The sequence below is a fragment of the Natrix helvetica genome, assembly GCF_964273705.1.
Source record: "Natrix helvetica genome assembly, chromosome: 2".
In the NCBI taxonomy this organism is placed as follows: Eukaryota; Metazoa; Chordata; class Lepidosauria; order Squamata; family Natricidae; genus Natrix; species Natrix helvetica.
The window spans coordinates 107,348,154-107,466,030 of record NC_138552.1 but is presented as its reverse complement, the minus strand read 5'-3'; the positions used below and the strand labels follow the sequence as shown (position 1 = coordinate 107,466,030).

At 40.3% G+C, this 117,877-nt stretch overlaps 2 protein-coding genes and 1 long non-coding RNA gene across 5 annotated transcripts; 1 reads left to right on the top strand and 2 right to left on the bottom strand.

Annotated features, from left to right (window-relative positions):
* Positions 1 to 28,935: 28,935 nt before the first annotated feature.
* LOC309387828 lies at positions 28,936 to 33,680 on the top strand. The gene is made up of 2 exons (XR_014174671.1): positions 28,936 to 30,115; positions 30,352 to 33,680. It is a non-coding gene; the product is annotated as an uncharacterized lncRNA (long non-coding RNA).
* Positions 32,342 to 51,570, bottom strand: ERI1 (exoribonuclease 1). 2 transcript variants are annotated; one of them, XM_081944697.1, is made up of 9 exons: positions 51,529 to 51,570; positions 51,170 to 51,242; positions 46,762 to 47,784; positions 44,031 to 44,212; positions 41,631 to 41,841; positions 39,870 to 39,953; positions 37,302 to 37,411; positions 36,091 to 36,205; positions 32,342 to 34,333 (listed from the first exon to the last, which is right to left on the bottom strand). In XM_081944697.1, the coding sequence occupies exons 3-9, from the start codon at positions 46,834 to 46,836 to the stop codon at positions 34,094 to 34,096; spliced, it is 1,017 nt and encodes a 338-aa protein (XP_081800823.1). In that variant the 5' UTR covers positions 46,837 to 47,784; positions 51,170 to 51,242; positions 51,529 to 51,570; the 3' UTR covers positions 32,342 to 34,093. The 2 variants fall into 2 exon arrangements, with proteins under 2 accessions (XP_081800823.1, XP_081800824.1); XM_081944698.1 differs by lacking the exons at positions 51,170 to 51,242; positions 51,529 to 51,570 and having other exon boundaries at positions 46,762 to 48,125.
* Positions 51,571 to 62,886: 11,316 nt separating this feature from the next.
* MFHAS1 (multifunctional ROCO family signaling regulator 1) lies at positions 62,887 to 93,306 on the bottom strand. Of its 2 annotated transcripts, XM_081944594.1 has the most exons (4): positions 89,529 to 93,306; positions 73,638 to 73,913; positions 66,165 to 71,269; positions 62,887 to 63,670 (listed from the first exon to the last, which is right to left on the bottom strand). In XM_081944594.1, the coding sequence occupies exons 1-2, from the start codon at positions 92,839 to 92,841 to the stop codon at positions 73,783 to 73,785; spliced, it is 3,444 nt and encodes a 1,147-aa protein (XP_081800720.1). In that variant the 5' UTR covers positions 92,842 to 93,306; the 3' UTR covers positions 62,887 to 63,670; positions 66,165 to 71,269; positions 73,638 to 73,782. The 2 variants fall into 2 exon arrangements, with proteins under 2 accessions (XP_081800720.1, XP_081800719.1); XM_081944593.1 differs by having other exon boundaries at positions 62,887 to 71,269.
* Positions 93,307 to 117,877: the final 24,571 nt, after the last annotated feature.

Genomic DNA, 117,877 nt, shown 5'->3' with positions numbered 1-117,877 from the left:
TAAACATTTTGTCACGTTTTATATTGCTATTAAGAGGTAAAACCTCACTTCAATTTTACTTTTTCTAAAACGTAGAAATAGGAACTACAACCATTAAATCAGTTTCACTGTATTCAATAAAATTTATTCTCCTGGGAATTTTCTAGGAGAGGAGTATACTTGAACCTCCCCCAGTTTTGTGCCATGCTACAACCATCCAAAAGAGTATGTGCTGTATATATAACAATTACTCAGTGTAACCGCTTTTATCAAGAGTTTGACCTACTTTTTGGGTTGTTCCAGAAAATTATTCTGCCCAAAGTTATGGCTACAGATGGCAGATTTGGATCAATACAAAGTCTCCTGTGAAGGAGACTAGATGAGGTTTGGGAAGAAGAGCAGCACTTCTAAACCAATTTTCTGCATAGGTGTGGCTAGAAGGAAGGCACCTGAGATGCTGGAGAACAGAATTGTGGCTATATGGATTGCCTAAATTAGCCTACTGCTCAGATGCAGTAGAGATAGAATCACACAGGGAGTATTAAAGTCAAATACGTAGGAAAAGTAGATGAGGCATCAAATTACCAACGTGAATTAGAAACAAAACTATCAAGCAGACCGCCCAATAACAACAAAAACACTCCCAACAGCAAAACTATCCAGGGACAAATGCAAAGAAACAGATTATCTGTTTCCAGTCAATTGATTTGAATCTTCATCTCCTGTGGAATCTAAGATTTCATTTGGTGCACTGCTTTTCTCCGTGGGGTTCCCCTTACCTTCGCTAGGCAAATTTTGCTAGATTCAGTATGTTTTTAAAATTGTCTAGCTGATTACCCACCGGTATATGGTCTCATGAAAAAAAAACTGGTGTAGGGTGATTGGTTGATTGATCAATTGATTGATTATGGGCCATTAATTCCTTGCAACTCCAGACCTTAAATGAGTAGGGTATTGAGTTTTGAGATGACATAGCTTCCTTAGTCTCGTCCCCCACATTCCTGCCCTATAGGCTTCGGACCAGAGGTGGTATTCAGCAGGTTCTGACTAGTTCTGGAGAACCGGTAGCGGAAATTTTGAGTAGTTCAGAGAAGCGGTACATACCACCTCTGACTGGCCCCGCCCCATCTATTCTCTGCCTCCCCAGGCCCAGCTGATCGGGAGGAAATGGGGGTATTGCAGTAACCTTTCCCTGGAGTGGAGAGGGAATGGAGATTTTGTAGTATCCTTCCCTTGTCACACCCATCAAGCCACGCCCACAGAACTGTTAATAAAAAAAATTGAATCCCACCACTGCTTCAGACAGAGGGGTAGCAAATGACAGTTTGGGATTACCTCAAAAGTACTTGTGCAAAGGAATTTACACAAAAACATCCAGATAGCACAGCAAGGAGTTTTGTACCATGCTTTAAAATGTCTCATGGAACGGATGGATCTGATTAAGATGCCCAAACAGAATGATTACAGCAAGAGCTAACATGCTTAGATAAAGGGACAGTGTGATGCAATGGTTAGGGCGTTGGACTAGGATTGGAGACCAAGGTTCAAGCCTACCCTTAGTCAAAGAAACTTACTAGGTGACATGATTGCTTGATGTCATAAAATGAAGAGAGATATTAATGTAAACCTTTTAAGATCTTGGAGCAGAGATTGAATATGAATGTGTTGGTATAGAAATGCAGGTATATTTGTCTTCTGAATTTTTGTTAATGGGGAGAGAGAGAGAGAGAGAGAGAGAGGGCGGAGGTGAAAGGTTGTAAACATGAAACATTGGAAAATTAGAAATGAAAGAATAAACTTGAAAATTCCATGGAAGTGGTACAATAAAACCCACATCTGGATTAGCATGTATAGCTACTAATCCTTGAAAAAGTTCTACTGGCCTCAAATACATGATCCCAATGTTTCTTTTGCACTAAATGTAAACGGTTAAATTTGCAAATAGCAGCTCTTGGATCAGGATAAGCAATATGGCAATTTTACAACCTGTGGACTTCAACAAACAGAATTCCTAAGCATGGTTGGCTCAGGAATTATGCGAGATGAAGTCCAAAGGTTGTAATGTTGCCATAGTTGCCCAGCCCTGTCTTGGATGGACTGCCATGCAGGGGCAGAGTTATCTTAAGCGCTCCTTCTTCTTTTACGGTCTGGTGAAAATTGCTCATTTGAAGCTGAGCAGAAATTCTTCATAGAATTTCAGATCTGAAAATTGTCCTTCTATGCATGCAATGCACATGGAATACTAACATTTTGATTATTATTCTATTCTGAATTTAAAGACCAAACCAAATGATTGTTGTAATTATAAAGACCAGGTATGCTAAGGGTTATGTGGCTAACTTAAGTAAAACTTTAAACTGGAATTAGCAAGCTTATAGTAGAAATCCCAAGGTAATCTTCACACAGACAAATCTACAAGCAATGTGAATCAATGCAGCTTCAACAAACTCTCCTACATTCATCCATCAAGACGATCTTGATGTCATGATATATGCAAATGAAGGCTTGTGAAAAGTCCTGACAACTGTCTCCTGAGGTAGAGTCAGTTATGACATTCCATAGCTATCTTGTCAATAGAATTGAGGAAAACTTTTGCATTTTAATCCAGAAAGCAATTTTTTGGGCCATTCGAGAATAAAAATTGTACTTTTTTTATCCTAGCAACAGCAAAATCTTGCTATCTCAATTTTTCTTTTGTATGAAGATCCATGTGGTGCTCACGCTAGGAACATATGGATTCATTGCCTTCAGTGACACAACCCTATTTTGTCAGTCTCAGTTGTTATTACATATTTTTTTGAATAATAGGCTTATAGTAAGGAAGTGTTACTTGCCAGGAGGGACAGGTTTGAAATGCAAATCAAAATACAAGATAAAAGTGATAAGCAGAAGCAGGTGTTGGGCATCTAACATAGCAGGTAATACATGTTGTCAACAGTTTCCAAGGAACTTGGAGTAGGGGAGAATAAAGTTACAAAGCAAATGTGGTATGACAATTCAAGTACCAGCCTAAACCTGGGAAAACTCATTCTTGCTCAGACATGAATCCCATTCTATCCAGGGCAGGTCTTTTCACCTGTTTTATCTCATAGGCAGTGGTGGGACTCAATGTTTTTTACTACCGGCTTGGTGGGTGTGGTTTGATGGGCATAGCTTGTGGGCTTGGCAGGGGAAGATTACTGCAAAATCTCAATTTCCTCCCGATCAGCTGGGACTCGAGAGGCAAAGAATAGATGGGAGCAGGGCTAGTCAGAGGTGGTATTTACCAGTTCTCCAGAACTGGTCAGAACCTGCTGAATACCACCTCTGCCCTGCCCCCCCTGACCTATTCGCTGCCTCCTGAGTCCCAGCTGATTGGCTGGGTCTTCTTTTGTTGCCCTGCACAGGAGAGCGGAGCTGGAAAGCAGGTTAATGGGGTGGGGACGGAATGGGGATTTTGCAGTATCCTTCCCCTGCCACACCCACCAACTCATGCGCACCAACCCACGCCCATAGAACCAGTAGTAAATAATTTTGAATCCCATCACTGATGTGTGTTTGTGTGTGTGCATGTGTGTGCTGCTTTTACAGAGGATGGAGTTTGTTTTCCTTACACAAACACCATATTTAAGCTAAGTTCCTTCTAAAAGACAGCACACACAGTGTGAATCTTTGTTAATTACATTTCTTGAAAAGAAGAGACTGATGGAGAGCTACGGTAGCACTTACCATCTCCAGAACTGGTCAGAACCTGCTGAATACCACCTCTGCTGCTCACAGGGCTGCTGTAACAACAAAATGTTAAACATATTGGATTCGGCTAGGCAGACTCTGGAAAAAACTCCTTAGAATAAATGGGCCGGTTGTAACCTAGTATATGTTTATTGGTGAAATAACACTGCAGAAGGAAACTCATTTGGGATGTGGGTAAAATTACAATTAAGATCAGAAAGAAAAAGAGCAGAGCAGTGAGATGAGAACTCAGATGCAACTTTATACTCGTATCTCATGGCCTTCCATCACTGCGCTGAGAAGCAGGAAGAGGCATATAAGAAGATTAGCCTCTCCCTGTCAGCTGGCAAGCATAGCTGTGTATGAAAGATCATCACTGAGAAAGATTCACATGATGATGGCAAAAAGCCAGGACTAAAAGTAACTTCTTTTTAGAAGTAAATCAAAGAAGCTCTCTCTACCTTGTCCTTGGGGTAGGGGCCGAGGTTCTTTTCACCAGTCTTCCAAGGCAAGATTGAGTTTCTACAACCCCTTTGCAGTAGCCCCCTCTGCCTTTTTTTTTTTTACATGTGGGCATATAGTTTTGTGTTCCATAAACCCCAGCAAATATTTTGGAGGTTTTTGGTACTTGGATATTTTGCAAAATTACCTTCAAGATGAATCTGACTCTTGGTTACCACAGAGAACGGTTCATGTAAAGGTCTTGTCAGCAATAGAGAGGTTTTGCTTTCTTCTGGATTTGCCTTGTTTTTGTCTAGTTTTTCTTTTTCAGCATCTTTGTTGAGTCTATAGCTTTAGTATCCTGCCCCAATACTAGCCAAGCCAACTAAGTTTTAGGTTAACCAGGTGCTGTCCCTGTAGCTATTGTAAAACTCAGATCATGATCATGTGGAGCCCTTTGTTTAAATTTTTACACATTCTCAAATATTCCCTTTCCTAGAGCTAATTCATATGCACTAAAATATCTAGATGGTCCATGGAAATCCATCCAGTGCTTTACAAGCTGTTTTTAATGTAAGAAGCTAGGATTGATATGCCTTGATTAGATACTGCCTTGATTAGAACTCTCCTCAACCTGTAAAACAGTCCATTATATTCATATTGCAATGCTCTCTACATGGGGCTCCCCTTGAGATGCACCCGAAGGCTGCAGCTGGTCCAGAATGCGGCCGCGCGGGTAATCATGGGATGTATTAGGTACTCCCATATAACACCTCTCCTGCGCGAGCTGCACTGGCTACCTGTGGCTTTTCGGGTGCGTTTCAAGGTATTGGTCATCACCTTCAAAGCGCTCCATGGCACAGGACCTAGCTACCTGCGGGATCGCATACATCCCTGCGACCAATTCGCTCTCACAGGGAAGGGCTTCTCCGGGTGCCATCCACTAGGCAATGCCAGCGGGCGGCGCCCAGGAGTAGGGCCTTCTCTGTGATGGGCCCGACCCTCTGGAATGACCTCCCCCCCGACATCAGAACTATTACCGATCTCCGCTCCTTCCGCAAGAAACTCAAGACCCACCTGTTCCAATTAGCTGGCCTGGCCCAACCGTAGTTTTAATTTTCAATCTTGGCCGGCATTTTAAATTTTAAGGGGTTGTCCTTTTAACCTGTTTTAATTTTTATTATCACTGTACGGACCCTATATTTAATTCGTTTTTAATAAGGGGTATTTAATATTGTCATTTTATATATGGTTTTAGCCTTGTCAGTACACCGCCCCGAGTCCCCTTGGGGAGAGGGGGCGGTCTATAAATTCAATAAATAAATAAATAAATAAATAAATAAATAAATACTGAGATTTATTCATTTTCGCTTCTGTGCTCTGGAATTTCATACTTAGGCTTAAGCTAAAAAAATTTACCACTGTCAATGGCCTCATTTGGGAAAGACCCAACAGAAAAAGATAGATCAAATGATTATAATGAGCACCTACGTCAATTAAATCTAATCATCTATATAGGCTGCAGAAATCAAGACGCTCACTGGGAGGCAGCAGAGAAATATAAAATGACTTTAACCTTTTTCTGCCATCTATGGTAAATTATCATGGATAACTTGATCATGCAAAAATGGATTTTTTTTTTCAATTCACAAATAATAGCAATAGCACTTAGACTTATATACCGCTTTACAGTGCTTTACAGCCCTCTCTAAGCAATTTACAGAGTCAGCCTACTGCTCCTAACAATCTGGGTTCCCATTTTATTCCTCTTGGAAGGATGGAAGGCTGAGTCAACCTTGAGCCTGGTGAGATTTGAACTGCCAAATTGCAGGGAGCCGGCAGTCAGCAGAAGTAGCCTGCAGTACTGCATTCTAACCACTGCGCCTCCGTGGCTCACTAATTACTTTAGACATTTAAATATGGCAGGCACACATGTATCTGGCAATTCCCTTCCCTTCCCATAGCTTTCCAGTCTACATTTTTAAAATAGGAAAAAGAAAAAAGGAATGATCAGAGAGAGATATGGTGCTTGTTTGGCTGGCTTCCAAGGGAGCTGGTCTAATTAATGGAAATAATGAGATTCAATGTGTATTAGCCTGGGTAGCCATGTGACTATCTCTGAAAGTCATCTGCTGGAAAACAATTGGGCTTCCTGTGCACATGGTTGGCCCTGTTGGATCAGATCTCTGGCTGCTGGAGCAGATGGGCCACAGGTGTGAACCAACAGGGCTTGCTTATATTCTTATGTTTTTATGAGATACCGTTCCATCTCTGAACATTTTGACCAGATTTTCATGGTGTATCTATGAGACGTTAGCTGCATTGAGTCACATTCCACTGACATTTTTTTCTTTTTTAGAGATTGAGATTCGAAATGTAATTTACTGTCATTGCCCTTGGGTTTGATTCTAGGTCACATGAGGACAAACATTGGCAAAAGCTGTTTTGAAACATGCTGCAGAAACAGGACAAGGATCAAATGTGGGTTTTCTCGTGGAGTTTTCGCATTCATACTGAGCTTTTTGTGAAATGCCTGCTAAATGCATCAATTTGGGAGAAAGTAAACAAAACGTATGACTTTCTCTTCTGACTGACATGAAATGGCTCTTTCCTCATCACATAATTATAATTCTTGTCAATTAGATTTATATTTGTTTAGAAAGTAATCTAAATATACATTTAACATCCACTGAATTCTATATAGCAAAGGAGAAAGTTGTGAGGAAAGGCTAATTTGTTATTCTATTATGCAAGAAAAGAGTTAATTGGCAGTTTCTTTGTAAAGCAAGCAGCTACATTTCCCAGAACAGAGAGGCAGGTAATAGTTGGATAGATAAAAGGAGGGGAGAAGAAAAAAGAGAAGGTGATATTTTTACATCTTAACATTTTAACAATGAATATGTGGGATATTTTTTAAATTATCCAACAAAGAAAGAGACAGTGTCATCTCAGTATCCCTTTCCTTCATTGCAGAAAAAGGTCACCAAAATGCTGTTACTCAGACTAAACACTACTGTAGAAGATGTTATTCATCATAGTAGAAGCCCTTTTCTTTAAAATAATTATTACTTACCGTGGACAGCAGGCACATTGTAATGCTTATTGGTCTATTTAGAATTATCAAAGGACTAGGGAAGCTGTCTAATAAGACTGTGACATTAATCATGTCCTTCATATTCTATAAAAGAAAAACAGTGAGTGAGGGCTATGCAAAATTGGTGAATTTGAAAATTGGATGTTCTGGAGAATTCTAGAATGTTCCAGGACCTATTGAACCTCCTGGAACATGACATCTCCTGGAGGCAGTTCAGCCTTAATGAGGTGTTCTGAAGGTGAACCAATCCCAAAACAGATTTGCTTAATCTGGAACTCCATGTCTAGAACACCTTCAACCAGGGACGTGCGGTCAGGGGAGGCAGGGGAGGCAGAGCCTCACCTCTCTTCATGAAATAATAGTATATATTATTATATTATAATATTATATACATCCGTCTGGCTGCGCCCAGGAGCTGCGGAGGCAGAAATGTTGTCGGTGCTCCCGGATGACAAAGCCATGAAAGCGACAGTTGCTTTTGTGGCTTTGTCATCCGGGAGCGGAGACAACATTTCTGCCTCCGCAGCTCCCGGGCGCGGCCAGACGGATGTAGCCACAGCGACGCCGAGGCGGTCCAGGCGGACGAAAGAGCGAGCGAGGCAGCCTGATCCTCGGTTGCTCGCCCACCGGACTGCCTCGGCGCCATTCTGGCTACCTCCATAAATGTTGTCGGCGCTCCCAGATGATGAAGCCACGAAAGCGACTGGGGAACGACGAGAACTTTCCTGCCTCTGCTGGATTTCGCACGCTCCTCGCGACTGCAATATGCAGTCGCGAGGAGCGCGCAAAGTCCAGCAGAGGCAGGAAGGTTCTCGTCGTTCCCCAGTTGCTTTCGAGGACTGCGGAGCGCGAGCCGGCGGAGCACGCTCAGGAAGGCGGGGAGTGGTCCCATTCCCCGCCTTCCTGATGACGTCACCAGCCTCACCAGCCATAAACCTCACCGCACGTCACTGCCTTCAACCATTTTCAGGTGGAGGGTTTACCTCTGGAAACCCCCAAGGTACCCCTGGATCTTGCCCTACTATAATAATATAATATAAAGCTTTCTATCTGAAAGTAACTAATAGCCAAGAGCAATGTTTTAAAATGACTGGTCCAGTTACTGGAAATCCTGGTTGCCTGACACACTTCCCTGGTGATACTAGTTCTTTATTGCTTGGGTTGCAGTGTACATTCTCTTGTCTTGCCCTCTAAACCTTAACTTGGTTTGAATTGGTTTGGCATTTGGCTTATGAACTGATTATTAACTACTTTTCCGTGTCTCTTTTTAGTTGTAAATAATCCTGTTTTGAAAGTATATTATTATAATTGCATCTTTGCTGCTGCCAACAGGACAACTGAAACTATAAATATAGTGCAGTTGTGTTCTTCCTCCATGCCAATAATCAGTATGCTACACCTTAATCCTTTCAATGTCATAGTTTCCCAACTACTATCTTATCTGGGATATCCTAGTGGTGTATATAAAGTTTCCCACAAGGGTATTCATCATGTCAGCAGCAGCAGATCTCATATTACACTTGACACTTCTCTGGACCACTGTTACTCCCCGAAAGAAAATACTGTGTGGTGATTATGGAAGTTGGAGTCTGGATGCATGATTTAGATTATAAAATGAAATATAAGCATTGGGAAGAAAGAAAGGAGTCCATTATGTGCAATCATATCATTTTATCTGGGATGTTGGTTCATTCTACTTACCTTTTTTTTTTTTTTTTTTTGCTTTTCATCTAGTCTTCAATTGACAAAGTAGTGTTATCAATTTAAGGATAGAGACACCATTACATTGAGGGAGGAAAGTCATCTCACCTCCTCAAGCTTTCTGGTGGAAAGGAGGTTATTATCTTTGTGTCACTGGTCTCCCTGTGGTTTTCCTCCATCGTCAGAGTGCAGTGGGCGTCTCTCTCTGTGCAGCACTTGATAATATGTATGTATTTTCTCAAGACGATGGAGACATTGTGCATATATGAAGGACATAGGCTGAAGTCTATGAAGGCTGCAGGCCTGACAGTCAGCTGGATTTGAGGCTGTAGTGCATTGCTGTAGTACATCCATGTATCCACTACAGCTGATCTTCTTTTAGAGATGAAGAGTTCCCGTTAGTGCCAATAAAGAAAGAGACAGGCAGGAAAGAATAAGAAAAACCAGAACCATGTCAAGAATTCCACATACCAGTTGTTGCCACATAATGCAAATCACATTGCAAGGGAAGAGCTGCACAGTTTATTGCATTCTAATTTCATTAATATGGCAACTATAATTATGGTTTTGACATCTGGTCAAATTTATAATTGGATGTCTGGATGCTTCTAAAATAAATCACATAGCTATTATACTATGTCAAAACACACATTCTCATTGAGCAAAATTGGGAAGGTTTTTTTTTTGGGGGGGTCCTTCAATTGGGAATTGAAAGGCTCTCATTAGATGGAAGCTGGAGTTTCCTGGCAGCTCTAGGAGACACCAATGAATAAAATTTATCATTCAAACAATAGGGCAACTGGCTGCCAGAACTTCTGCAGTTTCATTAATCGAGGATCTTGCCCGGTATATTTTTAATTCTTAAGAAGGGATGGGAGGCCTTCATCACAGGTTTGAGAGGGAAGATTAAGCTTCTAGCTCTCTAAAGCCTGTTTGCCATGTTACTATATTGAAGTGTTCAATTTGGAAAATATGTCTTTGGTAAAGTGGAATAGGTAACTCCTTCAGATGTATTAAATAAAATTGTATGTTATCTTACTTTCTAACCAGTAAACCCAGCTTTCAGAAGTGACTAAATATCCAAGTCAAACCAACAAAGAGCTTTGGAAGTGATACAATCTAAACACTATTATTTTCCTGTTAGATCCTTCCAAGCTCCACCAACTAATTGAGTTGCTCAAGGCCTCCAGGAATAGATTCCTGCTTGCTTCAGCAATATTCCCCAACCAAATAATTAAAAAAAACTTTTTTTTGAAGTAGTCAGCAATTGCTAAACCCTGTAATGTATACAAATTCCAACACGGGTTGAGAATTTGTTTTGATTGCATCTTATCTCCAATGCTAAGTAACATTTACTTATTTTAAGAAAGGCGTTTATTTGGAACATGTTCTTAATTTGAGGATTCAGCCCACAAGCAACTGCTAGTGACAATCAGTGGTAGATTATCATATCTGTTTTGCAAATGGCAAAGAGTTTATTTAGTTGACCACTGAAGAGCAGAAAGTGATGGATCTTCAGCCTGATCCAGAAGGAATTTTCATATGTTTTTACAAACTTGTATATGCTTGCATAGGATTTGTTTAGTCTTAAAAACTATTAGCATGGCTGCCAGTTGAGTCCCTCACATTTCAGTTCCCAATACAGGGAGACCTTGTTTAGCAACTGTCTTGGTTAATCATAGTTATGATGGTGATGAAAAGTTAACTTTACAACCCAACCTCAAATTATGACCTTCACAGATCTGTAAAGCAAAGGAAAGCTGAAGTAAGCAACTAAGTACAATAAATAACAAGCACAGTCACAGGTTCACTTTGTGATTGCTTTGCTTTGTTATCAATTTGCTAAAAGAGAATTACATGTATGTCACAGTGCAGTCAAATGATAAACAGAAATTCATTTCAGAAATTGCATTTGGTTTTATCTTTGTAAACTGCCCAAAGTCACCATGAGTGAGTTGAATAGCCATATATATTTTTCTTAATAAAATAATAATAATGTGGTATTTCTAGATTAATGCATACCCACTGTGCAGTGGTTATACTTGGAAAAACATACCACTAGTGTAATGGCTCAGAAAGAAAAAGTGTCTAGAGTAAATTATGCACAAAACTGAAATATGTGAGAAAAGTAATTTCTGAGCTTGTTTGAACTTATTTACCTTCATACAATGTTGTTGCATTTGTTTTTTAATAATATTTACAGATTGCAAGCTGGACACTTTAAAAAGTAATGGATCTTTGTTTTTACATATGACAACTGTAGCAAGACTAGGCTCAAAAGTGGAAAGGTTTGACACCCAATACAATGGAGGAATGGTTGGTGAAGATGATGGAACTTGTGGAGATTGCGAAATTAACCTTTTTAATTAGAGAAGAATCAATATCTACATTTATGGCTGACTGGAAATTCCTTATAATCTTTGTGCATGATGTTTTGTGGTTTCAATGACTAGGGGAAAAACCCCTGGATAATAGAAAAAAGAATGAGCTTTTTAGAGTAACAGATTATTTTGTAATTTATATTAGATTCAAGGAAACTGGAAGCTTCTTTCTGTATCTTTTTATTCTTTCTTTCTACACTTTTTCTTTTTTCTTTCTTCATCCTTACTTTCTTTACTGCTTTTACTCTTTATTAGTTTGTGTTAGTTTTTACGTTCTTTATAAAAAAATTAATAAAAATTATTTTAAGAAATAGAATTTACAGAATTCACATTTCTGTAACTTTTGCAGAACGAAACACAGACACAGCAACTAAAACATGCCTGGAACAAGAAAAAGGTCAGAATGACAGTTGGTGACATCTCTGTACAGCAATTCCTTTTTGACTGAAAGTTATTTTCAACACGGCTAGGCTCACTTACCAAGAGAAGTTGGTCCAAAGAATTGGTGCCATCCCTGAAGACCAATACTTTCTCCCAAAAATATAAACTCTTAGTTTCTTATGGGATGAATATCTCAAACATGTCAATGTTGGTTGGAGAAGAGAGCCTTGGAGGTACCTGGGCTTGTTAGTTGTAAGTATGTTCCTTTTAAAAAAGCAGCAATTTCTCAACAGCACAAAATTATATTAATGTGAATTAGAAGTTCTGTAAGACAAGGCAAAATAAGCAAGTATTACATGATTTTTTCTCTCTTTTTCTAATTATTTTGGGACCTTGCTTTCAGTTAAATGGTGCACCTAAAGATAATATATGCAGAAATGCTGTAACATGCCTATTCTAGGCTACAAATATTGCTATCAGCATCATGTATAGAGAAAGAACAGGAGAAGGAAGATGAAGACAAAATATGGCTGCTTTATGAAAATGGTGACATCAGGAGAAGAATTGGCTGAAACAGAATAGTTGAAGCTGTGAATGTGATTGGGAGTTATTGATGATCTATAGTAGAGCAGTAAATGCTGCTCTGCCAGCTCTCTGCCCCTACTACACACATACATAACAAGTCCATTTGGAAAATAACTCAAGGACAAAGGAGTGATTTTGACTTGACAATAGAACCATGTCTATTTATATCCTATATTCATTCTGTAGTTCTCCTTTGGATTAGTATGGAAAGCACAGAAAAGGCATCAGCATGAGTCAGCTAAAAGTAATTAAGGCAGGACATAAGAAAAAAGGGAAGGAAATATAGCTACATGTACTTTACACCACAACAATCAACCGGAAGTGCTCAAACCTGGCAAGGCTGTGACCGCTAACATTCTACGTGAATTTTAGTGCCACCTCACTCTCAGTATAAAAAGCTATCATGGCAAACAAGCCAATTGTCAGGTCCACCACCATCTTCTATGGCAGTGTTTCTCAACCTTGGCAACTTGAAGATGTCTGGACTTCAACTCCCAGAATTCCCCAGCCAGCATTCGCTGGCTGGGGAATTCTGGGATTTGAAGTCCAGACATCTTCAAGTTGCCAAGGTTGAGAAACACTGTTCTATGGTGTCCTGCCATTATGCTACAGGGGGAGGGGGGATGCTGTGCTTGGGACTTTTCCGCTTGTGCTGTTTGCTTGGGAATTTGGGAGGTTTACTGTCTTTGGAGATGGGATAGACTTCTTCCCAGCCAGTTTTTGCCAGGTTCCAAGGTAGTTGTGCCCTGAGTATGAACTGTTCTCTGCCTACTACCTCAGTGTTCTCAAAACATCTTCTTGGCATCGCATTGGACTGGTCAGGGGGTTGGGATTGGGGAACTGAAGGAATTGTTCTATGCTTTGTGCGCAAACCTCAGATTCTGCTTGACTTTACTGCATCCAGTTTCCCTCAGTAAACTCAATGGATTCAAGATTCTTGCTTTCCTGAGGGGTCGACTGGGCCAGATCTGACACCAGTGAGGTTGCAGGATCTTTTGAGATTGCCACTCTGAGCATTTTTGATAAAACACCTCAGCCTTTGCTCTTGTTCCATTTGCTGATGCCGAGTCTCGCTCACATTTTTTTAAATTGTAACCTTCTCAGGAGAACCACCTATACATTGCTAACTTGCAAAGCTCAGGCACACAGAAGGCACCTGTAATCAATGAAATTCAAGTTAAGACAATAACCTGTAGCCAGCCTGAGGAAGGAGGGGGTGGTCAATTTTCAAACCGGCTCTCCTCCCCTCCCATATTTGACCTGAGAATCTCAATCATGCAATCTGGCTCAGAGTTTTTCTGTTATCGTTGGTCTGTAAAATATTTACTGTGGAGTTTAAAAAAAACAACAGTAGCAGCAGCAGCAGCTTTAATGGATGGTGTATCACTGTGGTTTTTAGTTCCATCTGGTAGATTTATGTTTCTGTTTTGGAAATGGAGAGAAGTGGTGGTGGTATGAATATATCTACAGTTTGATGTCCTGGTTAAGGCATCAAGCTAGAAACCCAGAGGCAGTGAGTTTTAATCCTGCCTCAGGCACAAAGCCAGCTGGGTGACCATGGCTGGTCAATCTCTTTCAGACCTTCTTGCCAAGAAGACTGTAGTGACCAGTCCAGGTGGTCACCAGGAATCAATACTGATTTGAAGCCACAAAAAAGACAGACTTTGGAAATATGGAAGAGAAAATCAGTGGTCCTTTGGTCAGTGCAATAAACAGAATAAGGCGGATGTTTCAACTGGCATACTATGAGCTTCATGAAAGGATTTTATGCCAGGGAGGTGGAGAGGTTTTTATGGGACTTTCTGTCTCCTGTGCTGTAATATTTTGGCTGGCATTAGGTACTATGAATTGTGACTTGTCATGAAAAGTACTCCCTGTTCACAAGGAACGAAATGTGTCTTGCGGGAACTAGTGAAGGTGATTCATCTTTCTCCTCTCCACTTGTCAACGAGAGAGGGTGACAAAGGTTTCTTCTTGTACCCAAGAGCCATCTTTGTTGGACTGGGATTGAAAGGCAGAGAATGAACCCTGAATATTGCAGGAACTCTTCCAGCAAGCTGAGGTCAATAAAGTTGAAGACATGTATTTCACTGCTCAGCCCATATCAAGGTGCAAGTAATTACACAATGATTAGTCATCTCCAATGATTTCCTTCTTTGAAAGTTGTTCCTTGCAAGTATCGTTATGTTTGTTGGAAGCATGTACATTACTTTTAATAATGGTATTTTTTATTAAAAGTTAAAAATACAAAGATCAAAGCTAAGACAAATATAAAAAATAAAAAAGTGCAGAAAAAAAAGAAAAAGGAGGTGTGTGTGTGTGTGTGTGTGTGCTGGTCTTGTTGTATTTGGTCTTTTCTGATTGGTGCTGATTGGTGCTGGCTGTGGGTCCATTGTTGTTTTGTGTTGTAACGGCCTGGGTGGTGGGTGGGGCTTGTTTCTTTACCGGGGCTGGTTTCCAGATGTCTGGTAGGCGGCAGGTATTGTCACGTTTATTCATGTTGTGGGGGTGTTTCTCTATTTCGATAGCTTCCATAATTATTCTCTTGTTGAAGTGTTCAGCTTTGGAGATTAACCTGGTTCCTTCAAAATTAATTTCATGTGCTGTAGCTTTAAGGTCCTGGAAAAGGGAGGAAGTTTTTTCTAACCTGAAGCACTCCACACACACCCCCAACCAAGGTTTGTAGAGGGACGGCAGCTCCGATCACGCTTTAAGCCCAAAACACCAGCCTGAAGATGGCGAGTGGGACCTCGCTGAAACGTTGCCAAGACAATCTCAATCTTACATGGGAAAAGACCTGAATACAACAAGACCAGCATACCTACACCCGTGAAAATCTACAAATACACACACACACACACACACACACACACACACACACACACACACACTATATTGCCAAAAGTATTCGCTCACCTGCCTTTACTCGCATATGAACTTACTGTAAGTGACATCCCATTCCTAATCCATAGGGTTCAATATGACATCGGTCCACCCTTTGCAACTATGACAGCTTCAACTCTTGTGGGAAGACTGTTCACAAGGTTTAGGAGTGTGTTTATGGGAATGTTTGACCATTCTTCCAGAAGCGCATTTGTGAGGTCACACACTGATCTTGGACGAGGTTATGTGACCTACCACTTCATGGCTGAGTTGCTGTCATTCCCAAACACTTCCAAGTTCTTATAATACAGCTGACAGTGGAATATTTAGGAGCGAGGAAATTTCCTGACTGGATTTGTTGCACAGGTGGCATCCTATCACAGTTCCATGCTGGAATTCACTGAGCTCCTGAGAGCGGCCCATTCTTTCACAAATGTTTGTAAAAACAGTCTGCATGCCTAGATTTTATATACCTGTGGCTATGGAAGTGATTGGAACACCTGATTCTGATTATTTGGATGGGTGAATGAATACTTTTCGCAATATAGTGTAGCTAGCTAGCTTTATAGGGTTTTTTGCTTTTAAAAAGTCTTGGTTTATTCCTTTAAATAATATTCCCAAAACTGTTTTTTTTGTTTTTTCTTTATTTTTCTCAAGAACTCCTTCATGAGTATAACACATCTCTTTTGTAAATCTAAGATAAGATATGGAGATTTTGAATCTAATTTTAAGAATTGTTATGGATTAAAGAAAAAACATGAGTTGTCCAAGTCACTTCTGATTTGTTGTTTGGATGTTCCTTTCAGTTTGCTTGTAAATCCTGTGTAAACATCCTTTTCTATGTCATATTTTCTCATTTTTAAATTCAAAACACACTCATTCTCAGTTGTATTCTCTTCTATTTTCTCTTTTATGGTAGCAAATCTTAAGAAAAATTTCTGAGGTTAGTGGTGCCAACTATTTTTGAATTCTTTCAATGTTAAAATACTTGTTTTTCCATTCTGTATTAGTGGGTCTCTTCTTTAATTTAACCTTTACTTCTTTCGGGTTGCCTCTAGTGTCCAGCCTTCTGAGTTTCCTCATGTTTTTCTCTAATCCACTACATTTCTTAAACTTAGAATCAAAATCTTCATATATATTTTTCACCGTCTCACAAGTATAGGTAGCCATGGGAAACACCTCAGTGGGACTAATCTGCATTTAGTTGCCAGGCTGCATCATGCAATAACTGAGAAGGAACAAGACTAGGTTCTGGATGTAACATTCACTTGTGGTCACGCAGCCCGGGCCCGTTTTCCTACAAAGAAGAAGCTTGTTTGTTTTTTTATAACATTTATGGGCTGCCCCTCTTACCACAAGGCACAACTCTTATGCCTCGACCAAGTCTGTTTCTGCAGTGATCAGGACTGGGAACTCACACCCAGACTGTCATCTGAAGCTTCTTTCTCATAAGAACATGTAAAGCGAGAAGAATAGAGAAGGCATGCTTGTATATGAAACTCTAGCTGCTGCAATTTGAAAGACTGTGTGTGTGTGTGTGTGTGTGTGTGTGTGTGTGATGTGCCTCTTTATGAAACATGCCCTCTCAAGTATCTAAGGTTCCACGGCTGCTGCTGGCATTCTTTTCTGCCTGGCCTGAAAGAGCAAATAGGGTGTGTTTGTTGCATTTTTTCTACTAATCAAACAAAAGACCCTGAAGATGGGAGATTTTTCTGCTGACTTCTTCACTAAACCTCCAGATGAACAAACTCCAGTGAGTCAATGACAACCTATACAGGAAACTCCAGGAAATCCATCAACTCAGGCATGCAGTAATCAATCAGAGCTAAGCAGGGTGTCATTTAATAGAGAGTGTGGCGAGTGAACCAACATTTTTAATAAATGGAACATTGATTCCCCTAGAACAATGGGAGCCAGTGTTATTGCTTTGTCATTTAAGCCCTGGGATAAATATTAACATTTCTGGACTCCAACTTGCACTGGAGAACTAATACTAAATCAAGTGGTCTGGCAACAATACTTTCATGGCATATGTCCCTTATATGATATACCATTCATCTGAATACATCCTTTATTGCTTTTTCTTTCTGTAAATAAAAATCTGGCAGTCATTCTTCTGCCGTCCGTCCGTCCCCCTCCATTTTTTTAAGACAACAGAGCTTATTCCAAGTAAGGCCCCAAGAAATTACACTTGAGCATTTTCTCTCTTATACCTTGTGTAGGAAATGAATGATAGAATGTTTTGTCGGCTAGAAGGAAGAAGCATCTTTAACTTTATCTGACACAGAAGAAAGAATCCGATCCATATTTGGAAAGAAGCATCTTCCAGGTTTTCCTCTCGGATGCTATTTCTGCTCCTGCATTTAGCCTGCAGACAAGAGTTCCTATTAAAGTGATTTCTATTTCTGTTTCCTTGATTTTGACTGCCAGGTCTAAAGGCGAGTAATATCACAGGGCTGTTCTATTACGCTACATAGTTCTGTTTCACCCCCTAAATGGGGTGGGGGTGGGGAGCCCAGGTTCATTTCACAGTAATTATAAGAATTGAACCTGAGCAGCGATGTTTGGACAGTCCTGCTCAGCGGAGGCAACCGAGGGCAGGCGGTTGTTGCAACTTGATGGAGTAACCTAATCCAGTGAAAATGAGAGCAGGCACGTGGCATCCCAACATGTGGCTTTGGCATGCAGTGGTAATCTTACTCTAACTCTGTTGGCCTTCAGCTCATGCAGTTAAAGAGCCAGAGAAAAAGGCACAACCCAATTTTAGATGGGGGTCTATGAAGAATTAGCATTGGCCTGCCAGTTATTTAACAACATAATCTGGAGACCATGGTAACCGGTTCTCTTTGCGAAGGGCAGCATTTGGTACTCCTCGGTAGCTTCTTTCGTTTTAGCGGATGGCCATGGCTAAAAGCATCCTGAGTCACAGTTGTTTTCAGTCCTAATTTCGAACACGGTATTAAGAAGGATTTATAGCAAGTAGAAAAATGCTCAGAGAAAAGTAATGATATTTCAAATGCAGCTCTTCCTGCCATAGTCCACTTCAAATAAGTTGATTTACAGCTCCCACAATCCTCAGCTAGTATGGCCAGTAGCTATTATTTTTGGCTTTTTAAATCTTCTTGTCTCTGTAGAGAACTCCATTAGCAAAAACATTAACTTCTCTTGTGATATTTATAGCAAGCAATGGGTCTTTAGAAATTCCTTATCCTGTCCTCCCATTCCCTCCTATTTCTAACACAAACATCTTGCTGTTGTCCTTCTTGTACATCTTTCTCTCACCTAAGCCCCCTTCCCAATGGCGGTCTCCCCTCTTCTGCTAACCTGGCATCTCAAAAGTGTCTTGTTCTTTTAAAAAAAATGTCTTAATTTCCTTTATTCCTTCATACATCAGTTTCCATTGATCTATGCAATCTCTCTACCCTTCTCTTTCCTTTATCATTTTATCCTCCCAAAACTTACTGAAAAATAAACATCTGTAGCCACATCAGTCTCTATCCACCAGGGAACCTGCAGGGAAACTTTAAAAAAAGTCAAGATGGCAGCCACAGCTATACAATCAAAACCTTGCCCTTTTTGATGTGCATGTTAAAAAAAGGGGGGGGGTGGACTTCAGTAATTTGGATGGAACTACTAACTGCATTTTTTGACCCCTTATACAAATGCTTCTGCTCACTATCCTTTCCTTACCTGCTTTGTCCTATACTTTTTGACTGTTTATATATCCAATTTCTTGGTTGAGAGATAAAGCCATTTTTATTCTGACTCTACCAAGCATAGAAAGAATAATCTCATAAGTGATGATATATTACGTAGTGAAGATTTCAAGAATTAAATCTTAAAGGCCAGAGATGTAGGGGTGTGCGTGAGATCATTCTGAGATGGGAATCAACAGAAACGTCCTATAATGCAATTGTGATCAATCTGTTTCGCTTTACTTAGCCACTGTCTTTTTAAAGTGCCTTTTAAAATTGGGGCTATATTTAGAGTACCCAAAATGGCAGCATCCATGCATTAAGAGAAAGATGTCGGCAGATTCAAAATTCTGTAATGTATGAAAATACAGAACCTGCTATTAAACCAAAGAGGGGCATCACCAAAAAAATGACCAAAAACATCTGAGCCACAGACATGAACTGTTGATTGGCTGTGGGGAAATAAAACTGAAGCAGTTCCCATGAATGGAACCATACCCTTTTGCTCCACTGCTTGTGATAACTTTTGGCAGCTAAAGTCTTAAAAGTGAGATTTTTGATGATTGTGAGATTGTGTGTGAATGGTTTTTTCATTAGCCAGATTTCTATCAAAGCTCTGCTTCTGGACTCCCATCCTTCCCATCCCCAAAAGCAGACGCAGGATGAGGCCAGGAGGAACCCATTTCTTGTACTTCCTTATTAGTCAGGGCAAGGGAGAGTTGGATGCCTCAGTCCAAGTTTTCTTCTGTGTGAGGACAATTGTAGGCTGTACTGAGACAGTTTTTGAGGTTGCAAGAGAGAGTCTGGGAAGAAGCAAGCAAACATTTGCTATGAGAAAATGCTCAGGTAGTATGGTAATGGGATGGAATAGCTACAAAAGAGATCATAACTCCTACACATATTTATCTAGCTCCCCTATTCCAGTAAATACCCAAATAACCAACTACTAATCTTGACTTGAGATGAAAACACAGTAGGTCTTTCATTCCTAAGATTGCAAAAATCTAGTCAGCCACTAGATGGCAATAAAGATATATGGAAAACTATGTTTGCTGTCATCTTGTGGTCACCATAATTTTTGTGGCCTAGATTTTGGAGCCCGGTTGCTAATAATGAATTCTCGCAGGAGGGTAGATTCCAAGTAGTTAGTGGGCATTAAATTCTCCCTTTATATTTGGTGAACGCTTGGAGGTTAGCCCCCCTCTGATGGTAATCCTTGTATATGTAACTGGCCTTGCAAGTGTGATCCACATCAAATGTTTGCGTTAGGCAGATATGGGCAAAGTCACTATTCAAGTATATAATTGGAGGGGGGGGAGTGCTCTTTCCATTGCTAGGAAGTTGATTTTTAGAAAACTATATAAAACGTACATTCTATTATTACCTTGGATCAAGAAAATTAATCGTGTTCAAGGGGAAGTTGTAATAAATTAAATACTGTATCTCTAGTACAGGAGTATTTCATTTGCATTTTCAATAACAATCCAGCTTCCGTTTCTGATTTCCTGCTTGCTGCTACTACCTTGTTCTATGGAACTGAGTTTTGTCCATCTGATGGCACTGAAGAATTTGAAGTCATTGACTGTGAAGTTAAAAAGCAAGTTCTGCAAATTCCTCTCTTGGTTCGAATAGCTTAGCATAATTTATGTCTAACCATATGTCAACTTGATGCATGGTGCAGTTTTAGCTAAATACATTTTTGTGAAAATCTTCGCATCTTATCCCCATAGGACCCATACAAACAGAGGAAATGTTTTGTAGAATTTGCCTCTATGAACTTTGTAGAAAGGTTTGTAGACCTTGCCTCTGTGCAACCATGCCCATCCTCTGTGCCTATATTAGGAAATGGGATTCTGACATCCGAGAAACTGAAGGGCTATGAAGTTCCGATAAATTATGAAAGAATAACCTATTAAACTTTCCATGAGTTTACAGGAACTTAAAGCTAAAGATGTGGGTTGGATAAAATACAGCTGTAGAGCATTTCCGGTATAGTAATAGTTAGAAGAAAATGAAACTTAGAAAACTCAAAAATGTCAGAACGAAAACAAGGCTGAAGGGTATTTTTAATATACCGTGTGTGTGTGTGTGTATGTGTGTGCGTGCGTGCGTGTGTTCTGAATAGCAGGACTGGGGTGAATCTGTTGCAGAATTCCATTTGTCATCTCTTTGTCATCTTCCTGTGTCGCCAACTTGAACACATTCTGTTACAACTCAGACTGGAGAAAGTTCAAAGGGGCAAATAAAACCAGCGTCATATGGGAAGCTGATTGTAAACCACATATTTCTTTAAACGTTTTTTCCTTTCTTTTTTGTATGTCAGAAGATGAAAACTGCCAGGTTTTTCTGAGTTCTGTTCAGGCGATAACAGAGAGAGAACTGAATCCATTATTCTACTATTCTTTTATTACAACATTGTGCTATACCAGAAGGACTAGAGAGATAAAGCATTTGTGCAGTATTGTCAGCTGAAAATTGTAGTACCATTGTACAATGTGAATGACATCTCCCACTTTATTTTAAAAATAATGCTGGAGATTGCTTCCGTCAGCTCCTGGAGGATATAAAATTGGCTACATCCATATGTCACCGTGAAAGACCGAAATTGGTGAATGTCGACATTCACCGGTGAATGTCGACACATACCAATTTCGGTCTTTCACGGCGACATATTGTTACTGTGAAAGTCCGAAATCTCAGCGTAACGCTTTCCTTTGGCTTTTCAATTCGCGGTCCTGGAATCTACTCGTTCTAACCGCGCAGGATTGCAGGTTTTAAAAAAAAAAGCCCGCGAATAGAAGACGCTTAAAAGGAAGCGAGGAGCCGAGGTATTAGGGTAAGGGTATTAGGGTAAGGGTATTAGGGTAAGGGTATTAGGGTAAGGGTATCGAGAGGATAAGGACATACACCAAGCGACTATGTGAATGTCGACATTCACCGGTGAATGTCGACATTCACCAGATTTCGGACTTTCACAGTAACACATATACCATGTTGTACTTGTTTACAAACAGGTAGAATTAAGTTGCCATAGGAAAGCTTCAATTAAAAAAAAAAACCTTTACTGTACAAACCTACAGGACCCCTGCCTGGCTTGTACATATCCAACTCTTTAGGGAGATGAAAGCCAAATGGAATAAACTGATTGGAGAGGAAGGGCATAATCATGTTGTTCTGTAACAGCCTATAGATCCCAGCTGACCTACCCATCCCATCTGACATCACCTCTGATGATAAATGTAACAGATTTTGCCTATCTCCTGACTATCACTGGGTGTTGTTGGCTTAAAGGGGAACACATTACTTTAAGAACAACCTAAATCTATTTTATAAGCTGGAGTTGAGATGAAAACATTATAAGGACATTGTAGTCAAGACATATTTGTGCCATGCTTAAATACAAATAGAGAAAGGCCCTAAGAATTTCTACAGATTTGCATCCGATACAGGAGTTGACTACTGGGGAATTTTTTCTAGCAGCTTTTCTGTAGGGGTCCAGTTTTATTTTATTTATGTATTACTTCAAGCCTTTCCAACTATAAGTGTAGGGCAGCAAACGTGTGCATATGTGTGTATTTTACTAATTGTATTTCCAGTACAGGTAGTCCTTGACTTACAACAGTTCATTTAGTGCAGGGGTGTCCAAACTTGGGAACTTTAAGACTTGTGGACTTCAACTCCCAGAATTCTGGGAGTTGAAGTCCACAAGTCTTAAAGTTCCCAAGTTTGGACACCCCTGATTTAGTGACTGTCCAAAGTTACAGCACTGAAAAGTGCCTTTTGACCATTTTTCACACTTGTGACCTTTGCACCAGCTCCATGATCGTGTGATCAAAATTCAGATGCTTGGCAACAGGTTCATACTTATGACCGGTGCTGTGTCCCAGGGCCACGTGATCATCTTTTGTGACCTTCTGAAAAAGCAAAGTCCATGGGGAAGCCAGCTTCACCTAACAATTGTAATCCTAACTTATCAACTGCAGTGATTCATTTAACAACTGTGGCAAAAAAGGTCGTAAAATGGGGCAAAACTCTCTTAACAAATGTCTCACTTCATGACAGAAATGTTGGGCTCAATTATGGTCATACGCCGAGGACTACCTGTATAACTAAAATAGATTAGCTTGAGAAATTGTGATTACCCCAAAGTTGCTGTCAGCATTCCAAATATCATCCAAAATTAAATCAGAATCCAAGGCAGAGCTTTCCTCAAACTTCCAATTTATTAAGAGAGACATGTTGGCACATCTATGGAAAACCCGAATTTGAAAGCTTCCTGGGTTTTCCACCCAGTTGAAAGTTCATGATCTTGCCCCCACACCCACAAGTCCATCACGTGGTCCAATCTTCTTCTGCCACGCTGGCATTTCCACCCATCTAGTTCTGGTCAGGTGCAGAGGTGCGGAGACAAAGAATGACCTTGGGCTTCTAGAAAAGAATGTTTTATTTTGACAACAACACATTGAGTGTGTAGCAGGCCAAAGATCCTAAAAGGAATCAGTTGCAAGCCTGACAGTTGCCCAGTGTCCTTCATGGTTAAGTGGGACTTGAACCTAGTTCCACATAGACTAATTAATAGTGTCTTCATCCTCTGCACAGTATCTTCTAAGTAGTAGAAATAGTATCTCCTACTGATTTAAACACTGACTCTTAAGATGATGTGCATAACAGATTTATACTTCTCATCCCCAGCAGCAAAAAACCCTTATTTCATACCTGACAAAATTCTATCTCTTTCAAAGTAATTATGAAAGAAATATTCACATGCCTGATTAACGAACTTTATAATGAAGTTTAGCTTGAGAGATGAAGTCAGAACAATCTTCTGAAGTGAACTGTTAGTCCAGCTGCTTTGACCTCCATATGCTCCACTTGTTTGCAGCTTGTTGGAAGATCAGTTGGTGAGGAGGAGGGAGGGGCAACCTAGCTTGGTGGTTTGAAAGGAGGTGTATACTAACAAAGGGAAACAAAGGGCCTGTCACCCTTCCCGTGAGGTATGAAGATCTGGCATTCTTCCCAGTGTTTTAATGCTTGCACGCATCCCAGAATGAGCAGAATCCTTGCAAGATTGACTTGGCACCACTGACAGCGGGTCTTAAAAATTTGCAAAAAAAGCCCACAAAAAAAACAACAACAACCCAGAGTTCAGACTTGCTTATTAGACCACTGCTTAATCATTTTGGAGCTTGAACAATTAAACTGTTAGGCTTTCCTCTGGAATGTTGGCAAGTTTTTCCATGAGAATCCAATCTCTTTCTGAAAGCTCATGACACACTCCAGAGACTGCAGTTTTATTGAACTGGGCTCCTTGTGAGCTACAAAGACACTGTCACTGGTCTTGGAAGCACAGCCTATAATGTTCATCAAACAGGTGGAGTTCAACAGGAAGTTTAAAGCATAATACTGAAGACATTAGTAAAAAAAAAAAATGCAGACGTACTTCTGCTCAGTGCCTTTGTTTCAACAAATACTTTGTGGCCTTCTAAAATCCTTACACTTTGTACAATACCTCTTGTTGGAGAAGTCTCTCATTTTCTAGAAGCTGATTGGGAGTCAGCAAGATGAGAATGTTGGCTACATAATATGACCCAATTTGTCTACATGATGGGTACACCAGGGACAAATGAAATCAAGAAATAGGTTCATCTAAGTCAGGGATGTCCAAACTTGGGAACTTTAAGACTTGTGGACTTCAACTCCCAGAATTCCCCAGCCAGCCATGCTGGCTGGGGAATTCTGGGAGTTGAAGTCCACAAGTCTTAAAGTTCCCAAGTTTGGACACCCCTGATCTAAGTGGACAAGCAAACTCATAAATGCTGGAAAGCAAATTCTGGAAAGAGGTAAGGGGTCGGGTGGCATTACAAAAAATGTTCCTGTAATTAGCAAAAAAGGCTTTAAGCCTGTCCTGCAATTTAGTGTTTACAACTTAATTTCATTCCCACATTATATTGTTCATGTTATTAGCTGTTAGAACTATACACGTGAAGTCTTCTGTGTCTTTTTTACAGCTTTCTCTAGGAACCATGAATTAATATAATCACAATAAACTCATATTACAATGAATAAAATACTTCAATACATCACTTTGCTTTCATATTGCTATTTCTGTTCAATATTAGAAAATGTATTTTAATTTTTAAAATAACTTTATCCTATCTTCTCTGTATCAAGTCCTTTTCAAGTACAGCAATGAGTTTCGGTTTTCTAATATCGAATCCATTTTTGTACCAAGGTGAGCTATTAATATTTGCTGATACCAACAAGTTAAATATTATTTCCTTTTTTTTTTGGCATTTTTTTAAAAAGGTATTTTTAGGTAGTAGGCTCCAATGGATTCATAATACTGGGCCTGGTTAGTGAAGGGAATTCTAAGGTTGCATGCTAGATTGTTAAATTGAAAACACATCCATGAATAAAAATAGTAGCCAACTTGTCTGTCCTACTGCCAGGAAAATGGCATGGATTTGTCCATGAAGTCCACAGTGATGAAGCTCCATTCAAAGGAGATTTTAAATTTGTCTTTAATAACTGTCCCTCACGTTATTTCTTTAGAAACAATTGAGGCTGTTGCTTTAATTTTACAGTATTCAGAATTTATCAGTCATGAAAAAAATATTGTAGAAATGATGATGTGAGTAGGGCAACAAGCAACTTCTGTAAATCATATCTATTGATAAGAGTTTTGTAAACTGCTAGAGCAGTGGTGCTCAACCTGTGGGTAGGGATCCCTTTGGGGGTCGAATGACCCTTTCACAGGGGTCGCCTAAGAACATCGGAAAACACGTATTTTCAAAAAAATACAGAAAACATAAAATAATCTTATGGTTGGGGGTCACAACATGAGGAACTATATTAAAGGGTCGCGGCATTAGGAAGGTTGAGACCCACTGTGCTAGAGACTGCTATAGTTAAAAGGAGAGTGAATCTCCAAGTAATTTCTCAAAATTAGAGAAAATCATTCATTCATTCATTGATGTTTTAGATGTACTTAAAAACACTAGTAGCAGAAGGAGCAGAAATTCCCTTCATTTCTGCACTGTGTAAGTTAAGCCTCTCTCCCATTCTGACACCCCGATAATATCAACCATCTATTGTTTTTTCTGAGCCATAGTTGGGCCACTTCTGTCAGTAGGAAATAAAAATCAACATTTAGCTAATCTCCTTAAATATTTCTAGAAGGAGAAAAGCAAACATTCAGGAGGATGCACACAAAAGGCGGACCCGGAAGCTGAAGCAATCATCCTCAAGCCATTTCTTGTAAAGCAAACAGGAGAAAACTGGCTTGTGGATTGTGGACTGTGGACAAAGAGACAGACTAACCGGTTTGACTTGTTTCTGCACAGCTAGCAACAAATCTGGAATACTTTATTTGAAAGTGCTATCGTCTGCACTTTTGTAGTCTCCTATTCAGAGGCATGAACCTACAAGTGCGTATGCAAACACACGCATAAGCCCGTAAAGGTTGTCTAGATGCTTAAGAGTTGTGTATATATGTGTATCAGATTCTCAGGATTATACTCTGCACAGCTGATGAAATAGGGGGTGATAGGTGAGAGCTCATGCATTAACAAATGTGTTACGGTGCCACAAGACTTTTTATTACTTTCCAGGTGGCAAAATTTTGATCTTTCCTTTTACAAGATCCAGTTCTCAAATAAAATGTCCCAGGAATGAAACACCAAGGGTGCAAGAATAGAAAAAAAATGGCTAATAAGAGAAGCCAATGTGTCAGCATAAATTCTGTTCAAAAGTCATGCAATGTGGATTTAGGGTAGACTCAAGCACATATAATAAAATGGTAAATCTACCCTTCAAATGGACATTTCCTTATATCTCCAAATAACCAAGCAGCTGGTAGTCTAGAAATTAGGACAACCATGACCTGGATGATTTGAGAATCTCCATAGATACCTAGAAATTAAACTTTCCCCCTGGTGGGTTACGGTCTGGTTACTGGCTCTAATCCTCAAACTCAAGTGTCCCTTCACTTCAGCTGCTGATTTCCTGTGGCTTAGGAGTTCAAGGCAACACAACGGGCCCAGCTCCCAAGAATGGGTAGATTTCATTCTCTTAACTAATTTTCAGGTCATGCAAAACAGAAGGCAGGTACGGAATGGCCTTTCTTCTGAGCAGAAATGGCCAACTAACGAATCTCGTGCAGCCTCCTGATTCCCCCACTTCCCAAAATGTTAATTAATGATATGTTATAAAAACTTTAGAATTCCATTAATAAAAAACTAGAAGCTACTCTCAGATTATAAATATGTATATTTCACACTTCACTAAAATGTCCCTCTTTAAGATTTTGGTGGCAATGCCCACATTAATTCTGTTAAGGTGGAAGGTGCCTGGCTTTTAGTAAGAGCAGGATATACATCTTCCAGGGAAGGGGATGAGGGGGATGCAGCAATGGGTGTTACTACAGCAGAGATTTTGTGATATTTTACAATATTTGGTAATGAAAAATACAAACTAAAAAAGAAGGAAAAAAGCCTACTCTTATATCTAGTGAATATGGAAACTAATCAAGGAGAGAAGCAACTTAGAACTGAGGAGAAACTTCCCGACAGAACAATTAATCAGTGGAACAGCTTGCCTCCAGAAGTTGTGAATGCCCCAACACTGGAAGTCTTTAAGAAGATGTTGGATAGCCATTTGTCTGAAATGGTATAGGATTTCCTGCCTAGGCAGGGGGATGGTTTAGAAGACCTCCAAGGTCCCTTCCAATTCTGCTATTGTATTGTATTGTATAATATTAGTACTGTGATGGCGACCTGTGGCATTTGTGCCACAGGTGGAACACGGAGCCATATGTGCCGGCATGCCAGCTCCAGTGTGCATGTGCACACTGGCCAGCTGATTTTCGGCCTTCTGGAGGGCCGGGGAAGGCCGTTTTCTCCCTCCCTGGCTCCAGGAAAGCCTCCAGAGCCTGAGGGGGGCAAAAACAGCCTCCCCTGGTCCCCTGAAGGGCCTCTGGAAGCTGAAAACGGATCGCTTCTCAACTTCCAGTTGGCCTGTTGGGCCTGTTTTTTGCTCTCCTCAGGCTTTCCTGGAGCCTGAGGGGGGGGGGAAACGGCCTCCCCTACCCCCCCGAAGGAAATACCAAGCTCAGCTTGGAAGTGAATAGTGCAGTGCGCGTGGGAGGTGTGTGTGTGGGGTTGTGCACGCATGTGCATGTGGTGGTGCGCTTTGCATTATGGGTGCTGGCACACACGTGCTATCACGCATGCGCCCTTGCATTTTTGGTACCCAACAACAAAAAGGTTAGCCATCACTGCATTAGTATAATACTGTATCAGAGGTGGGCTGCTGCCTGTTTGGACCAGTTCAGGAGAACCGATAGTTCTGACCAGTGGCTGGGTCCACCCACCCACGCAGGCGCTATCCCGTCCTATATAATCGCTATGTTTGGTGCTGCACACATGCGCGGAAGGTGCACATTCACATTTTCGGTTCTGCGCGAACTGGTTGTTACATTATGTGACCTCTGTACTGTATGATCATGTTGTACTAATGTATTCACTAGGTATAAGGGTAGGTTTTTTTCCTTTTTTAGCTTGCATTTTTTTGGGGGGGGGGTCTTTTTCCCCCTCATTTTTTTAATTTTTTAATTTTAAAGATTTTATTAACTCCATAAATATAATTTTTAAGAAAATATTTTTAATAAAGGGAAGGAGGTGGAGGTAATGAGGTGTACTGCAATGTTGCAAAGCGTATTTCGTATTTGGGTATCTTCTTAGTTAGAAACAGATGCCTTCATGAGTAAGATTTAATTAACTTCTCGGTTAGAGAGAAATGTTCCCCAAGCAAATTAATTTGAATATTTTCTGCTTTGGAAAATTCATCAGAACTCTTGAACAATACAGTAGAAGCAAACAAAAACTGATACAATGGGAGGAAGCAGACTGAAGTATGTTAGATAAGCACAGGAAAAAGGGAAGTGTGTTTGACAGCAAATTAAACTGAATTATTTTACTTTACCAGAAATTATGCAAAACTATATATATAGAAACTGAACCACGTGAAAATCACGGAAGAGCCCCACAGTAAATTTAAGATGCTGTAGTCTAAAATGCAAAAGAACACTATGGATTAAACCAAAAGTCTTTCTTCCTTCTTGCCCCGTAAGTGACAACACATGACCTCCATTAGCTCACCGGTAGAGGGCAATGGACGAGTGTGACCTCAGCAACATGAAACGTTATGGAATGGCAATTCTTCTCTCAGAACCAACTAAAATGTCTGAAAATGTTTCCAGAAATCTTAATTGAGCAGAGTTAAACAAAATGAGATGATGGAAATTCTGATCTCTAGTGTGGATGTTGTTATTGTAACAATGTTGTGTTGATGTGCTGAGTGATATCTGCAGAATCCGTTAGTGAATTAATGTTGAAGTGTATAGGTTAAAGAACATGGACTTACTCCATTGAGGAACTGGCTGTCTATTACACCAATCACTAAAGGAAGCTTTCTGAGATTTTGGTATCTCAAGCAATTGTTCTGCTTGAGATAGCAAATACTAATTGGGCTGCTCTAGTATTGTACGAGAGAAGGGAGAAATAGCTCAATCACCTTTAGCCTTCATTTTTCAGTCTCAAGATATCCCTTACCTTTTAGAGAGCCCACAACTCCTTCTTTTTTCACGTGGAAAACGCTTAGGTCCTTAGCTATCTTTCTTTAATTTTCATTTATTTATGATTATTTCAGTTTTGAGCCCATCCAATTCCACAGCAACTCTGGGCAGTTTACAAATGGAAAAATTAAAAAGAAAACCAAACATATCAGAAAAGAAAATGTGCCAGAAGATAGCAAACAGATCAGAGAAACAAACAAAAACATAAAGAGGTTCAATCACCATCCTAACCTAAGACCCAGGAGAGCAGCCGGATCTAAACAGATTGCAAAAAACTCACAGGAGTGGGATATAATCAAAAAGGGCAGGAGCCATCACCAAGAAGGCCTGCTTCCTAGATCCTTCAAGATAACACTGCATAACTGATGGACTTGGAATGCGCCAATTCCAACTGACCTCACTAGACAAGCAGAAATAGAGACAGCCCCCCCCCAAGTAACCAGCTCCTCTGCCACGCAGTGCATTATAAGTGATAACCAGCATATTGAATTGCACCGGAAACCACTTGGCAATGGGTGCAGTTCATGAAGCAGCAGGAACAGATGATACAGCAACATGGCCATGACTGCCTGTACTGGTGCACTGTCGGCCAGCTGTAGTTTCATGGAAGTCTTCAAGGGCAACCCTTCTAGTGCTATAATAATAATAATAATTTATTAAATTTCTAGACCGCCCCCTCTCTCCGGGGGGACTCGGGGCGGTGTACAGGAATAAATTTAAAAACATACAAACAATCATATACATAACTAAAAATCAAATTAAACAACCCCTGTACGAATTATAAAAATTAAAAACATTAAAAACATACCCTAAAAAATTTAGAAATAAAACTGAGGTGGGAAGATGGAATTAGGCCAAGCCGGCTAGCTGGAATAATACTCTAATAAAGAAGTGATCATGACCAAGAAAGCCATGAGGGACTCTTACTTTCGAAGGGTCAAACCAAAATTTAGTTTGAAACAAAAATTGTTACACACCTTAGTATTTTTTTTCTGCATTGGAAGAAATCCAGGCATCACTATTTATTTCCCTAACTTGGTTTCAGAATATTACCTCCTAGATATCTTGGATAGTTAAGTGTATTAATTACAAAGCTAAAGCTAATGGTAATACCAAGTTAGCCAATTCAGGAGTTCTCATACTATTTCACCCACAGGAGTTCTCATACTATTTCGCCCACAAACACCCTAGAATGATGGAGATAAACAAGCTAAAATCTTCACAGCTGATCCCAAAGTCCTGGCCACTTTATCATCAAAAGATTTAATTTTGTCTGAGAGGAGGCAGAACATATCACAACCAAATGTTCTGGAAAACCAAATCCAGTGTATGCGTGAGAACATTTTCTATGCAAATCCCAGTAGACGGAGCAAACAAGAGAGCAACACATAACCCATTGTTTTCATATCCTTGTACAAGGGCATATACTACTATTAAAAAGCAATTTTTCAACAATCCCAAGCAGAACTGCTGACAACACATTAAAATGGACCAATGTCTTCCTACACTCGAAAATGCATAGGTTTTGGATATACTTAGTTTCACTCAGTAATATATCATTTAGCTTCTCCTCAGCTATTGGATATGAGCACTGTCCTAAGAGACCCATAGTATTGTAGTTGAAATATGGAAACATTTTAATCATTGAGTTCCGTATCTTATTTCATGTTAAACTTTCTTGATAAACCAAGACATTTTATTCATTTACACAACGCTATTTTCTGATGTTTTTTTTTAAAATGATATTGCTAAGTGCCTGGTTTACAATGGCCCGAAATCGAATAATCCAGAGGCACACCAGATATAAATTCTCATCTGGATCTAAAGGAGGTCCAATCAGTGCATATAAACAGTACAAAACTGATAGAGATATGATATAAACATTTTTCCCATTAACTCAATGTTTGTAGTATGTCTTAACAGTTGAGTTCAATTTTAAAATCTTTACATCCACTGGTTCCACTGGGAGATTTAAATGTATGCTTAACAGTCTTATTGCTGAAATTAATGGGATTTATTTAGCTTTGGCTGAATTCTGTTCGTAGATAAGGATGTTGTAACAAATTGAAGAGATAAAGCAAGAATGTTCTTGAATAAATTTTTTTTTTTTTAAACTATGTTCCCATGATATACCAAACTAGCTGATTCCATTTGCAATTAGCCCTGTTCTACTGACCTTCCATATCAGAATTCTTTGAAATTTCTCAATTTGTTCTCCTTTGGTGTTTCCATCCAGTAATACCGTAATACCATATCCTTCACTCAAAAATGTAAACTCGCGTAATTCTGAAGGTGATTATAAAAAAACAATAGGAAGACAAGTCCTGCTGAATCAGTCCAAAGACCGAGCTACTTCCCAGATTGGCTAATCAATTGTTTCTAAAAAGCCCACAATGAAAAATTCGGTGGAAAAAAAAAATCCCATGTAAATGGTATGGGTCTCTTTGGGCTATGTTTTCAAAGCATACTTACCACTGTTTAATTTGATTAAAGTTACTAATCTTTCTTTAATCCAGCAATAAATAGGTCAAGGTTTGCTTGGATAATGTTGGTCAGTGTGCCATGCAGCATATTAATTAACTAATTCAAAAATCTATCAGTAAGTAGGACTTCTGCACTGGAGAAATCTCCGTATTATGTCCATTTGTGATTGCCTGGCGCTATGTAACTAAAATGTTCATAAATTATTTCTTGTGGCCCACAGCAGCCTTATCAACATACAAGCATACACAGGAGATCTTAATGGAACCCCAGATGGTCCTTGGTTGTCCACTGTCTTAACTCCAGTCGCAACAATCAGCTAAAATTTCTATCTGTTCCCACAATCCATTTTTGAATGGAAAGAGGAGCTAAGGGATAACATTACAAAGTACCTTTATTGGACAGACATAACACATTAAATTGAAATACAAATGATTACAGTGGATTGAAACCTTTTTTTAAAAGTAAAAATATACAAACTATTCAAAAGAGCATAAACTTTTATACCAAAAGCTGACATTTAAAGTGTCCAGAGGATGAGTGGCTAGTTGTGCAGTGGGAAAAAGTTGACATATCACAAAATCTTAAGCTGTGTCCATAACAACATATGACATCGTTTTAGTAGATTCACCCCAAAGCCTGGGTTCAACCTGAGTCATAAACAATGTGGACTGACTGGTCCATAAATTGGTCAAGCCTATTTTTACTTATCACGAGGTGTGAACTATCGTAGTCTTTCAAAACCATCCCAATTCCATGAACAAAACGTGTAGAAAATTTTTTTTACACGTGATTTAAAGTGTTAAAGTAGAAAATAATATTAAGATTGCAGGCGGCAGCAGAAAGTGTAATTTCATTATTCACTTTTGCTCTGGACCGATTACAAGAAAGCATAATATTTACAAAATGGGCTTTCAGGAGAAAACCAATGCTGCATACAGTGCCAAACTATACACTGTACAGAGCCACTGTGAGGTATAATAGATTAAAGATGGGCTTGAGTCCTTGTTTAGACCTGAAGTCACTAGTCGACTTAAACGTCCATTTATGTTCTGAGGGAAACATCCATTCCCTCAGAACATTCTAGGCAACAATTTGTGCAGAATTCCCATGAACGTGCCAAAATATACAATTTGAAGTTAGAAATCTGTAACAGTTATGCAATGAACATTAAAATGTGCCATGCTATGTAATGGTTCAGAACATTAAAAACATAAATTGCATTTATTAAAGCAAATCTTTCCAAAAAAAAATAAGTTGAAATGTCAAAACAAAGGTTGTCATAATAATCTACAGGGAAGTGATTTGTTTCTCTTTGATTATATGAATGAAATACTGGCATGAAATCCATGCCAAAGCTTAAATTATTACAGAAATAATTTGGTTCCCTGTTTTTTAAAAATAATGCTTGGGAAGGATATTAAAGTAAGTTATGCCATGCTATTGTAGATGCAATAGAAGGGAAAAAATACAATAATCCTTGTTAAACACATCTCTATTATTTCAATAGAAATGTAATGAGATGTTTAATTGCTACCAGAATTTAATAAAGCTAAAAGGTAACTAATATTGGCTCAATAGGTCTCTCAACATCAATGCATACATCAAAAAGTGTATTACTACTGGAATTTTCTATCAACTGTGTAAGGAAGATCGAACTTGAAAAAACAAATCCCCTTTGTGAAGAATTTACCAAACCCAGATAAACCAACACATTCCAGGAAACAATTTGGTCACTGTGACATGAAATCAAATAGATCTTTCTGGTACATTAAACAGTAAAAGAAAAGATCAGCAATGATGCATTCCCCATGGTATTCAACTATGTTAAATATCTTACTAGTGTTGTTATATCTGAAGATCAAATGTTACACTTTGGTTTGACTTTACTTCAGAGAAAACCATTTTAATACGTGCATAAATTTTTGGGATAACTAAAATGAAACATAGCATGACTAATTTAGAGTGTTAAATTAAGAGAGACTTTCAGTGGGTGCTCTGTGATCTGTATATTTCTGCAAGGGGTAAAACTGGGGATAGAGCCCCCTTCAAAAACTCAACTCTCTGAAATGGCTTTTGAATACCAAGAATATGGGCCCGAAAGACAGGGTAACACACTTCCTAATATTTATCGAAACCTGGGCATCTGTGGGATTGGAGCGCCCTCTATTGGAGTCGAGGAAGGGACTGCTAGCAGATGCCCGCCGTGCAGTCTCTCATTTACACGGAGTTCACATCCATCCTGAAGCATTCGAATGGCTATTCGTGCAATGTTCTTGGAATCATCCAGCCCACAGTGAGGCCGTCCATCATAGTCCATCCCAAGTTTTTCCAACATGGTTGATAGCTTTGTTTGGCATTTACGAACCTGGAAAATGAATCGAATCATTACTGTTGTGGCCTACCAGCTGCCAGCGGAGTTGCCGACATACTCGGATGATGAGAAGGTTGGGGAGGAACTTGGGCCAGTCTTGGAATCTGGGGAAGGCTCTGATGAGGGCTCTGCATCAGAAGCAGAGATAGAGCCAGGGAAGTCCGATATTTCCCAGCTGCCTTCGGAGTTGGAAATAAGTGGGGAGGACGAACAGCTGGGGCCTGTTCCAGCTGTTAGGAGGGGTGAACAACTGAGGACACAGAGCCGACTCAGGGAGAAAGGCACACATGGATGCTGAATGGCCTCTCCCTGGCTGGAGAATAAATAGGAGGAAAGGGGAGGGGTGGTTGCAGGAGACGAGCATTTGGATTTCTTTCGGAATATTTGCTTATCCTGGTTCGTGCCTCAGAGACTGCTTGCCAGAACTTAATTTGCAACTTTGCAACTGGAAGCTCCCAGCCTGGCAATTATCTCAAGGAACTGATAAGGTCTGTTACTGCAATTAAGTCTTTGAAGGATTATTGCCTGGACTTTTCAGTGTGTGAATGGCAGTAATTCACAGGATCAAGATAAAAAGGAGGTTTTCGGGACAAGGTGTCTGTTCTTGGTTCTGCTAAGGCTGAGTCAGAACAATAACCATATTTTTGGAGTATAAGATGCACCTTTTTCCCTCAAAAAAGAGGCTGAAAATCGGTGCGTCTTATACACTGAATACAGCATTTTTTGCCTCCCGAAACCCCGCCTCGTCACAAAATGGCCATGCATAAGGCTTTAGGAGGCTTTCAGAGTGCTCCTGGGGGTTGTAGAGGGCAGAAATGAGCAAAAAATGGGCCGTTTTTTGGCTCGATTTTGCCCCCCACCCCACCCCACCCCAAGGAGCACTCTATAAGCCTCCTAAAGGCTATGCATGTCCTTTTTGAAAAAACACAGGCCGATTTTCATGAAAAACTGGCCGTTTTTGGGAGGTCTCTCATTCTGGTGATGTCCATAGATCACTCCATGTAACTTTAAAATACATACAATTCTCACTGATCACAATTGGGACAGCAACACCATCACTAAATGGTTATTAAGTGAACTGTCATTTCCCTGCTTAAAATGGATCCAAAACTATAAAAAATAAGGCATCCCTTTTCCATCTCATTTAGGGGTTGCAGAAGGGCTTTTGAATGGCAGTATAAACTCCATTTATATCCTATCTGTCATACAGATCTCAGTAGGGGCAATCGTTAGCCCAAACTTTATATAGTTCTCCTAGCTCAGTGATGATAAACCTGTAACATGTGTGTCAAATCTGACACATCACGAAGTTTTTGGTAACACACCAGGATTTATCAACATCCAAAAACTACTTTCAAAAGCACAATTTTGGGAAGCTAAGGAATCGGAATGGTGCAAAATGGCCTTTTTCAGCAACAACCTAAGTTAGGGCTGAAGCCGAGGTCAGACCACAACTCCAGGCCCAGCCTTAGCACTGCTGCCAAGTGCCAATTCTCAAGATGTGAGGTGGGTGGGGAATAGAGAATTGTTTCTCTTTCCTCCCCAATGTGTATGTATGTGACATGCCATCAGAATGAACTTACGTATTTTCTGAGTTTTTGACATGCCAAGTCCCAAAGATTTGCCATTGCTGACTTAGCCGCAGCATATAGATACATTCATTAACCTGCCAATTATTATAACCCCATTTCTAAATTTCTACTTTTCTCAACTAGAATCTGAATGCTTCAGGAAACAAGCAGACAACAAACCTTGTAGAAGTTTCCATAGGATTTGCGGATATTAATCCACTTCTTAGCAAATGAAGGATACTTCAGACGACTAATACGACACTGGATATTTAAAAATTTACTCATATCCCAGGACCTTTAACAAAGAAGCAAACAAACAAATAAATCACAATATTTTAAGGATGCCAATTTAGCTTTTCATCAGGTGGTTCTTTTAAGCTTCTTTTGCAAATTATTTGGATAGTTTTTTGACTATTTCCCCATTTTTTCTGAGACATTTTTTTTGAGAGTCCCTGAATCTTAAACAGACCACCAGTGTTATTTCTGGCAAACACCTACTGTTAAATTCTTCTTTCAGTGGCTCAAATATGCACTAAGAATTTTATTTGCCTAACTTTTCTTATGGAAATATTGTCTTATTCCATTCTGTTGATTTTTTTCGGACATTTTATTGATCATATTTTTCATTAGTTTCGTAATTCATTAACTTGTACAATTGTACTGTGATTTTGTAGTTTATTATTGTCTTATTACTAATGATACTTTTTATTAAAATGTAAACGATATGGCCCAAACATTAAATAATCAACAGATATATGAATGTACTCCCTTGTAAGGTTCTGCAAATGGCATTCTTCAACTATCTTTGTCAAAGAGAAAAATTAGCATAATTATAATCCCCTGCTCATGTATGGGCACTTAATAAAAACAGCTGACTTCAATGCTCATGTATGAATGTTAATGAGTTACCTATGCAGATTACTTTTCTTGAATTCAACAAGTTGTAATCTACTACACGCTGGATTTTAACCAAAGTACCTTTGCTATAACCTTTTCAGAACAGAAAATATTTCTTCTAATCATGTGGTGCAGCAAGTAGGGAAAACATCCAAGGTGTTCTGACATTCCAGTCACAGTATCCCAGGGGTGTCCAAACTTGGGAACTTTAAGACTTGTGGACTTCAACTCCCAGAATTCCCCAGCCAGCATGGCTGGCTGGGGAATTCTGGGAGTTGAAGTCCACAAGTCTTAAAGTTCCCAAGTTTGGACACCCCTGCAGTATCCTATTTAGCTTATTGTTGCAAATACAACTAAACTCAACAATTCCAGAGATACAATTCTGTCAAAGCTAAAGAATGGTTTTAAGAACACTGACATAATTCAATGATTGCAATTAAAAAGTAAGTATGTTTCATCAACTGAACACATGTATATCTCTCCCCAACACCTACCCATCTGTTAATATGCAATAGCTGTATTTGCTTCCTAGTTCTTTCTGTTTCATCCAGTCTACAACACATTGCAGCACTTTTGGGAATTCATCAGCCTTGTCTACCAGCTCCTAGAAATATTGTGAATGAAAATACAATTACTGTATATTAAGAAAATCAAATATTAATTATACAATGTGAGAATAATATAAAGAGGGTTTCTGTCAAGTCATATTATTACAAATCTACTATACTCTCTTTGGCTTTCTACAACAACTATTAATGCAACAAAATATCCTATATTCATTCTTATTGTATTCAGTGAGAAAACTTCTTTATAACTACTGAAGTATCTGCATCATATGTCTAATATTCTTTAATGGCTGGGGGGGAGCAGGGGGGAAGGGAAGGATCTCCTAGATCCAACTCTTGCAAGTTGTATTTTCAATAATCCTGCAGCCTGTCAACCATTCTGGTTATTCTTTTCTCCTCTTCCATCCCTTCTCAGCTTGGGAAACTGAAAGAAAATTGCAATTTATGGTAGAAAATTCTTTCTTTTTTTTGCTCCACAGAGCCTAACTGTAATGTATAAGAAAAGAACTAAGACTTTAAGCAGTAGCAAGTTAACATCACTATTAAGGGTCTTTATCTCAAAGGCATCTAAAATGTCTATTGTTCTATATGAGATTTAATATCGAACAAACCATTACAAACCAAAATTTATAAATGTACATTTTTCTGGTGCTTGTAACTTACTAAGTTACTAAGAATGTAACTAGGTAAATTACCCCAAGAGTTCAGTTCTGAGAGCTCAAGGTTGATTCAGCCTTCCATCCTTCCGAGGTCAGACCCAGATTGTTGGGGGCAATATGCTGACTCTGTAAACCACTTAGAGAAGGCTGTAAAGCATTGTGAAGGGATATATAAGTCTAAGTACTATTGCTATTATTCCTGCAACTGGTCCTAAGGAACCAATAAAGTGGCAATCAAGATATAGTAGTGGCCAAAATTGTGGAAACCTTTTGGGAAAAGTGTATTTTTGAGGTTTGATGGCTAATAACACCACTTTTTTTGGGGGGGGGGGGGAGTTTCAAGATAATCATATTCCACTGCTGGAACGGCCTGAGAATAGCCCAGACCTTAATCCAATTGAAAATCTATGGAGCCGACTAAAGAAAATGGTTAGTCAGAAGCGACCCAGCAATAAAACCCAGTTAATAGAAGCGATCATTCAATCTTGGTTTCACATTATAACAGCGGCAGAACTAAAATACTTGGTTCGCTCCATGGGAAGATGTTGTAGTGCCATAATTTATGCTAGAGGTTACCCAGTATTAACTGTAAAAGTATTAACTGATGTGATCATTTTTGTATATCTCATTTTTTCTACATGTTTCACTTTTCTTCTTTATACTGTGGCTGCTATTCTAATAGCAAATCCTTCATAAAAGTTATTGCATTACATTCTTGATTAAATTATCTTTCCATTGATATATAATTTTATGGTACTACTAAAATAAAGTGGTGTTATTAGTTGTGTAGAAAAGAGTAGAAAATGCTCTTTTTTCCAAAAGGTTTCCACAATTTTGGCCACTACTGTAGAACTCTCATAAGAATTACATGCAGTCCTTGGCTTATGACCACAGTTGAGCCCAAAATGTCTGTTGTTGAGACAGTTGCTAAGTGAGTTTGCCCCATTGTATGACCTTTTTGTTGCAGTTAAGTCAGGGGTGTCCAAACTTGGGAACTTTAAGACTTGTGGACTTCAACTCCCAGAATTCCCCAGCCAGCATAGCTGGCTGGGGAATTCTGGGAGTTGAAGTCCACAAGTCTTAAAGTTCCCAAGTTTGGACACCCCTGAGTTAAGTGAATCACTACAGTGAATCACTATTAAGCTAGTAACATGCTTGTTAAGTGAATCTGGCTTCCCCACTGATTTTGCCTATCAAAAGGTCGCAAAAGATGATCACATGACCCCAGGACACTGCAACCGTCAAAATCATGAGTCGGTTGCCAAGTCTCTGAATTTTGATTGCATGACCATGGGGATGCTGCAACAGTCATAAGTGTGAAAAATGGTCATGTCATTTTTTTTTCAATGCCATTGTAACTACAAACAATCACTAAATGAACTGTTGTTAAGTCAAGGACTATCTGTATAGTATCCTCTTCTAATCAATACATGCACCATTTGAACAATCCACATTACTGATTGTACAAGCAAGGTGTCCAAGTGCATAAAGCACTGCCTGGACATTAGATTTTGTCTCTGACCCAGCCAAATCAGGCATAGTGATTGCTACCAGTATGGTGTTAAGAAATGGTGAGGTGTGTTCAGTTTTGCTCAAATTGTTCAGAGAAACTCAGAATTCTAATCTACAGAATAGTTATACATTTCTTTATCACAATCACTTTACTTACAGCCTGTGGTTCTGATTTAAAAGAAATGCATTTGTAAAGAAAAAGAGAAACCAGAAAGCTCATTTACATGCTGTGCTTGCAGCCAGGTTTTAGGAATATATCTAATGCCTAAACCTTTATCTTTTAAAAAGGTTTTGTTTAATGAGTGTAGTGTGACAGACTATTTACCTGAGAGATTCCCGTCAAATTAATGCAGAAATCTGAGAGTTGAGGATTAATCTCTGGTTTCACATATTGCTGGAAAGTGTCTTCCTACAAAATTGAAGTTAAACATAGGTCATTTCATGATGATACAGACAAAACACAGATCTGCTCCTTACATAGCTCATTAATCCAAAGGGATAACAACCAGTCAAACAACAATATAACAACAACAAAAACAAAAACTAGTGATACCGATTGTCATTGGGGCACTTGGTACCATATCCAAGAATTTTATAAAACACATCAAGAAATTGCAGCTTCCTGCAATAACACCAGCGGAACTGCAAAAAACTGCGCTACTCAGAACATCGTATATTTTAAGAAGGTACTGGGTTGATACCTAGGATGCTGGCAGCAACCCGTATCAACCATTAGCAGCAGTCGATGGTATCTGTGATGCATTTTTGAATGATTAGTTGACTGAGTTTCATGTTTAATGAATAAAGTATATAATTATAATAAATAAAAATAATTAAGAAGATACTTGGTCGATACCTAGGATGCTGGCAGCAACCCTTATCAACTATCAGGGCCAGTCAATGATATGTGTGACGCATTTTTAAATGTTCAGTTGACTTGAGTTTCATGTTTAATGAATAAAAGTTTATAGCAACAATAACAATAATGATTAGTTGAACCTTAGCAACAAGTACCGCAGTACCATACTTGTGCATTAGGTAGGATATTCTGCTGTTCCTGCTGCTAGGGGCTTTCTTACAACTCCCACTTCAGCTTCAGGTTCGCAAAGTGTACCAATAGTTATAACACAGAGAAGCCCATAAGGAATGTTATACAGTCATTACACACTTGTCAAAGTATATTAGGGATAGTGTATCTGGAGAGCTATGAGAACAAAGAAATACAAAAAGCCCCATCTAATGTGATAGGAATACACCTGTGATTCCACGTCATACCCACAATTGATGAATCCTTACTCAAACCAGCATAGCCAGTGAACCACGTATTGATGCCTTTTTAAAAATTATCACATATTGTGTGAATACAGGATGCAGACTATGTTCTTTCCAGCCAAAACAAATCAGAGAACATAGCCATAAGCCACATACCTTTCCTGTTTTTTCAATTAATCCTGCTAGGAATGTAGCCCATATTGAAACAACATGATTAATTCTAAACAACAAATGATGGGCAACTTGCTAGCCACACTCCATAGCAGAAAACTAACGAGTAGGAGCATGTGCATTTATGCTAAGCTTTATGGCTTATCATGATATGCAACTGCATCAGTGTTAATTACCTGCAGAATATTAGAATCAACATTTTAAAAACAAATTGAAAAGGAGCCTCAGGATGGCATCATTTAGAGCAGAAGAGTAGCAGAGAAGGGGATTTGGACTATTCTTTGTTGTCTTTCACTCAGTCATTTTCCTTTTCTCAAACTGTCTACTTGTGGGAATCTAGCCATGTATTTACTTCTGTTATGCTAGTTCCACTTAGCAAGAGAAAAGGGAAGGGATATTTTTTTTTGCCCAAAATGCCTGTACATTAAACAGCAAACATATATATAATTATTTTCTTATGGATATAATTTAAGATCTAAAAATGATTTTGCCAGTCAGAGTCATAAACTGCCTAATTTGTTGATCAGAATGCACACAAGGCAACATAATACCTTTGATTCCCTATCGGTTTTCAAAATGAAAAACTCAATTTCTCACGAATTTATTAAACTATCCAGTAATTAGGTAGGACAGGAATACTTACTATTTGTAACGTCTGAGTATTTAGTAAAACAATAGGAAATTCGATTATTTCATGTGTAAATTCAGGCTGGTTTTTTTCTTCACAAGTTGCTTCAAAGTCAATAACACAGATATAATTGTAGTAGTCTTCTGCATTTGGAGGTTGCTTGTGCATTAATTTTTCTTTCTTATAGTAATTTTTCAGCCTCTTCTTTAATACGTCTTTTACTCCTCTGTTAAAAAAAAATAGTGCTTATTTCTAGGATATTTTAGTATACTGTTGAGTTAGAACAGAAATGTAGCCTCTCCTAATCCATTTGGACATTATCTCTCCATGAAAATGCCAGTCTTGTTTTTAATAACTTCCTCCAACAGAAATGACAAGAATTACCTACTTTGATCTGTTTGCACCAAACTAGCCTCAAAAGGAAGTTGCTCCTACTGTGTAATTTTCCACGGAGAAAGAGATAAAACATGAACAGAAACATTCGACGGGATTATAAAATTCCCTATGCTTTAAAGAAATTTAAGAGATTATTTTTAGACAAAATGTATTCCAGTTTTTACTTAAGTTGTTTGCAATGACATGAAAAGTTATTTCTGCACAAACAAATAATCCTTTCATTTACATTTCAGATGAATTAAATGGTCTCTAGGGCAGAGAATAGAAGGAACACTTTCATGTACACTATTTACAAAATAAATATGTAAAAATATTGTGATGCTATTACATAACTGACATAGGAAGCTATTTTCTAAAAAAGTCAGACCACAGTTCCACCTAACCCCAGTAATGTCAATTATAGTTGAGGGGAATTCTAGGAGGCCAATCAAGAGTTTCTTTCAAGTCTACCTGAAAATACCAAGAATCACACCTGTGTTAATTTGTCCGTGAAGCCTACATTCACTAAAAGACCACCAAACCACTAAACCACCACCAACTGCAAAGTATTTTTTTAATTCTTCTCCTTGTTCCAACTTTAATTTAGATATGCAATTTATTCATTACCTCAGTCCATGTGGATTTTTAGGATTATGTCAAATTATTAAAACTAAATATTGTACTATATGTACATATAAAACAACAAATGTATATAAGCCTGTCTCCAAACACCATCTAGAAAAGTCAGTTCTTTATTAGCCTGTGAGAGGCCATTAGGATAGGGGCCTTCCTTGCCTAGGAGTCAGGCTGTTAGGAAGACAGGCATTGCCTCAGGAAATGTTTGCTATTGGAACCCCTGTTATCACACCTCTCAATGAAGAAGAAACTCTTCTACCATTTAGGTTTCCTTTTTTTCACATTAAGATCTTATTTAATGTTTTCAATTCAATTTTCACTGAATTCTTTGATTTCTTTTTTTCTATCAGATGAACCTTTCAAAAAGTTTACCTGGAGCCTTTTCCATGTACCCCTTTAACAGAAGATATGGAGAGATACCGTATTTTTTGGAGTATAAGACTCACACACACACACCAAGATGGTGAAAATTTGGGTGCGTCTTATACACCGAATGTAGTCCCGCCCACCCACTAGCCCCCACTCTTTGGCCTCTGCCTCCCAGCAATTTGTCTCCTTGCAGCAAACAGCCTGTTTCAGTTTCAGCACAGCTTGATTAGCACAAACAGCTGATTGTTGGTTGGATTGGCCTCCAGACCATCAGCTGTTTCAGGCTGCAGGGACTGCCATTGCCTATTGCCGCTTCTGTGTGCCCTGCTTTCTGCCTCCTCGCACCTCATTTTCTGCCCATTCCGATCCCCGCTGTCCAGAACGGGTGGAAAATGGGGCGTGCAGAGGCCGAAAATGGGGCCTGCGGAGGCTGAAAATAGGGCACGTGGAGGCGGCAATAGGAAATGGCAATCCCTGCAGCCTGAAACTGTTGATGGTTGGGAGGCTGATCCAACCGACAATCAGTTGCTTGTGCTAATCAAGCTGTGCTGAAATTGAAACTGAAATACACTGTTTGCTGCAAGGAGGAAAATTGCTGGGAGGCAGAGGCAGATTTTTTTTCCTTGTGCTAATCAGGCTAAACTGAAACAGTGTTTGCTGTAAGGAGGCAAATTGCTGGGAGGCAGAGGCAATTGTTTTCCTTGTTTTCCTCCCCAAAAGCTAGGTGCATCTTATACTCCGAAAAATACGGTATATAATGCTACAATTCGAATTCTAGCATCACGACTTCACGCAAGATTTCATACTGAAAAATCTGCTTAATGACTCTGCAGTGTGAAATCATTCTCTGCCAACAAACTCTTCCAACGACAAAGACTTGTGCAGAAATAATTATTCATAATGTACAGTTTCTTCTTTCTACAAATGATAAAAGCATCTCAGAAGAGAGATCCACAAGAGGTGGCTTTATTAATGCTACCTTTATATATGTAGTAAGAAACACATCAGAAAATGTATGCACTCACACACGGTTACCTGGTGTCAAGTCTGAATTCAGCAAGTTTAACTCTCAGCTCGTCTCTACTCATTCTATTGATATATCCATTTGTCAGAGAAATCTCTTTGTAGATTGGATCACTGAAATCACTTGAATTAGATTTTTTATTATTTTCTTCTTGAAAATCAAATTTGCAACACTGCTTATGCTGACAGAAAGTCTGTATGATTAGGAAAAAAAGTTGTGATAGTTATAATTGTCTTTATCTTCAAAAGCTTGAATAATAATCTTATTCAACATTATCTAGAAACAATGACATTAGGTAATTTTCCAAAGGCAGGAATGATCATAGTATTATATTGAAAACGCCCTCACATATACTGAGAGGTGTAATTTATTCAGTTCTAACATCCAGCTTTTGAAATGCATTCTTTTAAAGATGGGAACCTGTTACCTTAATTGTTATGTGAGCCTAATCTTGTTTATGGCCCATCAATTAGTCAAATTTCCTACTTGGTCATCAACATGGCACCATGTAGATGAGCATAACTCCTACTGTTAAGGAATTTAGCAACATTTCAAAACAGGCCCGAAGGCAATACTATTTTATTTTAAATTTTAGAATTGGGAATAGCAAATAATAGGCATCTGTGTTTAACTTGCTACATTCCTTCTTTACAGTATTTTTACAGGTTCTTATATTCTATTTTTTGAAAATAAGTAAGCTTAAAGGCTTGTTGATCAGAAGGTTGGTTGTTCGAGACCCAGGTACTACATGACGGGGTGAGCTCCTGTTCTTGCCCCAGGTCTTGCCAACCAAGCAGTTCAAAAGAATGGAAATGCAAGTAGATAAATAAGTACCACTTTGATGGGAAGGTAACAGAAGTCTGTGTGCCTTGGTGTATAGTCATGCCGGCCATATGACCACGGAAGCATTTTCAGACAACACTGGCTCCCTTGGCTAGAAAATGGAGATAAGCACCACTCCCTAGAGTTGAACGCAACTGGGCAGGGGAAACCTTTATCTTTTTAAACTTAAAGTCATTAGATAAATATCAGCAAAGGAAATTGCAGAAACTATAATAGAAGAACATCCTGATGCATTTTAGTGATCAACAATTAAGAATAGGCAAATATGGTTGATATAATTTAAAAGTTACAGACCCTTATGAAAAAAAAGTTTTCTCAAGTATGAATTTGAAGAAATTAAACCACCGTATGCTTGTGGATTGGGTAATGGCCGGCCTTAGTTCCACATGAAAAACAATTCAATGGTGAGGGAAGGAGCCAGTAAGCCTGAGGATGCATTGGAATACCAATGGAAAAGCACAAGAAGTCTAAGTGCGATTGCTATTTCCCACGTAACGGCCCATGTTGCAATTACAGCTGGGATTGCCAGGACTGCATTTGCTAAGTAATATGCGTCACTAAGCCAAATACATTCCAGTCCCAATAGTGGTGAGCTACCTGCAGCACTGTAGCACTGCAAGATTTCTTGGGTATTTCCAGGTAACGCAAACAGCTTGCCTCACCATCGTTTTTACTAACAGTCCAAGTAAGGCATTGTCACCTTGTTTGCCCACGCTATTTTTTTAAAAAAAATCATGATTTCACCTTTTAATATTAACACTACCCACCCTATGGTTTTCCCAGTTGCAATGTATGGCTGCAAAGGTTGGACCATAAGAAAGGCTGAGCGCCAAAGAATTGAGGCCTTTTAACTATGGTGCTGGAGAAGATTCCTGTGAGTCCCTTGGACTATAGGTTGGGTGGCCCTATAGTCCCAATTTATCCCTTTCAAACCCATCCACCCACAGCAACCCAATAGCATGTGGAAGTTTTATAGTATATCTATGATATACTATAGCAGAGACATCACCCTGACAACAAAAGCGTGTGTAGACATGGCTATGGTTTCCCCAGTCGCAATGTATGGCTGTGAAAGTTGGACCATAAGAAAGACTGAGTGCCAAAGAATTGAGAATATGGTGCTGGAGAAGACTCCTGCGAGTCCCTTGGACTGCAAGGCTATCAAACCAGTCAGTCCTAAAGGAGATCAACCCTGACTGCTCTTTATAAGGCCAGATCCCCTGAACATGCAACTCAAATCCTTTGGCCACCTAATGAGAAGGAAGGACTCACTGGAGAAGAGCCTAATGCTGGGAAAGATGGAGGGCAAAAGAAGGAGGGGATGACAGAGAATGAGGTAGCTGGATGGAGTCACTGAAGCAGTCAGCGTGAGCTTAAATGGACTCTGGGGGATGGTAGAGGACACGAAGGCCTGGAGGAACGTTGTCCATGGGGTCGCGATGGGTCGGACACGACTTCACAACAGCAACACCCCCCCCCAACCCTCCCCTTGGAAGTGTAACGAGGTTGGGCTTGTTTGTTTTAGCACCGATTCCTCCTTTGGGCAGTGATCCATCCTGGTTAGATGCAAAACCCAACTGGAAAGACGAAATGCAACGGACTACAAAAAAAACCCCAACCCTTTCTTAAGGGTTTTCTTGAAAGGCCCAGGGATCTCCCGTGCAATCGCAAAAAGAAGACTCCGCGGGAGACCCCGGTTCACCGGGAAGCACGAGCGCCTTCCCGCCGCGGTCCAATGGCTTTCAGTCTCTGGCGCCGCTTGCCCCTCCTTCGGCGAGGGAGGAGCTCCGAGCCCTTCGACCGATGACGGTAGGAGCTCTCCAGCCGGGGCGGTTGGTTCTGTGGGCGCCAAGCGGCTAGCCTGATGGCAAAGCTGCGCAGCCGCGGAGGGACACTCACCGAGGCCTCGCGGGCTTCCGCGTTCTCCTCCCCGGTGTGGTCTCGTCGCGGCATGTTCTCTTTCTGCACCTCCATTTGGCGGCGGGAAAACCTCGGGCTCTTGTCTTCCTCGGGCTCCTGCAGAGGGGAGGGGGAGAGGAGGGAAAGCGCCAACCCCTTTTTTTTTTCCCCCAACCAGACAATACACCGCACCGGGTTGGGTGACGTCAGGACACCCCTCGCGCTCCTTCAATGGTGGATCGGAGGCGGGGTCGAGAGTGGGAACGCCTCCCCGCAAGGATGGGGCAGCAGTGTAATGTGACGTCAGGGCCCGCCGAAAAATAACGAACGTGGCTCCTCTGGGAACTGAGCGAAAGGCGCGGCCTTCTAGGCTTTTACTTCTGTAATTGCGCGGGAAGCTTTCTAAAGTCCCTGCCAGGAACCGCCGATTCCGCTGCGACCGTGGCAAAATCAGATTCTTGTTAAGCGACGATTAGAGAAGGATTTTTTTTAAAAAAATCAGAATTTTATTCCTCAATCTTGACCTTTGGAGCGTTCACACTGGGAATTAAGGGGACAATGCTGGTCTCTGCCTCTGCAAACGTTATGGAAAAGCTGGAGCAATATCCGGCTTCAGCACTATATTCCTTATTAGGAAAAGCACTTCACTAGTTGGGAAGCAAATTGTAGTTAAGACTTCAATCCTGGGCACGCTTCTGGGCAGATGCAGAGAAAGGGATGAAATCAGGCCTGCTGTAGAAAAATTAGGAGTTCTGGGTTATTTAATGCTATTACTGTGGTTGCCAATCATGCTGCAGTCTGGTTAAAAGTTTGGTCTCTGGGGATGTTTTTGAAAATCTGCTTCCTTGAATTCCTACAGTGATATTTACAGCAAGGTGCAAAAAGAAGATCTGGTTGCATTTGTTTTCTGTTTTGGGGTTTTCTTTATAGTTCTTTTGCTGGCAAGCACTGTACTAGTAGCTGAAACATGTCCATTTTGGGATGCTGTTGTTTCTTGCTGATTTTTCCAGATTGTCTTTTCATCTGGAAACAGATTAAAATGATCCTTGTTAACTTTGAAAGATCAGCGGATTCAAATCGATGTAGTACAAAAATGTCAGTATGGGCGACTTCTTGTGATAAAGAATATATCAGGTTACTAATTTATTACTATCTGTTAACTTCAGTGTGTGAAATTTGGTGTTCTGTAGAATGGGAAAAATATAGAATGCCAAAATAGGGACATCCAAGTATGAAACATTTAATATTTCACACATTGCAATGCCAAAAGGCAAATCAAAGTATAAAATATCTTGCTAGTGACATTTTTATTGTGATGTGAGGCACATTATGTCAGTATATGAAAATAGGCATTTTGTAGAATGCCTGGGAAATTATAGAATGTTAAAAATGGTACATTAAAGTATGAAATGCTTGAAATTGTGCTCTTTTTCTAAGCATTCTATGCACCGTCAGTTTCTCATACTTTCATGGCTCTCATTTCATACTTTGCCTACATAAGGTAGTTCTTGTCACTCTGTATAATGCCTAAGTGTTATATACAGTATCTAGAAACAGTACATAACAGATTAAAATAACACAGACATTCCATGCTTTGCCGACAAACATCACACATTTCCTAGGCATTCTACTGTTATACAACTACCGTGTTTCCCCGAAAATACGACATGGGTCTTATTTTCTTTTAACCTACAAAATATGGCTAGGGCTTTATTATGGGGGGAGGGTTTATTGTTTTGGGGTTGCCGGGCGGCTGCTCTCTTGTGAGCGGGCTCCCAAAGAGCCAGGCACAGCCTCATGGGTGAATGGCTGTGTTGCGCTGTCGCAGCAGCGCAACACAACAGCCATGAAGCGACCATGCTCACGAGCAGCCACACGGCAAACCCCCTTTGCAGCCGTGCACAGTGCCATTCACTGATCTAGGTACCGCCAAGCCGCATGAGCGCCTGTTCGCCGCCGTCCAGCTCCCGCGGCTTGGCGCTTTCCAAATGCTAGTGAATGGCACTCTGCACGGCTGGAGAGGGGGGTTGCGTGAGCAGCTGTTCCGCTCTTGCTCACCCGCCTCCCAGCCTCACGATGCATGGCCTAGCTCTCATTACGGAGCCAGGGCACCGCCGCCATCCCATCCTGGCTTTTTCTGCGGCTTCCAACCTGAGTCTTTTGGCAGTGGCCGCTCTGGGCGCACACTCTATGGTTGTACGCTCTGCAGGCAGCTGGCCCACAACCATAGAGCGTGCGCTCAGAGTGGCCACTGCCGAAAGACTCGGGTTGGAAGCCACAGAAAAAGCCAGGCTGGGATGGCAGCGGCGGAGGTGCCCTGGCTCCGTAATGAGAGCTGGGCCATGCATCGTGAGGCTGGGAAGTGGGTGAGCGAGAGCGGAACAGCCGCTCGTGCAACCCTCCTCTCCAGCCGTGCAGAGCGCCATTCACTAGCATTTGGAAGGGGGCAAGCCACGGGAGCTGGGCAGCAGTGAACAAGTGCTCACATGGCTTGGAAATACCCGTAGGTCAGTGAATGGTGCTGTGCCCGGCTGCAAAGGGGGTTTGTCGGGTGGCTGCTCATGAGCGTGGTCGCTTCATAGCTGTTGTGTTGCACTGCTGCGACAGCACAACACAGCCATTCGCCCAAGCTCTTTGGCAGCCCACTCGCAAGAGAGCAGCCACCCGGCAACCCCCTCTTCAGCTGGGCACAGCGCTGCTCACCAACCTAGCGATATCCCGAAGGCACCAAGCAACGCGATCACCTTTGCCTCCCCCCAGGTTCCCGCGGCTTGGAACCTTCGGGATACTGCTAGATTAGTGAGCGGCGCTCTGCCTGGCTGGAGGTGGGGGGTTGTCCAGGGGGCTTATATGCGGGGAGGGGCTTATATTTTTGCCCACCAGAAAAATGTGGCATGGCCACCTAAAAGACCACCACCAGGGAAACCGGGTTTTGCTGGCTCCGCCCCGGCATCTTCAACATCCAGCCCCAGCGGACAACAGACACTAACTTCTTTGTTCCAGCCCAAGCCCCCTGAGTTGGACTTTCAACAGATGTTTCAACAACTCTTAAAGGGGCAGGAGGACTTAAAAAATCAATTGAAGGAAATGAACGAGCAGCTCAGAGAGAATCAAGACCGTGCGATCCAAAACTCACAGAGACTGGAACTTTTGGAGGAGGGGACGGCTGAGATGAGGAGAGAGGTGAAGGGGGTGCAGAAAGGAAATCAAGAACTTGAGAACCACCAGATAAAAATGGAATTTGAACGAATGTCTTTTTTCCTTTGATTTCAAAATGTAATTGAGGCTGATGATGAAGATCTGAGGGATATTATGACAAATTTATTGGCTGAATATATTAAAAAAGACAGACAACAGATGGGGTGGGACATGGACCTGATTTATAGAGTAAACTCAGCATATGCCAGAACACACAACATTCCAAGGGAGGTACACATTAAATTTCTCAGAAAGACCATAAGAGACGAGATTCTGAGTGCACAAAGCGGGCAAGCATTAAAATACAAGGATAGAGAAATAGCCATTCTGAAACAGATCCCAAAGAAAGTTAGAGATAAAAGAAAAAACTATTCGCTGTTAGCGAAGAAACTATACCAGAAAGGGGTGTGGTTTAGATGGCTTTTTCCAGAAGGTATGCTAATATTCTGGGAGGACACGAGAGTTAGAATCAACACAACTATGGAGGCTGAGGCTTTCATGGAAAAAAATAAAGTCGTCCTAGATAAACCTGATGACACTACACCGGACATACAGGACACGGGAGGTGCCGGAGCTCTGCTGGAGGGGGGAGAAGAGGCAACATCTAGAAAACTCAGATCACAAAAATGAACTAGAAAATCTGTTTGATATAAAATGATTGAAATTATTTGAGGATAAAAGTTTATATGCTGACAAAATACTATTAAGTAATAACAATCTAATGTATTGATAAATGAAAGTGATGAGAATGGGGGAGAGGGCCATTTCCTGCATAATGTAACTGTCAAAATTTGTAACTTTATCCACTACCCCTTTCCTTGACTATTTTTTTAAAAAAACCAATAAAATTTTGTTTAAAAAAAAATGTGGCATGGCTGCATTATGAGGACATGTCGTATTTTCGGGGAAACACGGTATAAAGTTTTCAAAAATTCCTAATGGGGTTTTCCCAGTGAAACAAGATTCTTCTATTATTCATTTATATCAGAGAGATTAGCATTATTTTCATATTAGTCTTATGTACCACAGTTTCATTTTCTAAATTTGGCATTGATCAGGCTACTAAAATGCATAGGTGAAACCTATTCTTATAGATAGATTATGTTAATAATACATACTGTCAGAACAATATAGTGAATAAATATTACAGTACTTAAATAGTTTTTGCACTGGATTTTTTTTTTTTTTTTGATATATTAACATAGCTTACCTGGTTTGAATGTTTCCTTAGAAAAAGATTTCTTCCTCATAGGCCATGGGTGTGTGTCTGGATAATGAAAGTTCTTAAAGAAAATATGAGACTACATTTTAAATGAGATTTTAAATAATACATATAATCCAAAAAAGTGAGGAGGGTTTAATACGGAATTGAAAGACTGCATTATTTATTATTGCATTATCTAGGGCACAATTAAATACAAGATCTTGCACAAAAAACAGGAAATACTGATATATATTTGCAGTGTTTGATAATTGTGTCTTGTGCTTTTTCTCCTTTTGACATCTTTAGACTAAAATTGGCTTTTGAATTCGTCAGTTTATAATTACTTCTCAAAGAGTGTCACTTACTTTTGAATGTTTATCAAAAAGTCTGCTTTTGGCTTCAGAGTGGCAGTATAAATACCTGTAGGAAAAGCAGATAGACTGTTGGATTCAAGAAGCAATTTATAATTACTAATGGCTAAGGATTCTAAGTCTAAGGGACGTGGTGGCTTAGTGGCTAAGATACTGAATTTATCGATCAGAAAGGTCAGCAGTTCAGTGGTTCGAATCCCTAGCGCTGCGTAACGGAGTGAGCTCCCGTTACTTGTCCCAGCTTCTGCCAACCTAGCAGTTCGAAAGCATGTAAAAATGCAAGTAGAAAAATAGGGGCCACCTTTGGTGGGAAGGTAACAACGTTCTGTGAGCCTTCAGCGTTTAGTCATGCCGGCCACATGACCACGGAGACGTCTTCGGACAGCGCTGGGCACATATGTGTGAGAGGAACCTTTACCTTTTTAAGGATTCTAAAGTTAAATAAAAAAGGAACAAGGAAAGTGGGCAACCCTGATGAGTATCATGCTGTAATTCAAATGAATCTGAAATCAGTTGATTTATTATAACTGGGTCACTGGGCTGTTGATAATAAGCTTTCATCTGTTTAATAAAATTTCATTCATTACTTGCTGAAGAAAATTAACTTGGACCATATCTGAAGTGCAGCAAGATCGGTTTTGTTTTGAGGATGTTAACAATTTCAAATTATTCAGTATTTTTAAAATAAATCTTAGGGGGACAAATTATTTAAGATGAGGTCCACAGTTCTCTGGCCAAGAAAGCAATTACTATCCTTGTATCAGCATTAATTAATGAAATTGTTCTATAATTTGTACAAATTTGTACAGAACCATTGCCAGATTTTAAAATAAAGGATTTGACAGCTTAAATACTTTATGACCTTTACAGTTAGCATAAAAATATTCCCTTGGGGGGAACAATAGTTAGCATTTTCTCATAAGAACCATAATATGCAGTACTTTGTTTTAAATAAAGAGTCATTTTATTGATACCTCTGGAGGTAGGAATTCACCTTGAAAGGCATGTAAAGTTTCTTGCCTCCTTTTGGAAACCAATGGATGGAAGTGTCCACTCCAAATCCAATGTGTCCTTGAGCTCCTGAAGAAATTGGCATCTCTGCTTCAATGAAAAATGACAGAAAATTAACAAAATATATCCATGCAAAGCTTATTAGGCCTTTTCACCTGTTGAATTTATAAACCAGAGCAATCGTGAAATACCTTGAAGGGAGTCTTCTTTCATTTGGCCACCTTGAATGTAAATATTGTTTGTCACAGTAGCCATGGAAGCAGTACCGTGTGACCTATTCATAAAACAAGGAAGCCCTGACAAATACATTTCAATCTAGAAATCCCAAATCTATATCATTTTCCTCTTAAAATTCTTGGGAGGAAAGCCAGCCAACTGACCCTCTATATAACTCCCTCTGAATATTTTTCCTCCTAAAAACGTGCATCAGAGTGGAGTTTCATGGCAACAGTGCAGTAGAAGAAAGTAGAATTTACTTGAATGGGTAATCTGTCAGCACATTTGCATTTGACTGTGAAGCATTGCTGCATAAAGCACATTACATGCTAACATAAAAGAAATATAACCTAATTATAAAAATAACCTTGGTCATGTCTCGGCAGTTTCACTTGTCCCATTTCCTTTTTATTTGTTTATCTGACTTTTAAAATACTCATGTCCCTTGGCAGTATGTCAGAGAAATCTCATGTCCCTCCACAAGCATTTAGAAGGGCCCATTTCTATAAACAACCAAGTGGAAAAGCTTTTTCTTTTGCAGTTCTGTAGGAATCCACTTGGTACATAATGGGGAGGGAGAGTAAAGGCTTTATGTATAGAGGTCATAGAATCATAGGGCTGGAAGGGACCCTGGAGATCTAGTTCAATATCCCGCCCAAGGCAAGAGACCTTAATTGCATCCCAGATAAATGGCTGTCCAATCATTTACATTTTCATCTGCCAAATATTTGAAGGTCTTCTTGATTGTGAGGTGCTGGAAACCCAGTATAACTGATCCCACTGTCTGTAGGATAAATTTGGTGTTTGATAGCTTATAATGGGGTGCAGAAGAAGATGGCATTTTACATAATGCTCAGCATATGGCTTCTTACACAGGCATGCAAACATACATGGTGGTCTGTGATGTTTTAACCAGATTCTTAGGCTTATCCTGTAATTCAAACCTGAAACCATTGCCATTTCATTTAACAGAAACCAGAATCTATGACTTCTGACAAGCTTTTGTTTCCAACTCTGATTTCTGCAAACCCAAAATAGCATCCACATCTTAAATTCAGACAAGTTGAGTCCATGGCTTCTGAGCACCATATGCAATGGGAGGATTCAAATTTTTTTGCTATTGGTTCTGTGGGACTGACTTGGGCGTGGCATGGCTCGGTGGGCGTGGCATGGCTCGGTGGGCGTGGCATGGCTCGGTGGGCGTGGCATGGCTCGGTGGGCGTGGCAGGGGAAGGATACTGTAAAATCTCCATTCTCTCCCCACTCCAGGGAAAGGTTACTGCAAAATCCCCATTTCCTCCCGATCAGCTGGGACTCGGGAGGCAGAGAATAGATGGGAGCGGGGCCATTCAGAGGTGGTATTTACCGGTTCTCCAAAACTATTCAAAATTTCTGCTGCCGGTTCTCCAGAACTGGTCAGAACCTGCTGAATACCACCTCTGCAGTTGGTGATAAGTTAGTAGCTCAATCATGCTTATTAGAATTATGAATGTACTTGCTCAATAACATCAAATGTTTCTATAAATTCCCTGGACTGACCTTTTTTAAAAAATTGATTCACCTACAAATGTTTTGTGTGTGTGCGAGGAGACTCAACCATGTACCTGTAGTCTAGAGCAGTGGTCGGCAAGCCGCGGCTCGCGAGCCAAATGCGGCTCTTTACACATTTTAATGCGGCTCTTCTGTGTGCCGGGCGCCCGCTTCCCTCCCTCCTCTCGGGCTTCGGAGGGAAGCTTCTGCAAAAGCCCGGGCGAGTGACAAGTCTCCCAGGCTGTAATTTGCCGAGCTGTACGCGCGCGCCTGTTTTCCACGGCGTGGAGCAGCGGCGAGATTCTGGGCGGCGAGCGATGATTCCAGGGGCCATCAGTGGGGGGGCAGGGTCCCCCCTCGCGTTCCTCATCTTCCTAGATGGCCCCTGGAATCATTGCTCGCCGCGCAGAATCTCGCCGCTGCTCCACGCCGTGGAAAACAGGCGCGTGCGCACAGCTCAGAAAATTACAGCCTGGGAGACTTGTTGTCACTCGCCCAGGCTTTTGCAGAAGCTTCCCTCCGAAGCGTTCCGAGGGAGGGCTGTAAACTTCCCTCCGAAGTCTTGGGATGTTCTGAGGAGCCCCCCAAGGCAAAACGCCGCTGCCAGGTAGTTAAAAGTACGTCTCTGATTCGTCTCTGTCAGTCTCTCTCTGATTCCCTCTCTCACTCCCTCTCTCTGTTCCTCTCTCTGTCTGTCTGTCTCACTCACACACACACACACACTGGTCACCTTGTTGAGTGTTCCAATCACATTTGAAACACTCAACAACTGGCCGGCATAATGCAGGCCAGTTGTTGAGTGTTTCAAATGTGATTGGAACACTCAACAAGGTGACCACAGTGTGTGTGTGTGTGTGTGTGAATGAGACAGACAGATAGAGAGAGGAACAGAGAGAGGGAGTGAGGGAGGGAATCAGAGAGAGACTGACACACACACACAAACACACACACACACACACACACAGAGACAGAGGGGGAGGGAGGGAGAGAAAGATAGACAGACAGACAGAGAGACACACACAGAGTGAGTGATTAAGTGAATGAGTGAGAGACAGACACACCCACATACACAGAGTGACAGAGAGAGAGGAAGGGAGGGGAGAGAGACAGAGGGAGAGACAGAGACAGACACACACACACACAGAGTGAGTGAGAGACAGACAGACACACACACACAGAGTGACAGAGATGGGGGAAGGAGGAGAGAGAGACAGAGATACAGAGAGAGAGACAGACAGATAGACACCCAGAGAAAATGACAGAGGGAGACAGAGAGGGAGGGAGGGAGAGAGAGACAAAGAGCCAGAGAGAGAGAGAGAAAGAAAAAGAAAAAAAGAAAGAAAGTGAGAGAGAGAGATGAAATTAAAAACAACAACATACAAACCTGACTTACTCAAACTATCCAAGGAAATGCAAGGCCAACGTTCACATTAGTGGTTGTGACTTTGTCAGTCATTGTCAGGATGTAATTTTCTCTACATTGTAAGGCAAATTTTACGGAATTTAACGTTATCGATAAATAATATCGTTCTAAAGTTTTTGTTTTATTAGTTGTGTTATTTGTATCCTCCCAACCTATGTGGATACTTGCATGCAGAATGTTCTCAATAAAAACTTATTGAAACTAAAAACAGTGTACCATCCTATGTATTTTCGGTTTTAAAAATGCGGCTCTCCAAATAAATTTCAATCGTGGTTTTGGCGAGATTTGGCTCAGTTGAAAAAAAAGGTTGCCCACCACTGGTCTAGAGGGTAGTATCTTTTCCTATTGAAAGACATTCTTAAACTTATCCCACTCCACCCTACCCTGTTCGGATAGCCATTACATTGCAGATACAGTCAAGCATCTAATTTCCCCACCCAAGCCTTCCCCAGACATATAGATACATGTTTAATGCTGTACAGTCTTCATCAGGGGGAGCAGTGTTAAATAAAATATGATTCTTCAGAATGTAGTACAAAATTCTTCATGCCTTAGTACAAAAACTGCAACATGACGGGGTGTCCAGGGGGGTGTATAGGCATTTTAATGGTATTCATCTCCATTTTTACAAGTGATTTTTTTTCCTCAGTTCTATCCCACATTATATAGCTTTTTGAAAGAGACTAATTGGAAACTATCAGACAAATGCACGCATGCGCACCCAGAATGTATTGAGAAGCCTTTCTTAAGCAGCAAGAAAGAAATAGAACTGAGAAAGAATCTGAAGTGGAACAAAAAAAAACCCCAAGAAACAAAATCTGAAGTGGAATGATATTTTTGGAATGAAATCTAGAAATGGAAAATATTGCCGGATGAACAGTGATAATGCTGGTTTCCTTGGCAAAATGTTTGTACTTTGTTTAGAGAAATACAGTAAGATTGTTGATATCAGCAAACTCTTTAAATATGTGGGTTAAAAAAAAAAAAGCAGTTACTGGCTACTACTAAACATGGCCCACAGGTATAATCAGTGACTGAATATAAGAAACTTTTTAAAAACATGTGGCAATGTTAAGATGCAACGTTCTATTTTACAATGCAGCGAAGTCAGTACATGAATTTCCATTTATGTCTGAGAATAAACACTTTCCCATGAAAATGTATTGAATCCTGCTTCAAGATAAAAGTATTTATGAAATTTTGTTTTTTCAATTTAATTCCATCTTTCCTGCCCAATCCAATGATATTATGGTTCACTGTAGTCAGCCAGATGTTCAGACAGGAATTGGCATTATTATTCACCTATCAAGTTCTTCCCAAATACCTACGATAGGCAGTTATGGACATTTGATGAAACTGAAGGTATTGTCGCAAGATGTAAGCTGTTCCAAGTAAAGCTGCCTTTTGAAAGTGACCAATGCTGATTTTATCAATGCCGATGGTGTTCAAATGGTGCTCTAGTTGCTTTGGGGTTGCAACCAAGGCGCCTATTACTATTGGTACTATCTTTGCTTTCTTTTGCCACAGTCTTTCTATTTGCAGGTCTATGTGTTTTGTTATCATCTCTAGTTCTTTCTCTTCTGTTCTGCCGTTTCCAGATTATTATTATCAAATTAATTTCCCACCTCACAGATTGAAGCAACTCTGACACAATGTCTCCAGGAAGCAATACTCATAGAAAAATACGAGAAGTCAATATGTGGTGGCCTCTGGAAGATTCTTAGTAAGGCTATCTGCAATGGGATCTTTGGATTCCAAGGATAACAAAATGAGAACAGTGCTGGGTCTATGGGCAACCTATTTTTTCTCACAATGATTCAGCTCTTCTCAGATGGTGGTCTTTTGAAATGTGAAACATTTGCCTCTTCAAAATTTACTCTGTAATTTCAGATATTATCCTTTATAGTTTCTAGATAAATGTTCTTCTTCTTGTGCCATATCCGTCATCAGACATTGGTGATCATGTTGGCAATCCTATTTTTGTCAACAGCCGCATGAAAAAGTGCTGCTGAGTTTTGTCCAAACCAGTCCCTTAGGTTTTAAAACCATGATGTTTTTCTTCTGCCTGGACCTCATTTGCCTTCAATTTTTCCCTAGAGGATTAAGTGAAGTATGCCATATTTTTCTACAAATGTTTTCTGTGTGTCCTCGGAGACTCAACTATATACCTGTAGTCTATAGCAGGGGTGGCGAACACGCGGCTCGCGAGCCGCATGCCGCTCCCGGCCAAAATAAATGAGGCTCTTTGCCTCTTGTCATTATTTAGTATACTGTGGCTCGGATCGCGCGCTCCCTTTCGGAAGCTGGGGAGGTCCTTTGCAGGCAGCTAGAACGGGCGGCCTGCAAAGGACTTCCCCAGACTTGCTTTGAGGAGCACTGGGCGACTGAGGCTAGTTGTGAAGCCCCAAAGCCCCCACCGCCACCGGAAGAACTGCTGCCACCTCCTCCTCATCCTCCTCTAACAGGCAGCACTGCCGGATTTGCCGCCCGGCGTTGAGGCTGAGATGAAGCCGCCAAAGCTCCAGCCGGCATCTCCGCGCATGGCAGCGGCGCCTCCCCTCCGCTCGGAGCAGCTGAGCTCAGTCAGCGCTGGGTTACCCCTGCCCCCTCCTCCTCCTCCGCCATGCTTTTGAGAAGCCAGTAGGAAGGCGGGGGGGGGAGCAGGGGAAAAAAAGCCTCATGGCTCGTCAAAAGCACGGAGGAGGGGGAGGGGGCAGAGGTAACCCAGCGCTGAGCTCAGGAGCAAATCTGGTGATTCTGTTGGAGGAGGAGGAGGAGGAGGTAGCAGCAGTTATTCTGGTGGCAACTTGTACTCGTCGGCATCTTCAGCAGAAGCCCTGCCCACAATGAAGAAAGCAAAGATGGAGCAGATCCACGCAGATGACGTCGCTGCAACATGACTGGAGGAGGAATTCTGGGAGTTGAAGTCCACAAGTGTTAAAGCTGTCAGGTTTGAAGACCCCTGGGGTTTTTTTTCCCTAAAGGGTTAGGGGTGCAAGGGTCTTGTAACTTGACAGCTTTAAGAGTTGCGTGCTTCAAATGCCAGAGTTTCTGAGCCAACATTTTGGTTGCTAAGCAGGAGCGTTGTTAAGTGATACTGATATTATATAACACTTTGAATTAAGCGGGTACCTTGAAGAAACATAACTTTGAGTTTCAAATAATACTGATTTCGTTGTTGTCTTAGGTGACATCTGTGAAAAAAATTCGGGTGCTCAGGCATGAAAATGTGCCGCTCAAACACTATACTTTTCTGCTCACATCGAAAAAAAATTAGAGGGAACATTGCTTCCGGGTCTGTTTTGGCAGGTCACTGCGTGGTGTGGCTCTCTGACTCTCACAGTTTAAAATTTTGGCTCTTTTTGTCGAACTTGTTCGCCACCCCTGGTCTATAGGGTAGTGTTTTTTTTCCTATTGAAAGACACATGTCCAAAACATTCTAACTTTCGCTTTTTAATGGCTTTGATGATTTCCCTTTGCTTTCCCAGGTGGCTTATCACCTCCTCATTTTGATTTTGTCAAGATAAATGTTAGGTTTAATTTCTTCTTCCAGGAGTAGCCAGGGCCATGTGCTTTCTCCAAGATGTGTATAGAAACTGTGCTAATACTTTACCTCCGTGTGTTTTTAATCTTTTACCGTAACATATAAACAGGTGTTTAGAAGAGATGAAGAATGTTGTTTTAATTTTTTTAGATAGAAGATAAAATGATGCAAAGCTTATTTGAGGTCAATATCTCAAAATTTCCAAAACTGAAGTATATTGTCAAAAGATGCACACCAAATTAATTATTTTGAGGTTAATAAACAGTCATACATTACTCATTTTTAAGATGATGCTTATTGTCAATTTTTTGGTCTGATTTTTTAAAAAGGTATTTTATTTTTCTTGTAAAAAATACCTGTACCATAAAATGAGATGACTAAATTATAGAGAATTATAATTTAGTCCCAATGCCCTCAAATGAACCACCCCTCAATTATTTTATACTCTTTATGCCTGCCCTCCAGGGGCTAATCCTAAAGATGGTTGAAGAAAAATGGATATTTTGAGGAATTAAAAGAAAAGCCCACATTTATTTTGGCAGCATTGTGATATATAACCAGGAAACAGTTTTTCCTGTCAGAAATGGATACCAGGGCAATTTTCCAACAATTTTCAAAGAAATGGCCTCCACATGGCAGCATTTCATGTTCTTCTCGGAACAATTGGCAGAACTCAGCTATTGATGCAATGATAACAGAATCCTATTGAGACACTTGGTCAGCCAAAGTTCTCCTCTTGTCTGCACCATTCTATATCAAACATCTTACAGAGCCAAGTCAAACTTGGGCCTTACAACAGAATGATGCTGAACCAGAAAGTAGATAAGGACCAAAGTCCACTGGCGGGGGAACCACCTTGAAACTCTAGTAAATATTAACTTTCACAAGTGACACAAACTTCATTTTGGCTTTCAATATGAGGACTAAACCTGGCCAGTCTGGAAGTAGAATCTGAGACCAGACAGGACTGTTTTCAAAAAATAGTGCAGTGCCCTTCAGATCCAAGGGCAAGAAATGAGCTCAAGAAGTCCATTACGCTGTAACACTGGAAGAAAAAGATGAAAGATTTAAAGCACTGCTATAAATAAAGAGCTGGATTGATTGGCTGGTTTTTTTTTCAGTAGCTGATTTTCATTATTTATTTATTGACTTGCTTGTTTATTGCCTACTTCCAAGTTCTCAGGACATCTTGTATCTGCAGTGAGAACAGATCAACTGAAATGTGCCCTTCGCTGTTGGTTGTTAGCTCAAGTTTGAGTTTCTAAAGAAACCTTGATTGTTGAGCCCTGGATGAAGCCCAGCAAGCCAGAAGGAAGCTTAAATAAACAGAGTTCCTCCTCAGAATTGCATCAAAAATGAGATTAGAATCTACCAGAAAAAAATTATGTGTTAAAGCCCAAAGCTACTATTGACCAGCATGTTTTGGCAATTCAATATTGACTGACCAAATTTTACAGGATCTTGTGTAAGGTAAACAATAGATTTCAAAAGCACAAACTAATTTAAGTTATGCTTCTAATTCCTCAGTTTTCAGAAATATGATCTGTGGAAATATTCCACCTAATTTACCCTACACGAAAATTGTTCAAAAGATCCAACAAACAGAACTACATTTAGTCCTGCAGGCAAGCTTCATATAGTTATCAAATATATTACATCTTTCACCTGTACACACAAACTGGCTTTAAACTTCATTCATGATATTAGACATAATACAACATTTGCTAATGCATTCAACCCTTTTTCAATCTCTTTCCAAATGAGGTGTATTCGTCTTCAGCCTTAACATAAAACTGAAGAGTTTTGTAAAGAAATTTATCTCAATATTTGGACTTATGTTTTTAAATAGAATTTTTGCATGGGATATTAGTTATAAAAGCAAATCCTACAAAAAGTAATATTTCTTTTCAGCAATGGGACAGCAGAAGGCTTCTTCTGTTTTTGTGCTTCAAACATTTTAATAAATATTATAAGCTTATAGCTTGTAGTTCAAGCTGATAATGTACTATTCTTGCAAAATATTAACATATGCCTGATCTGGCAGGTGTGATACATAAGCACATTCCATTTAATTGAGCTATGTAAATATAAGATAATATTGTAAACAGTAATTGAACAGCAATAGTGTTATACAGATTAATGTTTAAAGTGGGCCCCAATTTTATTTATTTGAATATATTAGCCACCCAATTCCAATCCTATTTGAAGAACAATTTAGTGTTTCACAATACATGCACAAGTCACCTGTCAACCTGCATCTTTGCTTGCTTGCCAGCTTGCTGCCAGCTGCCATTGAAAGGAGGGGGTGATGGGCACTTGGAGGAGGGAAGCTTGTAGGAAGCCATGGTGGAAATTTTTCATGAAGCTTTGCAGACGCCAGCTTGGATTTATCACCTTTGAGGCCAATTCTTCTAGCTTTGGTATCCAGAAGGCAGCAACAGTGCACCTGAATCAGAGACTTTCCCAAAACATCTTCTGGCCGATGACTGAAATCTGGTTGCCTAGCTACAGGGCAGGGTGGTGGTGGTCCTAGGTTTTATTTCAATTTGCTTCTTCATATGTTTTTGCTTGAGATCTTGCCTGACTTTTGCTGTATTCAGTTCTTTCTTACCAAAAGTACCTTTTCTCTAAATCTATGAATCCAAGGGTTTTTCTTTCCTAGGGATTGAACGGAGGCAGCACTGACATCACCATTTAGAAGATGACAGAACTTTACCAATCTTAACAGTTTCTAGGCAATGAAAAAAAGTTTATGGAACTCTTAATTTTACAATACTGAACCTAAATAGCCCAGTTTTTATGGTCTCTTCCAATAAAAAGTTGAATTACCCTTTTTGAGACCTGAAGTCTTGATGGTGATTGGTTTTCAAGCTAGCCATTATTACTCCTCAGTCCTTTTTCCCTAGCAGTTTTAATATTGTTTTCAATTCCCTGTTTATTTCATTGGTACTAACTATATGAATGCGCCACAAACTAATTGCTGACATACATTGCTTTGTCTCCATACACAGTGTTGTTATACTGTTGTTCAAATCTACAGTTGTTTCTTTCAATTACTTTTTTTGACCTTGTGCGGAGATAAGGGTTTGTTTAGATGGGTTGTACTATGAAATTGAACAATGAAGCATGTCCATGCATTCTATATGGGACAAATATTGAAAGAGTGAAGTCAGACAACATGGAGGGCTTTTTTGGTTTGGTTTGATAATACTAGAACCCAGCAATTGTCTAGCACAGTGGCCATGCTAAACCCAATTTCACCTTAATTCTGTGACTGTATAGATAACTAGAAGCCCATAAAAATGAATAATACTTTAAAAGAGGCAAATACTGTATGAACAGTACTGAATTTTAGCAATGATCCTTCTTTCACAAAACAGAAACAAGAGCCCCCAATATTGATTGTTGTCAGTGCTGCAGTGGCAACTTTTATACTGCACACTGAATATAATCCTTAAGAAGCTTTTCAGCTGTTGGCATGCTTTTTGCTCAGGAACAATCCTGGGAATCAAAGTGATGAATAGTTCATTTTACCTGTATGTTTAATATATTACTTTATATCCATTTCAGTTTTGAATTTCTTAATTTGTATGTTCCTGGGAAAGTATTGCTTCAGAAGAGAAAATGCTTTCCAATTTTAATTTTATGTTCCTTTTCAAAGCATACCACAGTCACAGGAATTTAGTATCTTCCTTTGTGGAAAGTAAAAAAGGGAAACAAATCTTCACATACAACTAGCAAGTCATAAATATCCCCCAATCCACACTGTCATAAACACAGTCCATCTGAATAGCAAGACAATTTATGTCCCCCAAATATTGGGAGGCATACTGAACTAAGCTAAGGTGTCCCTGTTTATAAAAGCAACTCTAACCATAGTTACCTTAAGAAAATACAAACGAGGTCAGATGAACACAGGATGGCTTTTATAAACTTTTTTAAAAAAAAAAACTCAGTTAAGATAGCTTTGCAGATTTCCAGATCAGTGACTATCCAGAGAGCACAAAGACTGAGCTGTTTTCAGGAAAATGTTTCTCCCAAAGTTGGATAGAGTGGTATTTCAACTACTTTCAATTTATTTGATTTTTATCCTACTTTTATTACTTTGTTAAATAATTCAAGGCAGCAAACATACATTGATACTCCTTCCTTCTCCTGTGTTCCTCACAACAGCCCTGTGAGGTGGGTTTTAATGAGACAGTGTGAATGGCCCAAAGACCCTCTCCTCCTGGCTTTCATTTATTTTATTTGCAGGATATTATATTTCTTTTCTTATGTTTAGGATTAGGCAAAGTCCTTAAGAAAGTAGTCTGACTCACTTGGTCTTAGTTGGGAGATGGAGGTAAGCTTACCAGCTCATTTCCAATTCTGAAGCATTCTTCAAGAAATCTGGAACGTTAGCCTCCCATTATCTAGAACAAGAAAAATGCCTAGCAAATCTATAATCGTGTAGGAAATTGGACCAATAATTGAATGAACCTGGGGGTGTAAAGGCGCTGAAAATTCCTTTAAAACTGTAGGTATTAAAGCTCATAAATCTAAAGGAGCGATAAACATTATGACATGAAGCATACACTTCATACAAATCAGAGTAGAAAATTTCAAGTATGTAGACTGAAGCAATAGATTTTTAAGTTTTCTTTGTCACCATTTGCCAGTATGATTTGATTGCCCACCCGGCCATCCTTGTCTGTCTTCAGTCCCTCTGGAACAAAATGCTAACATACGTATGTAATCCCCATAGCACTAGGGCTAATATGGGACTGGAAAATACTGCTTGCAATAACTCAAAAGAAGAAAATACAATATCGAACATTGAATTTTATTTGGAAGGCCTTCTTTCTACAATGAATGAAGAGTATTCCTAGCTAGCATTTCCCCTACTCACTTTAGTAGGCAGGGCAGGGTTTTATTCATGCCTGGGAAGTAAGAGAGAAAAAAAATCCCTCTGGAGTTCACAATGTGCTGTGATGTTGAAAATGTCCATCACACTCCCATCCCCACCATGACTGATAGTAGTATGAAGGGAAGGGTGATGCTCTGGAAGCACTGTACCAAACACTCCAATTGGAGGAATCTTCAGTGGGATGGATTAATAGTATATATAATAAATACAAGTAGTCCTCGACTTATGACTTACATAGTTAAGTGACTTGTGCTCCACTTTACAACTTTTGCCAGGCTTGTTAAATGAATCACTGTAGTTATTAAGTGAATCATGTGCTCATTAAATGACGTTACTTGTCAGAAGTGGCGGGGAAGGTTGCAAATGGTGACCAAATGACCCTAGGATAATGGAACCAACATAAATACATTTACCAAGTTACCAAGTGCCTGAATTTTGATTGTGCGAACTTCGGGATGCTGCAACAGTTGTAAGTATGGGAACTGGTCCTAAGTCACTTTTTTTTCAGTGCCATTCAAATAGACAGTAAATGAATGGTTGCAAGTCGAAGACTACCTGTATGTCTCCTAGAAGTCCATGGACACAACCAGTCTCCTTGTTGGAGACATTGTAGAATCAACTTTAATGCTCCAATGTGGGAGCAGTATAGTACATCCCATAATCCAGGAACTCTTTCCCCATTCTTTTTGGATTCTATACATATTTAATAGTATCCTCACAACCTTTTCTAACCAGCTCTGCGGCTTAAATAGAAAGATGATGATTGATAACCTGAAGCATTGAAGATGCTTCTCTGTGAATGTTTATGTGAAATGCCCAAGCATTCATGGTTACTGATCTCCCAACACTGGATCTTCTTGTTAAAGACTGGTGATAATCACAGTAGTAATCCCCTTTATATAAAGTGTGGGGAACATCTTAATTCATGTGCTTAGTCGGCACTGCAGTCATGGATGAAGTCTTGGCCAACTGATATTTTCATATATTTGTACTAGACAAGCCATTCAGACCAGGGAATTGGCATGCAAGTGAATACAAAGGTTGCTGAGATCTATTTAATATAAGTTCACTTTGTGGGTAATCAGGATATTTTCTATGTTACTGTTTCCTTTTTTATTATTGTTCCCCAAGTAAGGAACATAGTGATGGCATCTGTCAGTGGCATTTTGAAGCTTGCAAAATGGGGTGTAGAGATATGTCACAGTGCTCAACTATGAAGGGTTGATCTTTTTTGTCAATCAATAAACTTTCGTGACCCTGATAAAAGATGATCATGGCAGATCTAAGGGAAAGGATTATCTGACCTTGGAATCATCTAGGGCCGTGATGATGAAACTATGGCACACGTGCCAGAGGTAGCACACACAACCCTCTCTGTGGGCACGCATGCTGTCGCCAGCTGCTCTTCTGGTTTCCAGTGCCGGCCACTTGGACTTCAGATTTTCAGCACTCCAACACGCACAAAGATCAGCTGGCCAGCGCGCATGCGCACACTGGAAACCCAAAGACCAGGTGGCCGGCCTGCACATGCTCACCGGCTAGCTAGTCTTCGGGTTTCCGGTGCTCCGGCATGCGTGCACACGTTCCAGTTTGGGCACTTGGTGCTGAAAAGGTTCGCCATCTAGGGATTGGTTGACTGTTTTGTCAGAGTAAAAGAGAGAAAAAATGGGGTAAGGGTTTTGTAAAGGAGAGGGGGTTTAGCAAGCAGCAGGAAATCTTCATCTTAAAATAGCTTCCCATTTCCTCTGAAAGTATACCATGAATCTTTCATTTAAAAGTTCTCCACACTGGAAGTGGGAGATTAATTCTCTGAGGGTGACAGCTCCCCTCGGATCTCTGCATCCAAATTAGCACTGTGAAACAAGCATACTCTTGCCTAGACATTTGGGATCCTGATGAAGCATGTGGATATTAGTTTGGTGTGCACTTCAAGTAGCCTTTAGTTAACAATCAGCTGAGGGCTCTGTTTACAACCTCTGTTTACAAATACCATTTTCTACCTTTTCCTTTCCAAGATTGCAGATCCCATCAGTATAGCTTTGAGAAATAGCTTCTTGGAGAAACAGCCTTGAAGTCCTGGAAAGCAGAGAGCATGCGGATAAGCAAGCTGAGGAGACCACTTGCAAAGGGTGAAAATCTGATCCACATATCACTGGCAGAGCCAGAAATAGCAGCTTTCCTTCCCAGGAACATCACCTTTGATCCAAGGATCCCTTTGTCCACTTCCAAAATTAATGATCCTATCATCTCAAAGCTGTGCAACTAATACCTGCTATTTGTGTCACAGCCAAATCATGAAGTAAACATGCAGGTGAAGCTGCTTGAGTGATTGTGCATCTTGGAGAAAGCACTTATCCAGGGGTAGAGCTCAAGAACTGGTTGCCCTATTTGTCAGAATGCTCTCCAGAAGCATTTATGGAAATTGTAAGACTACCTGCAATAGCAGAAGATAAAAGAAGAAGAAAAAGCTGTTTTTTGCTGTACATCTCATTTCACAAAGTTGCTCTCCTTTTCTTTAAGGAGTTGCAAAGAAAAACTACCTCCTCTTGACAAAGCAAGTGAAACAAGTCAAAACTATGGATACTCTCTTCCACTGCAAGAAAAATACATTATTTCTAGTCACTTAGGCAATTATAAAATTGCAACTAATAGTAAATATTGTTACTGGAGGAATAAAGGAATAAGAAAGAATTAAGCAAAGGTAAAAAAACACCCTAGTAATATTGAAAATTGTTTTTACATAAAATGAGAACTGGAAACCCATTCTAAAAGCAAACTGAAGGTCTGAGAAAAGGAATAGGAATACAAATAAATTGATAGACGACTGAGAGGTTTGTAAAAAATAATCAGTTAATTATTCACAAGAAGCATTGCCATATACAGCACTGAAAAATATTGGTTGATTGCAGCTACAGAAAGACATGGATCAGCCCGTTTTATTTCTTCCTGTCCAAAGAGCTGTGGTTGAGATGACCAATTTCAAGGTCTCTGGTTTGAAGATGGACCCGTTCATTCCTGAATGCAGGATGCCTTATCCCCACCTAGCTATGATGGGAATTATACCCCTAAATCTCTCTTTGCTTGAGAAAGATTTTTTGACTCAAGCTACTTTAAAAAACCCACTCCAAGTCGCCCTATTTTGATCTGGGTCTGGGGTGATGCCAAGGCAAAGACCAACTCTATTATTTAGTTTTGTTACTCACCTTGAAGATTTAAGATGGGGCATACAATGATTAAATAAATGAAAGCTCTTTTATATATTCACTCGCCTTCTGCTATTGCCTACAATTCTCCTTTTTTGCTCATTTCATTATTTGACTAAGTTATTGTTTCTCGACCGTGGCAACTTTATGATGGGTGGACCCCAACTCCCAGAAGGCTGGGAAACTCTGGACTTAGTAGTTCTTCAGTATACTGTAGTGTTTTCAACTTTTAAAAGACAATATGTTACGCCTACCTCTGGCCTGATGGTTTTCTAGAGAGATGCCATGCTAATCTTAACCATCAGCCAGCAGATGGTAGACAGGTATCATAACAGAAGAAAGGGAAAGAGTCTCAGATGCCAGTACAAAATCTCCCCCTTTTTACTCTATTCAGTGTTAAAAGAGCCATTTCCATCTTGGCATTCTGCAAATGTTTAGATAGTGGCTACAAATTAGTAAGAAATCCCCCCCCCCCGCCCGCAATCAATCCAGGTGGATTATCAATTGGTAAGGGGTAACTGAAACAAACTGGATGGTCTAGCACATAAATGAATGTGACAATTATATTTCCTTTCAGATAATCCTCAAACAACATCAGAATAAGAATCAGGCCAAACTTTTCAGGGGTTGGTGGGGGAGGAAGGTAAAATAAGTAGGACAGTTTTAGAGTCTTAAGATACTTGCAGCCTGTGATCTTCTGCCCTGAATTCAAACCTCCTTTCAAAAACCAACAATCAGTGTCCAATATTCTTATTCTCTCAATATGCATATTATTTCAATATAGTAGTTGCGATAATGAGCAGGGGCAATACATCAGTTTGATGATGGGACAGTAGAAAGAAAAGCTGAGTAGCTTTTTCTCCTTGCTTAAATAAGTTTTATCTTGTTTGCCAGATACATACTGTATATCTAGGTTAAAGTAAGCAAATGTCAAAGTGTATTCATATATATCTTGAAGTGATTTTTTGCTTACAGTTAAAAATACTGAGAACTTCCATGCCTATTGTTTATAAACATGGACTCTGTCCTACTAATCAAAATTGTCAAACAGGCAGCTACAGTTCTGATGATTTGTTAGTGCTTATTTATTTACTAACTAGAATGGACTTGCAACTTTTTAAAGCTGGATATGCAGTATGAAGAATAATTGTATTCTTCATGTATGCCCCAAACCCAGCGTATTCATTATGTGGATATTTATAAAACCAATGGACAAATTTAACTGTTGGAAAAACAAACATATCCAATCATTTGAGGAAAACAAATCAAGTTAAACATTTGGGCCTGCCAATTAAATGGCACCAATTTCAGTGTGGCCAAAAATTAGCAATTTAATCTCTTGTTTCAACTGACAAGCCTTCTCTAACATCAATTCACCTCTATGATTGATTTTTTGTATTACTGAAACAGATCAACTTTTTTCATAAATACATCTAGGTCGGAATTTTTTTGGCTATTTCTTAAATCTTTTATTGGAAAATCAACCTGATATTCATTTGATTTCTGGAACGAGGGAATGAATATTACTCTGGATGACCTCTTACTTCTGTTTCAGTTTTGTAATTGCTTTTTTAGGATGCTTCCAACTAAACCTCCTCATTAGTGCATCACTATAATCCTAAATAACAATTTGTGAACAAGTATGCAGAGGGAGAAATCTATTCGGCTCTTTTCAAATTTATTTTGCTTCTGTGATGGTGCTAGTGAGTATGACTCCAGGTAAATGGGAGGGGAGAATAATGTTAATTGTTTCTTATTTTAAACTCAGTCCAGCAGTCTACTTGCTGCTGGCAAAATGAATTCTAAAATTAAATAAAAATGAAAGGAAGCAGATAGTATGTGCAAATTAGGCTGGATGCTATTTCAGTGACTGGCATTTCCTGGATTTTCACACAGCTCAGCAACATTTTAAGAGCTGAGCTAATATTAAGGCTAATTCAAGCAGGCTTCTAAAAAAATTGACCATGGACAGATGGATGTTCTAAACAAAGGAAAAGAGCCAAATGAGCAAAAGAAAGAATGTCTCCTTCATTGCCAGTCCTTTTGCAGGAAATGCCAGACCAAATCCAAGAAACTGAAAAAAGTAAAAAGTGGGAGGGAGGGAGGGAAAGGAGGAACATTTCCAAAAAGCGTTGCTCACAACAAATGGGCCTATCCTGAAAGGGACTTAAGGAGCTTTTAGAATTTATAATCCATACAAAGCTAATCCCAGATTCTGCAATGTTATAATTCTGGTATACTAGACTTTACTCTGCTTTTGCTGCCATCCCACATTGAGGATGGGAAGTAGGTAGAATCGGATTTCAAATTAACTTCCAACCAATCTAAAAGGAATTGCAACACTAGCAGAAAGAAACTGAAATGAAGACAAGAAGTAATAAATCTGGGAAAAGTAGACGTACAAATTAAAGATATCTGAATAAATAATAGTATCTTGTGGCATGCTAATATTCTTCAGAACAAGTTAAGAAAGATGAAGGAAATATTGTGCCATCAGGCAAATCTTTTGTTTCAAAGTACTAATTTCTACCCAGCAGAACAGGACAAGACCCATGACTGTACAGTAGAATTTTTCATTGGTTGACAACAGGGGAAAGTTCAGATGAAAATCAGTGACATGGAAGGAGTTCACCTACTTTTCATTTCTAAGTTACCATACTTTAAAAGTACATGACAAGTAAGAAGAGGTTTGGAGGACTATACATGAAGGTACGAGGTTTGCCTTCACAAGTAGCTACCTTGCACATTCAGGCTTCAAACTTCTCCATTTTGCTAAACTATCTATGTAGGGAGCAAGCCTGTTTATGGCAAAATAGTGAGATGTTTTTATAAACTGAAAAAAAAAAGTGCATTCTCTCTTTTCCCAGTTCTTCCTTTTTAGGCTGTTTCTCTGAAAGCAACAGGAACAATTTTGCAGTTGTTTACCTTTTGCAAATTTATTTGCATGGCTACATTAGGTTATTTGGCTGTAGTTATATGGAAAAAAAAACCCAGCTGTTTTGGTTCAGGCCAAAGGAACTCAGCTAGTAGTGCTTAACTAAGGCTGGGGGGGACTCCAAAATCTGACTTGAACTCCCTGATAACAATTTATCCAAGACATTTTTCTTTCAGTGAAAATTCCATGATGTATTGAATTTATATAAGGATCACTTGAGACCATTTATATCATCATGATGACTGTACTTGAAAAGGAAGATTGTTGGTATTTAATAAATTTGGCTCCATTAAATTTATATAATTCTGCCCAAGATTATCTCTGTGATACCTCAGACAATAACTGAGGAACAGGTGTACATGTGTACATATTTAATTTTCCTATATCTCTTGCTGCACTGCTTGCTATCCTTGTGCACAAAGAACAGCTATGATTTAATAGATGGCATAATTGGGGTGAAACACACAGGAGAACTAAAAAGAGATCCCACAGACATAATAGAACTGCCCAAGCACCATTCTGGCAGGCAGTCTTGGCTTCTAAAGATATGGAAGAAGTGAATAGATGCTAGACGTCTTGCCTGCTGGAGAGGCCAACTGAAGCTGCCAGTGATAAATTCAACACCTACCTGCACAGAAACCACCAAAGTTAACAACAATTCCTTTTCATTAGATATTTCTTCAGGTACATCTAATGGTACATACATTGAGAAAAAGCTTACATCCGTGAGTCCAAACAAGTGCAAAACACAGGTCAATAGTGTTCTCAGCGAACAATGGTCTTGGTTCTTGTGAAAGCCTTCATACTGCAGGGTAATCAGATTCAACAGTAGATCAGGATGATGATGCTTCCTGTTTCTTCTGAACATATCAGTCCAACCCCAATCGGTGAAAAGGATCAATTCATGTAGATTGCAGATTTGTGTCCACCCCAATGCACAGCCTTCAGCACACCTGCTCTCATTAATCTGTATGTTAGAAAAAGGCAGAGCTGAAGTATCAAAGTTTGCAATGTTTATGGTTCCAAATAAATATATATAAATATATAAATATAAATATATATATATATATATAATAGCTTGAATAGCTTGAATATATATATATAGTGGCTTAGTGGCTAAAACTCCTGCCTAAGATATATACAGCCCGGGTTCAAATCCCAGTAAGGGTATGGCTAGCTGATGAGAGCTAATTAGCTCGAAATAGATCTATACTAGTCTCCCTTTATTTATTTATCAGTACAAATATAACATATATATAATATATATATTAGCTTGAAATAGATCTATACTAGTCTCCCTTTATTTATTTATCAGTACAAATATAACATATATATAATATATATATTAGCTTGAAATAGATCTATACTAGTCTCCCTTTATTTATTTATCAGTACAAATATAACATATATATAATATATATATTAGCTTGAAATAGATCTATACTAGTCTCCCTTTATTTATTTATCAGCACAAATACAACACAAATATAAAAAGGCAACATTGAAAATATGGTTTTCTGCCTGGATGGTCTCCTGCAGTGAGCCGATAGACAGAAAGGGGGAGTAGTGAGCTCCCTCCCATATTTGGGCATACCAGGGGTTGTAACACAAATACATACCTATTTCCCTGGCTCAGCTGATAAGCAGGAGAGGCTGTGGCTTAGTGGCTAATACATCTGCCTAATATGTAATACAGCCCAGGTTCAAATCCCAGTAAGGGTATGGCTAGCCATTCTCTGTACAAAGCTATTATGGTTGATCTGCTTTCTGTGATCCTTAGTGAAGCTAATCCAAAAGAATAATAGAAGGGAGTTGTGGTTCAGTATTACTCCTATGATCATAAAATCAGTCAGAACTAAATAGCTATTATGATTTTTTTTTAAATATAGCCTCTTTCTAAAAGAAAGATGACCCTGAATTTAAAACATTGTCCTTCCTCCATTCAAAGGGGATTTTATATACTGAAACCAATTTATCTGCCTCCATCATCTTGTTCTGAAGTAACAGAATTGAAAGGAATGAGCCCTTCCATTTTAAATGCAAAGTATTAAAAAAGTCATCCTTTCAGGTAAATACAGTCCACTTTGCACATTCAATATTTGTTTTATTAGAATAATTATAGCAACAGGGCAACCTAAAATACTCATTATCAGCAGAAACTTTGTTCATATTGATAGTCAAACCTGTTCCAGGTAGTTAGTAGAGAGAATTTTTTTTATCAATTAATGTTTGGTTTAAAAAGTATTGGTTCACTATAGGAATGACTGTATAAGTGGAGACTGGGGAGGTAAACTTTTGAGTGATCACAGGCCAAAATTAATGATCATGGCCTTTTGGGGGCTGCAGGAAATCTTTCAAAGACATGTTGATGTCTTGGAAAGAACAAGTTTGAATGTTAATTCCTTCCATCTTTTTTCCAGGTATTTAAGGGTGGGAACAGGAGCAAAATAGTCAAAAATAAGGATGATGAAAATCCTTGAAAAATTGACACCAGGACTGTATACTGGCAGTAACATTTTTGATTGTTCTAGGGGGACTGCGGGAGGTTGGAAACAGAAATAGGAAGAGTTCTCAATTTCTGGAAATACCCTGCTTTCATTTCCATTCTTATTTTGGGAGGAAAAAAATAACATTTCCTACCAATCGCATTGGTGCTAAGGTACAATGTCTGAAAGTAGTTGGTGTTAGATACTTGTTCTAACTAGTGGTTTCCACCAAGGTCCTCTGTTCTGGCGAGAACAGAGGTTTAATCCTATTGGTCGAAGGGTCTGACAGCTCCCTATAAAAGGGCTGCTGTCACTCAACTTTCGCTGGATTGTTCTCACTTGTTGTACTTAATAAAGAGCTGTTGTTACCGTTAAGCCTGTGTGTGCCTATCCATTACCCAATCTAACAGTTTGAACTGTAAATGTTACATTACGATGCTATATATGGCCTGTTGGATACTCATCTCCTAACTCAAACTGGTTAAATATGCTTTGGAAGATATTGGGAAGAATCTTCTTAGTTCTGCAATTTTTTATACTAGTATTCTCTAGATACATATACAAATAGGAATTGCTTCCTCTGACACTTCTAACTTATAAACGTGACTATGAATTACTCTCTCAAAGAATTTACTCCCCAGGCAGTCAATGTTTGCTCAGATTATACGTTGTTGATAGAATCCAAAGCACAGGAAGCATAGAAATACTACAATGTGTACCATAAAGTATAAACTTAAAAAAAAAAGAAAATTAAACCACTCTCACAAAATTCTGATAAACCCTACCCCCCCCCCCCCCGATTTAACTGTAGTGTGTTTCCCATTTGCAAAAGAAGCAACCCCACTATACCTTTATTTCCCAAGATGTGATATTCAGGCCCCATAAATAATTAGATCCATCTCTGGGTGGTACTTCTCCGAAAATGCTTAGCAAGGGTTTAAGGGGCATTTGATGTGTCCTTATAATAGGGGCCAAGGCAGGCGACTTCCAGCAGTCACTTGGAACAAGGGCTGATCACTGTTGGAGTAGGGGGATAAACCAAAGCCACATTCACTCGCTCGTTACCATTCTTCGGACAGATGATCTCAGTTACTCCCTCTGGCCTGGGCTGACTTAGCAATTCTCCTGAAATAAAGGGAATAGAGTAAACTAATGTAACAATTTTGTTTAGATTCACAAAGGTGGTAAATTTCCAGTCAGCTACAGGAACATGTAATTGAAATGTAATTGACTAGTTGAAGATGAATATAATAAGAAAAAAAATCACCCAATATAATGAAAATATTGATAAAACCAGATGGCTAAAGAATTATAAATGTCCTTGATGAAAGTTAATATGCATCATTCGTGCTACCTTTACATTACTTAAAGCTTTGTAAACTCCAGAGATATTTTCCTTAATTGTCCATTTTTGCATGCATCACTAGAAAGAGACTGAAATTCAGAAGACATAGAGATGTGCTCCCTAAGACTAAGGTTTCAATAAATAAATTATAATTAACAGATATGAAAAACCTGGAGGCAGACAAAATTACAAACTCACAACTTTAATCTTTCTCAATATAGAGATTTCTTAGATATTAAAATATAGTGAATTTGTATGAAGCAATCCCAAACCAGTAGACTAGATCAAGGTCTATTCATGTCAATGTTTTTTGAAAGTATATCAGCATTTGGCTATTTATGTAGTACTATGTTACACAAACATAAAAATAGAAGTCTATTTCTACATCTCTCCCTCAAATCCCTGGCTGAATAAATAATTTAAGACAGAATTTTGAACAATACATTAAAATATTTTAAAGGGTGAAAAATCCATAATAATATTTATCTTCTGATCAGGGAATAACTTAGTTGTCTGAGAATCTGTTCTATTTTATTTTTCATTTTATCTATTCTACATAATCCCACAGCATGACAGAATTTCTGCCACAACAGTAAGAGACACTGGCCACGTGAATTAAATAAGCCACATGCAAATGATCAATACATGCAATCATAAATGTGTCAAACTATGAAGATGAAAAATAAAACTTAAACAATCATCTTAAAATACATATAAAATCAGCCTGTGACTTCATCAACTGGCCACTGCCAAGTGTTAATATGTTCTGCATTTCCATTTTCTGTTCTGCTCTGACTTATTATGTTAAATTGGCTTTCCAAATAAACTGAGAATAAAAGCTGACAAAAGTTAAAACTAGCAATCCTGATACAGTGTCTCTTCTTGAGATTATTTAGAGGCAGCAAAACCTGCAATTCCATATTATGGAAGAAAAACCTACATATGGAATCTGGACTCAGGTTCCCACAACTCTCAGCTGTTTTTTAAAATAAGATGCTGTGCAAACTGGATTTAAGAGATGCAAAGATAAGCATGACAGCGTACAAATGAAAACCACAGAAATCTTAAGGAAGTTAGGTGAAACGAGATTGTGCTCAAGTAAACAATGCCAAACATTATAGGAATGTCATCTGAATGGGAAAAAAATAAAACATTAAACTCTTGCTTTACTGAATTAAACCCCAAGTGAGAAAATAGACATGCTTTACAGATCAGTGTCACAAAGTCGTGTTGCCCAAGCAAATTACTGACTTCTGTTCTTCACAAAGTAAAAAAAAAGGGAGCAGGCTGTGAGGACATATAAATGCATTAGTCTTCCTTACTGACAAAATCTCTTCCATTTAGAACATAACTGGAATAGCATTCTTTCAGAGGAATGACACACTGCAGGAGGGATAGTTGTTATCATGAATAAAGTGGATTACAGAATAACAGAGTTGCATGGAACCTTGGAAATCTTCTACTGCAACCCCCTGCTAAAGGAGGAGACCCTGCACCATTTCAGACAAATGGTTGTCCAGTCTCTTCTTGAAAATTTCCAGTGATGGAGCACCCACAACTTCTGAAGGCAAGCCCTTCCACTTATTAATCATTCTAACTGTCAGGAACGTTCTCCTTATTTCTGGGTTGGATTTCTCCCTGATAAATTTCCATTCACTGCTTCTTGTGCTGCTTTCAGGTTCTTTGGGGAATAGGTTAACCTCCTCTTCTTTGTGGCAGCCGCTTAGATATTGCGGGGACTGCTATCCTGTCACCTCTAGTCTTTCACTTCGTTAGACATATTTAGTTCCTGCAATCGTTCTTCATATGTTTAGCCTCCAGTCCTCTCAATCATCTTTGTTGCTCTTTTCTGCACTCTTTCTAGATTGTGCCACAAAACGAATACACCTCAAGATTAGGATGCAAAAACATCTCCAAGGATAATTGCCAAAATTATCCTTGCACAATAGTGCATGAACAACATAGTTAAGTACAATAATGCAAGATTCAAATTTAGTTCCATTGCTATTATGACTGCATAGCCAAAATTCTTTCTGTACTGCCATAACTCCCACTATCTTATCATTGAAACTTGTCACATAAGCTAAGAATGTTTATTTTCCAAACTCCAAAATTAAATAAATGTAAATAAATGTAAGTACGAAATAGTCCTCGACTTATGACAATTGACCCCAGAATTTATGTTGCTAAGTGAGAATTAAGTGATTATTATCTCATTTTATGACTTTTCTTACCATTTGTTAAGTGAATCACTGCAGTAATTAGTAATACGATTACATGAATTTGACTTCCCCATTGACTTTGCTTTTCAGAAAGTAGCAAAAGATGGTCATATCACCCTGAGACACTGCAACAGTCATAAATATGAACCAGCTATCAAGCATTTGACTGTAAGTCATGTGACCGTGGGGATGTTACAATGGTCATAAGTGCAAAAAAATGGTCATAAGACACTTAAATTTTCAGTGCCGTAACTTTGAACAGTCACTAAATGAATTGTTGTAAATTGAGGGCTACCTTTAGTTTTAATGACCAAAACGAGTCGCGTAGATGCTTGCCTCCCATTCAGAAGGTTGAGAGTTTAATACTAGATAGCAGCAGATATTTGTCCTCACAAAGAAAACATTGGATACAAAGAAAAAAATATTTGCTGCAAATTCTGTGTGGTGTCAGGAAGAGCACCCGGCCAGTAAACGCTCAGCTCTATCCAGTTGTCTTGACTCTGCCTCGAATTAAGGGATTACAGGGTGTCTTGAAAAGGAAGATTTGATGGTAATTTGGGTTGTCATTTTGAGACCACATGCAGTTTCCCTAAGACAGCGATGGCGAACCTTTTTTGGCTCACATGCCATAAGTGGGGGGAGCGCAGGGGGATCGTGTGCAGGCGTTCCGCACCTACAATGCAAAGCGAGATACCCCCCCATGCGCATGCACGCATGAGCCCCCCCCATTTTTTGCATGCTTTTTTCGCCCTCCCCAAGCTCCTATAAAGCCTCTGGAGCCTGGGGAGGGCGAAAAATGGCTTTAGAAAAGGCTGAACTCAGCTGGCCAGCACGCACATGCATGCTGGCCAGCTGACAGGGCAATACCTCACGTGCCCTGACAAATGGCTCCACGTGCCACCTGCGGCACGTGTGCCATAGGTTCGCTATCCCGGCCCTAAGACTACCAGTGGTCCCAAGGCCAGATACATGGAACTAAAGCCTTGGCTTCTCTGCCATAAGAGATCTATTTTCTCTTGAAAATGAAGCTAATTGTGAAAGAATTATATAGGAACTAAAGGTGTGGATAAGATACTTTACCACAAGTATCTCTCCTCAAAAAAGTCTATCTGTTCATCAGGGATACTTGGAGCTTTCACTTCTTTGAAGTAAAGAAGAAAGATCTTTAGTGGGTTGTTCACAACTGTGTTTAGTTGTTCACAGAACATTTGCTAGCAGTTTAGATTCTCCCTCCTGCACTTCACATTCTGAAAATCTGATTTGAAACATTGGGAAATTCTCTGAAACATCTGGTGGCATCATGAGGAGAGAAAAGCAAGGCCAAATCCCATTGCACAATCAGAAGCTCACTTGCATAACATTCAACGTAATTCATTCAGTGTTTTAGTTCCAAAGAAATCTGTTCCTGGAGAACTGCATTAGTGCTTGTCCTAGCTTGTCTTTACATGACTTTATTATTATAGCAAGCTTTTATATCTTGTTTCAACTGAATGTGTTCTCAGCATTTTCTTTTTCTGAGCCAGAACATCTAGTAGTTTAATTTTGTATTCCTTTTATGTTCATCAACTGAAACACTTGTGGTTTAAGAAGAACATTGAATTGACAAATATGTCTTTTAAACAATTGGTTCATAGGGAAATTCATTATAGTTCGGTTCTCATTAATGTATTAGATCAGTCTGGACTAATGCTAACCTACTACATATTTAAGGAAAAAAATGTCTAATTTCATTCTAGTTGTCTTCACTGCCAGTAGAATATTGCTTTCCAATAGCATTCTTTCTTATATGTAAAGATATATTTTATATTATATATCTACATATCTGCCTACCATTTTTCCACATAGGTTTGACAATTAATGCTACTATGATTAAATTGGTGTTGGCATTTAATTTTACAGTATTTGTTATTTTTATGGAGAAATAAAGAAAAAAGAGTGGGAGAAAGTTTCCTTTTTACAGTGTTTACATCCATCCAATTTTTGCTCATAATAAACTTATTTATCAGTTCTTGATTATTTAAAGGCAAGAATTTGAGAAGATGCTTAAATAACTCTCAGTTTAGGGTTCTTCAGACAGATCACTTAATGAATTTGATGAAGAGGATTATCCCAGGGCTGTCAAACTTGCAGCCCATGGGCCAGATGTCTCACACACTGGCCATGCCTACGCCCGGTTTAGCGAAGGGGGGAGAAGTTGTGATATGTCACGTGATGACGCCGTGACAATGTGAGTTTGAGACCCCTGGTTTACGCTAACAGTCTAAGCCTCCATCAATTTGGTGTCCTGTAAGTACTATGGAGAGAAATGCCAGGTATTAGCATGCTATAATGCAACTTCTGAGCAATATATACTGCTCCAAACGAAATAGGTGCAACTTCTAAAATATTTTATAGAACAGAAACAAGTATTCTGAGCCTTGAAAATGGGATAAAAATAGGGTTCTTGACATGAGAAGCACATATGGCTCACTTCTGGTTTAGAGAAGCTCATCTATTCATATTACTAAACTGTAATATGGTTTGTCTGCTTTTGACATATCCCAATGTGCAAACTCAAGCAATGTGGTTGGTAAGCCATAATTTATGCCTTAATCTCATCTGTGAACCAGACCACTATGGCCATTTAACAAATCATGGTTGAAGCAAATAACGGCTTGTCACTGTATGTAAATTATCGACTGTATAGGTATATGCAACAAATCAAGTTCAAATTTAAAAGATGGAGTACAAAGTTAAGAGTAAAAAAATGGTCCAAAAGTAATTGAAAAGTAATTTTGTTTTCTGATTTCAAGAATACATGTAAATTATTTAATTCTTACTTTTCAATATGGCAATCATTCAATTCTGACTTACTATTTTTGTTTTGGCTTACTATTTCTATTAAGCCAATAGATCATACCACTTGGGGCTAATTGAGGTTGTAGACTAAAACATGGAGAGGGATTACACATAATACTGATATAGTAATTTCAGGAACTTTTATTATAATGACAAGTAAATGCACATAGAGGCATGTATGTATGTGTATATAAAAATACATTTTGGATACTATTTCTAACACTTTTCCCCCTTCTCCAACACTGGATTCTGTTTCCCTGAACTTTATTTCTATGCTATAAATTCCTGGAGAAAGATAGATGGTTCACAGGTGTGTTGGAAACAGTTCTGGGACTTGATAAGATCAAACTAATTTTAGTACAGAAACTGTGTTTTAAAAAACTGTCCTGTACATAATCCAGTCCAAATGAGTATCAAATAAATAATTGAAGCAACTTAAATAGGATGTACAGCACCAATTTATTCTTGATGTTAAAGATAAAAATAAGCTTTTTACCAGACAGACTTCCCCTACATAGTGTACTTTTAGGCTCCCAAATATTCAAGTATTTGTAACTTTGAAATACATACTTGTATGTACATACAGATTAAAATATATGAGTATTAACTGCAACTAATTCCAAAGTATTTCCTCACAGAGCAGACTGTGGCTTCTTAACTGGAAGAATGGTTCGATCTGGTACCACTGATACCATTTTTACCAAGTTGGGTAATAAAATGTCTGCAAGGAATCAACCAAGCTCAAAGAGCATCAAGGACCCCACTATTAGATTTGGAGTAGCCTGTCAAGAAGTTGTGTGGATATTTTGGACTTCAGCTTTCATCAGCTCCAGAAATAGAATGCTAAGATATTATGGAAGGTGTAATCCAAAACATCTATAATTATTTTGCCTATTCTTGAATCGCTGCAAAAAACATTTTTGTTACTATCAGGATGCTGTATTTCTCTGGAAAAGAACAGAGAAGTAATATAAACAGCCACAGTTCCTCATAAAAGCTTTTTACTAAAGACGTTAATGTGTTCCATTATTCATGGTAAGGATATCAATCTATCTAATGGTTTTCAAATGGATGGCTTAATAACTGTTCAAAAACTGATCAAAATAAACAATTTACCATTATCTTCTCAGATCACAAATCTACCCTCTATGATCTGTGGTTTCTGTTTGCATATCACAAAACAAGCTTAGCAACAGGGAGCAGATTTTTTTTTTTAAAATAAATCTAATTAGAAAACCCACTTATCTACTGGTAATGGCAAAAGGATTAGTGATGTCAGGCATTACACAATTGCAGAAATGAAATCAAAGTAACTTCAAATTATCGCTTCGAAAAACCTAGCCTATACTGTAATCAATCATACCTCATTCACGATAATGTGGATAAATAATAATACTGATTCATAATAATGGAAGACAAAGTGGTGCTGGTACCAACATAACGCAGCCATCCTTTTTACTGCCACTCTATAATCTTTTCCCACCTTTATAAAAAACATTATTCTAATATTTTAAAATTAAGTAAGATAATATACTGCAAAGAAAAACACCATATTTAGCTAAAGGAATGTGTTTTGACTCCACAAAGATCCCATTAGGATAGTTCACATTCTTGTAAATCTTTTTTTCATGAGTCATCTTGTTCCCTATGATGCAAACAAGGTCTCCCGTGGCAACCATTTTGTGAATGTGCCTACCACATGCGCTCAATATTTCAAATATGCTAGTTGAAACAGGTTACCTACTCCTGAGACATGTGATTTGCAACCGATGGAAATAAATGTAAAAGAATGCTATACAATGTTTTTAACATTTCCCCCCCAGAAATGAAGACTAAGGTCCTGAGAGCCACTTTAGGTTACATTTCCTAGAAGAATCATAGTCCCGGTACTATTTTTATGACGACAAGATCAACATTATCAAAAATTTGTATTAATCTATTTATCATTAACAAGGCATTTAATATATTTCTGTTGAAGTACAATTTGTCTCTGTGAGAGCCTTCACTGGATGTTTTTCTGTTTTATGAAGTCCCTTTCCCAACAAGCTGCAAAATATTTTCTGCATTTCATTGTTAGCCTTGGGATGAAACAACTTGATTCTTGCATTTTGGAGATCAGATGAACAATTTAATTCCAATAACGGAATAACTTTATGGACCTATTCATTAGGAATAATAGATAGAGATTCTTATAAAGATAGAATCCATCATTTAAAACTCCAGCGAGCAAAGTTTCACAGTAGCTTTTCTGTTAGAAAACAGAATGCCTTTTCTGTTGCTTTATGTAAAGATCCAGTTCTGAAACACCACAACTTATGTCAATAATTTCTCTTAATTTTAATGTTTTTCAGTATTTGCAGCAAAGTAGGAAAGTCCATTTTGAGTTAAGCCCAACTCCTACCGGCTTCCTAGACAGGCTACATATGGTTTTCATAGCAGCAGTATGGATGTGTTTTTGCTTTTCCCGTCTTCCAAGCTGATTTTTCAACTTTTCAGTCTAACCTACGGCTTTGGCTATATTCATGAAATCATCAGGAGCTGTGTTTGATTCAAAGGCATTTTTTACCTTCACCTGTAGCTATAGTTACATTTAAAATATACCTGCCTGTGGAAAATTAACTAAACAGAATAAAGGCTAAACTGACACTTTCCTGTCTTCTGATCCTAAGGCTAACTAATAGATCTAACAGATTCCAGTGTGGTTTACTATAACATCTTAGTACAAAATATTGTTTTAAACAATCTTGTACAAAACCACCTGACAACCCGCAATTTGAATAAAATTAATATTTCATGATAATTTTGTAGACCAGTTTTGATATGATGATAATTCAGAATCCTTCAGAGAGGCAAAATTTCAACTAGTGACTGGTGATTGCACTTTTTATGCTATTTATTTTTTCAGAGCCAAAGGAATAGGATAGTAATAGTATGATATTCATCAGAATTTTCTGTGCCTTCATTCTTTTTCCTAGTTTAACTGTGGATAGGTTTTTAAAAAGGATATATTTAAATTATTTTTTCACTTATTTTCCCACTTTTTTGAAAGCTAATGCACAACTGAAATAAATGGGGAAATTGCAATTTGTGCCCAATTTTTCAGCAATGAAGTCTTGGCTATATGAGCTATCAAAAAGGGAGTTATAAACTGTAAGTAGTGCTCAGAACACAACGGATCAAGGGCACCTTGATTTAATACTTTGTTTAGCTTATGCTGGAACGAAGGTCTCTGCTTCTTACTATCCTAACAAGGTAAAATAGAGATTACCTGGTGTGTTTCGTCATTATCACTAACAAAAGGAATCATATGGGAACAGTTGGACTGCAGGCAGCTTAATTTGCTTCCAATAAGAATTCTGAATTGGAATTCCAGAATTTCAAAACACTGGATCTCAGTGTTTCTTGAATTAATTGCTATTGGTTGGATGGGATTAAATTTATACATTTCAAGAGATTCACAAGAGTACGTTTTTAGGCCTCTTCTCCACACTCCTGGTAGCAGGCTTTCTTTCAGATGGGAGGAGATATTGCCACCTGGAACACTGTGGTCCCTGAATTGCACTTTTTATTTCAGAATTGAGCCCAAAATTCCTGTTGTTAAGTGAGACATTCGTTCAGTGAGTTTTGCTCTTAACAGCTATTAAGTGAATCACTGCAGTTGATAAATTAGTAACCTGGTTGTAAGTGAATCTGGTTTCCTGTTGACTTTGCTTGTCAGACATTCACAAAAGGTGATCACATGACCCTGGGATACAGCAAAGTTCATAAATCTGAATCAGTTGCCAAACAGATGAATTTTGATCATATGATCATGGGGATACTACAAAGGTCAAAAGTACAAAATGGTCACAAGTCACATTTTTCAGTGCTGTTGTAACTTTGAACCATTAACCAAGTGTTGTAAGTCAAGAGCTACTTGTATTATCTCTGAAAGAAGGCTAAGAGGGAGCAACAGTCCACTGCTGCAGCTACTGTTGGGGGAATGATGAGCAGGGAAGAGGATTCTTCTCCCTTTTGCTGCCTGCCTTCCCCCACCCGCACCAACCAAGGACAAATCTTTCCCTTAGCTCTGCTGCACTCTTTGTCCCATGCTGGTGCAACATCCAGTCCAAGCGCAGATTCTTTCAAATGTGAAGATAGCTCTGGCTGCTACTGTTGGGAGTGTCAATGGCATGTGATGGTAAACAAAAACAAAAAAGGGAAGAGTCAGCAAAGATAGTAAAAGCAAGGGAGGTAAAGGTGGCTAGAGGACAGGAGACAGAAAGGAAAAGGAAGAATGAGACAGACAAAAGAGGTTGTTGTAGGAAAATCATTGTGATGGTAGGTGTTGGGTTGCAACACAGGGGTTACCGGTGGGAGTAATGACTGTGCGGAAAGTTTTCCATGAGGTTTCCTTGGAGATGTGGAAACTCAAGTTTGGTGTAGTGTTTAAGCATCAGACTAGAAACCACCTTTGACATGAAAATAACTGGGTGAATTTGGGCCAGTCCCTATCTTTCAGCTCTAGGAAGAAGGCAATGGAAAACCACTTTCAAAGTCTTGCCAAGAAAACTGTAGCAATGCATCTAGGCCAGAATCAACACTGACTTAAAGGTGCTCACTCAGGCATTTCCTAGATTCTAGAAACTTGATTACAGGGGAGAGTGTGGTCTTTCCAGCCGAAGGAAAAATAGCCATGGAAGCACAGAGCAGCCAGATAGGTGACAGCAATCCTGCAACAAGTCACTTGGAGCCTCAAAAGTACCCAATCTCTGTCATTCTTCCTATGCACAACCCAAAATACTTGCCTGAAGAAAGACTTGTTCCATTTTCTCATTAAAACATTTTTGCTGGATCACCATCTCCAATGCCAGGATAGGGAGATATAAGGATGAGCTTTCAGAATCAATTATTTAATCTAGAACCAGGAAGTTAAAAAGAATTCCCAATGACTCTAAGCTAAATTAGCTTAATGAGCGTCACTTGAAGCCTGTACAAGTGAATAGTGGTTGGAAAATATTACAAGGCTGGAATACGTACGCATTCTTTCTGTAGCAGAAAAGCAAGTAGCAAATTCCACACTGTTTCAAGAAGCAGTTAGCAAGAAGATCAAAGAATCTCCACCCTAATGAACTTACCAATAAATGAGGTGCTGAACGACTGCTAGGGATCTGACAGCTAGCATTATAACATAATAACCATCACACACTTCACAGCACTTTCTCAGAACCACTCAACTAAAGTCCTTTCTCTTCACATAATATGTGATGACAGATGAGATAAGAGAGTAGTTACTTTTTCAGGATAGCTATGCTCCTTGTTTCTTTTAATAATCCACCTTACACACTAGAGCAGAGAAGGGCATCCTCTGCAGGTTCAGAAACTGCATTAAGCCTCTCAAGGTTTTAGAGGGCCACAAGAGATCATCTACTGATGCAAAAGGATGTCCCAAAAGGGATGATCAAATTTTCTTTGGGTTTTATTTTGGTCTTTCCAGGTACGTAAAGGTGAAGTTTGGAAAGCAGGAAGCTTTGGGAAACAAGTCATTCGGATTTCCGCTCTTGCAGTCTTACAGCAACTTCACTGCTGAATTTTAAGTGAACAATTTCATGGCATTAAGAAGAGATGCAAATGGGATGCTATATACAGACAGCATATTGCTTTACCACACCATAAGAGGTGTTGTATTCTAGGGAATTGACACGTACAGTTAGGCCTTGAAAATAATGGGTAAAAATGATCCTGGACATTTCAAATATGATACCTCACAATATTTTGACGTGATGACCTCAACTTTGGGATGCTCTTTTGAATGTTTCTTTGTCAGCATGATCATAGAAACAAAATTCCTATTCAATGAAAAACTAACCATATCTTTGGCTACTGAGATGGGCAGCATATAAATTTAATACATACACCAGCCATCACCGATACACACACACACACACACACACACACACACACACACACACACACACCTCCATTGGGCCATGTCAAACCCCAGAAGTCTACATTCAGAATTCCACCTTTACCCATGAGTGAGAAGAACCGTATACTTCGTTGCTTTTCAATGAAAAGGCTCATTCTGGCAATAAATCTCTTGGGAACTTAGATGGATAAATAAAGAACAAATAGGGTCCTAAGATAAATGTTCAGTCCATCATACAATGGGTGCTCTTACAATTGTTCTTGAACAATGACTATTCACATATACCTGCAGTTCCATTAGATAATCCCATTTTAATGTGAAATTAAACAAAATCCTAAAAGTGCTATCAACATATTAGGAAGGTCTTAATCTCACTTTTTGCAAACACAACTGAGAATGAGAACTGATACATCTTGCCATGTTTAAGCCCTATGTTCTAGTTTACACAGCTACCAAATGAAGAAATGTAAAATATTAAATGGGATATATTCTCATGAAAAAAAATATCCACATTTATAGAGCCAGGAAGTTCTGTATCCAGGCATTGTCTACAATAAAAAAAATCAAAGATTACAAAAACCAAATTTTAAATTATCACTGTGTCCTTCAGAGTTATTTACCAAAAGCACATACAAGAATAGCAATGATAAAATACCACTGTATAAGAACATTTCTAGCAAGGTAAAAACATACCATTTGAACAAAGTAAAATCTGCTCAATTCTTCTCTTCTCCATCTTAATGAAACACATTTTCAAGTACTTGAATGGCCTGAAAGAAAGCCCTTCTAAACACATTGCTTATTAAGATCAGATGTTTGTCTTGACTTTTTGCCAGCATATTATGTTCCGTTTTCCAAAAATACTCTTGGTGTTCTGACTCAAGTCTCCATTACAAATCAAAAAAGTACCAATCATGATGTAAAAGCAATAGATTCAAGACAACCCATTATCAGAAAATCAGTTTGTCATACTGTACTGAAAATTTAGAGTGATCATCACACTATGTCATGTCTCGGGTACGGGGGAAGGAAGAGAAGGTTGATTGTCTCTCCTACTCAAACAATTAAAAGATGGGATAGACATAGCATTTTGCAATTCTTCAGAACAATGACTCACAGTCTTACTTAATTTATGTTCAGAGGTCTTCACAACCATTTCTCAGATTCTGGAAGAAGTTAAGCTAGAAAAAGGGATAATTCATGCCTCAGTGGCTCCCTTTAAGCCCTACAAGATAATGTAATCTTGGGCACGGCTGAGAGCTGCAAAGTGTGTGATATTACCTGGTTGTGCAGAGCAAAAAGCTTTAATATTGTGGCTGATGATACAATGGCACTATTGATGGTATACAGTGCTTTTATACATTCATACACATATATTTACCTTTTGCTCCCAAAGGTGTAGATAGCAAGTATCAGCCACTAGCATACTATCTGAATGTATAATGCACACCACCCTCCATCCAGCGTCAACCAGGAAATAGTACCAGAATTTACCTTAGCTTTCTCTTTGCGTTTCTACTTTACCTTAGCTTTCTCTTTGCGTTTCTACTTTGATCAACTAGAGCATGAGTGTGTGTGTGTGTGTGTGCATGCGTGCGTGTGTGTGTACGCCAAACCCAAATCAGCCAATGATGACTTTTGGTAGTTGTGGAATGGAAATTAGTATGTTTGAACAGAAACGTTCCATGCTGAACCATGTGCCTAAGATGAGCACAATCTGTGAACTGCCCCTTAGTAACTGCAAGCCTATACTCCTGCCTAATAATTCTATATATTATGTGGTAAGAATATACAGGCCTGTTTAAGATTTCATCCCCATGATAGGAAAGAAGAGCGTCCATCTTTCTGAAAGCCATCTTTCTCTGTAGTGATTCCCATACTGTCAAAGGCGCCACACCCTAGATATATCTGTTGCAATTTATTTTGTGCTACAATGCACTTAAAATAATTATGCCTGGCTCTTGGGGAGCCACTGGTCTGCTTTATGGGTAGAGAGCTCTTAGTGCAAATTGCCAATATACAGAGACTGGAGAAATACAAAAATCCTGTTAAATGAATAAACATCAAAATCATTAGCTATTTATATTGGCTTAGGAGAGCTATACAATGTGTTAGAAGTGTATACAGAAATAGATTTTGCACAATGAGAGAGCATAGTAATGGAAATGCTGGATTAGGAGAGGTGAGAACCCCATATGGTTTTTAATGAGAAAAAAATAAAAGGAGAGAATGTTATGTATAATACTTGAGTTCCTGGATGAAAGGCTAGATAGAAATCTAATGACTATGACAGGTATATCATAAATCCATAAACAAAGACTATATTGAGCATGTTCAACAAACTCTTTCAAGATATGATCAAATTTCCAGAAGAAAAAAATAGGCTCCACTTTACTTAATGGTTTTAACTTTCCCCTTAACGAGCAATTTAGATGAAAGTCCTGATGAGATATTGTTTGCTTCCGTTATACTGTTTGAAAACCAATTAAGATTGCTTTTTTTTAACATTTTGAGGCTGTTTGCTTTATGAGCATTCAAAAACATTCAGAATTATTTTGCATATTATTCATCAGGCCTGGAGAACTTATGACTGCCTGAGGTGAAAGCAACAAGCACACACCCATCCATTTCCACATAGAGAAATTAAGTGGGGAGTCAATCACATGGTGACACTGGAAACAGGACAAGCCACACGGTAGCAATATATAAATAATTTGTTTTAGGCACAAACATATAAAAAGAAGTATTGGGGAATAGAAGAAATTTCTAATTGATGCCCATTGCACAAGGCTTGGATGCCATAAACATTATAGGCCTATTAAGATGAAGGGTAGCAACACACACACACACACACACACACACACACACACACACACCGGGGAAGGGAATAACCAGTATACTTAATCGCTGTTTCCTGAGTTAATTAAATTGGCTGGGTTCATACAATGATTCAATACAACGAATCATAAATTAAACAGCAATGTTCCCCACAATCTCGCCAACCATATTTTAACTTGACATATTGTGCAAACACAACCATAAACAATTTGCAGAAGCACCTGAAAAAAGGATATGGATTCAGTGGCAATCAAAATGTGAATAATGCATGGAAATGAATACTCAGAGCTAAATAAAGCAGCATTCAGGTTGCATTCTACATTCTACATAAAGTTTAGAAACTTTTCTCACAGTGCTACAGCGTCTACTCAACAAGAAAGAGTATATTAATGCTTACTTACTAAGTAATAATTTACCATAGCAATATAACTACTGAATACGTCAATTAGGAGAAGTTACCAAAACTATTTCAGGGTTATTTTGGGAAAAGATAACAGATAGCCATTTACACCTATTCTATTACATACTGTAGATCCATTTGACATTTGGGAAGGTAATATAGATGCCAAGCTATAGTGCACAAAAATTTGAACACTTTTCGTGTTTACCTACTTCACTGTGGACAAATTTCAATATATAACTACTATCTGCCATTATGACAAGTAATACAAAAAACTTTTGTTATATTTCTACAATTTACAGAGTCCTCGACTTACAACCTTTCATTTAATGACTGTTCAGAGTGACAATGGCACTAATAAAAGTGTCTTATGATCAGTTCTCACACTTATGACATCGTCCTCACAGTCATGGGTGATCAAACTTCGGGTGTTTAGCAACTGGCATGTATTTATAATGGTTGGCGCATCCCAAGGTCCTGGGATTGTTATTTGCAACCTTCCTAGTGAGCTTCTGACAAGCAAAGTTAATGTGGGAAACTAGATTCACTTAACGACCACATGATTCACTTAACAACTATAGCAATTCATTAAACAACCATGGCAAAAAAGATAGCAAAATGGGACACAACTTTAACAACAGAAATTTTAGGCTCAATTGGTCATAACCTGAGAACCAGCTGTATTAGAACACTGGGAAGTGCTGAAATTTCTCATCTGGATTAAGTAAATTTGCCTGTACAGAGCATCAAACCTACTTTTGGATATATTCTTCTTCTTTTTGCAACAATCGGACTATCAGGACATCCTAGGTGGGATTTTAAGTAAAAAATTCATGCAGATATGTGGTAAATGGCTCCCTATATCTACCTTTTTACAGGCAACTACCTGCACTTATTGGCAAACTGTAATCTTTATTTAAACACTGTGCATATTTAAAATTTGGCAGCACATAATTGGCTGAATGCACAAAAGCGAAACAGAATAGGAGTTAATTAGATGGAAAATAACCAGGAAATCCCAAGACTGTAGATTAGATTTGGATATTCAAAAACATCCCAGAAAAAGACAACGATGAGACACTTTTGTACCATTGCCAAGAAAACAAGTTGGCTGTGCCCATATATCAACTAGGAAACTGAACTCAATGCAAAGGAGACATTATCTTCACAATCAGCTAAAGTTTCTTACCTGGAAAGGTATGTGGGTGGGGTGACCCTCTTTTAAGGCACTTGGAACAGAGGACATGCACACTATAGTATAAGCCTGGCCATTCTTGAAGCAGTACGTTTAGTTCTTCCACCAATGGGGTTATGGCTTGCCAAGCTGTCCATATATTTGGTAGAGATGCATGGCTAGCAATAGACAATATATCTGGTTGTTGGGTGCCTTTGGCAGGCCTGTAACTTATAACTACCGGCACTTTCCCTCTGTACGCATAGATCTGATACTTTCCATCTGACCGCTGAACCACATGGCTGTTAATCTGCACACTGTAGCGAGCAAACAATCCAGGGGGGAAAATAAAGGGAAAGTTGTACTCAATCTGCAGCTGTTCTGCCCCAAAAGACTGCCCACCCAGGGTAGTACCATTGATCCATGCCTCTGCATGAGGCATCTCGTTCTTCACATAGCAGGGGAACTTGTACCACGCCGTAGCTCCATTCAAGGGTTTTGATTTGGGCTTGTTAACCCCGTAACAGAGTCCCATTTTTTCTAACAATTCCAGCAGAAGCTGCAAGTCCTCTCTGCTTTGGATGTGGGGCTTGAGCAGCAGATGAATAACATGGGCAGGGAGAAGGCCATGAAGCAGAAATCCTTCCACATAGTGGTGGAGCTGTGTGGCCTTCATCTCATCCATATGGGTGCTGCTGAGCAGTTTCTGGAGCAATACTGAGGCATCATGCTGGCAGAAGACATTGAGAATGTCGATGAGCCTGGGCAGATTGTGGAAAACATATTCTCGTAGGGTCTGGTGCTCCTCAAAATACAGCAGTTTGCCACTCTCATGCAAGTAGGAAAGTGCACTTTGGAGACGATCCTCAGTCAGCCCTGCCTGCAGGCCAAGTCGAGCAGAGTCCCACCAGCTTAGCCACAGCTGTTGAGCTTGGGGTTGGAAGTGCAGCTCCTCCAGCATCTGCCAGGATCTTGGCAGAACCCGGTGCAAATTTGGAAAGATGTCTCTATGCTCTGCCACTGAAAGGAGCTTCTCTCGCAATCGGCGGACCTGAACACAATCCCAGCAGCTTATAGGTAAAACTGGGGAGAGGATTTGTGGACGGTGGTTGAGCAGATATTGGAACTGAGCTTTCTTGCGCCGTAGATTCTTGTCCGACACCCCATAGAAAGCAACATGGGGGCTAGAGCAGCGCAAATCAAAATCCTGCCCCAGAGCTTCATCCACCTGCCGGGCCAAAATCTGTAGGCCTTCATAGTCACATTTCTCCTGCCAGGCAATCTGGCGGTGGATGTCTAAACATTTCTCCTCCACCTCCCGTTCAGGACACAGGTCTGCATGTGTTCCCACCATACATACCACGGCATGAGGCACCTTTGCCCCCAGCCAGTGAAGAAAATGTCCCACAGAAGGATAAAAACACTGTGGCATGTAAGTGTTCAGATTTACTACCAACACATAGAGGGCTCCAGGAGAGAGGAAGAACGGCTGGATCACATCGTAACTTGGGTCTCCTGCTAGCTCATATACAATGAAGGTTAGACTTCTCTCCACATCTGCTGTCCAGTCTGCCACTTCAATACCTTTGCTGCTGCCTGGCAACCCTGTTACATGTGAGCCTGCAGGCCTCAGGGGATAATTCCCCAAGCAGGTTTCTCTATGTATTTTAGTTGATGGGGACAATGGGATATCATCCTGCTGCTCAGCAGCAGAGCCTCCTGCCTGGGTCTGACCAATAGCTTTGGGGGACTGACTGAACACATCCCTCTTCTCAGTGGAGTTATACCCTAAACAGGAACATTTCAGAGGTGAGACAGACAAAGGGGAAGCCTCGGGCTGTTCCACAATGGGAAAATGGTTTGGCTGTGCTTTTGGAGAGAGAGGCTGGGGCAGGTCTCTCAGGGGTTGTATGAAGCACCCCCTGCTTTGGGTTCTTTCAAAATTTTTGTTAGCAGAACCGAAAGATAACTCTACCTGCTCCTCTTCCTCTTCCTCCATGAGGCACTTTCTAAGCAGAGTTTTGCCTGCGTTTTTCAGGCCCATGAGGACTAGTTTGAGACGGGGCTTAAGGGCAGGCTGAGAATGAGCCAGTTCCTTCTGGTAGGCAGCTATGTAAGGGATGCCCTTCATACAGACCTCATAGGGGGGTTGGATCAAGGGGTTGTCTTTGATTTTCCAGAGACTCACACGACTGAGTTGGCCAAACCCCTCTGGAAGGATGGCAATCTGATTTCCCTGAAGTACCAGTTCCTCCAGCAGATGAAGCTTGACTATGGAATCAGGCAGGTAGCGGATGCGATTGTTGTCCAGCCAAAGCGTGCGGAGTTGGCAAAGCTGGCAAAGTCCAGCGGGCAACAGGGTAAGCTGGTTACGACTGAGGTAGAGCTCCTCCAAGCCAGGAAGGGCCAGCACAGCTGCCGGGAAATCAGCCAGCAAGTTGGATGAGAGGTTCAGCATTTTGAGACGCTGCAGGCTGCCAAAACCAGCAGGCAGGACACTCAGGCGGTTTCCATCCAGCATGAGGCTCTCGAGGGTACCCAGCTGGCACAAGCCCTCGGGCAAGGCCTCCAAGCCAGTGCCACTGAGCCACAGGATTTTCAGGTGCCGAAGACATGTGATGCCCTCCGGAAGAGACTGCAAGAGTCGGTTGCCAGAGCAATCCAGCTCTTCCAGGGCGTCCAGCTCCAGCAGCGGTTGAGGGAAGGCAGAAAGCTGATTGTGGTCCACGTCCAGGGTCCGGAGCTGTCGCAGGTGGGCCAGGGCCTCAGCAGGCAGGTGACTAAGGCGGTTGAAACTCAGATCCAGCTCCTCCAGCTGTCGCAGTTCGCCCAACCCGCTGGGCAGCGTCCCTTCGCCTCCCAGCTGGTTGTGGCTGAGGTTGAGCTTACGGAGCCCGCGCAGGAGCGCCAGCGCCTGGCCGTCGTCGCGCAGGCAGCGCAAGCGGTTGTGGCTGAGGTCGAGTTCGGCCAAGCGGCCCAGGTGCCGAAGGGCGGCGGCCGAGGGCAGATGAGCTAGTCGGTTCCTCCGCAACGAGAGGACGCTCAGGCTGCTGCCCACGGCAGCGCACAAGCCCTCCGGCAACTCATCCAGGCCGCGCCCGCTCAGGTTCAATGCCTCCAGCGGCGAGGTCGGCGGCAGCGGCGGCTGCGGCGGTTGTTGTTGCTGCTGCTGCGAGGATTTCAGCTTCGGCGGTGCCTCCGGGCCGCTGTCTCCTCGGGAGCCCAGCTCTAGCTCCAATTGCTGGAGGTTGCTCTGCAGCTTCCTGGCGCGCAGGGCGGCGTCTCGCCAGAGCCGGGCCGCCTCCTCCGGACGCTCCATCTCGGCCATGGCGCTACCGCCGTTGCGCTTCTAGGGCGCAGCGAGACGGGAGTAAAAACGGGCCCGGGCACCTTCGGCCCCGGCCGTCTTCGTCCGTCTCCTCCTCCTCCAAGCCGGGCCGCGCCGCACAAACCTGGCGGGGGGCTCCGCCGCCACGCTCGCCATGGAGAAGGCGGCGGCTTCGGCTACAAAAGGCGCGCGGCCCCCGAGAAGTCCCGTCTCCTGCGCCTTCGCCGCCGCCGTACCCGGCGGAGCATCCTTTCTCCCGGGCGGCCGCTCCCAGCACCAGGCGACGCCGGTGGATGCCCTAACTGGGACTGAGGAGCCGGAGGTGGCGGCGGCGGCAGCAGTTGCCGCGGAGGAGCAGCGAGAGCAGCCGTAGCGCCGCCTGCCGGCACGTGACTGCCTGCCGGCCTCCGCACCCGGAGCCGCCCTTGGATTCAGGAAGAAAGGGCGCGTCAGGGCAGAAAGCGGCTGCTTTTCCTCACGTCCCTTTATTGGCGCGGGTGAGGAGCCCCACCGCATCTGCCAATCATCCTGCGGGGGCGTAAGGAGAGCTGGCGGAGGGGTTTCTTGAGGGCAAATTCACTCTGATGTAGGTGGTTTACCTTTCGTGTGGCGTCCTTCCTTCCTTCCTTTCAGAACTAGGCTAACCTTCCCTGCTTGAGAGTAGAGACTTTGCAATAGGCTTAAGATGGTCAAAGAGGAAAGAAGGGCCTCTAAAATCCAGGGGTGGGTGGGTTTGTCTTGGAGAAAAACACTGCTCCTGTCCGCAGCCTCACCTTTATTTCCTTTTTTGGCTTTGTGGATTGCATCGCTTCCTGACCTGAAACCTTATTTAGGATTGCAAAAGCCTGCAGAAAGTCGCCCACCACTTTCTTAGAAGCTCAGAACGATATGGCAACATCATTCCCTCCGGATGTGTTTGTGACTCACCTTATCACCAGCAAAATACGGTTATGTTACAATATTCCTGCATGACAGCAAGCTAAAGAAAAGTGCACAATTTCCTCTTCTCCCTCCTTGTCCTCTCCCTGCCCCTGCGGGTCAGCTTGCCCAGAATTTCCCCAAAAGTCCATTTTGTGAGCTTCACAATGAGAATTTAATTTCACATCTTTTCAGACGTAATATAGCAAGGCAGTTTTACCCTACTTTGCATCACACCCCGCAACACCCTGTAGCTGTGTGGCATCAGAAGCTAGTGTTTTGTCCATGGCTGAGGGGTCATGGGTCCTAATAATGAAGGCAGAACATTTGTTTGCCTCCTAAGAAATAGGATCCCATCTGCATCTGCAACAACAAAAAACAGATTAATGAACCCTGCAGCTATGTGTTGCACAAAATGCTAATCCAAGGTTAATTGGCCCAAGGTTGACATTAATGCAATTTCCTGAGTTCACACAATACATTGGCTGTACACACAATGCAACATTCTTCAATTAGGGATCAAATGAATTCATTTTTGGATTTATACATTGAACTACAAATAACCAACCTGGTGGGAAGACTTGAATACTTCCAAGTCACAAAATGCTAAACCAGGTTAATATTAACTCAGCCTAATGTATGAAGATAACCTCTACTTTTTTTATACCACCAAAGAACTACATTGACCATTTGTCAGTTTCCAGTGAGCATCTACATGTTAACTTAGTTATGCACGTGCAATTAATAGACATAAATAATATGCACTCTGCCTATTTTCACTAAAAAGTGGTGTGATCATTCAATGAGAAAGTAAATACAAATAATTGTAATAATTGTAAGAAAAGAGAAGCAGATAGAGAAGGGTAGTGCTTCTCAAACATTTTCCTTCATTACCCAAAACCAGGATTCAGCAAACAGTTTTGTTATGTGCTCTTCATGAAAGCCTGAATGGAAAATCTTACTTCATACATATAGATACTTGGAAACAGCAATAATTGCATCTCAACCTCCCTGGCTAATACAGGATATTCACTGTGAATTGTTAACCAGAAAGACTCCAAATGGTTCTTTTCTTCAAATAATATTTTGTACTGACTGCTTGACCAAAGTTGAATCATTTACTCTGAAAAACCATTAATGAGTTCATCGTCCAAAGAAAAAACACTTTTACCCAATAATTTACTCAGGTTTGGGAAGCGTTGGACCCCCTCTCCCCAAAGGGACTCGGGGCGGTGTACAGTCAAATAAAAACACATCAATAGATAGAAAATGCAAACACAAAAGAGGAGGCAATAAGAAACTGTACATATCGAAGCAAAGTAGTTAAAAAACAATATTTAAATAACCCTAAAAATACCCAATTAAAATATCTGCCAGGAGGTAGAATAAAACTATAAATCTATAAATGGGCTAGGCCGGCTAAACGGAACAGGTGAGTCTTCAGTTTTTGTCGAAAGGAGCGGAAGTCGGTGGTGGTTCTGATATCGGGGGGGAGGTCATTCCAGAGGGTTGGGCCCATCATAGAGAAGGCTCTACTCCTAGGCACCTCCCGCTGGCACTGCTTAGTGGACGGCACCCGGAGGAGTCCCTCCCTGTGAGAGCGAATCGGTCGCAGGGAAGTGTGTGGTAGGATGCGATCCCGCAAGTACCTAGGTCCTGAGCCATGGAGCGCTTTAAAGATAGTAATTAACACCTTGAAACGCACCCGAAAGACCACAGGCAGCCAGTGCAGCTCGCGCAGGAGCGGTGTTACGTGGGAGTACCTAGTACTCCCCATAATAGCCCGCGCGGCTGCGTTCTGGACTAGCTGCAGTCTTCGAGCGCGTCCCAAGGGAAGCCCCATGTAGAGGGCATTGCAGTAGTCCAGCCGAGCCATCACCAGTGCATGAGTGACCGTGCGTAAGGCATCCCGGTCCAGTAGGGGGCGCAATTGGCGCACCAGGCGAACCTGGTGGAACGCCCCCCTTGCCACGGCTGCCATATGGTCATCCATTGACAGCCAGGCATCTAGGAGGACGCCCAAATTGCGCGCCCGTTCCACAGGGGGCAATTGCTCGCCCCCTATGGTCAGTGATGGAATCAACTGACTGAACCGGGGTGCCGGTAGCCACAGCCACTCAGTCTTGGAGGGGTTGAGCTTGAGTCTGTTGTCCCCCATCCAGACCCCGACGGCTTCCAAACACCGGGTCATCACCTCGACAGCCTCGTTGGGGTGGTCTGGGGTGGAAATGTACAGCTGCGTATCATCAGTGTACAGATGATACTCCACCCCAAAACCACGGATGATCTCCCACAGCGGCTTCACATATGCATTGAACAGAAGGGGCGAGAGGACCGACCCCTGAGGCACCCCACAAGTGAGTGACCTTAGGGTCGACCTCTGCCCCCCTGCCAACACACATTGCGTCCGGTCAGAGTGCCTCCAACTCCCATCCCCCCCAGCCGGCGCAATAGGATACCATGGTCGATGGTATCAAAAGCCGCCGAGAGATCTAATAGGACCAGGATAGAGGAACAACCCCTATCTCTGGCCCTCCAGAGATCATCGACCAACGCGACCAAGGCCGTCTCCGTGCTGTGTCCGGGCCGGAAGCCGGACTGGCGTGGGTCTAGATATTCGGATTCCTCAAGGTGTCGTGGAAACTGCTGTGCCACCACATTCTCTACAACCTTCGCCAAAAAGGGAAGGTTGGAGACTGGACGATAATTAGCTAGCTCCGTTGGGTCAAGGGAAGGCCTCTTGAGTAAGGGCCTCACCACCGCCTCTTTCAAGGCGGCAGGTAAGGATCCCTCACTCAAAGAGGCGTTCACCAAGCCCAGCAGCCAGCCTCGTGTCACTTCCCAGGATGCGAGTACCAACCAGGAGGGACACGGGTCCATTAAACATGTGGTCGGTCGCAGCCGTCCACGCAACCTATCCAAATCCTCGGGGGCAACAGAATCAAACTCCTCCCAGAATGGTCTCACAAGACTCACTGTTGGCGGCTCCTCTGGTCCACTGAAGGGGGCCCATCCGCTCCGGATCTGAGCGATTTTGTCCTGCAGATATTCCCCAAACTCCTCTGCTCTGCCCTGTAAAGGGGCTTCCCGCGTCCTCTGTGATAAGAGAGAGCGGGTCACCCGAAACAGGGCGGCAGGGCGGTTATCGGCGGACGCAATAAGAGTGGCACAATGCCTGCGTTTGGCCACTCTTAATACCACAAGGTAAGTCCGTGAATAGGCTCTTACCTGTCTTCGGTCAGATTCGGAGCGTGAGGACCTCCACCTGCCCTCTAGGCGTCTCCTATGGCGCTTCATCACCCTCAGGTCCTCGGTAAACCAAGGAGCCCGGGTGGGTCATCGCCGCAGGAGAGGCCGCAAAGGCGCAACTCGGTCCAGGGCCCCAGCGGCCGCCCTATTCCAGGCGGTCACTAGGTTCTCGGAGCGAGAGCGGGTCAGGTCTACAGGGAATGGCCCAAGCTCCGTCTGGAACCTATCCGGTTCCATCAGGCGCCTGGGGCGGTACCAACTTGGACAGTTTGGTTCCGCCTCCTCGCGGTGGGGGGTAGCGCCAGGGAAGTCCAGCCGGAGACATGAGTGATCTGACCATGACAGGGGAGTAATGGTAACATCCCCTCTTCCCAGATCACTCGTCCACTGTTCAGATATGAAAACAAGGTCCAGAATGTGGCCACCTTCGTGTGTGGGGCCCTGAATTAATTGGGTCAGGTCCATGGCTGTCATGGAAGCCATGAACTCCCGAGCTACCTCAGATGCTTCCCCCGTCGACGGCAAGTTGAAATCCCCCATAACCACAAGCTTGGGGGTCTCAACTGCCGTCTCTGAGATCAGCTCGAGGAGCTCGGGCAGGGCTGCTGACGCATAGCGAGGAGCCAAGTATACAATCAGCAAGCCCCACTGCCTCCCTGGGCCCCATTTCACACCAAGGGACTCACATCCGGGTATCTGAGGAACAGTAAACTCCCTCGGCTCTAGACATTCCCGTATAACTACTGCCACCCCACCACCCTTACCCAGGGCCCGAGGCTGATGGAATGCACGGAAACCCGGTGGGCACATTTCCATGAGGGGTAAACCACCCTCGTGGCCCAACCAGGTCTCCGTTATCCCTGCAAGGTCCAGCTCCCCCTCTGAGATCAACTCATTAATGAGGGGGGCCTTGTTGGTAACGGACCTTGCATTGCAGAGCATCAGCCTCAGGCCCTGGCTCTGTAGTTCCTAACCACCTAGATTGCGGGGGTTGGTACAAACGACCGGGTGTAACCAACAGCCACGGTCTCCCAACCGACGTTGTGGACTTCTCCTGTCCTCGCATCCCCTCCTCCCCGCAACCGATGTAATAAGGCAACCCTCTATTGGAATGTTCTTTCCCCTCCCCCCCTCCACCACACTCACTTCCCTCCTAGACTCACCTGTTCGCCTGGCACTGGCCCCCCTCCTGGACAGATTCCCCCCCACCCTAAGACCCTCCCTGGAACCCCCTAAAAAGGATAAAAAGCATTTATTTAAAAACCCCCTAAGCTTCCGTTTCTTCCACCTCTCGGGGTCTATAAACCCATCATCAAGGCAGGCCCTTGTAAGCGTCAAGGGCCATGCCTGCGAGAGGGGGGACTCCCGCAGGCGGCGCAGGTCTAGCCTCGAATAAATAATTTTAAAAGATATTAAAAAACACGATGGGGTCAAGGGGCTGTAGATGATGAATGGTCAGTCAAAAAAGGGGGGGAAAGAGTGATCAAATATCCAAGTGGTAGTCTGGGTGGTGGAGAGATGGTCCAAAGGGTGGTAGCAGCCTAGATGATCCTAGGTGGGTGGGAGTTCATAGAGAGAGTTTGTAGATAGTAGTCTGGAATTCTTAAGGAATGGGGTTCCCAATTGGGAGGGGGCCGATGCTCTTGGGGCAGATGGTCTTGGCCTAGACATCCCTGTGGCCTACCCATGGCCCTAATATAGGGCTTCCGGTGGCCCCCGGTGTTCCAGGCCGCCCCAAGCTGCCCCCAGCCTCCATTCCAATCCTGCTCTCTCATGACCCCCACCCAAAATCCAGATGTTGGTGGGTCTCACCCAATGTCCTAATGATGTTCCTGGCATCCATGTCAGCTCTTTCAGTGGCTGCTGCTGTTGGTGCCAGCCTCTCTCCTTCCAGCGTCCTTCCAGCGTCGCCAGCTTCTCACCTTCCAGTTCCTTCTTTTTCTCCCTCTCTCCTTCCAATCTCTCCTTCTCTCCTTCCAATCCTCTCTGCTTACCAGCCTCTCTCCTTTCAGCTTCTTCTTCCCTCTCTCCTTCCAACGTTGCTCACCAGCCTCACCAGCCTTTCTCCTTCCAGCGTCTGCTCACCCGCTTCTCTCCTTCCAGCATTTGCTCACCAGCCTCTCTCTTTCGCAGCCTCACATTCGCAGTCTCCACATTCCTCCTTCCTCCTTCCTCCCGCTCTCTCCAATGCTCCCCAACGCCAACGCCGCCGCTGCCGCAACGCCGCCATTTCCGCTGCCGGCTTCTCTCCCCATTCCACACACCATCCTCTCTCCGACCTTCCCCTCAACCTCCCGACCCACCCTGGCGGACCCAAATGGGTCCAAAATGGGCCAGGGTGGTCATGCTGTCTGACTCCTGGCCCTCAGATGCAGCGAGGGCCGGATACAGCCTCTTTCTTCCATCGCTGAGCTCCTTGGCATTCCGGAGCCTCAAGAGGCGACCGCCATTGCGACCGCTTGATTCACTATTCGCTTAAAACTATAAACAAGAAGATTGTTCTGCTCAAGATAGATTAAGATATCTACCTTAAACTTAACATTGGTATAACTGGGACAGGCTTCTGTTGTTAGTCAGAATGGGGTTGTCTAATAGCAGATTCTGGACACAGTAAGATCTTATTACTGGATTCTGCCCAATGTAAGTTAACCTGGATCTTATTAACTGGCTTTCTGCATGTGGAGAAAATTCTATATATTAGAGGGGGATGTATTAGTCCACCACTAAGGCTGTTGCACATGGAATGGGAAGATACAACTCTATTTGTCCTCTTAGCAGGATAACTTGATCAAGCCCAGAATAAAATAATTACAATGATCTATCTATCTATCTATCTATCATCTATCTATCTATCTATCTATCTATCTATCTATCTATCTATCTATCTATCTATCTAGCTAGCTAGCTAGCTAGCTATCTAGCTATCTAGCTATCTAGCTATCTAGCTATCTAGCTATCTAGCTATCTAGCTATCTAAAATCTCCCATTGGTGGACCTGTTCCATTCCAACTTTGGAACTCAACAAAACTTTAATTCTGCTCTGTATCTCCTGATGGTTGAGATTTTATAGAATTCAACATCATAGATGTTTGTCATTTATATACATTCCTATGGTAACAAAGCAAGGAAGAGGGCAAATTGGATTTCAGATCTTCCATCAGATCAGTCTTGATTTATTCCAATGACAAAATCTTTGGGGAGGATGATTTAGGAGGAATCCCATACCATGTGGTCCATAAAGCTCTTAATTTTCATCAGACTTCTGTCGTGAGTGATTGAATCATAGTCCTTCCTTAGCTACATTAGTCAATGGATCTTGCCTAGTCGTTTATCTTTATTAATCCTCTTCTCTCTTCAGTAATCCTGTTTTTTCCAGTAATTGTTTTTACAATACCATTTTTAGCAAATGTGAATGCAAAAGACTAATTAATTCATTCCTTAAACTTTCACAATAACTATGGTATACTGCATTCAAGAAGGGCATTATCATTCGTTTATGAACACTGCTTCTCTTGTTCAAAAATTAACCTAAATGTTGGTATGTATATTGCTTTTCATCAGCTAAAATATACAACTTAGGATAGGGAGCATGTGGCCTTCCACATTATTATTAGTATTCCAGACCTTTCACTATTAAGTATGCTTGCTGCGTCAATCTGTCCAGATGCCACAACAAACTGTAGCTAGTGCATAAAACCTGAATCCCATGCATGGTGATTCATATTTACAAAAATGTGTTTTTTCTATTAAATCTGAATCAGACCTGCAATCATTTGTTCTATATTAGTAATACATTTTTGTAAATTCAAAAGTTTGGAAAAGATAAAAAAGGTTTTCTAGTTTATAAGCCCCAGATAAACCCAGTCACACTTCCTGAGGCAAATCCGTTTTAGGATACAAAAATAAAAGGTTCAATGTACATAAAAGAGAGATGAAAGTTAATTTCTAATAAATCATAGATGTGGTATAATTAAATGCCTCCTAGCAAGCAGTGGCTTATCTGGAATAGTAAAAAAAATTGGTAAGAGTGCTAGCTTATAGTTTCTTATAGATGTGGTAAGGATGATGTTAAACTGGGAGAATGGGCTAAAAGAATGCACTTTGCTTCTTAAAAGGTTATTTTTGCTACATTCCTTTTATCAGAAGTCAAAGCAGCAGAATTTAATGTGTAAAATAAAAAAACTTCCCAAGTATACTAAATCAGTCAGTATACAGCAGGGATGATCCAGTGGCAAAGACTCACAGCCTAATGTTTAACAACTCCTCCCATTTAATCTCATTCTCGGATGTTGTATGAACAGCAATCTGTCGTACTGTAATATGCTACACATATTAGTGAACTCAATCCAGATTTTGTGGTTGGTTTTTAAAAGATGATTTTTAAAAAAAAGAAATTCTGTCAATGTCAGAAGCAAAAGAAAAACAGTTCTATGTTTCAGCCTACAGATATCTATTGCATGGAAGGGAATGAAAAACAGATTAATAGGCAGTTCAGAGATCCAGAGAGTCCAGAGCTCAGTTAAAATGCTTTTTATCCTTGAACTGGCAGAAAATTATAAAAGCACAACGTTGTCCCTACTGCCAATACCTATCCTGTTTCTGTTCTGGTATCCAATTGGATGATTTCAGGTGTGCAAGCTATGTTAAGCAAAGTTATTCTGAATATCACCAGGTGCAAGAAATCATCCACGTGTTTATGCATCTTTCCAAATTCACCACTGATACAAACCCACTGATTGAGGGGCTTCTGTAGGTGAAGTTTGAAACAGTGTACATCCTGCACAAGTCATAGACTAAACCTGGTACTTTCCAAACCCATTAAGGATGCTGAGTAATAAGGGAGAGTCCAGTTCTTTCAAAACATTCCCTCTCAAAGCTTGCCAGAGAGCTAATGCACAGTTAATGCTAATACCTTCTGGAAGGCAGCCGGTAAAGCCGAAGAATCTTGGTTTTTTCAAACCTTCCAGTGAAACAGCCAGAGGCTGAGATATCCCTTATGCTCTGACTTGCAAGCCTACTTATTTGCTCAATAGGCCTGCAATTACAGTGTAATGCATCAATAATTAAATACGGTGCTGAGACACAGCTAAGGGATTTATTCCAAATACTCAGTGTTTCTGCTTTTATTCCTAGTATTCACATTACCTCTGGTCTAGGATGGCTGGATATAGAGAGAAAAAGCTGGTATTTTTAAATGGTTGATTTTCTGAAAGAGAGTTCCTCTGTCTGTCTACCAATTACTTGCTAAAGAGTAGACTCTTGAAATGATTGTGGGACCACAAAATCGGTTTTCCCCAATCTGCTACCTTCTAGATGTGTTGGATTACAACTGTTCAAATTCATCGATGTGGCAAACTTTATAGCATTTATGCTATCTTTTCCAGAATCCACAGGGAACAAAAAGTAGCATCAAATATATCCAACTTTCTGCAGTAATTATTTCATTAAGTCACCCCATGGCCTTATTTCAAAAATCAGATTATGATCTCTTGTAATCCCAAACCTTTTAATAATAAACCGATCATTCAGTAGGGGCAGTTGTGTTTGTAAGTAAAATATTTTTGCTCACTCCCAACTGATGCTGTCAAAATCAGAAATGAATAATTTATTTGAAATACCAGCTTTTGAGCCATTTGAGCAAGTTTTGAATGCTCATATCTCCAGATTACATTTTTCAACAAAAAATTCTGCAAGATTTGATCAGGGTTCCCCCCACCCCCACCCCCCCAACGGTACCCCCCTATTGAAGATTGCTTCAGAGGGGAGATGTGTCTGCAGTGTTCTAAAACAGCTCTGTAGAGAAAATACATGTGGAGTAAATAGGACTTGCTAAGTGCATCAGGTTTCTCATAGCAGCCCAGACAGTCCAAAATTTCTGAATACAGTGCCTCCGCATGTGATAGGATTAAAAGTGTCCATTTCCAGCACTTCTGAACGATGACACATTGAATTTGGTTATCTTTTTAAATTGTTGCACTCTGTTTTTTCCCCCTATTTCTGTACACAGGAATTACAGTAAAGCAACTGAGGTTCAATTTCACAAGATCTCTCTGTGTGGCATGTCTCACTCTTTATTAGTGATTGTTCTCCACTGGTTCCGTTCAGAATTGTTCCAGAGCAAACATGTTTGCTGGCATATTCAGAAGTTGGAAAACTTTGTTCTTAGCTCAATATACTATTAATGAGGTTGCAGCAAGAATGGATTTGGCATTGTATCAAGAAACCCTTTATTGATTTAATAAAATAAGATTGAAATGTTGTTATGTAACACAAAACTAAAAGTCTAAACAACTCATAGATGCAACATCATGGTTTGCTAATGCCACATGCAAGAGATAATTAAAATTGCATGATGTGGAGAAATTCAGCCAGTGGTCTTCAATAAGATCTTATATTTTGAGTAGCAAGTCCTCAGAATTAAACCCAGATTTGTTTATGTCATTTGACACATTGCCAACAACATGTGATTAGCACACACTATCAAGCTTCACACCCAAGTAGGCAATACATCATAAATATGTATAAACTTATTTTGTAACGTGACTCTCATCTAGACTTGGCAGATGACTCCCAAACATGACTTGGCTAGTGTAGGAGCTGTATTGCAAAGAAAAGGAAGAAACAAAAAACTTGAACATTGCAGCCAATTACCTACAGCAGTGCAAAACAATCAAAGCCTTATATAGTAATGCTCCAACATTTAAAATCATCATTTCTTTTTGTCTTTTCATGTTAATGGATGCTTAGCTTTGGTAGCCTTGAGTGTTGAGAATACCTTTATTTATGTATGGATACATTGGTTCTAGCTTGCTAATCTTTGGGGATAGTCTAACCATATAGATCAGTGATGGTTAACCTTTTCGTTGCTGTGTGCCAAAAGCGTGTGTGTGCATGCCCCCACAATGCAATGTGTGCGTGACCCCCATGCTCCCCCCATTCCCCCACGCATGTGTGGCAGATACCCGAAAACCAGCTGGCCAGTGGGAGGTGCACATGCTTGCACAGTGGAGCTCAGCTGGGGCGCCAGCTCGTGTGCCATAGGTTCGCCAGCACAGATATAGATTCCATTCAATTCAACTGTATAGAAGAGGACAATGTAAACAAATCATGATGCTGAAGATCATTTTCAAAGTTTCATATCATAAGTGTAAGGAATACTGTAAGCCCTGCAATCCTGGGTGCTCTTTGAGTATGGTTGTGTGCTTGCAGATTTTCATTGGCTGACTAGTTAACATCATCAGTGGTAGTGAGTGTGGGGTTTGCTCCCTGTTTATATATGGTAGCTTCTCCTGTCAGTATTGGTGCGGGTGTTGTTTTCTCATTGGTAATTCCTTGATGTGGGTATTGTTTTCTGCTTGAATGTTTGTCTTGAGTTAATCCCTGCTTATCTAGGGATAGGCTGCTGTGGCAGATATATTCTGGTCTTTTTGTTTCCTTCTTAGCTTTTTTACTGTTTCTTCTGAATAGTGTGTAAATGTGGTTTAGCTTTATTGATGTCTGATTTGTTAAAATGCCAAGCTTTCGGGAATTCCCCAGTGTTTTTGGAATTATCCTGTCAGCTAATTATTTATACAAAAATAGAAGTTAATGGGCAGTGCTATCAAATATCTAATAGCAGGAAAAGATTACATTTCTTAACAAGAAATATGTTCTAAAGAAGTGATGGTGAACATTTTCGGCACTGAGCGCCCAAACCACAACATATGTGTATGTGTGTATGTGTGTGCACCCGAAGACCAGCTGGCCGGCACGCACTGTTTTTTTACTGCTTTGGGGGCATTTTTCCAGGCATTTTTGGGACTGTTTGGGGACCATTTTCAGGCTATTTTTCGGCCGTTTTTCAGGCCATTTTCTGATGCTCTGGCACCCATAACTGGAAACCAGAAGAGCAGCTGGCGACAGCACGTGTGCCCACAGAGAAGGCTCTGCCTGCCACCTCTGGCACGCGTGCCATAGGCTCGCTGTCATGTTTCTAAAAGGTTAAGTGAGTATGGGAAACAACCTCCAGGAATTCATATTTAAAAATTTCCTTTGCACTTTCTCATAAGCCAGTTCTATAACAAAGCCTACTATATTTGATTTATTTATGATATAACATAGCATGTTGCCTAATTAATAGATTCAAGACACTTGACCAGAACTTAAGAAAACCCTTCAAACTCCACAATAAAAAGAAACATTAAAAGCAGTGCCATAAATTTGATTACTGAACTTAGCAATCAGAAATAATTTTAATTACATTAATTAGAAAATAAAATAAAAATAGAACAACATTTGCTCTTGTAGGTATAGTGAAAAAAAATATGATCTTCTTCAACTTTCTAAAGATTAATAGTGACTTTTGTTAACCAGCCGATTTCCTACATGGTATCATATTATTGGGTTATATGGGCTTTGGAGGTCTGTCTCAGCGCTAAAAGTAATACACTAAAACAAAAACTAAATTGAAGATAAAGGGCAACAAGTATCTGTCACTGTTTGGGATGACACAAATACACCTCCATCACCCCTCTATTTGGCTGTAATGCCAGCCTTGACCACCCCAATGCCAGGATGATATTGAATCCTGCTTATTATTAAAGGGGTTAGTTGTGCTTCCTACTTAGGGAAATAACTTTGCAAATAGAGTCAATGAACCAGAAGAATCCTGTTAAGTAAAACTGATGGCATGAAATATGGCATACATATTTCTTACTGGTTTTTTAGGGGGATTGCTCTTTTAAACTTAATTTTATAGGATATTGGGGTTTTAAATGCTGTACATTTTAAATTATTTACTTAGCAGTACAGTTCTGTATATCTTTTTATCCTCCTCTTATTTATGTATTTATCCACTTAATATTTTAATTGTTTAAATTTTATAGTCACTTATGATGTATTTTGATATGGACTGTACACCGCCCCGAGTCCCTTTCGGGAGAGGGGGCAGTCTATAAGCGCTAAGGAATAAATAAATAAATAAATAATGATCCCTGCCAATGTGCCAATCAGAATTTGATTTTTTGAACCAGTAACTTGACCTTGTCCAACTAAATGGGAACACATGGAAAGGGGGATGGTGTTGGCACCTGGAGCTTTGAGCAAGTTATTAAATTGCTTTGTGCTAATTAAGCACTAATGCCAGACACACAGGAATCCATCACAGAAGAAAAAAATCCCATCAGGTCACCAGGCTGATTTCTTTGAATTAGGGATTCAAGTCCTCTCCTCTGTAAATAAATTGTCCACTCAAAAGAGCATATCTCTGTTTCTGTTTTATTCCATGGAAGGAATGCTTAGCAGTCATCCCATACTGTTAACACCCTTTTTTCCCTGAGTATTCAAATGGATTTTATTTAAATGAGCAGCTATTTTGTGTGTGCCTTCCAGTTGATTCTTGGCCACTGCCTGACAAATCCTTGCAGTTTTCTTGGCAAGATTTTCAGGAGTATTTTGCCATTGCTTCCTTCCTAGGGCTGAGAGAAAACGAGTGGCCCAAAATCATTCAGCTGGCTTCCTGCCCAAGGCAGGATTAGATCTTACAGTCTCCTGATTTCTAGTCTGATGCCTTAACCACGACACCATATTGGCTCTCTCAAATTAACTGTTAGCAAGTTGAAACTCTAAAATCACTTGGTTGCAACATTTGGTGTGCTATTTGTAAAGATGAGTGGTAGTAAGATGACTTCTAAGGAAAAAGCCTGGGTAACTTTGATATACCCAGATTAAAATATTTGGATGTCTATCACTGCATATAATGGTTATTTTATTTGATACTGGCCTAAATCCACAATAAAGTTTGGATGTATTTATTTATTCACTTATTATTCATATGCCACAGAGGAGAACAGCAATTTTGAGATTAATCTATCAGATTACTTTACTCTATTGCAACATGTGGAAGAAATGAACATTACAGAACAAAATGAACAAATAGTCAAAAACATCCTTGAATCTGCTGCATCTATAGCACCACCGAAAGAACACTTTATCTGATGAAACTATTGATTTAATGAAAAATGATGGACAATGAAGAATATTGGAAGCTTCACTAATAAACTGGAGTATGTTGAACTTTGTAAGACCATAAGAAAACAACGTGAAGCTTGTGAAAAAGGCAAATGAAGAAAATAAAAGGATTAATAGAGCAAAATGCAAGCTTATAAATACAAGAAAGAAGGTTTTTGCATTAAAACAGGAGGATGGCTCTGTGTGTAGAACAAGACAGGAAATGATAGAAATAATTGGAAAATTCTATTCAGAGCTATACAAAGATCAAGATCACTCAAAAGTAACAACACCCACGAAAGTGGAAATGCTAGATATCCTAGCGGAGGAAGTATCAAAAGTGCCATACAATCAACAAAAAATGGCAAAGCTTCAGGAAATGACTATGTTACAGTTGAAATTCTGAAAGCTGATGATCACAGTTTACACAAGATACTAGCAAAGCTATATTCGAGATGCTTCAGAGAAGAAAACTACCTGATGCATGGAAAAATGCTGAAGTGATTTTTATGCACAAGAAAGGGATCCAAGATTATTTTAAAAACTATTGCCCAATAAGCCTTCTTTCAGTCATCTACAAGATTTTCACCAAGATGATAGCAAAAAAGGATATTGAGAACATTAAATGATGCACAGCCAATGGAGCAGGATGGGTTCAGAAGTAACTACAACACAATGGATCACAACCAGGTTGTTCAGCAAGTCATTGAAAGGCAAAGAAAGAAAAAATATACATCTGAAAAAGAACTAGATGCAATAGACTACTACATATACCTTGGTCAATGGATCTCAATGGAAGGTGATACAATAAAGGAAATTGAATGGTGTGTTAAATGTGGTTGGCAAGCTAAGCATAATTTTCAAGAACAACCTCCCCCTATACCTGAAGCTAAAGGTTTCTGATCAGTATGTGCTACCTGCTCTAGCATATGCCAGTGAAACTTTGACACTAACTCACAATCAATACAAAAGCTAAGCATGGTGCAAAGAGCCATTGAAAGATACAAGACAAGATAGAAAGACCTGCACATGGATTAGAGAACAAACAAAAGTATATTATATTATCAAGAGAGTAAAATAATTTAAATGGAAATGGGCTGGACACGAAGAAAAATAATTCCTGGGAGGCAGACCAAGGTCATAGAATGGATCCCATTGATAAAAAGCCTCCACGAAAGAGCCCTAAAATAAGATGGATTGATGACATCACCACATTTTGCAGGCCCAATTGGCAAAAGAAAGCTCATGACTAAATTGGTTGGAAATATGCGGAAGAGACCTTCATCCTGCAGTGGATGGACAATAGCTAAAATGATGATATGTCACAAAATCCAGCAAGGCTCTAAACACAACAAAAAGCAGTGGAATATTTAAATAGAAGCCATCATAAACAAAGCAAATGTTCCCAACAACAGGTACAATATCCAATCCATCACAGGAGAGCCAACGTGGTCTGGAGGGAATCTGTCTCCAGGAAAAAGAGTTGCTTAAAACAAAGGAAATTGCAATTGACTTGTTCCCTTTTCTAAGACAGATTGATGGTCTCATTTTCTGCACAATTTTATGATGGAAATCACCCAAACTTTTCTTGCTGTGGCCAGAGCTTTTTAATGACTGTTAATATTTGTACAGTATTCTGTAGTTTCTGAAATTGCAGATACCCAACTAAAACTAATTTCAGGCCCCTTTGATCTTTTGGAGTAAAAATTGCATTAAATAATTACACCAAAGTATCAGATTGGAAGCAAAACACCATAGTGGGTAGCTACAGCTAGTGGCTTTTAGATCCTACCATTTTAAAAGTTTATCCACAATAAAAGACGTTGTAATGGGTAGCTCATCCATAAGTCATTAGCAGTCTGAACAAGAGGATGCTACACATTAGAAAGGTTTTTAGAATGGTAAAGCTTTTTAATTCCTTTCAAAGCTGACTTGGAATCTGTGATAATGGAGAGGCTTTTGTCCAGTTACTAGCTAGAGAGGGCAGAGACATGATTTCCTATATTGTACCTCATCCTTCTCCCCTCTCTGTCCATTTTAAAAGCTTCCGTCATAAGACAAGCAACATTGCTGCATTCACACACAACTCTCAGTCTTGATTTGTAAACTATGTTTTGAACATCACTGCACAACCTGCGCATGATATTGCTGGAATATTTTATTCCTTACCAAATTCCTTTTTGGTCCGGGATCAAGGAAGCAGGTAGATACATGAATTAAGTTCCTTATTCTTCACCCAAGAGCAACAACAGCAAGCTGCTAGGCTCCCTCTATCCAGCATTGTTTACATACATTACAATGAACCACTCCAATACAATACCAACTCCCTATTCAGTAATTCCTTTCCCTCTTCACATCATTCTATATAAGTAATTTCGTTCCTTGCCAAGTTTCCTTAAGTTTTCTGACAATAATTATGTAAGGAGAATCCTTGGAAGGTGCAGCTTATCTGTCCTTGGGATGTCCACCTTATCTCACTTCCCTGAGGAAACAACTTTCAAGTTCTGTGAACAATGAAGTGAAAGACAACCAACTAATCTTAAAGTAAAATTAAAAAGAGACATGGTTTCTGATCCTTGATAAACGTATAAATGCTCCAATAAAATGTTCTAATACTATGTCATAAAAATGTTCTAACCACACTAAGCTATAATCGTTGATGCACAGAAGACATTAAGACAAAAACAAACTAAACCATAATATGGTTTATAATAATAATATAATAATAATAAATTTGGATTTATTAGCCGCTCCCTTTCCGAGTAGGACTCGGGGCGGCGTACAATGGAGCATAAAACATAAAAGATAAATAACAGCACAAAAACGTACATACATACACAACACACATACATACATACACGGAGGAGGAAACAAATTACATCATTAGACAGTTAAAAATCAGCTTTAAAATACCCCAATTGTAAAAACCCAATATGCAGTTAAGAATTAATATTTAAGAACAATTTAAAAAACAGTTAGGAGGAATGAGAAAATTACGATTGCGATTGAGCCAGGCCAGATAATTGAAAGAGGTGGGTCTTCAGCTGTACACGGAAGGAGCGGAGATCGGAAGTAATCCTGATGTCACGGGGGAGGTCATTCCACAGGGCTGGGCCCATCACAGAGAAGGCTCTGCTCCTGGGTGTCGCCCCCCGGCACTGTTTGGCGGACGGCACCCGGAGAAGTCCCTCTCTGTGTGAGCGAATTGGTCGTAGGGATGTGTGGGGCAGGATGCGATCCTGCATATAACTAGGCCCTGTGCCATGAAGCGCTTTAAAGATCATAATCAAAACCTTGAAACGCACTCGGTAGACCACAGGAAGCCAGTGCAGCTCGCGCAGGAGAGGTGTTACAGGGGAGAATCTAGTCCTCCCCATAATCACCCGCGCGGCCGCGTTCTGGACCAACTGTAGTCTCCGAGTGCATCTCAAGGGAAGCCCCATGTAGAGAGCATTGCAGTAATCCAGGCGAGACGTCACTAGCGCATGGGTGACTGTGCATAGGGCATCCCGGTCCAATAAGGGGCGCAATTGGCGCATCAGGCGGACCTGATGGAACGCCCCCCTTGCCACGGCTGTTACATGGTTATCCATGGACAGCCGGGCATCCAGGAGGACGCCCAAATTGCGCACCTGTTCCATGGGGGCTAGTTGGACGCCCATGATGGCCAGAGATGGAAGTACCTGGTTGAACCGGGAGGCCGGAAGCCACAGCCACTCCGTCTTGGAAGGGTTGAGTTTTAGTCGGTTGCCATCCATCCAGACCCGTACGGCCTCCAGACACCGGGACATCATTTCGACGGCCTCATTGGGGTGGTTCGGAGTGGAAATGTATAGCTGAGTATCATCAGCATACAGATGATATCCCACCCCAAAACCACGGATGATCTCGCCCAGCGGTTTCATATATGTGTTGAACAGGAGAGGCGAGAGCACCGATCCCTGTGGCACTCCACATGTGAGTGGCCTCCGGGTCGAACTCTGCTCCCCTGTCAACACACGTTGCGTCCGATCAGAGAGGTAGGAGCCAATTATCATAATACAGAAGCTCAAACACTGTGGGCAAAATTCTTAATACTCTAACACCATGATGGCAAATCTATGACACACATGCCTGAAGTGGCACGCCGAGTCATGTGGCCTGGCACACGTGGCATTGGCTGTTCCTCCTCTGGGTTTCTGGCATGCATGCGCACACGACAATCAGCTGGCCTTTATGTGTGCGGCAGTGCCAGAAACTGGAAGAGCTAGTCTTCCATTTTCTGGTGTGAGCATGTACGCCGGCCAGCTGATCGGCACGTGTGCATGGGGGGCAGTAACCGGAAGACTTGCTGGCTGGCATGCATGCGCTCACCGGAAACCAAAAGTACATTTTTTGACCCCTGGGCAACTCCTCTTCCTGGTCGTGGTCCATGTGCAAAGTGCTCCCTTTTCGGCACTCGGTGCTAAAAAGGCTCACCAACACTGTTCTAACACATTTCTTATTTTCCCAGGCACAAAGTTCCAAAATTTCCACACTAGCAATTTTATTTTAATCCAACTAGGATTTACACTTTGTCATTTCCTCTCTTTTTCCTACAACACTTCTCCACCTATTTTTTTCAAACTTCACCACTGCTGTTTCTTTCATAGGTACCCTGCAGAGCACACATCTGTGATTCTACCCAGCAGGTGAACGGTTCATCAGGGGACCATCCAGAGTCATTAAATGAGCATTAGAATTCTTTTGTTAAGGTCCCTGAGCATCCATTCACAGCGATCAAGCCAGCCAAATTCACAACACTATGTGTAATAAATGCTTCATTGTCCAGCTGAACATAATCCCAGCCCCATGCTTCAATTCAAAAAGGACATTGACAAATTGGAAAGAATGTTGAGGGAATTGCATGGACAATAAAAAGTCTAGAAAGCAGGGAGGTTAAAGAATCGAAGTAAGATTGGCCATTATTAGCCCTCAGCAAAGGCTAGGCATGTTGAAAGTGAGGATATTCTGCAATTGGGGGGGGGGATTAAAAGGGAGCAGTACATGGGGGGAATACTTGTCATTGCCATCAAAATCAGTCTAAGCAAATTTACATTGTTGGAATAAAGCTTTAGAATAAAATTAGGGAAACAAGTTACAGCCAATAGACGTTATCCAGCTGAGAAACTCAATGAATGCGCAAGAAAGATGGATGGACGAAAAATCTCCTTTGAGGGGTAGGGCATCTGCAAAATGGAGATTCACAGCTCTGTATATTTTGAATTGACAATTCCCATCAAGCAGTAAAACTGTTGTTTGAACTATTTATGTTTACAGATAAGAGCCTCTTTGGTTCCATAGAAAAACTAGCATAGCCATTCTCAGTTGGATTCCTTCAAACTGCAGGGAGTAGCAGCTGCAAAATTCCCAGCCAGTGCTGAAATTGCATATCTTGGAAAATCTTCCTAACATTTGTTTTCCTTTTTTTTTTTTTTGATAGGGAAGTATCCAAAACCATGTGTTTTCCAGCCTGTGCAGTCTGAATTCTTTCAAATTGCCGAAAAGAAGCAGGGCTATTCCGTCACTGCTGAGACTACAGAGCTGCTGCCTTGGCCATTCCTCAAATTTAATTGTTGCTTAGTTGGCAACCATTCTCTTACAAAGCTTAAATTGTCCCTTCCCAATCTGGAGCTTGACCTACAATTTTGTTTTCTTCCTCCCGCCCTATCTCTTTTTTCTCATCTGTATTCTAGAATGCAAACCACCACAGAGCTTACTTTACTATTGATATTTAGAACCAACTCTAGATGCCCTTTTGTTGAAAGACTTGGGTAAAATGCTATAAACAAAAGCAAACGTCTATGTTTTTTTCAGCAGCACAATAAATCAAGAAAAATCCAATGATACATAGACAGGTACAGACCAAGTTAATTGATTCTTATCCATTACAGATGTGCATAAGCAAGTGTCTTTAAATAAAGAACTTGTCAAGCTTCACTTTTTTTAAAGCTAGGTAAAACTGATGATGAAAGAAAAATCATTCAGATGTATGCTAGGAAGCATCTTAATGTTGTGCAAACCCCATCATTAGAGATAGTGCTTCTCTTTTTAATCAATTATATTGATTAAAATTCATTGTATTGAAACTAACATTACTAAATTAGGGGTCCCCAACCCCCGGGCCATGGTCCGGCACCAGTCCATGGCACGCCAGAAACTGGACTGAGCCAACAAGCGAAGCCCTATCCACCAGATGCAGGCAGCACACAAAGCCACACACACACACACACACACACACCTCTGATCCATGGAAAAACCTCTCTCTATGAAACCAGTCCCTAGTATCCAAAAGGCTGGGGGCTGCTGTACTAAATCAATTTTTTCTTGTCTGACTAATGAAGTTATTTGCAGTAAACAAACCTACAGTAAATCAAAGTAGCTGAAGCCTTGGTAAGACTGGAATGCTGCATCCAGTTTTGGTTACCACATTACAAAAAAGATGTTGAGACTTTGGAAAAAGTGCAAAGAAGAACAACTAATATGATTAAGGGCATGGAGACTAAAACGTATGAAGAACAGTTGGGTTTGGCTAGTCTGGAGAAAAGAAGGACTAAGGCAGTATATGCAGTATTTGAGAGGCTGCCACAGAAAGGAGGAGGTCAATTTATTTTCCAAAGCACCAGAGGGCAGGACAATAAACAATGGAGGGAAACTAATCAAGGAGAGAAGCAACCTGGAATTAAGGAGAAACTTCCAAACAGCAAGGACAATTAATCAGTGCAACAGCCTGCCTTCAGATGTTGTGGATGCTTCATCACTGGAGGTTTTTAAGAAGAGACTGGACAGTCACTTGTCTGAAATGGTATAGGTTCCCCTGCTTGAAAAGGGGGATGGACTAGAAGACCTCCAAGGTCCCTTCCATCTCTATTCTGATTCTGAAATACAAATATTTTCCAAAGTAAACCTCAATTATCCTCAATGCTGTCTAAAATTACAAAGCCAATGAAAATACATAGTATTAACTGTATTTTTTGAATGTTTGTGTATCTTTACCAATTAACATTATCAGAGATTTATTTGGGTCTTCCTGATATGCAAGGAGAGCCTGCATGAGCAAATAACACCATGCTTGTTTCATTTGTTTCATTCAAACTGTGTCCTGCCAATGTGACAATGTAATCAACTTTCTAGTTCAATCAATTGAATTAAAAGAATAACTAGCCCTGGCAAGTCGCAAATCGTACAAGTCATAAATTGGCTCCCTTCTTTATAGTAAAGTTTTCACCAAAGATTCTATACATATAAATTCTAATATCAAGAAAAAAAATTGTGATCTCATATTGTAAAATATCATATATGCTCATCAATTTGGAAAAGGCTACGAACCCATTTCTAAATTTCATGGACACTATCAATCTACAGTACTGTATATTACAGAGTCTGGAAATGGAAAATATATGTGAAAATAATACAGTCAGTGATTTCCTGGAATATCTCCCTTGTCAAATTCACCCAGAACGTACAATATATAAATACCCAAGAAAACACAAAATATCTCAGAATAACATCCAAGGATCTGACTCTGTCTCACCTTGGCTAAAATCAGTATTCACTTTTCCACCATTTACAAAAGCACTGGCAAAGAAATACTTATAGGAGAGTATTGTAGCAATAGCAATAGCACTTAGACTTATATAGCACTTCACAGTGCTTTACAGCTCTCTCTAAGCAGTTTACACAGTCAGCCTATTGCCCCCAACAATCTGGGTCCTCATTTTACTGACCTTTGGAAAAATGGGAGGCTGAGTCAACCATGAGCCGTTGAGACTCGAACTGCCAAACTTCAGTAGTAGCCTGCAAGTGCTGCATTTTAACCACTGCACTGCCACAGCTCTATAGTAGAATGGAAGCTGTAAAACAATAAATAGAACATTGACACTTGCTTCAAGTTTTGCCAAAAAATTGAAGGAATGTTGGAGGTTATTGTATCTGGCAGCAACTACCTATTTGGTTTCTGAGAACCTGGACTACCATGAATGGACTGGACTACCAGTCCATTTCTTGTTTCTGAGAAACTGGACTACCAGGAGACTCTAGAAAGAATGCAGAGAAGAGCAGCAAAGATGATTAGGGGACGGGAGGCTAAAACATATGAAGAACGGTTGCAGGAACTGGGTATGTCTAGTTTAATGAAAAGAAGGACTAGGGGAGACATGATAGCAGGCTTCCAATATCTCAGGGGCTGCCACAAAGAAGAGAGAGTCAAACTATTCTCCAAGGCAACTGAGGGCAGAACAAGAAACAATGGGTGGAAACTAATCAAGGAGAGAAACAACTTAGAACTGAGGAGAAATTTCCTGACAGAACAATTAATCAGTGGAACATCTTGCCTCCAGAAGTTGTTAATGCCCCAACACTGGAAGTCTTTAAGAAGATGTTGGATAGCCATTTGTCTGAAATGGTATAGGGTTTCCTGCCTAGGCAGGGGGTTGGACTAGAAGACCTCCAAGATCCCTTCCAACTCTGCTATTGTATTGCATTGAATTCTTGTACAAAAATCTACAAGCGGCAATCAAGACATCTTTACAATAGCTGAAGCACAAGTGTGAGTTATGGAGCAAGACAGTGATTTCAAACACAGAGAATGGTTGGAAAACAAATTCAGTGCTTTGGAATGACCATTGTCAAAGTCCAGACCTAAACCAGGAAACCAGAACCAGGAAACCAGAAGTTCCTGCTAGAAAACCTGTTCCTTCATGCTAAACTGAAGCAATTTAGCATGAAGGAACAGGCTAACCTTTCTGTACACTGATGTGAGAGGCTGATCACCAATTACAGTAATTGCAACTGAATAGTGCAGCCAGTTACTGAATCTAGGGGGGGAATTACATTTTCTTTTTTTTAAATAACATTTTTATTTTCAAACAAACACACAACACATATAACATAAAAGCCTCTTCAACTACATACAGTGTGTCGATTGGTTACAAGGTCTTTCTGCATCCTTTCCATAGTCATCACTTGAATTTTATCAAAATTCACATATTGTCAATCAAGATATCTTTGTCTGCATTGTTATTATGCTTCCTTTGTTTGATTATCACTATTGTATCTCCATTTTAGACAAGGTATTCTAAATATATAACCATTAATATTATAATGATTCATTATACCATCTTCAATATATCCAATAATAAAGAGTTATTTTTTATCCTATTCTAAGTCATTCTATTATTTTAGCATTGATAAAATTCTCTAATAATTTTCAATTCCATGTTTTTTCCCATTATTAGTATCATCAATCTAATATACATGTATACAAATTGTTATAATTATTAAACATCCATTAAGCCCAACTATTATTACATCCTTTCAACGTAAGGCATATTAAATTTGAAGTAAATTTATATTATAGCATTTATTACATCATCCTGAAATCATCCAATGATATTACATCTTTGTATTCTGTTCTATATAGAATTGTTTATCTTTTATAAAAAGGCTTTTCAACATCATCTCCATAATCCTCACTTACAGTTTGTATAAAATTTCATATTATCAATCTAGTATATATAAATGCTTTGTTATCATTATTAATCATTTATTTGACTATAGCTATTATTCCGTTGTATATAGCACTCAAAAGTTTACTACATTTAACTAAATTTTATTGTGACATTTCATTTCATCATCCTGTATCCTTCCAGAAATAGTGTAGTCCAATATCTCTTGCCATTTGTAAAGTCTGTATTCTAAATGTTTTCTTGATAAGTCTTATGTGGACTTCTCTTGACAACTTGTTGTTCATTGCATGTCTTATAAGGATTCGAAACCCTCTATCTGCTCCTTTTATCAGCTTAACTTTTGTTATCATTAGTGCTTCTTCCGAGATTACTCTCATTATTTCTGCCAAATTTTCTCTTCTTTCTTCATCTATGTTCTGACATCTGAAATAAAGTTCTGGTTCATCGATCTCTCCTTTCCATATTTCACACTTGTCATTTCCCTCCACTCTCAGTTTGCTGTCAGTGTCAACAATTTTCTTATCACTTTCATATGTCTCTGTGATTTTTTGAGCTCTGTCCTCAAACTTCATCACTGTCCCTGTACTTTCTGTATTTTGATCTATAATTTCAAGTCTCTTTTCAATTCTCTCTGTGATTATTAAAACTTTTTGAATTTCTAAGAAAATTCTTTGCAAAGTTAGTGCCTTTGCTTCTTCACATTGTGCCATTTTCCAGGTTATAAACACTGCCAAAACATCCGAGACTTTTTAGGCTTCAAACAAATTCATGGAGTTTTTCAAATCAAAGCTTTCTCTTTCCTTCAAAGGAACACCTGTATAAACAAAATGTTTTCCACTGACTCTTTCAGTAAACAAAGCCTATAGCTTTATAATATCAGATATTGCCAAGCCTCTAGCCACTAGATGGCAGTGTTACCTCTTTTCCATCTGTTTTTGTCTCTCTCTGTAAACTCCAAGCTCCGGAAGAGGAAAAAAAAATGTTTAAAAATTACGCTCTGACCAAGCCTTACGAGAGAAGAAACTTTTAATCCACGAATACAAAAAATGGAAAAAGTATAGAGGAAGAAGGAAAAAAAGAGACCAGTCCAATTTAAAAGTAAGAGGCATTAGTAAAAAGTCCATCCATAGAAAGCAAACAAAGTTAAGGTAGAAAAGATAACACAATAGTTTTAAACCAGGGTTAATTTGCCGCTTATTTTCTTCTGTCTTCAATTTTATTTTAAACTCCAAGTCTTTTGGTTTTTCCCTTCTCTAATAATAATTTTTTTTCCTCACCATTTTGACACACTGTCTCTCCTGTACTGCTTCTGTTTCATGGGCTTGTCCCAACCTTCTGAAGCCATTTTGGCTGCTTCTCTTGTAGCTGGCAAAAAGAGCTTTCTCCTGGATCAATCA

What these genes read in the sequence shown, in the direction of transcription:
- MFHAS1 (XM_081944593.1), bottom strand. Translation starts at nt 92,841, where the DNA reads ATGGCCGAGATGGAGCGTCCGGAGGAGGCGGCCCGGCTCTGGCGAGAC. An exon ending in CCACCCACATACCTTTCCAG is followed by an intron (nt 73,914 to 89,528) that starts GTAAGAAACTTT and finishes CCTTTATTTCAG; the next exon opens with GAGAATTGCTAAGTCAGCCC.
- ERI1 (XM_081944697.1), bottom strand. Translation starts at nt 46,836, where the DNA reads ATGGAGGTGCAGAAAGAGAACATGCCGCGACGAGACCACACCGGGGAG. An exon ending in ATTTGACGGGAATCTCTCAG is followed by an intron (nt 37,412 to 39,869) that starts GTAAATAGTCTG and finishes CAATATTTCTAG; the next exon opens with GAGCTGGTAGACAAGGCTGA. An exon ending in CCTATGGAAACTTCTACAAG is followed by an intron (nt 34,334 to 36,090) that starts GTTTGTTGTCTG and finishes TTCATTTTCCAG; the next exon opens with GTTCGTAAATGCCAAACAAA.